At 34.2% G+C, this 140,423-nt stretch overlaps 17 protein-coding genes, 2 long non-coding RNA genes and 1 pseudogene across 31 annotated transcripts; 5 read left to right on the forward strand and 15 right to left on the reverse strand.

Moving 5' to 3' along the window:
• Positions 1-2,709: 2,709 nt before the first annotated feature.
• Positions 2,710-10,992, reverse strand: NRPB2 (DNA-directed RNA polymerase family protein). The gene is made up of 25 exons (XM_022286675.2): positions 10,653-10,992; positions 9,163-9,384; positions 8,794-9,084; positions 8,491-8,688; positions 8,286-8,350; positions 8,105-8,191; positions 7,842-7,962; positions 7,686-7,730; positions 7,457-7,594; positions 7,222-7,294; positions 6,992-7,068; positions 6,796-6,903; positions 6,579-6,695; positions 6,210-6,365; positions 6,035-6,139; positions 5,834-5,959; positions 5,679-5,756; positions 5,484-5,579; positions 5,278-5,393; positions 5,108-5,177; positions 4,970-5,023; positions 4,688-4,831; positions 4,246-4,545; positions 3,502-3,924; positions 2,710-3,404 (listed from the first exon to the last, which is right to left on the reverse strand). Exons 1-25 carry the CDS (start codon positions 10,920-10,922, stop codon positions 3,285-3,287), a joined length of 3,600 nt encoding a protein of 1,199 aa, XP_022142367.1. The 5' UTR covers positions 10,923-10,992; the 3' UTR covers positions 2,710-3,284.
• Positions 10,993-11,905: 913 nt separating this feature from the next.
• On the reverse strand, positions 11,906-18,514 carry PHO2 (phosphate 2). 3 transcript variants are annotated; one of them, XM_022286316.2, is made up of 11 exons: positions 18,237-18,514; positions 16,962-17,600; positions 16,751-16,889; positions 16,425-16,531; positions 14,887-16,307; positions 14,345-14,479; positions 13,723-14,142; positions 13,566-13,629; positions 13,327-13,466; positions 12,735-13,046; positions 11,906-12,366 (listed from the first exon to the last, which is right to left on the reverse strand). In XM_022286316.2, the coding sequence occupies exons 5-11, from the start codon at positions 16,294-16,296 to the stop codon at positions 12,109-12,111; spliced, it is 2,739 nt and encodes a 912-aa protein (XP_022142008.1). In that variant the 5' UTR covers positions 16,297-16,307; positions 16,425-16,531; positions 16,751-16,889; positions 16,962-17,600; positions 18,237-18,514; the 3' UTR covers positions 11,906-12,108. The 3 variants fall into 3 exon arrangements, with proteins under 3 accessions (XP_022142008.1, XP_022142009.1, XP_022142010.1); XM_022286317.2 differs by having other exon boundaries at positions 16,394-16,531; XM_022286318.2 differs by lacking the exon at positions 18,237-18,514 and adding an exon at positions 17,804-18,074.
• A 2,683-nt stretch (positions 18,515-21,197) lies between these two features.
• On the reverse strand, positions 21,198-31,782 carry LOC111012351 (Pentatricopeptide repeat (PPR) superfamily protein). 2 transcript variants are annotated; one of them, XM_022286473.2, is made up of 6 exons: positions 31,080-31,782; positions 27,016-30,992; positions 26,811-26,916; positions 21,842-22,352; positions 21,650-21,769; positions 21,198-21,510 (listed from the first exon to the last, which is right to left on the reverse strand). In XM_022286473.2, the coding sequence occupies exon 2, from the start codon at positions 30,951-30,953 to the stop codon at positions 29,139-29,141; it is 1,815 nt and encodes a 604-aa protein (XP_022142165.1). In that variant the 5' UTR covers positions 30,954-30,992; positions 31,080-31,782; the 3' UTR covers positions 21,198-21,510; positions 21,650-21,769; positions 21,842-22,352; positions 26,811-26,916; positions 27,016-29,138. The 2 variants fall into 2 exon arrangements, with proteins under 2 accessions (XP_022142165.1, XP_022142163.1); XM_022286471.2 differs by lacking the exon at positions 21,842-22,352.
• Positions 31,783-32,811: 1,029 nt separating this feature from the next.
• Positions 32,812-33,720, reverse strand: LOC111012289 (uncharacterized). Its single transcript, XM_022286378.2, has one exon. It carries the CDS (start codon positions 33,543-33,545, stop codon positions 33,102-33,104), a length of 444 nt encoding a protein of 147 aa, XP_022142070.1. The 5' UTR covers positions 33,546-33,720; the 3' UTR covers positions 32,812-33,101.
• Positions 33,721-37,921: 4,201 nt separating this feature from the next.
• LOC111012386 (Protein kinase superfamily protein) lies at positions 37,922-41,303 on the reverse strand. Of its 2 annotated transcripts, XM_022286526.2 has the most exons (4): positions 41,079-41,303; positions 39,593-40,763; positions 39,049-39,504; positions 37,922-38,341 (listed from the first exon to the last, which is right to left on the reverse strand). In XM_022286526.2, the coding sequence occupies exons 2-4, from the start codon at positions 40,349-40,351 to the stop codon at positions 38,063-38,065; spliced, it is 1,494 nt and encodes a 497-aa protein (XP_022142218.1). In that variant the 5' UTR covers positions 40,352-40,763; positions 41,079-41,303; the 3' UTR covers positions 37,922-38,062. The 2 variants fall into 2 exon arrangements, with proteins under 2 accessions (XP_022142218.1, XP_087977807.1); XM_088121681.1 differs by having other exon boundaries at positions 39,593-41,303.
• A 1,826-nt stretch (positions 41,304-43,129) lies between these two features.
• On the forward strand, positions 43,130-44,764 carry LOC148213451 (uncharacterized). Its single transcript, XM_088121689.1, has 2 exons — positions 43,130-43,690; positions 44,258-44,764. The coding sequence occupies exons 1-2, from the start codon at positions 43,177-43,179 to the stop codon at positions 44,557-44,559; spliced, it is 816 nt and encodes a 271-aa protein (XP_087977815.1). The 5' UTR covers positions 43,130-43,176; the 3' UTR covers positions 44,560-44,764.
• Positions 44,765-47,622: 2,858 nt separating this feature from the next.
• LOC148213452 (VQ motif-containing protein 4 pseudogene) lies at positions 47,623-48,489 on the forward strand (annotated as a pseudogene).
• Positions 48,490-52,215: 3,726 nt separating this feature from the next.
• On the reverse strand, positions 52,216-54,068 carry EMB3113 (Ribosomal protein S5 family protein). Its single transcript, XM_022286682.2, has 2 exons — positions 53,335-54,068; positions 52,216-52,641 (listed from the first exon to the last, which is right to left on the reverse strand). The coding sequence occupies exons 1-2, from the start codon at positions 53,997-53,999 to the stop codon at positions 52,392-52,394; spliced, it is 915 nt and encodes a 304-aa protein (XP_022142374.1). The 5' UTR covers positions 54,000-54,068; the 3' UTR covers positions 52,216-52,391.
• Positions 54,069-55,920: 1,852 nt separating this feature from the next.
• LEC2 (AP2/B3-like transcriptional factor family protein) lies at positions 55,921-59,399 on the reverse strand. The gene is made up of 6 exons (XM_088124825.1): positions 58,784-59,399; positions 58,574-58,654; positions 58,076-58,176; positions 57,944-57,990; positions 57,773-57,846; positions 55,921-56,526 (listed from the first exon to the last, which is right to left on the reverse strand). The coding sequence occupies exons 1-6, from the start codon at positions 59,321-59,323 to the stop codon at positions 56,101-56,103; spliced, it is 1,269 nt and encodes a 422-aa protein (XP_087980951.1). The 5' UTR covers positions 59,324-59,399; the 3' UTR covers positions 55,921-56,100.
• Positions 59,400-64,613: 5,214 nt separating this feature from the next.
• Positions 64,614-67,095, forward strand: LOC111012319 (uncharacterized). Of its 3 annotated transcripts, XM_022286422.2 has the most exons (4): positions 64,617-64,941; positions 65,081-65,254; positions 65,344-65,783; positions 66,064-67,095. In XM_022286422.2, exons 3-4 carry the CDS (start codon positions 65,357-65,359, stop codon positions 66,384-66,386), a joined length of 750 nt encoding a protein of 249 aa, XP_022142114.1. In that variant the 5' UTR covers positions 64,617-64,941; positions 65,081-65,254; positions 65,344-65,356; the 3' UTR covers positions 66,387-67,095. The 3 variants fall into 3 exon arrangements, with proteins under 3 accessions (XP_087975031.1, XP_087975027.1, XP_022142114.1); XM_088118905.1 differs by having other exon boundaries at positions 64,614-64,945; positions 65,081-65,783; XM_088118901.1 differs by having other exon boundaries at positions 64,614-64,941; positions 65,081-65,783.
• Positions 67,096-72,905: 5,810 nt separating this feature from the next.
• Positions 72,906-74,646, reverse strand: LOC111012367 (dof zinc finger protein DOF1.4). 2 transcript variants are annotated; one of them, XM_022286502.2, is made up of 3 exons: positions 74,021-74,646; positions 73,746-73,936; positions 72,906-73,656 (listed from the first exon to the last, which is right to left on the reverse strand). In XM_022286502.2, the coding sequence occupies exons 1-3, from the start codon at positions 74,387-74,389 to the stop codon at positions 73,518-73,520; spliced, it is 699 nt and encodes a 232-aa protein (XP_022142194.1). In that variant the 5' UTR covers positions 74,390-74,646; the 3' UTR covers positions 72,906-73,517. The 2 variants fall into 2 exon arrangements, with proteins under 2 accessions (XP_022142194.1, XP_022142193.1); XM_022286501.2 differs by having other exon boundaries at positions 73,746-74,638.
• An 8,454-nt stretch (positions 74,647-83,100) lies between these two features.
• LOC111012368 (squamosa promoter-binding protein 1) lies at positions 83,101-85,087 on the forward strand. The gene is made up of 2 exons (XM_022286503.2): positions 83,101-83,434; positions 84,495-85,087. Exons 1-2 carry the CDS (start codon positions 83,136-83,138, stop codon positions 84,616-84,618), a joined length of 423 nt encoding a protein of 140 aa, XP_022142195.1. The 5' UTR covers positions 83,101-83,135; the 3' UTR covers positions 84,619-85,087.
• A 2,656-nt stretch (positions 85,088-87,743) lies between these two features.
• On the reverse strand, positions 87,744-98,184 carry DEG15 (protease-like protein). Of its 2 annotated transcripts, XM_022286498.2 has the most exons (15): positions 98,061-98,184; positions 95,284-95,363; positions 95,143-95,189; positions 94,872-95,046; positions 94,680-94,727; positions 94,500-94,580; positions 93,971-94,114; positions 92,561-92,680; positions 92,313-92,416; positions 91,286-91,371; positions 91,107-91,201; positions 90,282-91,017; positions 89,521-89,710; positions 88,612-88,703; positions 87,744-88,218 (listed from the first exon to the last, which is right to left on the reverse strand). In XM_022286498.2, exons 2-15 carry the CDS (start codon positions 95,347-95,349, stop codon positions 87,968-87,970), a joined length of 2,235 nt encoding a protein of 744 aa, XP_022142190.1. In that variant the 5' UTR covers positions 95,350-95,363; positions 98,061-98,184; the 3' UTR covers positions 87,744-87,967. The 2 variants fall into 2 exon arrangements, with proteins under 2 accessions (XP_022142190.1, XP_022142191.1); XM_022286499.2 differs by lacking the exons at positions 95,143-95,189; positions 95,284-95,363; positions 98,061-98,184 and having other exon boundaries at positions 94,666-94,727; positions 94,872-94,950.
• Positions 98,185-99,916: 1,732 nt separating this feature from the next.
• Positions 99,917-101,619, reverse strand: LOC111012365 (fe(2+) transport protein 1-like). The gene has a single exon (XM_022286500.2). The coding sequence runs from the start codon at positions 101,310-101,312 to the stop codon at positions 100,260-100,262; it is 1,053 nt and encodes a 350-aa protein (XP_022142192.1). The 5' UTR covers positions 101,313-101,619; the 3' UTR covers positions 99,917-100,259.
• A 3,158-nt stretch (positions 101,620-104,777) lies between these two features.
• LOC111012366 (putative E3 ubiquitin-protein ligase RING1a) lies at positions 104,778-109,816 on the forward strand. Its single transcript, XM_088124646.1, is given in 11 exon segments — positions 104,778-105,102; positions 105,246-105,288; positions 106,156-106,214; positions 107,641-107,699; positions 107,702-107,730; positions 107,844-107,964; positions 108,053-108,094; positions 108,277-108,771; positions 108,961-109,068; positions 109,159-109,353; positions 109,476-109,816. Coding segments are annotated over 11 exon segments (1,278 nt in total). The 5' UTR covers positions 104,778-105,002; the 3' UTR covers positions 109,503-109,816.
• A 620-nt stretch (positions 109,817-110,436) lies between these two features.
• Positions 110,437-111,634, reverse strand: LOC111012325 (dormancy-associated protein 1). The gene is made up of 3 exons (XM_088124717.1): positions 111,474-111,634; positions 111,163-111,385; positions 110,437-110,781 (listed from the first exon to the last, which is right to left on the reverse strand). Exons 1-3 carry the CDS (start codon positions 111,607-111,609, stop codon positions 110,745-110,747), a joined length of 396 nt encoding a protein of 131 aa, XP_087980843.1. The 5' UTR covers positions 111,610-111,634; the 3' UTR covers positions 110,437-110,744.
• Positions 111,635-117,278: 5,644 nt separating this feature from the next.
• FES1 (Zinc finger C-x8-C-x5-C-x3-H type family protein) lies at positions 117,279-123,384 on the reverse strand. 5 transcript variants are annotated; one of them, XR_015791025.1, is made up of 7 exons: positions 123,157-123,384; positions 120,433-120,951; positions 119,995-120,224; positions 118,440-119,911; positions 118,281-118,338; positions 117,476-117,564; positions 117,279-117,375 (listed from the first exon to the last, which is right to left on the reverse strand). XR_015791025.1 is itself a non-coding variant. In XM_022286430.2 (6 exons), exons 2-5 carry the CDS (start codon positions 120,921-120,923, stop codon positions 118,309-118,311), a joined length of 2,223 nt encoding a protein of 740 aa, XP_022142122.1. In that variant the 5' UTR covers positions 120,924-120,951; positions 123,157-123,384; the 3' UTR covers positions 117,279-117,564; positions 118,281-118,308. The 5 variants fall into 5 exon arrangements, 3 of the variants coding, with proteins under 3 accessions (XP_022142122.1, XP_022142120.1, XP_022142123.1); XR_015791004.1 differs by having other exon boundaries at positions 117,476-118,338; XM_022286430.2 differs by having other exon boundaries at positions 117,279-117,564.
• Positions 123,385-124,460: 1,076 nt separating this feature from the next.
• Positions 124,461-126,531, reverse strand: LOC148213453 (uncharacterized). The gene is made up of 2 exons (XR_015791804.1): positions 126,011-126,531; positions 124,461-125,105 (listed from the first exon to the last, which is right to left on the reverse strand). It is a non-coding gene; the product is annotated as an uncharacterized LOC148213453 (long non-coding RNA).
• Positions 126,532-129,363: 2,832 nt separating this feature from the next.
• On the reverse strand, positions 129,364-130,603 carry LOC111012250 (ethylene-responsive transcription factor 11). Its single transcript, XM_022286327.2, has one exon. It carries the CDS (start codon positions 130,412-130,414, stop codon positions 129,701-129,703), a length of 714 nt encoding a protein of 237 aa, XP_022142019.1. The 5' UTR covers positions 130,415-130,603; the 3' UTR covers positions 129,364-129,700.
• A 7,169-nt stretch (positions 130,604-137,772) lies between these two features.
• LOC111012421 (uncharacterized) lies at positions 137,773-138,610 on the reverse strand. Its single transcript, XR_002601570.2, has 2 exons — positions 138,217-138,610; positions 137,773-137,969 (listed from the first exon to the last, which is right to left on the reverse strand). It is a non-coding gene; the product is annotated as an uncharacterized LOC111012421 (long non-coding RNA).
• Between the last annotated feature and the right edge of the window lie 1,813 nt (positions 138,611-140,423).

A 140,423-nucleotide genomic window follows, 5' to 3' on the forward strand; every position in this document is an offset into this window, starting at 1 on the left:
AAAAAGTAATTATATTTCTATGAATATATATTTATTTTATGTCATTTAGTCTAATTTCTCTAGAGGTATATAACATCTAGTAAATTTGTATTTTTTTCACATGTTAGATATTAAAATAATAATTTAGCTACATTAATTTATTATTATAAAGTTATGATTTAGCCTTATTTAAATATAATTTCGAAGGAAACAACAAGGAGGATGGTTCATATAGTGTTATACCATGCGAGACAAAATTTGTTGATCTATTTTATTAAAATTACGTAATTCTGCCTACCCTAAAAAAGTTACGTAATTTTATAATAAAGTTTGTGTTTGATTAAAAAATAATTGTAATACTTTATGTGCCGTCGTGGAATGGAACCGATCTGTTGCAGTTCTTCTAGAAGCAAGATTTTATATTACCTCCAAATCAACTAATGAAAGAAAAATATATATTTAAAATTTAATAAAAAAAACAACAACCCATTGACAGCACAAAATACAAAGTAAAAAATAATAACCTAAATAAAATTTCACGATATGATAGGGAATTGAGTATTGGTGGAGACGTCGAAGTTCTTTTTAGTACAAGTGGGGATCATCGAGAATTGAAACTTGTGATGTATCGATCAAAGACAGTTGACAATTATCTTTGAGCTAAACTTACATTGTGATTTGATTTTAATAATTTTTTTAATTATAATAAATAATTATTTATTAGTGGACTCTACATTATTTTTTAATAAAATATTGTGAAATATTCATATTTAAAAAATCTCTAAAAGAATAATTGAAGAGTTAAGTCTCATAATTTATCCTTATTTCACCCACTAAAAAAAAAGGTCGTTGCCTACCAAATCATTGCATATTGAATATGGTAAAGAAAAAGACAATTTGTGACGTTGGACATAAGGGTTCAAATTTCCAAATCGTAGAGACCAAATTATAACTTTTATAACTAGTAAAACCAAATTAAAACTATGATGAAACCATCCGGATTAAATTTTTAAATAAACCAAAATATAATTAAAAATGCAAATTAATTTTTTTTGTTTGAGAAAAATAAAAAATAAATAGACTGTCTACATTAAATTTTTAATCTTAATCATGAATTATTGAAGAAAAATATTTCAATGCTGCTTTCAAAGGTAAATTAACTATTTGCTTCTGTCAAAAGAAAAATGATCAAACTCATTTAATAATTGATCTTTTGAAAATAATCGAGATGGCCACCACCTATGGCCTAACTTCTATAAATTCTTTAATAGAAAGGAAGAAAAAGTTAACAATCTTTTTAATATTAATATTGTAATTAATATTTTCTCCCCCCTTATTGGACCAAAATGTTATAATTCTTTTAAAATTTGAAACTAACTTGACTTTAGGTCAAAAGGGCAATACGAACTTTGATATATAAAAGATTCAATCAATCAATCTTACCAGATTCTAGATCCAAATTATTGGATTTGAAATTATGAATGGAAATATAATTATTAAATAAAAATACATTTGGCTTGAAATGGTTGATTCTACCGTATCATTTAGACATATTAAACTTGAATATAGCTCATTTGATTAAGATATTTATATCCGATTAAGTCGTGAGTTCGAATATTCTACCTTCACATGTTGACTAAAAAAATAATACAATTTCTACGTATTTATGTATTTTTTTTCCTTTGTGATGCAAATTCATATAAGTTGCATGCAATTGGAAAATTTGAGATAGAATTAAAGTAAAATTTCAATATTATGAGAACTTAAATGGTTAAGAAATATGAATATTGTGAAAAAAAGATTGTGTTTTGTTTTGTTATTAATTTTTTTTTACTAGTGTTTTATTTTTTACTGTTAAGAAATATGAATATAATTCACATGACCATGATTGTACAAGTACAAATATTTTCCAATGGCTATTTGACTTTATTAAGGTATCAAATTCAAAATTGGTGACTATTATGATTTTGAACCCATTTTCAGGATTTTAGTATTATTATTGGCCAATGATGCGGGGTGGGACGTATTCCCTCTCCGTTCCCATTTAGGTGGCGCAGAAAAATTATCCCCATTCTTACTTTGCGTCGAGTCTAAATAGAGATTCAAACTCACAACCTTCGAACATAAATATTTTAACTTATTGAACTAGATTCAAGTTTGCGATTTCTTTAAATGTTCAATTTTATGGAAATAAAATATTAAAAAAATGTCAATGTCAATGAATAATTTTTTAAATATTATAAAAAAATCGGTAACTTATTTAGATAGCAATTATGTTAAATGTCTGACAAAAATATTTTTTAAACTAATAAATAAGCATTTCAACCTAAAGTAATTAATATTATAATATTAGGTCTATATTAAGAAATTAATATTATAATATTAGGTCTATATTAAGAATGTTTTGTTGATACTTTCCATATTTTTTATTCTTTTTACAACTGCAGCGATAGTTTTCATATTTTTTAATTTTTTGAATTTTTTTTTTACAATACTATACAACTGCCAAAATAGTTGAACAATTATTTTTTGCTTGTTTGTACGTACGAAATATTATTCACTTCACAGTACTAATTAAGAAATTGCTAACGGTTCTACCAAAAATCGATTAATATTTATGGAAAAAGTCGATGAAACTTGAAGTTGCAAGTTCCCTTTTTCAGTATATATTAAATTCAACTCAAAATTAAAGGCCTTCATATCATATACTATAATTTTGTTGCAGGAAAATAGAAAATGAGGGCCAAATCCCATCTACTAACATATAACATGAAGATATTCAGTGCCTGTTGCACAAATTCACAATAGATTTCATCTACATTAGGGAAAAAAAAAACTCGTTAGACTCATCATCGTATATCGGTAATCCATAATCTGGAGATACTGAAACAAATATAAAAGTAAAGTTTTTTTTGTAAGAAAAGTGTTCTATGGACAAAAGGGTTAAAACACCTACACACGACCTAACAAATCAATTTTTCCAGACGTGAAAGCAAAAGCACAGGGAAAAGTAGCTGGTCGCACTAACCCTTTTGTTCTTCTGGATGATAACACAGCTCCATCAATAGGCTCCTCCAAGGGTGGTTGGCTGCTCCCATTTCCACCAACCAATTCCAATGCTGAGATCTCGAGGCAGTGGCTTTCGTTGATAAACTTAAGGTTCAATTTCCCAGGGGCATGCCCTCATTGCCTCCTTGCTCCAACAGCAGCTACCTTTCCAGTATTCACAGCATACTAATATATATGATAGCAGCAGCTCAGAAAATCATCCAATCCGTGAAAGCTCGTAAACTGTAGAAGGGAAATCAGGATCCTTTCTTCTTTTGGTCTTTTAATGGTTTAATCTCCTTTGTGAACATCCTTGGTGCTATTGCCATAGCCATGAGCTCTTGGAAGAGAAGCTTACAGGCGTAAGGGATGTACACCTGTGCCCACCAAAACAAAGTAAGTAAAACTGTATGGAAGTTGTGTTGTATTTACATGTATGTATATAAAGAAGCTGGTCTAGAATTAGATATTCACCTGAACGATGTCTGTTTTGTTTTTGCAACCCCTACATTCAAAAGAACTCTTCTTGAGATTTGCGATGGCTATTAATCCACAGCACTCGCAGACGTGGATCCGATACGCATCACTTTGATCAAACAACCTCTCCTTAAGGAAATGAGCAGCACCATGGGCAATCATGCAGTCGCGCTCCATTTCTCCAAATCGGAGACCCCCATCTCGAGACCGACCTTCAGCAGGCTGCCTTGTAAGGATCTGCACAGGACCTCTTCCACGTGAATGGATTTTGTCATCAACCATATGCTTCAGCCTTTGGTAATAGGTTGGGCCGAGGAATATCATGGCTGAGAGCCGCCGGCCTGTATGGCCATTATACATGGTCTCGAATCCACGCATCTGATAACCACACTTATGCAGAGCCTTACTGATATTGTCCACCTGACACATCAAACAAACGACATTGACAAAATTGCTCTTCCAAAGCAAAACTCGTATGGTCAACATTGCTCTTATCTAGAAAAAAATAATTAAAAATTACTGAAAGTGTCAAAATTGTATTTCCTAAAACCCGCTTGGAGAAGATGTGGTGGTAATAGCTTTCTGGAATAATTTAGAAAGAGATATAGATAAACAAAATAGACATATAACAATCTCCAACTCCCAAAGTGCGAACAAAAAAGAAGAGGGAACAAATCAGTCAGTTTACGAACCAAAATCGTCATAAATATTGCAACTCTTCAAGACTGAAACACAACTTACAGTGACATCAGTGAATGGGGTAGCATCTCCTTCTTTTCCCATGTGGGCTGCCACCTTTCCCATGATACACTCAATAAGCTGACCAATAGTCATTCGAGAGGGAATAGCATGTGGATTCACAATAATATCAGGGGTGATTCCTTCCACAGTCCAAGGCATGTCTTCTTGTGTATAAGTCATCCCCACTGTTCCTTTTTGACCATGCCGACTACTGAACTTATCCCCAATCTGAGGTATTCGGACAGATCTCACCCTCACTTTAACAAATCTCAACCCATCAGCATTTGTAGTCAGTAGAACCTGCAAAAAAGACAGGTAAATGATTATACAAGACAGGTAAATAATTATACATGGTAAATTATAAGTTGCACAATTTGTTACGGAAAAGCATTGCGAAAACATTTTAAAAATGAACAATGTATTCCTTTTAAACAGAACTTACTTGATCCACAATCCCATTTTCACTGTGACGTAAACTAATGCTATGGTCACGTCTTGAGTAACGTGCAGCTTGTCCCTGAGCTTCTTCCTGAGAAAGAGGAGTCGTCTTTCCAATAATAACATCCTCACCTGATACTCTAGTACCCTGAATCACAACAAAATGTCCTACAATCAAATTCAATTGAGTAAGAGCACAAATGCAGTACAACCAAATTCAATAAAGTGAAAGCTCTGTTTTGAGCACTAAGACCAAAGAAAATGCAAGAGAGTTTTATAAGCATACAGGGGGTGCAAGACCATCATCGTCCAATTTATCATAAGAGCCATGCCTCATACCCTGCAAAAAGAAAATACTCGTGTTGCAGATCAAATGTTTAATAAAAAAAAGAGAGCAAGAAAATTAGTCAAAATAAGTTCTCACCATAGTATTACTTCTGTCTGGCCGTCCAAAATCTTCTTTTACTAGAGTTCCCATTTTTTTTTCCTCATCCCTGAAAATGGACAGTGTAAGAGCATAATAGTCATAATGGATGAAAATCCCGGAGAACATGCATGCATAAGAAGTTAGGAAACTGGGAGGGATAATCGTACCTGTATGACCGGAAGAAAAGTGACCTAAAAAATCCACGGTCAATAGAGGATTGATTCATGATAACCGAGTCTTCCTGGTTATAACCGGAGTAGCAAGCAATGGCAACAATGGCGTTCTAAGACAAAAGAAACAAAACAGAATGTGAAAAGTACTATCAAAACCAAGAGTACCTCCGGAAAATAAATAAATTATATTGCAAACATACAATGCCAGCTGGAAGCTGCCTGAAATGGAGGTGTTCCATAGCTCGTGTAGTCACAAGAGGCTTTTGTGGATAATACAGAACATAGGCCAAAGTATCCTAAATCCAAGGGAAATAATCCAGTATATTATTTAGGTAAATTGACAATGGGAAAACATCTTCAATGATGAATCTACATTAATAGGAAATAGAGCATACCATTCGAAATTGGTAGTTGGTGACATAGATTCCCATAGCTTGTTTACCCATAGCAGATTGGTAAGTGTTACGTGGGGACTATATGAGCAACAAATGGATAAGTGAGAGAGAAAGATCAATATAAAAACTATTCTTCAGTGGCAAAACTGACAAACCTGGTTATGGTCAGGAAATGGAATAATTGAAGCACAAACGCCCAAAATCAATGATGGATGAATTTCACAATGAGTGTAGGTGTCAGAATAAGCCTCAACTGGGTTTATCCTTGCTTGTATAAGATCCTGGTTCATTTTTAAAAGGTCTTAAGTTTTTGTATATTTCCATCAGCCTATCAAGTAGATTTACTGTTCACTCACACTAATTGTCATGGAAATCATAGTAGTTTCCTCTTCTTCAGTATCTATGTATTCTATGAATCCCTTTGCCACAAGATCATGCCAGCCACCATCTTCCGGGGATTCCTGTTACAAGAAATCATACAGATATCAGCATAATGAGGATAAAGAAAGACAACAAGATTTTATTGCTCACCCTCTGCTGAAGAGCATGGATATCCTTCTTCTTTATGAGGAGTCTTTGTTTCTCAACAATGAATAATGGACGACTGCATCGACCATAATCAGTATATATCCGTAATTCTTTCAGACGGATATCTCTAACCACTCCTACTTCAGTATTTACATCAACCTAGGCACAAAAATTAACTGTAATTAAAATCCAGTATATGGTATAAAACAGAACACAATAATTATAATTAAAATCCAGCATAAGATATGAAATAGAACACCCCGTGTGTTTGTCAACAATCCATACAAACTAAAATGTTAAAACATCTTTAATTTCAAAGAAACGTTTTATGATACAATATCTGCACAAGCAAAAAAAACTATAACTACTTACCCGTCGCCTCAGCCGTCTCAAAGTCTTCACCAACATTTCAGGATCCCGGTGGATACCAACCCAACAACCATTGACAAAAATTTTTGTTGCTTGAGGAATGACAGCAGGAGAAATTTCCTGCAACCAATAGAATTTGTTAAATGATGCTAATAAAGGAGAGAGAAAAAGGACATGAGCAAGAGCATCACAAATTGGTAGAGAACTTGAAATTGTGCACCTCAAAATTTTCTGTGCCCCATTCTTCCAAAAATTCCAAAATAGGATATGCCGCAGATCCGACTGTTATATAGACCATCAATGCCAGATTTTTTACCAGTCCACATGCCTGATGAAAATTTCAGATTGCACCCCTAAGTAACCAAGTGATTCACAAAATAGCACACACAGAGAAATTTGTTAGCATTTATACTCACTTGTCCTTCGGGTGTTTCAGCAGGACACATCATTCCCCATTGTGAATTATGCAACTGCCGAGGCTTGGCCAATTTACCTGGTTTATGAATTAAATTAAATGACGAAAAAACAACAACAATTTGCAAACTACTAGAAGAAAAAAGTACATAGGAGAAAAGGACACCCGGTCATCATTATTCCATTCACCATAATCAATAAAATATTTATAAGTAACAACAAATGTTTTCACCTTCTCGACCAATTGGTGAATTCAGTCTTCGTAAATGCGACAAGGTAGAAGCATATGTCAAACGATTTAACACCTGCAATAATATGCAAAACAATTACCTCCAAATGAAGAAAACAAAAAAACTTCACATTTGAGACAACATGAAATACAATTTGTAGGGGTTTAACATAGACGAAAGATTCAATAATCAGATTTGCATAATAACTGGATTCTGTGGTGAAATTTTAGTCCCCACCTGTGACACTCCAGCTCTTGTACCAGCTGCATTTGCCTGCCCCCAGTTTCCAGTTGCAAGTGAATACTTCAGGCCACTCGTAATAGTTTTTGCTTTGATGGCAAATTGCAAATTAACATCCTTTCCATTATCAACACACTGTACCATGTTCAAAACACATGAGCAATGCATAAGCTTGTAAAGAAAGCAATAGTTGCATGGAACAAAATCAAAATTCCTATAGTGCAACCTTTTGTACATAACCTCTCACATCTCTTGTTAACTTTCTAAATAGCTGCATTCAAACCAAAAAAATATATATATATGAGAAAATCTCTAAAAAGATAAACATATATATATATAACATTTGCAACCAAAAAAAGAACTTCTCAAATAAAAAAAAGACCATTCTAAACAAGCCTCCGAGTAAAGGACCAGCAAGGTCCAGCCTTTTGTTTCCGTAGTGGTCCCTATCATCTTCAGCTCTCCGGCCAAGGGCACATAAGAGTAGCCGGTGAATTATATAACTGGCACATGTAATGTCATTGAGTAACGCAATTTAAGAAGTCACAGCAAAAATAGCCCAGCCAGTAATGATTATATCTTGTATAATGATAATAATAAACAATCATAATAATATAGAACAAAATCAATAGATATATGCCATACCCAAAATAGTATGCCTTCTTAGTCTCACAAAATTCACCAACGCCAACATGGGGAAGCATTTCCTTTTGAAGGATCTCTTTGGCATACCTGAGACATCAACATAACAAACATATTGACAAATGCTAAAAAAGTTGTGTACAATATAATGGGGCAAGCCTAAATTTATTGAGATAATGCATACTTAATCCTCTTTTCCTTGGTCACACCAACTGTTGATCCTCTCTTCCCGATATAGTCTAATGCAACCTACAGTTAAAGAAAAGCATAACACAACAATCATATCAGTTACAGGTCACCGGACAAATGAAAGTCACAAAACATATAATTCATGAAAGAAAGCGAGAGGCTGGGATGATAGACTTATTAGCAACAGAGAAACAGGAGACCTGTTGATTTTGGATAACGAAGGCCTCTTCAAGGGAAGGTCTAAGCAACTCCATCATTTGAGTATCAGAGAAGTCATAACATATATGCTCTAGAATATCCTTGTCAGCAACAAATCCTAAAGCACGAAACACAATAATAATTGGAATCTCGGTTCGAATATAAGGTAGAGTGGCACGTATGTATTGTCCTGAAGAGCCCTGAAATAACATTGATAAATTGCAAAAGAATAGATTAGAACATATTGACTTCAACAAGGAGGAAGAAGTTCTAAATCATCAGAAATATGAAGAGAAGTACATTACCCCCTTGGCACTAGTTCGAGAAAGCATCCGTACAAACATGGTACTAGGAGGTCTATTTTGCGACTCAGCCATAGACCGGACTTCTGCCACAAAGGCGTACTTATTTGGCTGTCTTTTCTTGAAAACATATACGTGATTTGTGCTCATCTTCTCTTGTGCAATAAGAACCTTTTCACTCCCATTGATGATAAAATATCCTCCTTGGTCATATGGACATTCCCCAAGCTCAGTCAGATCCTTCTCAGAATTCTGATACAGCGTGCAATAACTCGATCGGAGCATGATGGGTACCTAAAGACAATACAAGTCATTACTTGCATAAAAATTAATGTTGCTACATCTGTTTTCTATAAAGTGTTAGAAGCAAACCTTCCCAATAAAAACTTTTGTAAAATCTTGTGTTTCAGTAACTTCTTCACCATCATGGCCTTTCTTTATAACTCTTTTTGAAACATCCACATACAAAGGCGCTGAGTATGTTAGATTCCTCAGTCGTGCAGCCTTGGGAAATAATGTTGCAGTCTCTCCATCAGATTCAGTCATCATTGGCTTACTCAAGTATATCTGGCCAAAGCTGATCTTGTATATTGTCTGTACATAACACGACCATATTAGAGCCACTGAATATGGTGCCTAGAAGTGTATGTTTTCTAAATACAGGGAGAATAATAATGGATATGGTGCATTCAATCAGTATCGAAATGATTGAGGGGGAAAGACATGGATCTTATGACTCCATTATTGGATGTAGAGCAATAGAACAAAAGTGCATCAGCCAACAAAAGTGAACTTGATTACGTTCTTGAATTGTGGTAAAACGGTGAGAAAATCATTCTTCAATTTGGGTCTTTTCTATCAATTAAAACCTTATCATACATAAATCACACAGCAAAGAAAATTTAAGTGACTTGGGGGCAGCTCAAATACCAGGTTCAAAAACATTTTATGTTTATAAAAAAAATTAAAAAGTTTTTCTTTATGTAAAAACTTATTTGGCAGAATAATTTTTTTAAATCAGTTTACATAACAAAAAATAGCAGAAAACAGAAACAATATATATTTTGCTTTCATATAAATTCTATTTATGCTTTCTCAATTAATTGTTCGTTTATAATTATAATTTTTTTTATGTATAGCTTGATTTCAATGTTTTGTATGTTTAGATTAGTACTTAGAAGAAATAAACGAAAATACAATGATAAATAAATTCCATTTTTTTTCCAAACCTTTTAAAAAAAATTAGAAACGACATAAAAAGGTTTTTAGTCCCTCTATTTTATCTTTGATTTCAATATGAATAACAAAAACCCAACATGAAAATCTATTTGTAAGTGTGGCAAATGAACTCCATGAAGTGATGTTTTTGTTGATATTATGTTTTAATAATGACGTGGGGTTTAAAAAATAATATTGGGTGGAAATCATTATTCAGAAAAGCTTTAAAGCATTATTTCAACAAAAATAGAATGAATGTTAGGGCTAATTCAATTGAGAAGTGTCACCGAGAATGATATTTTTTGTTAATTTGAAATGCTAGAAAGCGTCCATTAAATTTCAATCAAAGAACAAAAGTGATGATTAAACCCAAAAGCGGACTAAATTGCATGGACTGAAAATGTAATTTGACCCACCACCCAACCCCCCGAACACAAAGAAATACGATAGCAGTAGAAGAAACATAGAGCAATATTTCCTTTCCCATCACTAACAAATTCCGAGAGTATGACAAGCCATTCGTCGCCATTTCCAAGTGAAGTTCATCCAGGGAGTAGACAAAACATCATAACTCATAAAAGGATAGAGTGCCAAGTAACCCCTTATCCTGATGAAAAACTCTAAAGATTCCCAAGAAGTCGTACCTCAGCAACATCCGACTGGTGCCCGGGATTGTGCTGCGACTCGGGACGAATCTCAATATCGGCAGATTCGTCCACAATTTCCTGCATAGTATTCTGAATAAACTCATCGAAGGAATCGAGCTGCTGCCGGACTAACCCCTTCTCTTCAAAATAGGCTGAAATCACTGCCCAAGCGTCTTCCTGAGTGATCTCTTCTTCGTCATCTTGCATAGACTGATCAATATCGTCGTCCTCGTTCATATTCCGATCATACTCCTCGTATTCGTCCATTTCTTTAAGGTACCCAAGGGAGTGCTGTTTTTCGGGAGAGAGCCTTGCGCGAGCTCGAATGACCTTCCCGTTCCGAAACGACCGACTCTGCTATTTATACCTAAACCGACTGCTGAACTAAATGGCCAGTTTGTTAAGCCCATGTCTTTTACGGCCCATGTCTTCCTTCAACTAAATTGATTAAAACGTTTTTTAAAAAAGATAAATTATTATTAATTAATAAAATAAATAACAAAAAACGTGTTTTTTTAACACAACATACAGGGGAGATTCGAAACTCACAACTATTTCTGGAGATAAATAGATAATATATATATATCCTTATTAATTAACCATTTTTTTTTCTAATCTACTTCTATATTATAACCAAAATAGTTTTTTAAAACCTGCTTTTTTTTTATTTGAGATTTTGAAAGTAACAAAAAAGAAAACTAGATACTTCTAAAAGTAAAAAGTGAAACAAATAATTTTCATAAATGGTAATTAAGTAGGCGATAACTCAATTCTGTGAAATTTTGGTCCAAATCATAATATCATAATCAGCTTAGATTATGTTGAATTATTAAGAATTTTTAATTTATTGTCAATGGGAGCATATTAAATAATTGACCCATCATCTAGTTGTTGTAAAAGAAAAAGTGTTTTTAATTTACTAAGTAGTTAGATTAAATTGATATTTCTACCCAAATTAAATTAAATTTCTCTAAGCCCAAACAGTAGCCACGTGAGTTTACCAAAAATCTCTCTAAAAAGTTATAAATTTTGAAATTTTTGTCCTTTTTATACATCCTCTCAAGTTTCAACATCCTCAAAGATTTGTATACCACATTTGATCCCGCAATATTAAAAAATTTTAAAACTAAAACAGTAGTTGATCGGAATTTTCATGTATTGAAAGAGCTACAAATCTTTTTTTAGTATCCATAACAAGGCGATTTTATCGGGCACAAAAACTAATAGTGCCTGTAAAATAATCAGTTGAATTATCACACCAATCAAAGTACTATTTCTTATTTCATAGACTGTCTGCAAGCTATAAATTATCTACATAGAGCACCACAAGCTTCACCAATGGTGCAAGTTTGCAACAAATAGAAGACAGACCAATATTTCACATGGCACACAGTGGTTTTATTTAGATTCATTCACTGGGTAGGATGGTTTTAGATACTTATATGCGTGAAAACTACACAATCAGAACATTTTCAGCCCTGATAAATTGGCTGCAGTCGATTCCCTTACTCGAAAATGTCTCGACAAGCTTCGGGAAGATCTTAGCAAGCATGATTTTGAACCCAGTAGAACTTTGGTTTGGATATTCGAGCTTTGTTGCTCCACAGTGATAATCACTACCTACCGGAGTTCCTTCCATGTATGCTATACAAGCTGCTAGAATGTGTTGATAACGTCTCCTGAAGTGTTCCTCCACAAGTGCTTCAAAATGCTGCACCAGAGGAAATGGTATTTTTTTAATGAAGTCACAATTACAAGAGTTTTAGCAATATTACTTATGCTTTGTTCAAATGATGGTATATATTATTTAGAAAAAGAATTAGAATTCAGCATATGGAATACGCTTATGCAATGCAGACAATGTAATATCGGTGAACTTTCAACCAAGATATTTCATAATTCTGACTCATTCATCTGCTACCATATGGCATAAGTTGTTTATATACAAGTATGATTATTTGACCCAATTTCATTACCAAACATAGTCAAATTCCTTCTGATTTGTTTCATAAATGGAGGCCAAATTTTATTGACTGATTCAATTGCCAGAACAATAGAAAGCAGAGTCAGTAATTATACCTTAGGCGGCTTGCTTAGCAAGTACATCATAGATTTGCAGGTGACAAGAAATGCATTTTCATTGTAGCTGTCGGAGTTTTTTTCTCCCTCAGCTCTTCCTAATTGTGCATCATATCCTGCCTCGTTATAATACGGCTTCTCGTTAAGCACGAGAGCCTGAAGGGAAAGAAGAACTTGAAGTATAGTAGAGCTCACGGGATTCCACACTTCAGAACCGCTGCCAGTCCAAGTGTTTAGCAGACTCAAACATACCTTGCCAGATTCGTACAAGTTAGGGTTGACACGGAGCCCACCAGAAATGTAGTGCACTAGCTGCAAAAGATATGAAGGAACTTAGTAAGAGCCTAAGATCTTCAAGAGAGATGAATTTTCTAGCTAAAAAATTCATAAGCAGACTGAAAGCTTGGAACAATCTTTCCCTATTTGTATGATAAAGAGAGAGAATGTCCAACAAAAGGACAACAGAAACGTGGTGTGGAGGGCACCTAACATTTCAAAGAAATATTATATTGGCAGTAGAAAGTCGGTTTCTCACAGTCACCATTTGAAACATGAAGACGTACAAAATGCAGAACTTTATGATAAAACTTACAGGTGGTATTTGAGGGTACTCTGGAGGAAGATAAATGTCAAAAAAGAAAAGTCCATCGTGATATGGTGTTCCAGGTGCACCAATAATGACGGCTCGAATAAGATCCATCCTCTCCTCAAAGACACGAACATAGATAGTTTCTACAAAGATTTCTCTCATTCAGTTGGACAGGCATATACCATCTTCATAAGAATCAACGATAGAGAGTAAACTAAAGACTTCGACAATAAAATGCTAACCAGGGAGATTATTTTTAAGAATGCTCCATTCTTGTTGCACCTTCTTTAGCCAACCTCTTCTTGCCTATGAGAAACCAAAAGCACTATGAAAGATTATCTTGATTGTTGAAATCAAATGACACACCTAAGGAACTAACTTCTAAGGTATGTTTCTGACCTGAGAGAGCAGGGATCCGTTTCCTGATGAAAGAAAATGATGATCTGGGCAGTCACTGGCCATATCAAATTGTGTAAATAGATCGTAGTTCTCACTTGAGGTTGAAAGCGTAAAATCTTCATTCTTATGATTTTCTTCTATTTTGAAACTTGTCTCACCAAAATCTTGTAATTTAGCTATTTGCGACAGCTCAGTGGACTGGCAGCAAGTTTGCAGCTCTTCTTTCTCATTGAGTAAACCAATCTCATCTCCACCTTCAAACGATTGTAGGGCTGTAAAAGTGCCTGACAGGATTGTTGATCGAACTGATCCAAACAAGGTTGTAAAAATGCTTGAGAAAAATTCAATGGCAGCTCGAGAAAAGAAGCAAGTAGTATCCCTTTTGAAGTTTTTACCAGCACCATCACAATTTGGCATATCCTAAGCACAAAGTTGGTACGACCATTTAGTTTTAAATGAACTAAAAATAGATTCAACTTTAGAACACTTAAATTTAAAAGAGAGATTTTTTTTTAAATCAGAAGTTAACTAAATTAGTTCCGGAGTTCTAAAATGAATGGTACAAATATGCTGTTCACGGTTCACCAGATTTCGGAAGTGTTGGAATTGGCATTGCCATTACCTTTCCTTTTTGAATATTATATGGTTTCAAATGCTCAATCTGGTCTTGTCTCAACTCCTCAACATTTTCACCATTAGGTACAGCAAGTGTAGAAACTTCATACTTATCAATGGGGAAAATCTCTTGAGGCAAAACCTACAATGAAGTGGAAAGGAAATAATATGACCATAGAAGGAGTCTTTATAGATGCAAACCAAAAACTAATGTAAATTGTAAGGGGCTAACTTCAAATCCTATTAGTTAGTTTTCATGGATAATTAAAAGTGCTAAATGATGGTGCAATTGCCTTAAACCAGGAGCTCTTGAACCTAGAAAATAATTTATCTAGATAAGGCTATCAACTGGAGAAGGGATCGGAACTGAGCATTCACGAAGCAATAAAGATAGAGTATTACAGCTAGATATATTAACGCTACAAATGAATTTCTGTGGGGTCTCTGTTACATGCATGATGTATGTAATAGTGCTTGTAGCAGAGAAACAAAATGAGGTTACAAATAAAAAGTAAACGCACATGCAGATACATTAACTAAAATGAATACCTTGCTTGTAGAACAATTAGCCCATCTGACCTCCATGACGCCATCTTTAAAGCCTATAACATTACCAATAAAAGATAGGAAATTGTCCATATTCATGGTATTATCGATGACGCGATTCTCCCCATTCTGAGCGGACTCCTCACTCATGGAAATTTCATAATTTGTATTATGTTCATCAGATTGACCACCAAACTTATCCAATGCCAACCTAAACACAATATCTCCAAGAGAGAAGGAATAATCTGGGTGCTCAACCAATTCATAAGCACTCATTGTTTCCTCCACCAACAGTATATCCAGATCATTACCTTCAGTCAAATCACTGGTTCTCCATTGAACCTTCACAGTTCGTTCCTTTGCATCAACCGCCCGCACGACACCCCATCTCTCAGCTATAGATATGCTTGGATCATTACAAGTGCCCTTCTCCATAACTAACTGTTGAGGCCAAAATTCGTGAGCATTCATAGCATTTGCTGGAGCTAAACAATGGGAATCTAATTCTGAGGAGCGGCTACCATCCTGCCATAGCACATCAACTTTAGTTTTCTTCTTCACGATAATAGATATTTCCTGAAAGCCTGTACCACAATATCCACCATTCATGAGGTCATGTGTGGTAGTGAACTTTTCTCCAAGATAATCGCCTTTTTCATCCACTGGAAAAATACACCAGTCACCAAGATGCCAATTTGCATGTGGAAAGCATGACAACAAGGTCAATTTTTTTGCATGCTGCATCCGTTGCGGAGCAGGTAAACTTGAACTACAACCCATCAGAACCGAGGCAAGCCAATCAACATACACTAGTCCTGCTTCCACAGAACAGACTGTTCCTTCACATCGGTCATCCTTCCAACCAGATAACCATCTTGGTGATTTGGAAACATTCGAGAGCCTTACCCTTTGTCCAGGGTAATAAGGGTACTGTGGATCATCAAGTGCATCAACAGATATGGACAAGAGCTTCTCTTGGTCCACAGCAATGATTTCACACTTTGTCCCATCATCAAAAAGAACACTGACAGAATCAATAACCTTATCAACTCTTCCAATCCATGACCCGTGAACAACAACATCTCCAACAGAAATGGAACGAATTTTTAAAAGATCTTTAGAATTTACATCTTTGATGAAGGGTCCATGATTTTTCTCCAAATCAACAAGCATGTCAATTCCAACCACCTTTCCCATCTGTCCAAATGGGTCATTCACAGAACAGACTACATCTCCAAGCATGAATTCCCTCTCAAAGGAAAGGAACTCATCAATTTTCCCAATTGTCTCCTCTAAGCTTGATAAAATGCAACTAGTCTGGCCGTGATAAAAATATTCAGCTTCCTCTGGGTCATCACTGCTATCACACTCACTGGAATTCTCCCAATCCGAGTCACTAAGGAACAGGTCCATCAATAGGATTTCTATACAAGACAAAATCATATAATGCTACGTTATTAACATAACTACAAACCAAAATAAAGATGAAAATAATTTATAAGAAAAAGACCTCAAAGTATCCTCCAAGTAAAAATTCAAACCTCAGTTGCTAAAAACAGAATTTGAATTTTTTCTTGTATTTTTGCTTAAGCTTGTTAGCAACAGTACTTCTTTGAGTAATTCATAACTTCAAGGAGAGCACCCATTCCTGAAAATAAAATAAAATAAAGATGATATATCACCCAGAGTATGTTATTGGATTGAGAAATATCACACAAGAAGAAAATCATCTTCCATGTATTGCTTCATTACAGTAATTTTGACAGCTTTGAATCATAATTTTTTAAACAGAAATTTTGAATTATTCTTAAAGAACATCAACAAAAATGTGTCGAAGGAACAATAGCAAGTAGGATATGGAGGGTACCATTCACTTTGCATTTCTTTTAGTAGTTCTTCCAACTCCTGGGCACGATATAAAAGTAAACTGATTTGTGTTGCACAACTAACCGAAGTTTGAAGTCGAAGCAAAAAAGATAGATGATTGTGACAATTGTCTATACTATCTGCCAAATAAGAAATTTCAAGTTAATATATAAATGTTATACGTAACTGAATCAAAATCCACTGTAGCATACCTTGACTGACAGAACTAGAGATTCAAATTGCAAATAATATTTGCAAAGGGATAATAGGAGTCGACGAGGACCCAAATGCCAAAGGAGATTTGCCCAATAATGGACTGAAGTTTCAGCCAAAGGAAACTTCTGAGAAATATTTTCCAGGACTGTTGAAGAATCAAGAAGCAGTGAAACTGCCAAATAAAGACTTCTTTGTATCGTTCTGGAACAAAGACAGATGATGACAAAGCAGATTTGTCTCAATTTTCAGGTCGACTGCATCAACCATAAGAATCTATTTGCCAAAGGAGATTTGCCCAAGCAGGAAAAATCTTCAGAATAATTATAAATGCAGAAATATTAACATAAATATTCAACTACTTGCGAAGCCCAATTTCTAATGCCAAAGGAAATTTGCCCAAACATGAAGCTTTTATAGCCAAGTTTATCAGCTCTCAAACAGAAATTTTCCACATAAGGACGTTAATTAATGTTAGTCAATGGCACCAAAAGAAATAACCAATCCACTACATATATCCAGCCGCTTGATCTAGAATGGAGAAGCCGCATGTTCCTTGATTACATCAAGAGAGCTATGTCAGCAATTATTATTCATGGAATCAACAGCCCGGAAAATCCGTTACATTCCCTTTTCACCTGCAACAATGATTATTATTAAAACCTTGAAAAAATGATGAATAGAAAATAGAATATTGATTAGAAGCCGCAGTTATTGGTCGTTCAAGCAGCAGCACTTAAAATTATTCCTCAAACAGACATTGAAAAGAATATATATATATAGCTATATACACCGAAATAAGTGCATGTATTCACTTTTAGCATTTATTAACCACTACTACCTTCAATGCCACTTGACATAGACCAAGCGCAAGGATTGGAAGTAATACTTTCTATAGAAGAACAGCAGAATTCATCGTTCACTTGTGAAAGGCGAAAAGTTCAAAAGATTGGCTGAATAAAACTATCATCATACTAATGATTTCAATGCGCTTCCAAGACAGTTTGATCTTTCGCTACGGAGACACTTCTGGAAACAAACGAATCTTGAATACCATTCGAAAGAGGAAACAGCCACGTCGAGAGAAGGGCTTAACCTTGTGACTGCACAGTCTATGAACAAAATTCCAAACGAAAAGCCAAAAAATCCGCAGATGAACAAGTTCAAAAACGACGAAACTAAATCCTTCGACTCCAAAAGACAGATAGATAGCATGCAAAAACAGAGAAGAACTGAAACCATAAGCAAGGCGAGATGCGTATACAATTTTTCACCTCTGAAATTTTCATGTATGGCCAAACCAAACGAAGTCCCAGAATACGGCACGAGGAGGACTCCGGCGAACCGAAGCAACTCAATCCAGAACATAATTCAAAATCTCGCCGTTCGCACCATTTCCGAAACTCTAAGCCATTGCAGAGTTAGCAGGCGGCGCGTGGAGGATCCACTTCCAAGTAGTTCATAATTCATATTGAGAATTTGAGAGCCTTGAAGAGAGATACCCAACAGAATATGCCAAAAGGATTTCTGGAATAAAGTAGGATCGTCTCTCACAAGTTTCTTAATTAATTCTGATTCTTCCAAATTGAGTGATTATGTCAAATTAATCCATTAACACTTTTTCTTTTATTTGCCTTTTTCTTTATAAGTGGAAAATCCAACCTTCAAAATATGTATCGAATAATCTGAGGATCGAATTCCACAAATTGTTGAACACAAAAAATAAAATATACATGTATGTTAGTTTTTGAAACATACTTTTGGCATTAAAAAATTAATTAATTAATTAAATATCATTTACTAAGTGTCTTTTCATAACTGTTTTATTTTTGTGGTGTGTTTTTGAAAATTAAATTTATAAACATGAAGTATGTGTTTGTTTAGTTTGTTATTTATCTTTTAAAATATTTTCAAAATAATTTTTAAAAACTAAAAAATGTTATTTTTCTTGTTTTTAAAATTAGGTTAAAAGTCCAATGAGATTTTAAGAAATGTGATAAAAATACTAAATAAATTTTAAGAAACGATCATACTTATTAAAAATATAAAATTAAAAACGAAATAATTATCCACACGTCTAAACAATTAATTTTCTTTGTAATATTTATTTTCAAACCTATTTTTTTCCCTCAATACAATAAATGCACGTATGGGATCTTCAAATAAAAAGAGGAAGGGGAGAGGGAAATAAGAAAAAAAAAAGGGGTAAGTTGTACTATTCCCCAACTTTCCCATATGCATTTATTTACTTTTATTCTCCCCACTCACCTCTCTATCTTTCCAATCAAAGTGCTTTTTGACGTGTCCAAAGAATCTTATTTCATATTCTAAATTAAAGGTGAGGGTCAACCTTTTTTTATCTGTGAGTGTTCGGACCAGCTTATTGTCTGATTCTACGAAACATATAAAAATTAATCTCTAAGTAGGTGATTATCATGGAATTTGAACTCATTCTCTCTAAATCATTTCGATTTACCTTACATATTTGGACCAGTGAACAACCTATAAAATTATTCTTCCATTTTAAATGGAGTTATTTGTGGATTCCAATACTTAGAATCTATTTTTATAGTTGTATAAAATATTTCCATTGTTTCGTGTTACTGTTACCAAATGTTCGACCGTTTTTTAAAATGACAGTTTTCTTTAAATGCATGAAATGTTTTTGCTTTAACATGAGATGATGAATTGGTATTCAAAGAGAAGATGTTGTGAGAAAACTATCAAATATATAGTAATGATAGAAATATATAAGTCAAAGTGAACATAGTTCAACGGTAATTGATACATATTTCCATCCAAGAGATTGTAAGTTCGAATCCCTACCTTCACATGTACTCAAAATTATGGTAGAAATATAGAGGAAGATTTAACCAAATTATGGAACGATATAGAAACGTTTGAAATAAAACATAATAATCTAACCTAAAATTTATTTGGTAATTAAGGAAAGAATTGTTATAATTCCTTCATCAAACTAGGAGAAGAAGAAAATGAAGGATAGAAGAGGAGAAAATGAAGGATAGAAGAGAATAATGTAATGCCAAAAAAAAAAATGGCGCAGTAATGCCTAAAGCCTACTAATTTTGATTGTTCCACTGCCCTCATTAATTTCATTCCTTGCCCATACCAATTATTGGTGAGTTGTTTTGGTTCATTTTAGTTACTTTGTTTTTCCATGAAATATAGTTATAAATTTGTATTGATTTCTATTGAGTATAAAATTTGTGTTAAAATTTTACAAAGAAAACCAAAATGATCACTTTATAAAAGTACGGTGATAAAAACGAACGTTTTGAAAGTATAAAAACTAAAATGAACAAAAGTTAAAAATACGGAAACTAAAATTATTTAAAAATATAAAACTAAAATAAATCAAAGTCAAAAGTACATCGATCAAAACTAGTATTTAAATAAAAAATGATTTTGTAGATCAATCTGAAAATTTTTATCAAACATGTATAAAATGTAACTCCAAACGTTGGGTATACTGAATTGATATATATATATATATATATATATATATATATTTTTTTTTGCTATCAATCCCTTAAAATTAAATTTTTTCACTTGTAATCCTCCTTTTTTTAATCATGATATCAATGAAACAAATCAATTGCTTTTTTACACACGCAAAACAATAACAATAAATAATAATAAACAAACAAACAAACAGTTTAGTAGTTAATCTTATCATCTTTTCAAATGATATGATTGTTCAAGAATATGAATCATGGTTTCTTTTTAAGACGTCACATGCATGTTAATCTCTTCAACAATAAATCATCTTTATCTATTTTTTGAAATGACATTTTTTTTTTATATGATTGGGAGTCGGAACTTTGCTCCCTTATATATAGGGATACCCCTACCCTCCCTAAGGCCCGAACTCAGGAGACATCATCTTATCATATGAACCTAAAATCAAATAATTCTCATTTGCGTCAATTTCTTTTAAATTTACTCAAAAAATGCTTCATTCCAATAAATGTATAGTCTTTACTTAGAAACCTACAAGCTACCACATTTCAGCATGCTTATCAATTTAAACTTCAAACTTCAATGGCTAAAAAGGATAAGAAAGCTTCAGGACATTATTAATCAAAGAACAGAAGTGAGGCCCTTTCCAAAGCAAGCAACAGTTTTGAAGTGCATATTTGATCTTGCTATCAAAGATATGGCCAAATCATTCTCCAAATACAAAAAAGAAAAGAAAGGAAAGAATCTGGATAAGCTCAGAAGCAAACTCAACAAGCACATGTTGGTGAGAAACAGAGGACAAAGCAACACAATACAACTTTTTATTTAGTGTTTGTTTAGGCATAATTTGAATTTGGTGGTGGGTTCAATTGTAACAGCGCATTGGCATTTGTTCCCACTTGCATTATTATTATTATAATATAAACTTCACCATTACCTTTACACTTTTTGGGTGGATTTCAATGTGATTTTGTTTCTACCTTTTTCAATGTTGTGGCTCTGAATCCATCTGCTCCCAGATTCTAGTGATCCTCTGGAAAAAGAAAGCCACAACTCTGCCACGTTTATCTGTAACAAGAGAGGTAATTTTTCTTCAAGTTTAATATGTTAATGGAAAAAGTACAGAGAATCCATTAAAACAAAATATATATTGAAGTAACGTAATTTAGCCTTGTATTCAAGAAAGAAATTGATCAAGACCACCAACCTGTATGAAAGTGGGGATGTTAAGAAAAGTTCACTTTTCCCACTGCTATAATTCGTAATCTCCACAACTTTGATTGTCAAAAGTTCAAAAATTCTCCCTTCCCCTCCCCTTCGATGGTTCCTGAAAAGTTGTTCTACAGAATAAGTCATCAAACAATCTTTCGGGTTTAATCTATGAGACAATTGTCGTTACCTAAAAGAGGAGTTGTCATAGTAAATTGTACTTTGAATAGGACTTGTTAAAATTATTGAATCTACATCGCTTGGTACTTCGGTAGTAAAAGTGTCTAGTTTCTGGCTTTCTTTTTGTCTGCCGAATTTGTTGTCATAGTTATGGTTGGTTATTTCCTGTCTTCCTAACCTCTAAAATCTGATCTTGCTGCTAACATGGCTTGTACTTTCTCTCTCTTTTAAAAGCTGCAACAAAGCTGCTGTATCTAACAAAGTTTGTGGAGGATATTGGGTTGTTGGCATATATGGGACAGCACCAAGTGCACGACATAGACCAATTGTCAAGTTACAGATCACTCATCTCTCTCATTCTCATAAAGTTTCCCATCCCCATTTTGATTTTTTCCATGTGTTGGTTGGACCACTAAACTGCAATTTGCAATCCATTTTCATGCATCTCTCGAAGGGAAGAAATGGTTGCTTGCATTGGACAACAAAGCATAGACCAGTCCTCTTAGACTTGATCAGCTCATCTATGATTTATAAGATAAACAAGTATTAAATAATAAATCTAAAAACTCAAGTTGATAAGTTATGTTATATTTAACATATATATATATGTATATTTTAATATGAAACAAATATATATTTAACAAATATAACTTTTATGAATACATGAACTCAAGTTGATAAGTCATGATATATTTAACACATACATATATATACATTTTTTAACATGAAACCAATATATATTTAACATCTTATGTAGATTATTAATATATCTCCTCATAAGTGAGGGAAGGTATTAATTTGATCCACAAAATCTAACACGTGAACTATTTAATATCAAGTAGGGAGGAAATGACACGGAAAGGTTCGAACTCAAAACCTTCGATTGACTCGGTCATCCTAATAAATTGTGGTTAAAATCATAAACCCATCAACTATAATATAACTTTCATGTATATTCTTAACAAGGATACAGGAAATCTAATGGCAAGCATTTAACGAACAATTTTTTTTTTAAATAATAATAAGAGGTGAAGAAATTGCTGTTGTGGTGCTGACCAGTTTGGCGTAATTAATAAAGAAACAAGTGGAAGGACTGTTGGGAGGAACAACTGTGTTTGAGGCATAATCCTATTTTAAATCAAAGTGGAAAGCATGCAAAGCAGTGAGGTTTGATATTAAGTATAAAGAAGAAAAAAGAATTCTTTAAGTGGCAAAGAAAGTGACTCCATTTAAACCCACTTTCTTTGTGAAAGTGGATCTATATCTTTCAAATAATTAAAAACTCCATTGGCCTTAAAACACTCCCAAGGAATAATTTAACAGCAATTCTAGTCTTGGTACAGAACATGAACAATCAAATTTTATGCTTTTTGGTCACAAATTTATCCTATAGGCAAGCTCCAACTGCCCTTTGAATAGAGATTCCGTTTAATTTAATTAAATTTTAGTACTTTAGTTCGGGATGACTATAGTGGCCAGATCACCATAATTAATTTTTATTCTCTGGTTGTAAATTATTCAACTTGACACCAATAGAGTGCCTTAACAAGATAGTCAACTCAACGACTAATGGCAACAAATCTGGATTTGGAATTTTACATTGAAGAAATGAACTCAAATAGCATATTTCTAAACTACTCTCATATTTTCTATTGTCATAAACTTAATTGTTACGACTGAAAGTAGGACAAAGTTACAAACCCCTAGGATAAGGGAAGACATTAATAATTCTTCCGATGGTTAATATCTAAATAATATTCTCAATTAATTTTTAAATATACAATCCAACTTATTTTTGGTAAATTGAATGTATCAATCCAAATAATAGATTCTTATATCATTTTCTCCCCTCTAATGGCATGAACTTAATCATTGCATGACTAACAATACATGGATTAAATCATCCATACAAAATAAAATTTAAAAAGCTGACACAACCAGAATTGAAGTGCTTTAGAGATTAAAAAATGTATTTTAACCTAATAAATATAATAAACCATATAAAGCTTTTAGAGAGAAACCTCTAAACATTGTGGAATTGGTGGCATCTTAACAAATAAAGTGAGGGTGAGAAACAAAAAGGGCGGTTGTGGAAAGTGGAAAATTCCATAGATATATATATAAAAAAATGAAGGCTGGAGCCATTAGTCAACTGAAGAGGCAAACAACTGTGTGGTTTGCTTGGTCCATTAAGTTGATATTAAAGTAAGAACTTTTAATGAATTGCCTCTCCCTGTTGGTAGTTGAAGATAGTGGGGATTTATTGCTCTTTCCATTATCTTTAACCCGACCTTCCAATTTCAAAACCATGTCTTCTCCATTTACTAAAAGTTCAGAATTTTTCCTTTTCAACCCAACCAGTTTCATTGCTTCCAATTACCCAATCAACAATTATTCCTATATTTAAAGAAACAATAGGTAGTAGAAATCTGATACAACAATAGGGCTACATATATTTCCTTGTGTTTGGAAGGATTTCAAAAATTCATGACATGGGACTATGAGATTTGCATGGTTTCATCAGATGATATTTCCTTAGAAAATATCTTGGCAAGATAAAAGTGATGTTGGCAGACTCCATTTGAAATCTTTTAATTAAACGCAACTTAGGTTTATGTATGAGGGTGTTTGGTTGAAGAGTTTTGAGATGTTTGGATTAATGTGGCATGAGATTGTAAAGCCTAATTTGTACAACATATGTTCCATTGTGCAAAGGGAAGTGGATGTGCAGTACATCTAATTCGTAGGTTGTAGTTAGTAAAAGTTAGTATAACCTAAAAGGTAAATTGCAAAAAAGTGTCTACGAGATTAGCAAACTCACGATTTAAAAATATATACAACCTACCTACTAAACCTAACTTCAACTTTCAAATTATATGTTACACAAATTTAGAATTCAAAGACACCGTTGTACAACCTTAGAACAGATCCGGTTAAAGTAAGGTCATTACATGCTATACAAACTTAATTCATGAGCCTAAAAACTCCAAATTCTAGCTAAGAGTCTAAGACTATCAATGCTGCTAACGGATTAACTGAACGTCGCAGTCCATTTGAATCGAATGTCAAGAGTTTAGGCTAAAGAGGGAACCAAGTGGCAAAAAAGATAAATCTTGAAAAGAAGCTACCAGGAACTTGTCTAACAAACCCAAAAGTACTTTTCCCTTTTCCATGTGCCTCACGTTCCAAAGCATCCGTCCGCCCAAGTGCAAGTGGACTCTCGTTTTAAAGCTTGCCACTTTCTAGACGGGATTCTCTCCAAAGTTCACATTGCCCTCTAAAATCTCCCAAAACACAGTTTTCTCACTTTTATAATGTTGTCTTATTCGTTGTAACAGAATCATTTTCATTCACTCAAATCAATTTAAACAACATCGATGGGCCTACCTTCACTCAGCTTACACTTTACGGAAATGATAACTTTTTTTTCATCCGTGGCATCAGGGCCCACCCCGCTACTCCACGGAGATATTCATACGTTCGGTTACGAGATACATCTCATTTATTGAACTTTCCAACTAGAGGATTTGAACCTAGGTCCGAATTTCTTACCAAATATCCTAAACCCTTACCCCAAGGGCCGCCCAATGCGGCTTTCTAGAAATGGCACATTCTTGATAATAGTTTATCGAAGCCTTCAATGACAGATTCGTAAAGCCTGATTCATTTTAAAATAATGTATCCCTGTTCTAGTTAAATACTAATTCATTTTTTATGGAATTAAATGGCCTTGAGTGGTTCACTAATACCTTCAGTATGCGCTATCATTCATCACTATCAGCTTTGTTAATTCCCACGATCATACAACATACTACCACGAAAGGTCGTCACATAATTTGTAAAAGACAATCACTCAGGTGCTAAAAATTGTGGAGAAGAATTTAAAGGATGTGTGTGTCGAGCAAGCAAAATTTTGAAACAAGAAAAATGGTGAAGGCATAAAGGTGCTTACACTAAAAAACAAATCAGTCTTAAAAGTTTACAGTTCATATAAGATGAGAGCAGAACAGTTACTACATAAACAGAACATTATTTAAATATTAACGAGAACTAAAATAAAGTTGTCATGAGGAAGGGATGTAGATTTATCTTTTGTACCGAGGCATCACGTCTCTCTTGTTCGATTCAATTTGGAAAGACCATTACCTAAAGAAGGTGAAATTTTTTCGATGGAGAGTCAGCCATAAAGCTATCAATACCGATGACAAACTACAAAGAAAAATGCCTTATATGAATTTATCTCCTCACCAATGCACCATTTGCAAGCATAATTCCAAATCTTAAGGTTACATTTTTCTAACTTGTGATTTTGCAGCAGCTTTTTGGGAGGCGATATTATTAGCTTTTGGGAGCTTTTTTTTAGTATTTGGAAGGAAGAAAATCACAAAATCTTTCTTCAAGAGAAGGTCCCTTTTGTTAGGTTCTTTTTATGCTATAGTTGTTTGGCTATTACTTGACGTAAAAACTCTCCACTTCTCCATCACTATAGCTTTTCTTCACTTACATCCAATTGGAGAAGTCTTTTTAACTCCCTTGGATTTGGGGTTTACTGAGTTTTCTAATTTCATACCATCAATAAAATTGTTTTTCATTAAAAAAGAGGACGGGATGCAGATTAACTTATTCTATTACCAAATCCTATTGTCATTCCACAATCCCTTTAAGCGTCAAATGCTACTAGAAAATGCTTACTACCCATCTTCCAAACATGTAATAAAATCTCCAGACTCTAAAACTTCCTTCTATATCTTTTGATATCATACTATTGAGGGTGTTTCTTTTAATATCTTTTAATACACTCGACAAACAAAATGGATATTTCTTTGTCAGTAACCATGTTGTCTTAAGACTCTTAACCAATCTTAACAAGAGAAGGCATGCTAAGGCTAACAGGTTTGTAGTTGTGCAAGCATAAAAAACCATGTTAGGAAAAATCTTTTAAATGTACATTGCAATAGACAACGTGTTACTATTCTTACATGTTCCTCAACAACGGCTTAAACAGCTTCTGCATCAGCAGTGTTGGCCAGTCTACCAATTGTTGGTTAGGTTGAGCCTAAGCAAGAGAACCTTCTTCAACATCAACTACAACGGACATAGAAAAGAAGACAAAAATTAAAAGCATATTCCAAATGAATATAAAGGACAATATCAGTTTACGATTGGAAGCAGAGTAAATAAAACCTCATATTAACGATGTCCAAGCCCCTACAAAGAGCTTCTTAAAAGTTGAATCCCCGAGTGGGCAGCGAATAACCATAAACATAGAAACATCAACAGAACAGCATCCAAGTCAACCGCGATGCAAAATATCCCCTAACTTTATACATCTGACACTTGAGCAATTAGCGATAAGAACATAGATAGAAGCACAATTGTACGAGGAATTAGCATCAAAGAAAATTTAGGTGAAGCTACAACTTCCCATAAATGTAAGAACAATCATTATATTAGGTGCATTTTGGACTTAAACATCGATAACCTTTTTTATGATCCCGCAAATTATTGAGATATTAACATTTTAGAGCTTCAGTAACTGAACAAAAAAGGTATAGACATGTGGAATATTTGTGCCAATTAAGACAACGTAAAAACACAGCAGACAGCAGACCGTTTTATGATCCCTCAATTTATTGAGAAGTTAACGTTATAAAGCTTCAGTAACTTGATGGAAAAGTAAAAGCCGTGTGGAATAAGCTCATTAAGACAACATAAAACCACAGCAGACTTGTAATTTATGACATGTAAATAATGGAAGAGCAGAAGGAATACAAAACAATATTTGATTATGTATTATGATATGTAGTTTAAATTCCAATGTTTGCTTCTTGAAGCTCCATCTGCGCCAAAAGCAGTAAATACAAAATCAACATCACTAAAAGATGTTCAAACCACACCAGCACGTCACCAAAGCTTTTACTCAGTGGGAAAATGAACGAAAAGTTATTTGTTTGGTTGAAAAGCTCATTTCAAAGTATTAGGTATCTAATGAATTTGAAAAGCTTGAGAACAAGAAGTCTATATGGAGCAGAGCCAGGATGCAAATTGTAAATTATGAATAGCTAAAAGAACCAATCGCAGGAGGAACATATAAGAGCTAATCACTTCATCGTTCACTTTGAAGGATTTCAGTCTATCAGAATAAATGAAATTTCCATCGCCAAACTTGAAACCGGCAAGAACTGAGTTGCAAGAACAACCAAAAGAAAGCGTGCATAGATGATAAATGATATCCACTTTCACCGATTCAAGAATCTAATTATGAAATGGCACAATTTTAAACCTGACAACAGCCAAACAAAGCCCTGTAAGGCTTAAGAACCCAGTCGCTCATGATGCTGCCTTATCAGTTTGTACCCAGTAAAGTCAAACCGAGTATAGCTCAAGTAGTTAAGACACCTATCTCGGACCAAAACGTCATGAGTTCGAATCTTCACCCCCCACATGTTGTACTTAAAAAAAAAAAGTTTGTACCCAGTAGTAGTTGCTTCCACCTCTCTCCCAAAACCCCGCACCAATGCAAGAAGCTGGATCTCGTAAATACATGTTCACTTGGGAGGGATCAATGTCAACGTTATTTGAGATCATGTTGATGCAAGGAACAAAAACATTCGTTGGTCCTAGACCCATATTATCTAAAGTTACTAAAGAATGAATAATTTCGTAGAGCAATAAACATCTTTCCCTCAAATTTTCATTTATTCTACATTTCTCAGAAGTATGTTAACAAAAAAAAAATAAATAAATAAATACAAAAAATTCTCCCTTATAACTTCACAAAATATAGGAAGTTCCATTGTAATCTTGCAATGTTGCAGAAAACATTAGAAGCTACCTGCTTCTCCTCCTTAGAAAATCCAGTTTGTAGTCAATCATATGTTAACTAATCAAATGAATAGAGTTGAACCGTTACTGATTATTTTTCTGTAATGTTCCTTTAAATGATTAAATTCTTGTACAAAACTTCTCAGGCCTGGTGCTGAAGCTTGAATCAAAGAGGATAACTGCATAAGCAGCTTCAAGCCTGCCGGTTACCCAGTACATTCCAGTTTTTAATAGCAAATTAGAACACAATTAGCATTGCACTCGCCCAAAGAGCCAAAGAGATTTTATCTGGTGCTACTTCAAATTTTCAACCGGATAACCCACCTATTTAAAAACACCAACTGAAGACCTTGTGATAGAATTTTATCATCAATTCTAAAACTCAGCAACCTTTCCATGATTGGTGGAGGATTAGCTCAAAAACTCAATGGGCTCTCTGTAACAGATAGAATACTCGAGCTGAAGGTAATGAATGGAAATTATCACCAATAATCAAAACAAGAACATGTACCATCTTTGAAGTGGTGAAAACGAAATTTATCCCTAACAATTATTTCTCGATCAGCAATGATAGAGATGTGTTTAATTGCTGAATGACAGTCCTCACATATCCGAAGGTTCTTCACAATCCTAATAGTCTCTCCTTGATTGGTTTTAAGTAACCCAAATGCTAGTGCCAGCTTCTCACTATGATATCTAAGGGCATGATCCCTCTCCTCTTCTTCCAAATCGTGCATCAAGGATTCAGGTGCCGGCACATAGCCCAATTCACTACAGCGAGACAATAATTCATCTAAATACCTATAGATTGCATTTGTCTCAGGATGGGACTTGTCACCCATGCTAAACAAATATGTTCTTCGATTGATCTCTATTGTGCTATAGCCTACTTGCTTCTTTAGGCGTTGTCTAATCATCATGTTTCGTACCATCTCCACTCGGTCCATCCTACCAGCCAACGCATATATGTTAGAAAGCATTACATAATGACCAGGGTTTTCCGGATCAACTGCTAAAAGATGTTCAGCAACCTCAACTCCAAGGTCAAAATTTTTATACATCCTACAAGCCCCAAGCATTGAGGTCCAAACTGCTGGACCTGGCTCTTCAGGAAGACATTTTTTTATAAATTGATAAGCCTCATTAAGCAGTCCAGCACGCCCAAACATATCTACCATACAAACATGATGTTCTACTCCTGGAACTAACCCATATACTTCCTTCATGCTGGCAAATGCCAGGCGACCATCATCAATCAACCCAGAATGAGCGCATGCAGACAAGATTGCAACAAACGTAATATTGTTAGGAGGAGGACCATAAGCTCTCATTTCACCAAAAAGCTTCATTGCTTGCTCGCCATAACCATGCATCCCGTACCCTGAAATCATAGCTGTCCAGGAAACAACATTCCTTTTGTTCATGGAGTCAAAAACTTCACGCGCTTTGCTCACATTCCCACATCTAGTGTACATGTTAATCAAAGAAGTACCAAGAACCACGCTGAGATCAAAACCATTACTATTAGCATAATCATGCAACCAGCAACCTAAACCAAGAGCCCCCAGCTGAGAACAGGAAGACAATAAGCTCACTGTTGTTGCTGAATCAGGTTGAAAGCCGGACTCCAGCATCTGATGAAATAAACCAATTGATTCTGCCGGGAATCCATTTTGCTCGTACCCTGATATAAGTGAGTTCCAAGCCACAATTGTTCTTTGTGGCATTTCATCAAACACCTTCTTGGCCACTTTCATATCACCAGCTTTGGCATAGAGAGCAATTAGTGCAGCCTGAACATACATGTCTGAACCATAACCACAAACCATAACGTGAGAATGAATACCTCTACCCAACCTCAGAGCGGAAAGATCTGCGCAGGCTTTGATCACGGACGTAAAGGTGTAATTCGAATGGGGAGCATCGGAAATAAGCATATGACGGTAAAGCAAGACGGTATCAACAGAGTAACCGAACTTTGAAGTCGCTTTGAGGAGGGAATTAAAGAGGAAAGAGTCAGGATTTGGGACAGTGAGGAACAACCGACGAGCATAGGCGATTGAGCCAGCAGAACAAACCAGTGAAATAAGCTTGGTGAGGAGGGATCGACTTCTGTGGGATCCGGAAACGATAATACGGGCATGAACTTGTTGGAGGTGTCTCAAACGGGGACCTGCTTGAAGAAGCGATTCGTAGACTGGAGAGTGGGGTCGCGAATCAGGAATGCTAGTAAGATGATGATGATGATATGCAAGTGTTTCGACTTCCACTGTAATTGGAGACTTGATTTCGTTCATAGTCGGATTGATTTTACTTCTACATCTAATGCATTTGATCTAAGAGGGAAAACCATTCAAAGAATCAAATAATGGAACCAAAATGTAAGTTTACGCCCAAAACAAGAAGCAATCAAGTAATCTTACAGTTGCAGTTCCTTCCAACGCCTCCAAAGACTCCCTCAGGGGCCCTCGCCAAAAGCCGAAATTTCGCCATTCTGGCTTCTAGTGTATGCTTTTTTTACTTCTCAGCATTGTCAATTGTCATCTTGTTGCCGCAGATGCTACGACTCCTCAACAAGAACATGAAAATTCCGTTCAGTTCGCGGGTTCCAAAATATAGGGTCCGTTCCACCCGTACAAAATAAATATAAAATAATTTAAAATGAAGAGAAATATGATTAATGACCATTATCTATATGACCCCTTCTTTTGTTTTCTTTTCCGTTTTTCTTATTTTTCTTTATGAGTACACGTAATTAAATATTACCTCTTCTACTGCACGTGTCATTCCCTTATTTTTGTTGCAGTCGTTTTTATGCCGCTCCAAAAATGGACATGTATCTTCTCTTAATAGTTGACAATCATTTAATATAATTTAAAAAATATAGTGCTTTAATTCTGATTTAAAATAGTTTTTAAATCCACCTGTACTTTTTATTTCTATTTAATTTAATTTTAAGTCCCTTTTAGTTAATTTTATACAGAGTCAAGAGTGTGTACCCTGCTATTATGGAAACAATTGATATAGCAATGAAAATGAATAGACCAAAATTACCACCTTTTAAATAAGGATTGGATTTCCACCAAAAAAAAATCTGTCTATTCTTTTATTTTTAAAATTATTTTTCAATTAAATAATTTTTTCTAAGAAAATTGTAATTAATTGTTTAATTTTCAACAATAAAATTCTATTTACATGATCCAATCTTCCATATATTGAATGGATAGAGAAGAATATGATTTTATTGGTACTTTTATATATATTATATATAATAATAATAATAATAAGATTTTGTTAATATATAAATAAAAAGTGAAAATGGGAAAGGTTAAATGACGGGAAAAAACTTTCCTCATCCCGTTTTGGCAGGTCCCCACGGAGCCTCCCATGGAAAACTGAACATCCTAGTTACTGATATTGATGGGTTGGGCAACAGTACTTCACTTTCACATGCTAATTTCATTTTCCTCTCTTTCGTACTTGGAACTTTGAAAATAAATTTCATGGCTACGTCCAGGAATGTGTATGGATTCTTCTGTGCTCTCTCTGTTACTGTTATATCATTTCCAGTGTACTTAACATTCTAGTAATTTACTATTTATGTAACTATTTCAAAAATTAAACCAAAATTCTCCAAGGGCTAAAAATCCAGAACTAAGTGACACGAATGTGAACTTTTAAAAATTTAGACCAAAATTCTCACAAGTTCAAATCATCTGCCCCTCCCCAACCCTCCTCCTTCAGAACGATCAGATGGATTAGGGAGCTCAAAATATGAACTTTGTCAGGTGGGTTCAAAAAGTGATGAAAAAACTTATCCCCATTTACTAAAATAAAGCTCTGGTTTTTGAAAACAACTTGTTTAAATAGATTTTTTTTCCCCAAGTGATGAATCCAAAACTGTAGCAAGAAGAGAAGAAGACTTTAAATATTCATAATCCTCTTCGAAACACAACTTCATTTGTAGCTAAGTGATATTGGCTTCTAAGACTCAACTTCAAGGAATTCATCCATTAAACTTGAACACCAAATTTATACAGAACATCAGCACTATAGAAAGTATAAAAAGTTTCAGTGGGCAGCTCTAATAATGCTCTCTTCACAAGATTTCCCGTGAAACACAGTTGTTCTATTTCACTAAACTGAAGAACTCAGTAACAAAGCATCAAATATGATATATATTTAATTTTGCTCAATAAGCACAAAACATTTACAAGAGGACTGTGGTTTTCAAAGCTGAGAGAAATATTCAACAATCAACAAGGGAAGAAAAAAACACACAAAGGAAAGTGGGGATGGATTGTTCCCTTTCTGCCATATTCACCTGAACGTTTGAATCGCCTTCTTTCCCGAATTTTGAACAGGTATCCGTATCCAGATTCAGAAATCTTAATGCAATTTGCAACTTGGAAGCAAAAGAAAAGACTCGATAATTACTCAGAAAACTAATCATACTTTTCTCTCCAGGAATAAAAAAGAAAGAAGACCCAAGAGAGGGCGAGAAGAATGTCACCAACAATCTGCCTCAGCCAATCCCAGGCCATGTCCTCCACTCGTCGCTCGAAGTAGAATCTCCACATCGCCATTGAGACGTGAAGCACTGTACATCCCTTGGCGAAGAACCCTTGAAATTCCTTGTCCTTCACGAACGAAACCATGAACAGGAGAAACCCGATTGCGAATAGGAGCAACCCGGAGAACGAATCGGAGGTCCGAATCAGGAGCTGATCGTGCGGCGTAGACCCCATTAACTTAGTGGCGGTGTCGATCCCATGGCCAATCGTGTAAATCTCCTTCATATAGAACATCATGAGGGTCCCGCTCGTGATGGCAACCACAGAGTGAAGAAGGCAGATGACAGGGAAAGTCGACGACGACGACGATCCCATTATAATCGGACGGTGGAGAAAGCGTCGCACCTACGGATTTGGCACCGCGACCATGGCTGCTCTGTAATAGAAGAACCCTAACGCGGCAGCTGAAATCTGAATTTTGGAGGAAGACGACGAGCCGAACGAAACCGTGAATCGCGATCGGGCTTTTTTATTTTTTATTTTTATTTTTATTATGCGTGTCCCTTATATAAATTTTTTTTATATTTTATTTCTCTTTTTTCTTGGAAGAATCTGAAGAGAGAGAGTGTACACTCTGGATAAGTATCTCATTCGGGACCCAGCTGGGCGAAATTTTGCTTATTCGACACTGTTTTCTGATTAATACGTGGCAGCGGATGACAGTGCCGACAGATTCTTAAGGGGTCCACTTGTAATTATGTAAATATTTTAAGTCAAGATTTATATCCACTGGGCTCTAATGGGCCCTCTCAAGAGGAAATCGATCCCCGGTAGATGGGCTTAGCCCAATCTTGTGCCCACCTTTTTTTCTTAATAAAATAATATTTGACAATAAATAAAATAAAAATGTTGTTGTTATGTTATGCGGACTATTTCTTTTTTTCTTTAAAAAAAATTGCGGACTATTTTTTTTTAAACTCTAATACATTTTCCTTTTTCAAACCTATCATCAAAAGTAGTATATATTGAGTATTTAAATGAATTATTATTTAAAATTTTAAAATTTTTACGATTTTTGGAGCTATTTATTTTGGGCAAAATAAATTTAATTGTTTTATAAAATGGTGATTCAAATAGTTTCGGGCATGTTGATGTATTTTATTGTCCACTTGTAATTATTCTGTTTTAAAATGATAATAGCTTGATAAACAATGTTTAGTTGACATTTATTTAAAAAGAAGTTGATTTGACATCATTGTTTAAGAGAAATTTAAATTTTGAAATTTAAAAATCAACCACTAGAAAAATATATAAGAAAGATCAAGAGTCTATGATAAAATATAATTTCTTTTCAAAGTTTTTTCACGATTTAGAAATAAGCAAAGTAATTGTTGCCTTTTGCTTGTTCCAAAAGGTGCTGCAATCACATGGACAAATATTTCCTGATAAGTAGTTCTGGAAAATTAAAATATTTCATCTTGATAATTTAACTCATTGTGGTAAATAAGTATAGTATAACAATCTTTGTTTATACAGTACAAACAGAAAAAACAGAGCAAAACAAATTAACAAAAAAAAAATCTCATCTTTGGTGACAGCATCAATAGCAGGGGTGGTCTTCTAACCAGATCTGTAAATTTTTATTTCTTCAAGCATGACACGCTAGTTCATGAGTAATAGAATTACAAGCACGTGGAGAGAAAAAAAAATCAACAATAAAACCTCGCCTCTTATGGTCTTTGCGCTCATTGATAAAAATTGAAGTTAATTTGCCACATGTTCATCACGAACGAGATGCTTTTAGAGGATCAAGGAATCGACCTCAACCCATAACGAATGTAGATCAACTTCATGCGCTCTCTAGACGCCTTCAATCAGAGTCATTAGTTTTGCGTACTTGTGATAGCCATAAAGGTTTTAGCCACTCGCATTGAATCTCCATGCGAGTATCTAACCGTTACTCCTAAATCCAGATTTTCAACACAGAAGCATCAGAGTTAGGTTAATGTGTGCCGTGAGGTTTATGAATGTTGAGTTGGAGAAGGATCTTCAAGATTTGATAAAATAATTCTTCAATTCGACCGTGAATAAACATATTTGAAAGTAAGGTTGCTATCAATCTTCTCAATTGTACCAATAGTCCAATTGATTAGGTCCATAAGCATTTCTTACCAGCAACTAAAAAAATGTGTATATTTCGACGCCTTCAGATAACCGATGCAATCAAACTATCCTGCACGACCCTATACAAAATAAAGATGAGATATTACTAAAAATCGGAAAGCATTGAAATTGTGTGCCAAAAAATTCAAAAAATTTACTTCCTTTGCACGCCCATAACACATGAATTTTGTCTTCAGTGCCACATTTACGCATTGGACAGGAATAATATCTTTATTTTTGTAGGAATGTTAATTAGACTCTAAAAATTCTTTCATATGTGTGAACTATGCTCGTTTTGGCCATGACAAGAAAATGTTGATACCACCACTTTATAATATTTTTTTATGGAATAGAAACCTCCGGTATAACAATTTTAATTCAAGACAATTATTGAAAATATAAAATAATACAAACGAATTGGTTTATGAGAAACATTACATTATTTGTTAAACAATTAAATGGCAAAACTGACACTAATTTCACCTAACTGCTAAGGCATTCGTTGATGAGCCAATCTAAACACAATTTATAGAATTACGGCTAAAAATAGATTGAAGGAAAAAATCTTATAGAATTTCAGTCAAAAAATATTTTATTCAAAATCAAAATTATTAAAAGTTTTATTTTTTATCACGGTTGAAGTGTCTTATAAGCTATATCATCTTAAATTTATAGTGAATACGCTTGGTTTGAGAGCAAACTATCCTTTGGCTATTCTTTTTATTTATTTATTCCTTTTTCTATTTTTAAAAAAAATAATTAAGAGTTCACAGGAGGAAGGGATAAGAATAAAAGCTAAAAGTAATAAATATTTCAATTGATATTGTACACCTCGAGTTCATACGTCAATCCAAATCCAAATATAAGTGTATCGATTATTATTATTATTAATTTTTTTGAGGTCAAAAGTTTAATCTTCTACTCCATATTTGTAGTACTATATATATATATATAAAATAAGTTTTGGCTTTGAATTTTTTTAACAGTGGTGTTCGTAGGATATGCTTGTTTTATAAAATGCATGAATTATTTATACGATTCAATTATTTTAAAATGAGGATTTGAATTCTAGAATTTGGTTTGTTAATTTTTTTTTTATTTTCATATAATTTATTTCATTTCAATCTCTCCCAATCTCTGGAATGACTTGAGCTCTCTCGAATTTTGGTTAAGGGGACATCGGGAATACCTTGATTATGTGTATTATTTATTCTACAACAATATTTACTCACCATTATTTTTTTCTTGAGCTCTCTCAAACTTTCATTTTTTTACTCACCACAATTATATATATAGTTATATTTATTTTATTTCAGGGGTATTGATTTGACCTTCATATTCAGTCGAACTCGCGGATCATCTCTACTTTTTTTAGTACAACGAAGTGGGGATAGTTGGAGGTATATGTTGAGCTATACTCATTTTGACGTGGATCATCTCTAGTTGCTAGCTAGTACTTAGATTTATAAAAGTATATAAATTTGAGTATACTTCCTTAAATATTTAGATATTATAGTATATTTAAGTAGCCTATTATTTTTTTTAATGCTAATTAAATTATTTATTTATTTGTATAAAACACTAAAAGAGTAAAGATAGAGTAGTTAGAGAGAAATGTAGATAGACTTTTATACAACGGAAGCTTTAAACAATTTCAATTCCACCATAGCTTGTTAGATAACACGTATTACAACTTCAAAGGTTACCAAAAAGTCTGTCTATTAACCATTCAATTATTAGTACAAGGTTTTCCTTAAAAAAAAAAAAGAAAGTCATACAAGATTTTCCCAACACAACATCTAAAACCAAACCCCCAAAATTTAAACTCAACCACACAGATCTATAAATTGAACCTAGCCATAAAAACTATTTAAAAAGAAAACACAAAGTCTGGTATGGTCCGCGTTCAAAGTTCAAAGTTCCGTCTTTGACAATTAGCTCTCGTGAGTGGTGACATTATTAGTATCCAAAGATATTTTTGCCTAATTTGTGGCATCAAAAATATCAATTCACTCACTTAATGCATAAAGCAACTTTTGTCTAGCTATAAAACCCCACGTATATTTGTGTTCGAGCCCTCCTGTATCCAGAAGTCAAGAAAGGCGAGAGCTATACTCTTTATTTGGAAAAAAAATATATATTTTTTTTAATATGCGAGTCAAATACATCCTTCACTGTTACCATTTTAAGACATTACATATTTGATAGAGAGCTGCTGTGGTTAGAAGAGAATCTTTTCCAAACAATAAAAAACATGAAATATCATATCAAACAGAAACAATGTTCCATTCCATAACAATGAATTGCAAGCTGAAACTATTTGGGGATTCCTAGCTGTGTTAGACAAGACAAAAAAGAGAGATTCAAATGTTTCTATCCAAATTCATCTTCCTAAACTAGCACCAAAAAACTTGCTCAAATTTGTCATACAATCTGGATAGAAGATATACAATTTTCACAGGAAAACGCCAGCTCTTTTTGCTTTAGCTTTTGCTTTATTCTTTTAAAGGCTTAAAAGCAATGTGATCTGATCCTATGAGATGCTGACCGGTTGGTTATATCTAGAGCCAAAAAAAAAATTTAGAATATTACGATAAATTCACAAATTTATCATAAAGAAGAGCCCAAAAAAATGGGAGTGAACAGCGTTGAAGTTTAATTACAAAAAACTTGGCCATGTATTATGAAAGATAAGTCATAACTCATAACATGGGGAACAAAGCGATGACTTATGTGAATTTTGGTTTGGGCACAGGCGAGGCTTCTGGGTGCAGAGGGCCAAGCTTTTGAATCCAATGGCGGAGCCCTTTCTTATGATCTTGGAAACTAGACAGAGGGTTCTCTACTAAATTCAGACTCCCGTCCAGGGCAAGCGAAGACTCGAATTGCTCCAATACCTTCACAACCTGCCAGAAATCGGGTCTCTTGTCTGGTTGTAGGGACCAACATTGCTCTATTAAAGCTCGCATCGCCAAGGGACAATCACTTGAGATAACAGGTCTAAGATTCTGAAAAAACACAGTTCTCTTAGTTTTGTTGAAAGAATAGAATATAGAAGTATCAACATCCATATCAATGTAACTGCCATGGACTATAAGTTAGAAATAACTCTGTGTGCCCACCTAACTAAGATTTTATAACAGAACCCAAAATAAATATAGGTCCAGGTTAATATAAAAATGATAGGATTAAGAGATATAAAATCATAGTAAATACATACTCATCCTCCAAGCATATGCAACAATATAATGATACGAAATCTCAAATGAAACTTCATCCCCACCTATGAAGAGGGGTTGGCTTAGGAAATTAGGTCAGGACCTGTCTTGCCCGGTAAATGGAAAAACAGATACTTTTATAAAAAAATAATGAGTTGAATGATGGTCAAAGTTAGAAGTTAAAGTATTTTTGAATAGATCAATAATTGAGGTGTATGAACCAAGTTTTCTACTAACTGTGATGAGATACTTCTATATCCAACTAATTACTATTTAAATTTCACTTTAAACTTTATGATAATAGTAGATTCAATGCATAAGAGCAACTTTCATTCGGTCACATGTACGATGATATATTATGACACTCACTACATAAACATGGAACATGTGAACTTCCCAAAGCAAACATGGAATAGGTATCAAATAAAACACCATGACTCACAAGATAAATTTAAAGAAGACGATAACCAAGAAACATGTGATTCAATAAAAATGACCTTATTGACAACAGCAAATGCTGCTTGAATGGGAGTCATATCCTCGTAAGGAATTGCGCCGGCCACCATTTCCCACAACATAAGTCCAAAGCTGTACACATCGACTTTTCGCCCATATGGTTTGTGTTTGATCATCTCTGGTGCCATCCATCGATAAGTTCCGGGATCATCAGCTAACGGGTCAAAATACGCCTCGGGACAAGCTATGCCAAAATCTGCAACTTTCAGGTGGAAGTCCTCGTCGATAAGAACATTCTCAGGCTTAAGGTCCCGGTGAATTATGCCCTGTGCGTGAATGTATTCCATTCCACGAGCAACATCTAAAGCAATTGCTATCAGTTTTTGCAAAGGAAGGGATTGGTGCTCGAGTTTATGTAAGTATGCCCTTAATGAACCTTGAGACAAATATTCAGTAATGACACAAAAAACTGGTGGCTTCCTACAGGCAGCTACAAACTGCAAGAGAAAACAAATTGACATCAAGAAAACTAAAAACATTACTCTGAAGTTCAAAATATCCTTTACAATCTAACAGTTCAGTTACCTTTATTACATTCGGATGATCAAGACGAGATAAAAGGGTAACTTCTCTGGCGAATTGCTTCTCTAATCGAGCAGCAAGCGCTCCATTTTCGTCGTCCTCGGGCACTCTGATAATCTTAACAGCAACAGGTTCATCGTTGTATTTTCCATGATAGAGACGACTGTGAGCTCCATGAGCAAACCTCAAGCCAAGAAACAACTTAGAGAGATCGACACTCGAATCGTCTTCAGTTTCAACTTCTGTTTCTACTGCGGTGACTCTTCCACCACTGGACTCGAAATATTTGGTCCAGGATGAGTCCTTCCGGAACTTTGACTTGTCGCTGCCACCTTTTCCCGAAGCCAAGTGCTTCAGGGGACTGGTATTCAACGATGGCTTGAAATTTGGCGGTTTTGAATCTTGAGGATCCCTGTGGAATAGCTTGTTCTTGAATTCCCTAGTCCGTTCTCTAAGCCGAGGAGTTGGAGTAGCGAATCGCTTACTGGCGGATTTCGCTTCCTTGAAAACCTCGGAGAGGTTGGACTGGAGGAGGGGAGACAGAGACCTCTGCTTATGCGCCGTGAAATTTCTCTGTATCTTCGAAATATCAGAATCCGGTTTCTGAGCAGACGAAGCTGATTGAGGCCTCGATTTCAAGCCAGAATTGCGAGGTGGCTCGACGATGAAAGGAACAGGATTCAATCTTAAGGAATCCCATCGATGGTAAACAGTGTGAGAAAATTTTGTTCTCCTCAGCCAAGAATTAGCCTCTTCGTCCATTTGTTTCGGTTTCTTCTTCTCCTGCAATTACTTGATGGAAACCCTAAAAGATCTTGAAACCACAGAGGTCCTTGATTTCCTCCCCCTCCTGCTCGGGAGGAGGACTAAAATCAAGTCGGATTCTCGGGAGCAAATGGGTGTGAATTCGCTGGCCCCAAAAGCTCGATTTCTTCAAACCCATCAAAGAAGACTAACGTAGAAACATTCTTTGTTTCACCAAATTAAAGAATCAATGAGACCCACAAAGACCCACAAATAATTAAGAGAGTTTTTCTGGATCGCTAAATCCAATTTTCTCCCACCAGGAAAACAATCGCCTTAAGCCACAAAGCAAACTTCCTTCTTCTGTTCTGTTTGTCCATCTTTCTTTTTTTATTTGGTTTCAAAGTCAAACTCCACCTTGAGTAAAAGCCTGGAAAATCCCACCCAGAGATCCCCAATTAATAAATCTCCCAAAAGAAGAAAAAACAAAATCAAATGCTACAGAGAAGAGAAAATCCCTAAAAAACCCCGAAACCACGAGAAAAATTCCAACCCGAATTAATTTATAGCCAAGAAACCCCAATCAATAGCCATCGCCCCCTCTTACTATTCAAACAATTCAATTAATTAACTTTAACCAGAGAGAAAAATAGTAATCGGGCAGATCCAAAAACCGGCCATTATCTCCTCTCCCCTAAAACAAGCAGTAAAAGGAAAATCCAGCAAAAATGGAGCGCTCGCTCACCTCATTGTCGGCCTGGCAACAAAACCCATCATCGGGTAATTCAATTTACTCAAAATTTCCGGCAGAAATTCGTAGGATCCATGTGGAGACAAACAAAAACATGGAAACAAATGTGTCTGGCGAAATGGGGTTGCAAATTACAAATGGAAGATCGAATTCGGAATTTGGGTGGGGAATTATTTCCTTTTTAATTTCTAATTTCTCTGGCTGTACAATAATAACTTACGTATACGTATGGAATAGGGGGGGGCCGTAGGGCGTAGAAGATTGAGATTCCATGGAATTGGAAGGGATATTTTTGGGGAGGTGCTGTTCTGTGTACAGTGGGGGAGATGTGACGGTGACTGCTCATGGTGATGCTGGCTGGTGGGAACCACATAACCAAAGTCGTAAAACACGGAACAGGAGAGAGAAAGGTGGGAATTTAACAAAGAATTTATGGTAATGCTGAGGTCATTATCGGAAACAACTGAGGGTACGGATGTAACTTTACCCTCGCCTTAACCAAGCCCAGCCCATGTTTTGGTTTTGGTACGGTTCGCACGGATACTGTGTACTCTTTCTTTTATCTCCATTCTCCACCGCTTGTTCTTTTTTTTTTTTAACCAAATTTTTTCTTCTTTTTTACGATTTATAATTTGTGGAGAGTGGGGTGTTGGCCTTACGTGTCGGGGCCTGATTGGGCCTGGGTTTTCATTTTTGGTGATATTGGGATGAGGAAAAACAGATCGAATCTTCTCTTTAAAAGAAAAAAAAATCAGTTTTTGTTGGTTTTGAAGTTTTAATTTGATTCTGATGCCCAATAAAATATCGTAATCCGCGGAATCAAGATTTTGTACAATTTTAATCTTTTTTTTTTTTTGGAGCGAATAAAAACCCTAGTTTTGGATTTAATCCGGCCGTCCTTTCAGATTTGTGATGGTTCGTTGGGAGTGGGTGGCCGTGGCCCAATAAGGGCCCATGGTAATGAATGGGGCGGGCCACTGGGTAATTGAGAGACCATGATTGTTGGGCCTAGAGGAAATTCAACTGGAAGGCCCAATTGGAGGGAGGAGGGCAAAAAGGGAAGGACGGTGGAGACAACTGTGGCAATTGTGCCGTTGAAGAGGACATAATTCGGGAGGTTGTTCTTTTTCAAAATGGCATCCCGCCTTTTTGTTGTCTGTCTTTTTGCTCGTTTTTGGTGGATTGTGATTCCATTGCAATGCTCGAAAAAAAAAATTGAAAAGAAAAAAGAAAAAGTTTTTCTTTTTTTTGCCTATTTTTAGTGTAGGGTCATTTCACAACGATGCTAGCACATGATCCCACGATCAATTTTTGGTAAGTTTTCACTTTTTAACTATATATGTATTGCAGTCAATTAATTTTAACTTTAAAGATGTTATATTTTTTTAAAAAGATCTGTAGTTAATTACGAGAACTACTGTGGCACTGGCAGGAAGAAGCTTTGAGATATAATTTTAATTTTAGTTTGGGCATTTTACTGTTGAATTTGTGTGGATATTTTTGCGGCTTGATTTTGAATTCTTTTTGGGATTCGTTACTCAGATTTAAGAAAAGTTTAAATAATTTTTTTTCCAAAAAAGTTTAAAGATTACAAAAAATATTTTAGACATTATAAATTTAATATAAAAGCTGATTTGCTAAGATCAACACTGTGCCAAAAAAAACAACTCCTATTGTACTCAATTTTAATGATTTATTGATATTGTATGTGATAAATAATGACATATCTCAATTCCAATAAGAAAAGTTGCAAATTTGAATTCCAACCTCTAAATATTTTAAAAAACAAATACATTTTTAGTTTATTGTTTTACATCATAAGCATTAAGTTTTTTATCTAACATTTAAATAAAAAGAAAGCAACCGAAAAGAATAAGCTGGATAATGGAGACAGAAAAGGGAAAAAAAGACACAATGATAATTTTGTCATTATATAAGAAAAATGATATTGTGAAAATTACAAATAAACTAATTTTTTTTAAAATATAATTGTAGAAAAAGAGCTACAGTACATTATGCAGAAGCTGCTATATATTTTTGCCCTAAACTCTGTAAATGTCGTCCTCTACCTTCTAATTTTCACAGCTCAGTTATGGATTCCGCTGTCTCCAAATTTCTCCTCCTCCTCCTCTTCTCCGCCATTTTCACCGTCTCCGCCGCCGACGATTTCACGGCGGCGGAAACACTCGCCGTTTCCCCCCACCATTCCGCCGCCGTGCCGTCGTCATTACCTCCTGCCCACCATCACCACCACCACCACCACCACCCTCCGGTTCATGCTCCGAAGCCGGCACCCGTGGCTCCACCGACCCACTCGCCGGTTCACCATCCGGCTCAACCGCCGGTTCACCACCACCACCACCATGTCCACGGCCAGCCTCCAGTTCACCCACCTGTAAATGCAGCCCCTCCGACTCACGCGCCGGCGCCCGGCCACCACCACCGCGACGTCCACCCATTGCCGCCCCCGACTCACTCGGCGGCTCCGATCTACCCTCCGAAGCCTCGGATGCCGAGGAGCTTCATCTCCGTTCAAGGCGTTGTTTATTGTAAGTCCTGCAAGTACGCCGGAGTCGACACCCTCCTCGGAGCCACCCCAGTCGCCGGTAATTAATTCTAAACTCAGAAATCCTAAACGTGTCTTTTTCTTGTTTTATTGTGGGTTAAAAAACACACTTCTGTCTACAACATTAAATCAACGATTTATTAGTATATAATCATTTGTACTCGTTAAAAATCTGTAGTTATACGTAATAAATTAATAAAATCTTACATAGTTTGAATTAAATAAACAATAGGTGTGCAACACCACCTTAGTTAACCGATATCTCTAATTACAAGACAGTGAGTTTGAATAATTCTCCTTTTATTATATTAAAAATAAATAAATAAACAAACCTTAGTAGATGGACTGATTTATTTTAACATGAAGTCTTAAAATTGGAATTAATTCATATATGTCAGAACGAGGTGATTTTAACCGTAGCAGCTATTTTAAACGTTAGTGGGGTTAATTTTTGCGATCAGAAGACGACAAAAACGAAGCTGAATTAGTGAAAACACAAAATTAAGAATTTGGAAAGTTATGACACGAGAAATTGGAGAAAAAGGGTGCAAATTTGCAGGAGAAGAGAGTGGTGTAAGTGTAACATTCCCGTTAATTGGCATTGCAGGTGCGAGCGTGAAGCTAATTTGCCAGAACACGAAATACCCACTTGTCCAGAGCGGGACGACGGACAAGAACGGCTACTTCTTCATCACAGCGCCCAAGGCCATAACCAGCTACGCCTTCCACAAGTGCAAGGTCCTGCTCTCGGCCTCCCCCTCCGCCGCCTGCAGCAAACCCTCCGCCCTCCACGGCGGCCTCTCCGGCGCCCCCCTCAGGCCTCACAAGTCTTACATCGATGCCAACAAACTCCCCTTCGTCCTCTACTCCGTCGGCCCTTTTGCCTTCGAACCCACTTGCCCTCGCTAGAAACACTTTCTCTCTATCCAAACGCTGTCGTCTCGTTTCGGCCTTCTCTCTGTGGCTTGCCTTGTTCTCACTTGTTTAAATAAGTTACATTTTAGGTTTTTCTTATTTCAAATCACTTCTTATGAACTTATTGTCTTCTGATTTCGGTTTTTTTCGCTGCACTGCATTTATATTTTACTCTTTTAATTTGGAGCATGTTTCTCAATCCTGGTGTGAAAATCAAATTAGAGTTTTAAATATTTAAAGAATTAAGTACAATTTGTAAGATAGTTGTATTTTGTCTCTTTATCATTAGCTTTTCAAAAAATAAAAACATTATCAGATTTAATGACTTACAGATAAATTTAAAACGTCATTTGCTAACATTTTCATCATTATCTTTTTCTTTACTTCTCTATTCTCGTTTGAGCCACCTTCGACATTCTTGATTTAAAAATTGAGCAAAAAAACAAAGAGATAAATGTGTATGACAATAAAATAAAATACAAATAATTAACAAAAATCCATCTTCAAAAACGGATCGCGGCTATATAAGAAATAAGAACCAATCAACGTAAAGTGGCGGAGTTGATTTACGAAAGGGTAAAAAGGGAAAAGTGGACTCTGCGTAACAGTTGTGGGCCAACCAATCAATAAAAAAGGTGCTTCCATGCAAAAAAAGATAAATTATATTTTATTTCTTTAATAATTGGGTCTCTGCTTTCTCAGACCTCCAATAATGTTGCTGACCACTACCACTCAACTTTGCTTTCTGTTTCTCTCACGCGCCTCTCCCTCATCTGCTATCACGCCCCTAAATCTTCATCGTTATTTTTTATTTATAAATTAATCTTAAATCTCAATTTTCATCATGGTGTGGGCCGCTCTACATGGCCCATTTAACCAACCCTCCCACCACCCATATAGTACATTTTAGTCTATATGCATTTAAAAGGTGAAATGTTGAATATTTGTTTTGCAAAATATAATTAACACAAATTTTATACGCAACGAAACCTCTTATAAATGCAAAATTATGAAATTTGTTGAGTATAATGTTGAGCTGGAATTATAATTGAAAAAAATGAGATAGAAAAAAAAATTGAAATAACCAAAATACTCATATTTTTAAAGTACAAAATCTAAAAGGTACAAAAAGGTAAAACTACATGGACAATAATGAATTTAAACTGAAAATACATTGGCCAAAATATTATTTAAACTTAAAATAAATGTGTTTATTTCGAATATATAAAGTAACAATATGGTTTTTCTAGCCAAGTTTAGATGAATAGACTATATATCTAGGAACATTTTCAGAGTAAAAAGTTCAAATCTACCCCTGTTAAATTAAAAAAAAGTCAAGTTATATCATGAATTAAAAATTTGAATTATAAGTAATAAGATAAGATTCAAATCTAAATTAACCAATTTAATTATGTTCTAACACTATTGAATTTTTCTTCTTAACTATATTTATACAAGTCACAGTCATAAATTTCCTGGCAAAAAAAGAAGACGACATTTCCATTAAAACGCAGCTTAAAAAACCTTCCCGTTAAAAATTGTTGACCTCATTTATTTAGAGATGACAGTGACATTATAAATTAAATATTCATCGAGACATTCCAACTTCGTGCAATAACTATTTTTCCATCTTCTAAAAAATAATAGTATTAAAAATAAATATAAAATAAATAATTATCCAAAGAAACCCAAGTATCTAAGTTTGATAATCCGAAGGCTTCAACAAATGAATTTGAAAAATATTCAACCAATAAATTTCTTTTTTTTTTTTTTACATATTCAACCAATAATTTAAATCTTGGCTATTGATGTATTTTAAAATGAAAATTATATGCGTAAATAACTGTAAATCCATAACTGTCCCCTACTTAAATTAATTGTGAGTAACGTTAGAAATATAATAATTGTTGTTTTCATTTCTTAATAATGGAGGGGAGACAAAAATTTGGAACCTTAAATTCTCGAAATAATTAGAGGGTAAAAGAGGGACACTTCGGTAACTTCCAGATTTTGAATTATTTGAACAAAATAATTGAGATAAATTTGTTTTTTTTTCCCCTCTCCTTCAAGATAAATTCAGTATATTTCGTGTGATCTTATAGTTTTTTTGGTGAGTACAATATTGTAAGGATTGGGGTTCGAACTCATAATCTTTTAGTTAAAGATAGATGTCTTAACCACTTCAGTTTGACATATAATCTTACAGTTAATTTACATAAAGGAGAAAGTAATATAAGATTGTAATTAAAATACTTTCAAAAGTATGATATTTTCAAGATGATTTTTTTTACAGAAATTTTCTTGATTATTTACTCTCTAATGAATGATATACCTAATAAATCTAGTTTAAAAAAAACAAAAAAAATATGCTTAACAAATAATTGTTGCTCCTATTCTTTTGTTATTTTTTATATATCCCTCATCAATCAATAAACCTCTAGAACAAAATGAAAACGAAAAAAAAAAAAAGAAAACTCATTTGTGTTGTTTTAAAAAATCCTATACAATTTGAAGAATGTTAATAAAAATAAGAAACAAAAAATATAAATAATTATTAAACATTAGAAAAAAACTTCACTAAATAAGCCATAATATATTTTAACATTGTTTTATAGGTATATATCAATTATCAGTTCGACTTATTTATTATTATTTTTATTAGCACTAATATTTGAAATGTGATATAGAGGCGAGACGGAGACGGTGACGTGTTGTTTAAAAAGTCAATGGAAGAAATTGAATTTTGGTTTGACGATTTCTTCGTTCAGTCTCCCCCAGCTGTGTGTGGACCCCACACCCACACCCACAGCCATCTCTTTCTCTTTCGTTATCTAAAATTCCAAAGACCACATCTTGCGTTTGCGTCATACCCAATATGGGCCCTACCTCTCCGCATAATCCCACCACCACTCTAAGCGCGTGCCTTCCCAACTCCTCTTTTTCCAAAGCCATAGGGCAAGTGAGCCCAATTCCTCTCCCCGCAAGAAAGTGCTGAGTAAACGCGAGTGTGCAATGTTGTATTTGTAGCCCCCACTCAAAACCTCTCTAACAAATTCCCATTCCCTTTCCCTTTTCCTTTCCCTTTCCCTTTCCCTTTCCCTTTCCCCGCTGAAATCTCTTCGTAACCTCTTTCTTCTTCTTCATCCTCCTCCTCCACATTTTGATTTTCTTCTCCGAATAGTGAATTCCATCCATGAAAATCTCTCCTCGGCCCAATATCACGACCAGGTCCGAACCCACTAACCCGTACCCGACAACCTTCGTCCAGGCCGACGCCTCCTCCTTCAAGCAAGTAGTTCAAATGCTCACCGGGTCGCCGGAGACCGCCCACCAGCTCTCCGGACCCGACCCGCATTACGCCCACAACATTCCTCCCATCAAATCCCTTCCCAAACGCCACCACTCCAATTTCAAGCTCTACGAGCGCAGGAACGCGCTTCACCACCATAACCTCCGCATAAATCCCGCCGCCGGATTCTCGCCCACAAATTGCCCCGAGATTCTCTCCCCCAGTATGCTCGATTTCCCCTCGCTCCTCCTCAGCCCCGTCACGCCGTTGATTCCCGACCCCTTCGCCCCATCGCAGCCGTCCAATCCAGATGACGAAGCCGAGGCCAAGGCCATTAGAGAGAAGGGGTTTTATTTCCACCCCTCGCCGGCCACCACTCCCAGGGAATCGGAGCCGGAGCTCTTGCCGCTGTTTCCGGTCACTTCCCCTGGACAACCAGGTCCTTCTTCTTCACACTTCAATTCAATAGCAATTTAGATATTAGTTTTCCTTTTTCTTTTTATTTTTGGTGTGTAATGTAATGTGTATGATTTTTATTTAATCTACGTCTTGGGAGTTCGACTCGGAATCTGTACTTTGAAATGGGGTTTATTTGCAGAGAATTCAATGGAAAATCCCTTCCTCCAATTGTAAAATTCGACCTTCTTTTCCTTCTTTTTTTTACAAATTAATAATCCAAATGAAACCCAGAAAAAAAAACCATATTTAATGCTCTATGAAAACGAAGAAAAAGAGACACCTTTGGGGTAGTCGTCAAAGAAGAATGGGTAAGCAATTGCAACATTGACACATTTTGGTTGTACTCCAATTTTTTATTCTTTTTTATTATTTTTTTAAAAAATATAATGAATATAGGCCAATTGACTATTTAGGGAAAGATAATAAGCATTGAATTTAAAACGGGTCCATCCATAATTGGTCAATAATGTATATTAATAAGACTAAACAATAAAATGCCAGCTGACGTAACTCGATGTGAAAAGAAAACTGACTTGACAGAACGAAAATGAATAGTAGAAATTTTGAGAAATGGAAAAGAGGTAAAAATATAGAAATAGTAAAAAAAAAAAAAAAGAAAAAGAAAAAGGACATGGCATCCTAATTTGTTTTTTTTTTTTTTTATAATTTTCCTATGTTGTTGGTCAAAACGAGGTGGTTGGATCTGTGATAGAGAATAATAAATTTAGTCTGCTCAAGTACAGAACTCAGCTACAATAAGGGCGTTGTCCCATTATTTTTATTTATTTGTTTATTTGTTTTAAAATTGGAAAGTGACAGTACAAAAAAAATAAATAAAAATAGTTGAGTTTCCTATAAGGAAAGTCAAGCTTCGAGTTGCTCTTCTTCTCTGGGCAATTTGTAGCTGTACATGTACAAAGGCGGCTCCCTTTTTCTTTCAACTTTCAACATCTTTGATTTTAAAAAAGCAAAAATTAAAAAATTAAAGAAAAAAAAAATATATATTTATTTCACTTTCATCTTTAATGCCTTGTTACCGAAGAAAAAATCAAATGTTTTAAATTTTGATTTAGATTTTTAAAAATATTTCTAAAAGATAATAACAAATAATTAGCTAGATCGTTAGGGAGGCTAGAGAACTTTTAAAAATTTTGTTTCTAGATTATGTTTATTTTTAATTGACTATTCACCAACATCTACCCCCATTTGGAAACACATTTAAACTGCTTCGATAAGTATTTTGTATTTTTAAAAATTAGATTTGTTTTGTCATAAATCATTTTTGTTTGTTTTTCACATTTTTTGAAAAAAAAAATAAATTTTACCGTTTAACCATAAAATATTAAAAACAAAGAGAAGGTAAAAGAATTTTAAAAAAAAATTATTAAATAAATGAAAGAACAAAATAGTTGCCAAACAAGTCATTATTTTTTCAAAAGACTTTAAATTTATGTAGACATCTTTATATCATAGCGCTTAGAAAGTGAGCCATAAGACTTTTAAGTTCAAAGTTTATAATATTAATAGAGTCGTATTATCTTTAAGGTGATTTATGTGAATAGTTCTGCAGTGGATGAATTTTTCGGAGCATAAAAGGTAGGGCCTTTTAGGCATTCAACTTGTTTGGAGTAGGCATAGCAAGTGGGTGGACTTATTAATGAGAAAATTTGAAACTTTTTCATGTGCACTGTCTACAATGTTTTTCTTGGACTTTTATCTGTCAGTCAACTGTTACGGGACCACTCGAACATTTACTGACTTTCAACTAACTTTATCGAATAATACCTTTTTCATTTTTTAAATATTTAGAAAAAATAGTTAATAAAAGTACTTTATAAAGTAGGGGTGTATATGGATCGATTTTTTTTGATAAAATCGATAGCGACCCATATACAGTTGGTTTTCGAAAATAGAAATTGCTTAACCGTGTATTTGATCTAAAATTGACCGATTAAACGGTCAGATAAGTTTTTTGATCGGTCAGATCGGTAAGATTGATTATAGCTTGAAGTACCTAGATAAATATAACATCTCAAAAGATTAAAAGGAAAAAACAATAATACAAATCTAACTTTCACAAATCAAGAAGTAGGATCTTATTTATTTGGTTGTGAATGGCTATACAGTTTGTTTAACTAATTAATACATGTATTGAATCTTGGCTAACAAGCTCTACCCAGGATTGTTTTTAATTTAAAAGTCTGACTCATGAAATGATTAAAAAGAATTTTTTTTTTTTTAAATTGAGATCTTGGGAAACATAAATGAAGATATTGCATCATGATTTAATAGGCATATTGGGAGCATAGATTTGTCTATCTTCCCATATTTTTTGGATCAAATTTGAACTTCAAGGCTGGAGGATAAGAATTAGAAACATGTGAATGTGATGATGAAAGCTAATTTGAAAAATCGAAAATGTCTAAGTGGGGGCTCCAAAATGTCCGGAGAGTGACATGATTTTCAAAAACGTTGCGTCAAATCAATATTGATTTATTTTTGTCTATGTAAATTGAACAGTGTCATTGCTCATTCTTCCACACTAGCTGAAGTTGATAAATTCAAGTCCGTAGATAGAAGGTTGGCTCCAAATCCAATGGTGTAGAGACAGATTTGTGAAATGTGAGTTCCTTTTATTAATATTAATGAAGCTTAGACTCGGGCTATAAACGGGTTGGGTTGGTTCGAGTATGAACTGAGAGTGTATTTTAGACCAACTTGAAAAATAAAGAAATTAAGAGACGAATTTTTTAATCGTGAGTCTTAAAAAGTTTATTGTTTAATTTGTCTTTGGAGTCCTTAGAAAATTTATCAAATCTTAATAAAAATTTTCACAAACAATGTTCCTCCATGTTGAGAGCATCTCCGAAAAGCGGATGATTTTAATAGTTGATGTGTAAATAATTAAAATACTAATAGAATAAATAATAATAAATAAAACAAGTGGTAAACAAGTAATATGTGATAGGCTAACCCGAGGTACTAATTATGAGGCAATATATTATTATGGTAGTATCTCATTGGACAATCACTATGCAAAATTATGAAATGAATCAATAGAAAAACTGGTTAAGGAGTCATTGTCACTCTAATTTATATTTGATTAGATGGTCCAAATTACTACCACACAAATGGCAAAATAGAGTCAATCAAAATCGGATGGCCAAAAATAAAATTTTTAAGCAAATGGCCTATTAGGAGTAGAAGGCGCTTTGCCGGGATCCTCACGAACATAGAAAGATTGCAGTCGATTTGATAATGATCGAGTGACATTGCTACCAAACTGTATCATAATGTTCTAAATCCAACTCACATACCACTTTAATCGGCGAACAATCCAATCCTACATCGAAATGCAAAGCCTTCTTGTCGATGTGAGCTCTTAGAGAAGATCAGCTTGTTATCCCGACCAAATTTTAAGAAACTTAACTATATAAGTTATATATAAGTTAAATTATTATATGCTAAAGATCAATAACTACATTGTTACAAATTTAAAAGTTCTGGCTGCAACTTTTACTGCTAAAAAACAAACGAAAAAGAAACTACAAACTTAAAAGTACGAAGAACTAAACCATTAGTTCGTAGGACCAAAAGTTAAATTGATTTTCATATGTGCATTTCAGTGTTGACATGAGCATCTATTGAAGACAACATCGATTGAGATAAGTATTAAGTGGTGCAAAAATTAAAACAGACCAGAAAATGAAACAAATTTTAACATTCAGAACTGAAAAACCCAAAGGTAAAATTTCTTAAATTACAATACTAAAAATGCCCAAAATTTTAACCAACCTAGTTTCAGTTGGGTTTTGTTAGAGTACTGTTCTTCAACATCCTAAATCATTTTTTTTTTCATTTTGACAACCATCCGAAAATTGTTATAAAAGCCTTCTTCAGGGTGAAGCATCAAACAAATATACTTACTTTTCAAGGCTATGTCCACTTCTGTTGTAACTTAGGAATGAATCCTGACTGCCGTTTTTACAACATTGAGTTACAAGAATGGATGCACTAATATACGTCAAAAGGAAAAAATGAGAGGAAAGAAAATTACTCTCACCCTTTCTTTCCCTCTTCACTTCCACAGCTCTTCCATGGGGATACCTCGCTCCTGCGCAACTTCCCGGAACTGTTTCATCTTCTGCACGGCAGCCACCGTTGCTCTGGCATTGTTGAGGGCATTGTTACTTCCGAGTTGCTTCCCTAAAGCGTTCTCAACCCCAGCCATTTCGAGCACGATTCTCACTGCTCCACCAGCAATCACACCAGTACCGGGAGAGGCAGGTCTCAGCATTACTTTTGCTGCTCCATAGTCTCCATCCGACCTACAATTTTCCCCCTCCTCCTTAGCCATTGTTTCACAGTCACACACGACAGAACGACCCGACACGCAAATACGAGTCTATGACTATATATTACTTTACTAGCATTCATGATTTGGAGGTTCCTTGTGGAAAAAATGAGTTTTCAAACTATAATTTCCTTAGCGACCATTAGCCAAAGCTTTGGCTTTTCAAGGAAAGCTTTCAATGCATCTCACATTATCAAGGTACTTTTTATGTACCAATCTTTCCTTTCAGCCATATAAAGAACACTGGAAATATTGGTAGGGACAACAAGTTCTCCATAATCTAATCTAGTAAACTCCAGACTAAAATGGGAAATACACCAAAAGAAACTATTCAGTATCAACAAAATGCAGCTACAGAAGTAACAAATAACTCAAATAACCAACTCCCAATGATGGTTAGGTTCAAACTGCCTATAGACTTCAGAGCTCATATTAACTATCCCAAAATCCATTGAACAGTTAAACCATGGATTGGACCATCAGAATATCCAAATAGACCTCTAAACATACAGGACTAGAGCAATCAAATGATCCAATTCTCCTCTTTCTTAATTCTCTTGTTCCTAACTTTAATTGAACGCATTCGCATTATCAGCAAACCAATTGAAAAGCCGTGCCTAAAAATTGGTATAGAAGTTTCAAAATTGAAGAAAATGAACTCACGAACCTGTGAGGAAAGGTCAGGTACTTGGTCATGGGGACGGTGACGATATTCCGGCGAGCATTGACAGCTGATTTCTGGACAGCGGAAATGACCTCCTTAGCCTTACCAACACCAACGCCGACTTGGCCCTGTTTGTCTCCAACAACAACAATTGCTCTAAAATGCAACTGTTTCCCACCTTTAACCACTTTCGTAACCCTCCGAACTTGCACGACCCGCTCTTCGAATCCATCCCGCAGCTTGTCCTTCTTGGCCTTGGAGCCGAATCCGCCCACTTTCTTCACCTTAGAATCCATCACGTGAATGTCATTTCCCAGAACAGAGACTCCGCTGTAAGCGGGGCCGTAGATCTCCTCGTAAGCGGCGGCGATTTCTTCCTCGGTCTCCAGCGGACCCTCGTCGAAGGATGGAGGGGCGACGAAGCCTTCGGGGACTTCCGGGGGGTCGTAAACGACGTCGTCTTCGGGAGTGACGTTGTCGAAGAAGGTGGTGTCAATGTCAGAGGATTTGGCTCGAATTGGAGCGAGAATTGAGGAGGAGGAAATTGGGGCTAGGGATAGGGCGGAGTGGAGGACGGTGAAAGGCTTTAATGGCAGAATTGGGAGGCGGTGGGAGGGAGAAGAGCGTAATGAAAGAGAGGAAATCGGAACGAGAGTTGAAGAAGCCATTGAAGGAATGAAGGATTGAGAGGTTTTGTGGGTTCAGAGATGGAGGAAGAGGCTTATCCCCAATGACCTCTATACGGGTATGGCGAAGACGGGGTCTAACGACGTCGTTTGGTATGATGAATTGGACAAATGGATAATTCCTTCTTTTTTTTTTTTGCCCTTCAATGAACAACTCTGACAAAATTTAGTTCTAGTCTCTGGATCATACATAATTATTAAATGGTAAATACTATTTTCATCATTGTAATTTCAATTTTCATTCAATTTATTCCTATTTTTAAAATGTCAATTTTAGTCTTCAAAAACTATATTTTAGTGTCTATAATTAAAAAAAAAATTGACTCTTTTGTTCTCTATTTGCAAAATTCTGACGTAAATTTAGAACCAAAATGATCCCTCTTTAAAAGCGTTCTATGTGATTTGAACTCAAAACCTCATATATATTTTTTGAAGTCCTAAGCCACCCAAACTATCCTTAGAGATCCTCAATTTTGTTGTACTAAAAACAATTCCTAATGATTTTACAAAAACTTCACTTTTATCCTCCAACTTTCAATGTTTTCTATTTAAATGTCTTTTTGATCTAATTTTGATTGATTGTATTTACATTTCATAGTGAGAGAAACTATATATCTTCCTTCCTAAAATAAAAAATAAAACTATTTTATTTTTTTGTCATAGAAAAAATTTAATCACATGTGCATTGTTATTTAATAACGTGTCGTTCATATATATATTTTACATTGTGTTTATATAATAAAAATGTGCTTCACACAATCTAAATAGAAATTAAATTATTGGGTCAGGGAGTAATATATATATTTTTTTAGAAAAAATGTACCATTTCATTAACGAGTATGTGAGAAACATACCGGACAAATAGGGGTTGATTAGATAAAGGCAACCAAATGAAGAGAAATGGTAAAAATATCATAATTACAAAAAAGATTGAATTTGGAAGATCATGACGAAACATCTATATGATAATGTCCTCTCAAAGCAGAAGCAACTGTCTTAAGATGTTTGAAAAAGTGCGGTTGTTTCGCTCCAATCAAATGTTTCAAACAATAGCTCCTATAACATTACATTTATAGGGAGGGATATTTATTACTCTCAGATGATTAAAAATTAAAGTCAAAAGAATTATAGTAACAAGCACGTGAAGAAAGATTAAGAATTTATAGTACAATAAATGTTAGGATGAGATATTAAACCTTTTAACTCCTACAAAAGGAGTATATGATGTCTTAATCACATAATAAACTATACTCATGTTGCTTGTTTTATATGAATTAGTGAGCAAAATGTGTAGTGATTGTTGAAATTAAATGTATCATTAAATATCGATTAATTCTAAATATTTTTAATAAATGAATTTGGCATAGTGAGAAAGTTTCGTCTATTAATAGATTTTATTACCACATCATTCTTGTTGTTTTTGAAAAAACAAAATGAAAAAAAAAATTTGTCTAGATGTGAGAATATATCATATTGTTGTCGGAGGACGTACAACGACATACTACGTGTTGAAATATGGACTAGCGGATAATTACCTCACAACCGTTTAACTCTACACTACTATGGCCGTTGAATTAATACCAATATTTCGGGATATGGAAAGTGGTCGAACAACAGTTCCCATCTTTAAAGGCCTATAAAACACGAGTAAACCTAACCTAATTATTAGGTCGGAGTATATATTGTGTCCATCACTTTCCTAATATCATCAATAATTGAAAGAATTTACAATTACACAGCTCGTAGTAGTACACTTTGCATTAGATTCAAAATCATTCTAATCCACCCCAATCCATGCATACTTATAGATATACATAAATATTTTTCTTTATTAATTATCTTTTTCTATTCATACTCAAATATAATTAACTTGAAGAAAAAGTATACATATATATTTGGCAATTCTCAATTAAGATCCAATTCCAAATCTCTATTGCAAAGTTCCAACATGAGTATATTAGTAACCTTTTTTATAAGTAAAAAAAAATATTCATAAAGCACTCCCGATCGAGTACACCATTCCAAATTTGTAATAAAATATCACATAAAATAAAATAAAAGTGACTGGTGGGGTTGTTGTTCGTTACGTTCTGTCGTTGCTTAAGTAGTCGAAAAGAGAGCAGTTGAATCGACCGACTTCCGGCAGCGGATCCAGCCCTCCAAAGCAATCCTCAAACCCATTACTATTATTATAATTATTATTTATACTTTGGTAGTGGTCTAAATCCTCCTCCTTCCCTTTCCCACGCGCCGCCGTGGACTGGCGGCGGGTGATGTAGCAGCCTCTTTCGAAGCTGGCTGTCGTGCAGCCGGAATCGGAGCTGTGTGAGAGTGTGAGATTGGGCGGCGGTTTGAGCTCTTCAATCAATAGAGCTAAAGATGCTTCCTCTTCTTCGTCTTTAATGGTAATGTTATTGTTTGTGTAAATTTTGGCTGACTCTTCTCCATGCACAATTCTCTGCTTCTCTTCCATGCTTGAATGCTTCTCACCTTTTTGTATTGTCACGTACTGTGTATTCATCATTTATATCATATCCAGTTGATCAACCACACAATAAGAAGAAATTTAATAACAAAATATGAATTATAACTTTTGAGATGTGCTATGATTCATGAAGAAGGCTAGTCAAAAAAATGTGGAAGAGAAAATACAACTTCATACAACTTTAATTTTATTCTTTAAAAGTGATTTTTTCGAGTACAATAAATGGGGTACGGGATTTGAATTCCTGATTTCTTCGTAAGAGATATATGTCAATTTCCAATGAATTACACCCATACTTTCAAAAGTAATCATATTGGTCCATATTTGTAAATTGTTAAACAAAATTTATCTATGAGAAAATCCTTTAATACAAGTTTATGACTACATTTCAAGGAATTTAGTGAGTAAAATGTCATATGTTAAAATTGTGATCGAAATAAATCAAATAAAAATGAACATTTTCAAAGCGTGTTAACTAAAATTAATGTTCTGAAAGTGTACGGATCGAAATGGACCAAAGTAAAAAAAAAATCAAAATAGTATTTAAACCAACTTTAATTAACCACGATTAGAAAACATATATCATTCTAGATCCTCTCAAAATTTCTCCAATACAAGAGTCTTCAAACAGTTGCTTGTCAGTCCTCCAAGAAAAATAATAATAGAAACAAAAAGAAAGAGACTGTCATCGACCAATAAATAAGACACTCACTTATTAATTATCTCTTAAAGTTAAAAATTTGACCTCCCACCTATATATTTAGAAAGAGTTAAAAATAAATATGTGTTTACAAATATAGTGCAAAATTTCAAAATTTTACGAAAGTAACATAATCGAAATTCAAATATAAAATAAAATGCATAAAAAAAGGTTAAATTTAAGCTATATTTAAAAGAAATCATGTCATTTGAATTATAGTGAAGAAAAGAAAGATGAACGGTGATTGGAGGGGAAGAAAATTGAAACGGACGGCTTGGATGGCCCCACATAATAGGAAATCCTATCTGTCAAAAAGAAAGTAATTATAGGAACAGAAGACAACACATCGTATTTTACGTGTCTAAAACCAGTGTTATTTTCGTCCATATTATTATTTTATTTTATTCTTCTGTCTTATCTCTCTCTACCCGTCTTTCCAAGCGTTACCATCACCACCATATTAGGAAAACTCACTCATCATTATTATCTTACTTATTTTCATTGCAAGTCTTAAAAAAAAAAAAAGAAAAAAAAAGTCAAATTTGAAAAATAAATTAAAAGGAAACTCACGAGGTTCTTGCATTCATCCTCGTAAAGGGTCATTGCATCTCCGATTACCAATCCATTTTGTCTAACGAAATCCCCTACATAAAAAAGAAAAAAAAATCTCTCAACATTGGAAAATTTAAGAATTTTGAAGCCATGATTTGGAGAATATTGTTAATTTGTGGGATTGGGAACCTGTGTTTTCCAGCACATACATTCTACTTCTGTTGTTTGCCCAGTACCTATAATTAAACTCGAGAGGAATTTGAAAGGGTTAATTAAGGAAAAGGATGCAGTAATTAAAAAGAGGAAGAGAAAATTAATTACTTGTATTTCATGGCCCATTTTCTGTGCGAGTTCACATCTCTTATCGTAACTTGGATCCCTTCCTTATCAGTTAGCAATGGAAGATTCTCTTCGGCCTCCCTCTGTAAAAACAAAATGCTCCCAAATGAAAGAGAGAGTGGTAATTGTCTCCTTAATTTTTCTTAGATTAAACAAAACTATATTTGAAAAATGAAAACTTTTAAAGATTTCTCAAGTTTTTTTTGTCTCCGTCCTAAACAAAAATAAAATGGTCGGATTGTTTTGTTTCTAATCTAAATTTCACCAACACAACAATAATTATTAGGGTTTTTTCCCCTTCTTTTAGCATCTTTGTTTTCTATTTTATTTGGGGGGTTGTTGTGGGGAAGTGGGATTTTTTTTTTCCATTTGCATGTTTTTCTTTTTCACTGTTCTATTGGAAGATCATAGTAAGTAAGAAGTGTGGATAGATCTAAGAGTCAACAACCAAAAAGGAAAAAAAAAAAAGATAAAGATTACCTTGGGGAGAACGATCCTGCCCAAAGACCCAACATCACTGTTCTTCAGCTCTTTCTTCAGCAGCATTCTCAACCTCAATATCTACCCCGACAAAACAAAAAAAGAAGACATTTTTAGCAAACAAACAAAATAAAAATCCAAACTTTAAATTAAGCAGTTGATAAAGAGAGAGAGAGAGAGAGAGAGGGGGGGAGAGTCCCATGAGAGCACCTTCTTATCTGGAGTGCAGAAGGTGAAGAGATTGTGGGTTCTATTGTTGGGAGAATCAGAGTTGGTGGATGAGAGGGTGTTGGTGGTTACGGTTACTCCCTTGGACGAAGAATATTCTTCAGTACCATAACCAAAACCAGAGAAAGAAGAAGAAGAAGAGGCTCTATTCAAAATAAGGGTTCTTTGGCGGGCGAGTCTTCTCTTACTTCTGGCGACCTTGGTGCTCCACGCATCCAGAACCCTTCTTCCAGCAGCCTCATTATCTTTGGAGAGCAACACAGAATTATTAGTGGGGTTGAAAGCGTAGGGTGGTGGAAACAGCTGGGAGCTGGCGGCGGTGGGCAGTTGTTGTTGTTCATGAGTACCCAAAAGGTACGACTGCGGGGTGGCTATGGAGGAGAATCCGAACAGTGGCTGGCAAATGGGGAGATGGGCGGAGGAGTTTTGAGGAGAGAGGAAAATGCCGCCGGTGGGAGCGGCGGCGGAGTAAAGATTGGGGAATGGGAATGGGGGGAGATCATATTCGTGGTTATTATCCATGGGAGAGAGAGAGGGAAATGGTTTGTGTTTGGGAATGGGAATTGGGGTTGGGTTAAAAAGGGAGGGAGAGAGAAGAGGGTGTGGGAAAAGAAAGAGAAACGCGTGGAGTGGGGTGCAGAGAGAAAGTGGTGGGAATGGGATGAGCGGTCCGATGCGGCGGAGAGAGTGACAAGTGGCCGGAGAGGGGTGGTTTTGGGATGCACATTAATCTGATCTCATCTTCACCAGCACCACAGTGTGAGTAAGTGAAGTCAAGACTCAAGAGCACAGAGAAAGTGAAAGTGGGTTCAAAGTTGGCGTTGGGGTTGGGGTTGGCGGGTCCTGTGGTTTAAATGTCGCCAACTTCGGCTATCCTTGCACGGAACACCATGCAGCCTGTGACAAGTCTTCACCCTCTTTGAAAATTTGATAATTCACTCATTTTATTAAGGACAAGTATTTCCCTCTGAATATTACAAAAAATAAAAAGAAAATCTCTCATCTATCTTACACACTTTCATCTTTATCTGAAAACAGCATGGGAAGATGATTCTTCATTTTTATTATTTATTTAATTTTAGGAATAAGGAATGGCTTCTCCATACTAGATCCTAGATTTAAAAATTGTTGTATTTCTTAATTAATAAAAGTGATTAAATATTTATATGAATTTGATACAACGAATTAATTATGTTAAGGATCCAACAAGGAAGAGAAAAGAGACTTTACATAGATTTATAATAGACATGCACTACTCCTCTCATTGTCAATTATTTTTTAGATGAAATTCCATGAGTATTAATAAATTAAGTATAAGGATAAAAATGATTGTTTTCTTCTTTCTAAAAAATAAGTTATTGAACAACCCTCCTTTCTTATTTAAAAGCTATTAAATACATAAAGTGAAATCATTTTAATTAGCATATAGTAGTGTTATAGTTTCGATGCATGATCGGAGAAAAACAAGAAATAAATAAATTCTCGTGTCGAGTTCATAATGTCGCACTATTATTGGCGAAGAAGTATTTTATTTTATGTCTCAGAATGGAAAACCTCATTGGTGCCGAGATTGTGGGATCGTTGAGTAGTTATTTATGATACTATGCAATTTGTATGATAAGGTTCCCAAACTATATTATGCACGAGATTAACCACTTTAATAGGTTTTTTTTTCCTTTTCTTTTTTTGGACAAAGGAATCTTTTATTTCAATGGATGGATAAACATAAATCAATAAACGTTTGGTATGCTTTAACTGAATTCCTTATTTTTGTCTTTTTCTAATGGAGTAGACTTTTTTTCTCAAACATTTATTAAAGTTTGTGTAAAGGAGATTTTATTTACATTTGAAAGCAACAATTAAAAAAAAATAATACAGTGAACTCAAATATAGTGGTAATTAGTTAAGATGTATATGATTGATTTTTAAATCCAACATTTTAATTGTAGATATATGTTTTAATCAGTCGGCCTAGGCCGACAGAAAAAAAAAAAATAAATATATATATATATATATATATATTACTAACTTTGAATATTAAATAATATACCATATTTATAGGGACTCAATAAAAAGAAACCACCAAAATATTTAATATGCTGGTTATGTGCAATGTACTTATTTAATAGGAAGTTACAAGTTTTATTCTATTTCTTTTTTAAAAAATGCAAAGTTTTATATTTTATAAGTAGATAAACTTTTGATATTGTGTTTAAGCTAAATAGTGAATCTAAATATAATTTAGAAGTGAAAAAATATATATATTTTTAATTTGAAAGAGTATATTTAATTTCTCATCTGGTTAATAACATTTTCTAAATGAAATACATTTTCAGAAAATTAATATTTTGATTTTAGTATATGAATTACAGAATCTAACAAATTTAATCGACTAACCCAGTCAGACAGGGAGGGATTTAATAGGGAATTTCAAAGTTAAGTTTGTTAAAACATCATTCTTATATAGATCAAAGATAAAAAAAGTTTACGGAAACAATAATTGTAAAAGGAAATTTTCATTGAGTAATCTCATTCTCTAAAATAATATTTTAAATTACGATTTAGATTTTAAAAAAATTAATTTCAAATGATCATGTAATTAATTAGTTCTTCTAACTTTTTCAAGTAATTTTTAATTTACATAATTGATGGTTAGCTTAAATGTTAATTTTGAAGTGAATCATAGTAGTTATAATCAATTGATGTAGGTTAATTGACGAAATTGAAGATTTATTTAATAGATTAATTAATATGCATTCAACTTTTTATTATTCTTTTAAATGTCGACTAATTTCGATATTATATTGACTAAATATATAATGTAGTCTTTTCTTTTTTTATTACTATATAACGTAGTATTTGCTTCTTACTTCATGATTTTTCTCAATTAAGCATTTACTATTACAAAATTTGAAATAAATTTGCCATCTAAAAGAAAATAGGCATAGACCCATAATTTTAAAAGTGAAATCTACCCATTTCTCATTACTTGAACTGTAATAATTTATCCAACCCAATTTGTGTTGGTGTGATAGAGAATCAGCGCATTAAAAATATTATTATATGACTATCTCATAAAAAAAAATTACGTAATTATGAAATTCACGTTACTAAATAAAAGATGTCATTGAAAATTTTATAAAATGGCACAGATATTAAATAATATATTAGGTACATTGTATTTATAGTTGCTGGAATATGAAGTGGAGTTTGCATTCGAGAGGCCATTGCCCTAACACGGAATAAAAAGCATGAATCTGTGAAAGGCCCGCTTACGGCCCATAATGACGTGGCAAACCGTATCCAAATGTTGCAAACGTGGCAACAAAAATATGCTTACGTGTCAGTATTGACAGCGCCACATCTCTTCACTTGCGCTTCCGGACGGACGATGCGGGAGATGGAGAAGTATTTTGGGCTGAAGTTTGGTTTTGGGTCAAAGAAAACGCCGTTAATGTTAGGGTTAATTAGTGACTCATGAACTCAACGGAAGCCAGTTTTTCCGGTAACTGCCCACCTCGACCGTTACTAATGAAAGCTACCATTAATGTATATTCTTGAAAATAAGCATTGCAATCGAAAAGATAGTGATTCAATCCTTAGAAAAAGAGGATCGTTCGTGACGAATTTCAATGAAAAAATTATTCGAATCGATAAATTTGCATTTGTATTTATGTATAAATGTTACCATTTATGATGAATAATTCTCTGATTAATTCTTTCGAGGGACTATAGGTTTGTTCTTGAATCAATAAGTTTGACATTTTGTTTGAAAATTTTATTTTATTTTTTTTCTTTCTGAATGTTCTAATAGCTCTAATCTCAAATTCTTCTAAAAATCTCTAAAATTCGTTAAATGAGAGGTGATCCTCTCTCTATAAAGTTTTGGTAGGTCTTATACGGGTCATGAACTTAGACCTAATCTCCTAATTATAGTTTGATTTAATTAACTGATGTTATCGGACAACCCATAGGGAGACACGTGACATAATTTAATTTACCAATTTCAAAATTAATTTAGGACATGTATAAATTTAGGATGGGTCGTGTATATAATTTTAAATTGTAACGTGACATTTATTAATGGTCCAGATTTTGTCATTCAACATCGATATTAGAGAATAAATTACGTACTTTAATCGATAAATTATGTTCAGGTGAGTTGTTAACTAAATTTGATAGTCTATTTAATTATACTTTTTAGTGATATATTTATAATAAATAAATAATCTTACTAAGCCAACATATTTACGATAAAAGATAAAAATAATAATAAATAGTCTTACTAAAAGTCCCATAGTGATTGATGGATCTAGCAAAGGCCCAAAGGACACACGTGCCCCTAAGTTATCAATTTCTTATTTTTTTTTGGAGTCAATTATTAGTTATTAATTATTATTTTTTACATTTTATTATGAAGTGTATCAATGCCCTGCCAAACCGAGCATAGCTCATGTGGTTAAAACACACTAAAAAGTTATGAGTTTGAACCTCCACCTCCACATGTTGTATAAAAAAAAAGTGTACCAATACCATGCTGGCTCGCCCGAACATATATCAAATTCATAAACCATATTTTTCACAAACATAAATAATTTTAGACGTTTATGTAAATTTACAATCTGCCAATTAAATATCTATGAATATGAAATAATAACAAATATAAATTTTTATCTCTCCCCTTGTGCTTCCTCCTTCCTTCCCCAGCCACTTGAACACTAGCCGTGGTGGCTGTGGATAGGAAGAATGGGCCACCTCTTAATCCTTAAGGTCGGCCCATTATTTGAGCAAAATGGGCCAATAAGGCCCATTAAATTCTATTTCATTTTTTTGAAAAAAGAGCTTAGGGGAATGTGAATGAATGGTTCGTTGAAGAGGGGGTCCCACAATGATGAGAAGGCGATGGACAGCGTGGGAAGAGAGGGCAATGTGGAGTTGTAGGAATGGAGCAGTTGAAACCGCTAACGGACACGCGCGTCATTCCACCCACTGTGACTGCCTGTCACCTTCCCCTCCGTCACCCCCTCACCTGGCTTCTGCCACGTGCCCCCCATCCTACTTCTCACAGTCACTAATTATAAATTTATAATTTGCCTTCATCTATTTTTCCAATTACGTCCAATATTAGTACTAAATTATTCTGGAATATTTCATTCGTATTTACGATACATCTAATATATTGCTTCATCTTATAATAAGATATTATATCTAAATGAGAGATCTTAAAATCATACCAACATGATTAAGAAAATAATATTAAAAGATTTTACATGGTTACTATTTTTTCATACCAACAAGATTGAGTATTTTTTTCTTTTGATGGCCTGAAAAATAGAATCTGTGTTATGTTGAAAAATTTTGACTCTACCTTCATGGGAGAGGGGATTTTTTTGTTTTATTGATCTTAGACATAAAAAATTCAGTAATCCATTAATTTCATTTCTTAACAAATGTGTGTATATACGGAGAAAGATAAAATTTTGTTTGGTCTACTTATAGATGTGATGAATAATTTTTTTAATCCTCAATAATGAAAATAATTATTAAGACTAATAAATTATAAATGAATTGAAAAATAATTAGAAGAAGTACCATAGGGATAAAAATTGAGACAAATGTTAAAAGTAGGGAAAGATATATATAAATACAATTTTTAAATTTGACTTTGGAGTTTATTGTGTTAACCAATTAATAGTGGGATTTCAAAAGTTATATGTGGGGATGAAATAAAAAAGTGGGATTAGAGATTGACTTGAAGTTGGGACAAAATGATTATGGAAGTGGAGACTTTGAGTTGGAAATTGGGTCCATTAAGATAATTAAAAATTGAATATATCCAATCCCTTACAAACAAGGGTCACCCCCTCCCACACTGTAGGTCCAACGACAACAGAATAAGTGTCCCAAATCCGCATTGCCCAAATGATGTCAGAACAAAAAATAAAAAATAAAAATAAAAAACAGAATGAATGAATGAAATTAAAATACTGAAAACAGAGAGAGAAGAATTAAGATTTATCAGAACTGATCAAAACAAAAGCTTTTGAGAAACACAAAAACATTTCTGAAAGAGAAAGAGAAAAAGATAATACAGGCAATCTACCATCTCCGTCCACCGCCGCCGATCGCCGACAGATATGGTTCGTACGTATTCCATCAAACTTACCAAAATAATCCCATACATACAATTATAATTATATCCTTTTTATTAGCAAAAAAAATTAAATCTTGTTATTGTTTTGAGTATCTGATGCCTGGTTTTTTGGCTGGATTTGGCAGGTTGAAACGTCTGTCTTATGAATTACTTGTTGGGTTTTTTTGAACTGGGTTTTCTCATACCATCATTTTTCTCCCCAATAATGGACGCCGTACTTCTGTCGCTCTGAAACTCAATATCATTTTCCCTCCTCAGAGATCAAAACCCATCCTTTTACTGGCTCATGCAGAGAAGTGGCAAGTTCAAAAAAACCCTTTTTTCCCCTCTTTTTTTAAATTGAAAATCCGATATTTATATGTGTGTGTGTGTGTGTGTGTATGTATAGGTTAAGAGAAGAGATGCAGCGGCGGGATCACGATGAAATAATGAAGGCGGTTCAGGAGAGGAGATTGAAGGGGAATTTGCAAGTGCAAAATCAGGTTCAAGCACAGCCTCAGCCTCAGAAATGCCCTCGCTGTGATTCTCTCAACACCAAGTTTTGTTATTACAACAACTATAGTTTGTCTCAGCCTCGTTATCTTTGCAAGACCTGTAGAAGGTATTGGACTCAAGGTGGTACTCTCCGGAACGTCCCCGTCGGTGGCGGTTGTCGGAAGGGTAAACGACCTAAACCCTCTTCCGACAACACAAGGTCGACACAACCGCTACTGCCACCGCCACCACGATCACCAGTAGTCCAACAAATTAGTTTATCGGCTACTCCACAACCCATAATCTTCTCCGGTACTCCCATCATGACCACATCGTCGTCCTACTTCAATCCTGGTGAGCATCAGGGACGGAGCTAGAAATTTTCATAGCATTTTACTCTTTTACATATAATCTTTCAAGGCAACGAGATAAATTAGAGAGAAACTTTTTAAGTTAAATTTTTTAGAAAAATCTAAGAGGAAGGTTTTTCTTTCCAAAAAATTGAAGAGAATTTGATTAAGGGGATGGATACCTTATTGAGCTATGTTTAAATTGAATTGACTTAAAAGAGAAGAAAGTTTCAATCTTTGAATGAAAAATGGAATTTTGCTGATGGGTCTTGAATTTGATGCAGGTGAGGAAGTGGGGTCATCTTCGAGGTGGGTAAATTCATTTGTATCATCGCAAATAGGGCAGTCTCAAATTCAAGCATCTGAAATAATCTATGAAATGATGGATCATCATCAGTCAGCTGGAAAGGCAGCCGTGAATAATTCATCTTCTCCGGCGGCAGCGTGGCCTGAAACCTACATCAATAACAATTCTAGCAACCCTTTGGCCGCCGTGGGTGACACCATTGTTTGGACCTCCGGCAACAGCACCACCGCAGTTGACCAATCTTCTTTGGATCCAAATCAGTGGCCCGATTATATGCGGGGATTTTGTCCGCCTCCATGACATGACACATTTCTAAAGCCGAAGATACCAAAGAGATCACAAATCTGTGGAATTCGATTCTTTATATTTAAAAAAAAATGCTGTGAAAAGACCATACCTTTGATTTTATATATATATATATATATATATATGCTTTGACTCATTGGATTGGTTTGAACTTTGAAATGACATAGTGTGTTGAAGAATCAGGCCAGGTGATGAATTTGTAAGAACAGAAGAGGGTAACTAGCTAGCTCTGGATTTTGTTGTAAAATTGTGTATTAATATAGGGGGAAACCAAGAATTCTTAGTTGGGTTAGGTTTGTTGTGTTCAACTTTTTTGGTTTTTGATTAAAGAGAGATCAGTAATTATGTATGCTTTTTGAACTTCTTTTTTATTGTTTTATTTTTTTTCTACTTTTTTAAGTTACTGCCAAAGCAGCTTTGAAACCCTTAAAAGAAGAGAAGTGAAGAATGCTTCTTCATCATGATAATGTGGCTCTCTCCGTGCAAAAGGTTGGCGGCCGGCGAGATGGAAATGAAATGGGCGGCGGCTGGAGTTTTCCGGCGGCGGTGGTTTTGGTTAAAAATGTGTAGTGTTTTTGGTTTGGTTAATTTGGTTTTGTATTATGTGGTTGGATTTTACTGAGCAGTGAGCTGTGATGAGCACCACTCTCACACGCTTTATAATTTTTTCTGCCACCAAAATGCAGCTTTTCAATTTATGGTATGTTATGTTGTCTTGTGGAATCATATCTTTTTGGAGTATTTTCTTTTGCTTGCGGAAAAAGAAAAATGAAATGGTAATATTTCATTTCGTTGGGATTATAATGGTAACGGTAATAAACTGGTCGGAGTTTTTGAATCTCCTACCCTCGTGTTGAAATTATATATATATAAAATGTTAAACTACATATTTTATATATTTATGTATAGTTTTTATCTAGTTTCAATATGATGTTGAATGAGAAATTTCGGCTAATTATTAAATGCCACAACATAAAATTAAAATTATATTTAGGACCAATGATAAAATTACACGTGTCCTAAATTAATTTTATAATCGACGAATCTAATTATGCCACGTGTCTCTCTTATGGTCGTCCGATGAAATCAACTAATTTAATCAAAACTCATGAGACTGGGCCGAAGCCCATGACTCATTAAACCCATGACCCATATAAGACCCACCAAAACTGAGGGGTCACCTCTCATTTGAAAAGGGGAAAAAGGATCAAAAGTAGATTTAGAGATTTATAGCACTTCAGAATTGTATACAATCATCCAGAGTCAAGCCAAACATCCAAAGTCAACAAGACTTGAAGAAACTTGAAGAGCATGAGACTTTAAGAACATTGGATTTTCTCCCCCCAAGCAACAATACTCAAAGCCTCCATCAAACTGCAAAGTCTTCATCAAATTGACTGAATAACTTCAACAAACTGCAAAGCCGAAGAACTTCAACAAGCTGCAAAACCGAATAACTTCAACAAGCTGCAAAGTCGAAACACTTCACAATCTGCAAAGCCGAAGCACTTCACAAACTGTCAACCATTGGTTCAAGAACAAGCTCACAAGCCCTTGAATTAAAGTTTATATTTGAGAGTATTAATTAGAGGATTATACATTAGAGATGGTAACACCCACGTACATAAATACAAACACAAGTTATAAATTCGAGTTATTTCTTATTTGAATTTCTCATCCAACATATGTTTAAACCTCACAAATTGTCTTTAAATATTGTTTTACCCACTTAAAAATTTCTTTTATTTTTTATTTTACTTAACTTTAAACTATATAACATATTCCAGTAACATGGTTTTCTAAACAAAATACATTGAAGGATCTAATTGCCTCTAATAAAAAAACGTGTCAATAATATTACGGAAAGGACAATTTATGACTTTCTTTCTTTCTTTCTTTTTTGAAAAAAAGTAAGGAAAATTTATGAAATTTGAATAAATAGACCAAATGAAAACTTTTAAAACCAGAAAGACCCAATCAAAACTCTAAACTAAAATAAGTTAAAACGTTGTTTTTAGTTTCACCTAAAAAACCTCGTATCAATAGAGATAATTGTCGTCATTTATATACTATGGATCACTTCCTTCCCTAGTCAAGGTGAGATTTTATTTTATTGCTTACTTTTTAAATTAAATACCCTCTTTATGTTTCTTGTGTAAACTACCTCGCTAAAATTTTGTAAGCTAGCAAAAAAATTTTAAACTAGATTCTCATATATTTTTTTAAATACAAACTTTTGAAGAAAGTTTTAAAACAAAATCATTGTGAAAAGGAAAGTAAAACATATTGACCTCAAATGGGAGTTAGAGAGAAGGAACACTATTCAATTCAATAAAGAAGCAAAAATTTGGAGAGTAGGATGGAAGGAATGAAGAATATAATTTGTATAATATGGGTTTTGTGGGTCAGAAAATTAGAATTTGTATGATGAAAAATTTGATGAAGATGGGACCCCATGCATTTGAAGTTGTTAAATCAAAGCATGCACGAGTGGAGTGGAGGACCCATATTTTTCCCATCAAACATATTTAAGCAGCACACATCGATCACATTGCCCTACGACTTTGGGGTACCCTACCCTGCCACCCATCATTTGGTCACCTGCCCTTTCAATTCTATATTGTTGACTCAACCAATTATTAAAAATATGTGCTATCATTGCATGGAATTGTTTATCGCCATGAATGCCCTTTTCCAAGCTTTTAAAACCATTGTTGGACTAAATGGCCACGTTCATCTTCTAGTGTGCTATCATCACCCACAATTCCTTTTTAAGTTTTGTTTTCAAAATGACCCTACAACTCAATTAGCTCCACAATGATTTGTCGGGTACTTATACGTATTCCGTTTATTATGTTACTATTAATTAGAGTAAAATTCATATATTCATAATAACATGATATTGTTAAATATATATCATAACGATGAAGATGTACTCTTCACTCATATGTTTTCATTCCCAATGAATAAAAAAATTACAGTTGAATTAGATTGGCTTATTCTAGTTTAATTTCCATAACATTGTTTGGAATTGACAATAATAGATTAAAATCTATATAGGATTTATTATTACATTCTGATTTCTGTTGTTTTTTTTTTTTTGGAAAATAACATGTGTTGAGTAGGTTTGAGAGGTTGCTTGGAAGGCAACCTAAGATAAATCGACCATTGCATTGCACATAATTAATTGTGTTGGTCCAAATCGAAAATAATATAAATGTATTGGAAGGACAACAAAAAAATAGTGTCGGTGAAGCATGAGTCAGCATAATAATTATTAAATTTAAAAGGAAAAAAAAAACCCAACAATACAACCACTGCTCGTATGTCTGGTCTTTCTCTCTCAGGAATGGACTAGTTGTCGTCTTGTGTTTCGAGTGTAAATATAATGTTTTTTTTTTCTTTTTTCATAATGTAATTGGTGACATTTATTGAACATTCCGACTAAGATTACATTAAACACATAATCTTCCTCATATGTACAGCTTTCATAGTAGCTAGCTCATATTTTAATACCCAACTAACTTTATTTTAATTCTACATTGGCATAACTGAATGGTCTTCCTTTTACTCTTATTTTATAATTGTCTTAGATATATTATATTATATTAAGATTTCTTTTAATTCATCTTTAAACAATTCCTAGTTTGAAATATGATAGGAAGAATTTAGAGATTCCTTTCTTTCTTTTCTCAATTTTATTTTGTTGTTATAATAACCACTTTGTTGATGAAAAGTATGCGATGACAATATGAAAAAAAGAAGCGGATTTTGAAGTCCAAGAAAAACTGAGACAACAATATCGTTTTGTGCGAGATGGTTGGTAGCTCAACATCTTGAAAGAAGATATATATAAGTTGCACTCATATCAAATATGTTAGGTTAAAGGAGACTTGCACACAATATAAGGTTGCTGCATTTGTTTCCTAGTGAATTATGAACCATTCATTTAGAAAGTTATCTATTATTTTTGGTAAAGTTATTTGCGGTGAAAAGGAATCTTTAAATTTCATCTAAAAGTATGTCGCAGAAAAGAACATATGAAAATATGATCTTGAAGAATAAAGAAGACATATTTAATGAGGATTTAATTAATGTAATTAAGTGAAGAATGAATTAGAGAGAGAAAGCTAGGAGGCCACACCTCCTTCCTCCTCTATTTCAAAATGAAATTAGGATTGATTGAAATTAAGTAAATCAATTGTTAAAGCGAACCTAGTTCAACAGTAATTGGTATATATTTCCAATCAAGATGTTGTGAGTTAGATCCCTCCATTTCATATTGTACTTAAAATGAAAAAAAAATTATTAGTAAATCGGGAGATTATTTAGAAATTCATCCGATGAATTACAAGTTTATCTAGTAATCAAGTAATTGTAACTTTTAATTCAAAATAATAATAATAAATTGTAACTTTTAAATTTATATGCACTTTTTTTAAGAGATAATATTTTGAGAGGTCTATTTTTAAATCTTAATTTCATAAATGTTTTTAGTTTTCAAAATTCACACTTTTAGATATTTTCATGTAGGATTTTATGTTAATACCGTTTCTGCCCTTATTTATTGCTTTTAATTTTATTATAATTTTAAAATTTAAAAGATTTTAATTCTTAATTTGTTATTATATTCATTTAGTTATTGTGGGCACTGTTAAATTTTTCAACCTAAATTCCTCAGATCTCTCCTCCAAAAAAGATTTTATCCTCTCACCAATTAATAACTTCCAAATTTGTGAAATCATCGTTTGAATTAATCAACGAGGACAGACCTTCATCAACGAGGACAGGAGACGTGCAGACTGTCTGTGTTCTTTTTCAGGGCTTCCATCAACAAGCGATTTTTTCCTTCTTTTCGTCGAGATCTACTTATTTCCGTCGCCGAATAGACTTTCCATCGACCTCGTTGCACGTTTCTGATGCCGTGCAGCATGCTTTCGTCAACAAAGTATTTATTCCTTCCATTTCCGTCGTCGAAAAAACTTTCCGTCGACCTCTTTGCATGTTTCCGACGTCGTTTAGCGCGTTCCTCATCTCCTATCCCCTTCTGTTTTTACCATTGGTAATTATTAGTCTTCCGTTAAGATTGGTATATATGGGGATATATTTTATGTATGTGTATAGAAAATTGAAATTCTAAACGTCTCATGGTCTTAGTAGATAAATGTTTCATTTTTCAAATCTTTAAAATGGATGTTTCATTTTTTTTTGTTTCTTTCTTTTGGGAGATTTTTAGAGGGGATTTGGGGATATTTTGGGACGTTTTCAAATTTGGGGAATTTAGGGTTTTCTTTTTAATGTTTTGGTGTTTTAATTTGTTTTGGAAAGTATCATTAACCTAAAATTATGGGATCCAAATTATAACCTTCAATTAATTTGTAGTTACAAGAGAGTATTTAAGTAATTTATGTGATGATACCCTCTTAAATAAGGTTGATATATGACAAATGCGTAAATTTTATACATTCTATCCTTAATTAGGATCTTTAAATAGCCCATCAATATAATAATTTTTTTTTTTTTTTTTACGATGGAAGTGATTGAAAGAAAACCAGACCCAACTACTTTGGACTGATTGGATTTAGTTGGGTGGTGTACTTCTGGGCCAACTAATAAAAGACAATATCCACATCGTGGCCCATTTGCATCAGTTTATAATTATGTTTTCTTTAGAAGACAAAAAAACATTTCTTACTCTTAACTTTTATTATTTCTTTCTAGAATATTATTGTTCACGTTCACGGTGGTATGATATGGTCCATTTTAAGCATAATAATATCTTAAAAATAATTATCCTTACTTATATATCATAGATCTCCTATTTTCGTGAATATGAGAGTTTATTTGTACTCTTAACCGTTTAAGACAACCTCATCATTAAGCAAAGGTTGGAAGTGAGCTGGTTGGGTATAATTTGAAACGATCCCACATTTCGAAAAGAACCAAAGAAGGGTAAATTTTGTGTATGCGTTTATGTTAGTCCTCCAGCAAAGTTTTGAACAAGGAGGGAAAGAATTTCAAAGATGATAGAAGACAACACATAGTTTTTATGGTATTATGGCAATTCCACTTCCCCTGCTCTTTTTCATCCGTCCAATAGATTTTGTGTATGATTTTGCTTTTGCAACCTTTACTGTGCCCAGAGGATCACACACGCAAAATCTGTATCTCACAAACATAAAATCTGTGTCTCACAAACATAAAATCTGTGTATTGATCACGAACTTAAAAAATTTGCATTTAAAAATCACATCAAAATCTGATCAGTCTCTCCCCCTCTTCTGAATCTCCTCTTTTTTCTAATTACAACATGTATTTTCTCTCATCTTTAGTGGTCATCTAACTTAGTATTACTCTTGTCCAAACATACTTAATGCGGAGTTATGATGGATCCGATATGCTTCTCACATCCCTTATTGAAAAAGAAAAAAAAAGGAAATATGCATTTTTAATGTATTGTAAGAAGAGATTATTGTCCAGACTAAAAACCAAAATTTCCCGCATCACACGAAATTGAAAATGAAGGTAAACAAACATAAACATTCCTCTTTTCCCAGACCAAATATCCTTGTTAATGACGTTACAAAACCAACAAAGAAAAAACATATAGAAAACCTTAAATTTAACGAGATCTATTTCTCATCACCATTGCGATAACAAATCTCCCTCTGATCTTCCTATACCCTTAACTATATACCTCAAAAAAAAAGAAAAAAAAAGGAAAATGAAGGAGAAAAACGTATCTGATCCTTTTAGATGCATGCATGAATTTACATGCGAAGCTAAAGACTTGTCTTTCTAGCTTGAAATCCGAATCCAAATCAAAGGATGTGAAAGTTGTGTTCAAAGTAAAAAACTTCAGCTTTAACTTCTTTTTACTGACGAAATGAAAGAGGATCCGAGGTTCCTCTCAGCGCAATTAACTATAAAAATTCTCAAACCCACATCGATAAAGTTTTCAGGGTTTTGAGCTTTTTTGCAGCTGACATGATCACTCCGATCCCACTTTCTTCTACTTTCTTCTACTTTCTTCTTTCTCTTTTCTTTCCCCTTTTCATCTGCTCTCTTAAAATCATAGAGGGAGATCGAAATACAGATAAATGGTTGAAATAATACCCCCATCTCCTAGAATAGAGAAGCAATTGAGGACCCATTACTCGTCGGATCGTGCCAATTCCCCGTCACTGTTGTCGGATTCCAATAATGAGACAAGGGGTCCGAGAAATTCCCCAGATCAATTTGCTCGGTCTGATTCGGGCGGAACCTGTTAAGAATATAAAGAAATGATTACTATATTACGTATACTAACCTATTGGCTTAAGCTTTTTAACACGACAATGATCTAAAAGATACCTGTTCAAGCCTTCTATTTTCACGTCCTTTGTCGGCATCATCAAACTAGCTTCAAAATTGCCCAAAAGCTGTGAATTTCGCTCAAATGAAATGGTGGGATGATGATGGAAGTGATTGGAAGCAGTAGCGGAATTATTAGTGAACCCAGAGAGAAGAGCAGATGAAAACCCTAATCCACCAATGGCATCAAACTGCGGCGGCGAAAGATTAAGTCCAGGAACAGATTCCACACTTGAAAACTGAAGATTTAGGCCAGATGGGTCAGTATTATTTACCCCATAGAACATTGGGTTGGTGCTATTTTGGGGATGAGGGTTTTGACTTGCAGTAGAATTAGCTGGAGTTGACTTAACGGCAGCAGCAGCGTTGACTGTAGAAGAGGAAGAAGAAGAGGTCTTGAGGCGCTTGTTGTTTCTCCGGCAGCCGCCGCCGACGGGGACATTTCTTAGGGTTCCGCCTCTGGTCCAGTAGCGTTTACATGCCTTGCAGAAGTGCCTGGGCTGGGAGAGGCTGTAATTATTGTAATAACAAAACTTTGTGTTGGAAGAATCACAGCGAGGGCACTTCAAGGGCGCAGCTGATGATGATTGAGGCTGCTGTTGAACAAGATTATTATTGTCCATAATTCTAGAAGCTGAAGCCATTATGCATCAACCCTTTTTATCATTTACCAGATTCTAAAGAGAAAGGGCATAAAAAAGGGGAGAGAAGAAGAAGAAGAAGAAGAAGAAGAAGAAGGAAGAAGAAGAGAAGTTGGTATTAGGGTAAAATAAGGGCACAGAAGCAGATATTCTATTCCAAAAGCTAAGCAACAAAAATTGGAGGGGTCATGTTGGAGTATAATAATTGGAGAGAGGGGAAAGAGAGAAACTTGTGGCCAATTTGTGTTAATACAGTTGAAGGAAAGAAATATTCTTGCAGTTGCTACACACTTTCTCCACTCAAACAAATCGTTGAAATTTCATTTAAAGGAACTCTAACATGTACAAAAAGAAGTCATCTCATCTCATATTCGGATTCAAATTTTCAAACAGACTAATGAATGTTCCTTCGACCTAAGTTTTAACTATTTTTTTTTTATTATTTAAGTATATATTTATTTAAAAAAAAATACGACACACCATTCATTCAAAAAAGTATGTGAGAAACATATAAGAGGGAGAGGCTAAATAAACGCACCCCAGTTCAAAGAGATGGTGAAAATATCGTAATTACAGAAGACATATGATTTTGTGGACCAAGAAGAGGCAGCCGTCTGTAAAGAGACGATTGTTTCAAGCCAGATAAATCAAATGATCAAGTAGAAGCCATTGCACCAAAGAACATATCTGTTGGTGGAAAGAAGAATCTTGTTATATTCCAAAATGAAAGCATCCACTGTGGTAGGAAGGACCGTAGAAATATGTAAATATTTCTTAATTTTGAGATGAATTACAAAGTTTAATTCGTAAACTTTTTGGAGATGTATGTCTATGTGAGGTATGCGCACTATCTCCATACCGAGTACGTAAGGGGTTATTGCTTGACGGAGTTGTGTTTCATGTGACTTGAACCCAAAACCTCAAGAATATCCCTCGAGATCCAAAGCTATCCCTTGGGGACAATATGACATATATTGTTAATTCATTAGTTCAATACTTGACATAGTGATGACAATATAATTTAAGAATTACGTGGTTGAGTTGATCATTTTATACAAATTTAGGTATTTAGTGCGGCAGCAAGTGTAAACAAACAAAGTTAACAACATAAATATTTAGATATAAAATTTTAAAGTGCACGGACTAAATCGAATACGAAACCCTTGGGAATTAACTTATAAAATGTTATTAGGGTTTGCTATTTATCTTGTGAAATTATATTTAAAAATAGAAATATTATAACATGATAGAAGAGATAATTAAGCTCTCTCATAAAGTTAAAATACTTGACAAAAGTGAAAGAGAGGGACCAAAAAGACTGTTACAAAGAACGAAAACTTATATTACACACTTGAAGTTACATTTTTGTAATGAAATTTCACGTGGTGGGTCTGAAAAAAAGAACCCCAAATTAAAATTCGAATACTTTTATGATTAAAAAAAAAAACCGAAAAGACAGATGGGAAATTCGCAAGGGAAGGAAAGGACAAGAAGATAAAAGTAGGAATATTAGTTATGAATCTGGGAAGGTTCAACGAAATTTAATTGGTAGAGGAAAAAAAAAACAGAACATTTCCACGAGACTAAACACTACCTCTCCGCAGCACATTTCTGTTCGGAAAACATTCCTTTTGTTATGTTGGAAATCAAAATTAAGACAGAGGGAATCCCTAAAATTAGCTCAATAGCCAATGCAAAGCAAATCCCACTTCCACTTTCCATTTTCTGTATTTTTTTTGTTTATATAATATATAATGGGTAACAGTTTCGTCTTTTGTGCAGATTGAGAGCAAAAACGAAGCCATTGGAGACTGAGTTTCTGTGTGGCTGTTTGGTTTCTTTCTCTTTCTCTTTCTCTTTCTTGGTGTTAATGGAAGAGAGAGAATTAAAGAGGAAGCAAAGAAAGTGCATGCAGAGCCATGTGGAGGGCAGCTCATTTATCTGTGAAAAGAACCAAAAAAAAAAAAAGTAGATCAGAGCTTGGGGAACAATTGGATTTTGTAGGGCTCCAAGGGATTTTCTTCCTTAAAATTCTGGCCCCCATCATTATTCTTCAGCAGCCCCAAATTGTTTCAAAAGAAAATTTTAAGCTTTATAATTTAATTAATAATCTTTGCCCTATCTATCTCTTGATTAACTAAACAGTTGTACTTCTCGTGGTTTAAGATTTCTCAAAACCTCCCTTTGAAAAGAATCTTTTTTCTTTGTTCTATAAAAGAACACCTGCAAAAGCTAATTTCCACTTTATTTTCCTACTCCTAGAGCAGCTGATCAGCCAGCCCACTGTCCAAAATAAAATGGGATGCCTGTTGGAGTTGCTTTAACGAGCTTGGGTTTTCAATATGTCCCCTTTTAATTTTATAATAACCAAAAAGCATCACTTGTGTCAATATTGGGTTTTTATAGGATTTGTTCGGCATGTTATTTCAAATTTTATTCCTTTCTTTTTAATTCATTAATTGAATCAAATGGATTCAGTTAATATGTTTGGCAGAATTATTTTTTAAAATTGTTCCCCGATTTTGTGATCTAAATGGTGAAAAATCTAAAACAACAATTTTATGTTTTCAATATTTTCAGATTTTAAATTTGAAACTTTAAAATACAAAATTACATCAAAAAAAGATAAAAACTTTGTTAAATATAATATTGCATGCTATAAACTCATTTCATTTATGTTAAAATTAAAGATATAAAATATAATGTTTTATAAATTATATAGTATTGTAAAATAATAATTCTACAAAATTTATAACAAAAATGTTAATACATTAATTAATATTATTTTAGATTGAACGACACTAGTTTACAGAGATATTATTCAACACACATTAAACAATTTTTTAAATTAAGATTTGTTGTTCATATCCATATATAAATTAAATTTACCCAACTGATCAGCTTAAACTTAAAATGTTGAGTGTGTTTATTTATCCCGGACAAAATTTTCACTTTTCAACTTTACTACTAAACACATTGAAAAATGTTGAAAACAAAAATATAACTCAATTTTTCATTAAATTCTCTATTTTCAGACTACGAACCAAATACACCCTTAATTATTAACGAGATCTTAAAAAACCAAAAAACAACAAATCTTTTCTTTATTTTTTGGACTTTACTTTCTATTTCACTCTATAAGTGATGCTACTCCTCATTTTACATACCTAAGATCATCTCATTATCTAATATTTGATGTGTGATTTCACACACTTGGAAAGTTTAGATTTAAAATAGGCAATATCGTAAAGTAAAGGAGAAGTACCTAAGATCATCTCATTATCTAATATTTGATGTGTGATTTCACACACTTGGAAAGTTTAGATTTAAAATAGGCAATATCGTAAAGTAAAGGAGAAGTTAATGGGAAAAGAAGAGAAGGGGGCAGTGTTTACTTGTTTGGTAAGGTGGGGAAGGTGGGAAAAGAAAGAGAAGGGGAAATTGGAAAATAATGGTTTGAACTTGGAATTTTGTGCAGCATGTTTTTCCTCAACTTTTCTGGACTTCCTCCGTTTTATTATTCCCTTTTGCTTCCATATATGTAAATAAGTTAATTAAATAGTGAGGAAGATAGAAGAATATTATCGTAAAAGAGAAGTAAGAATTGGAATTGGAAATGGAAATGGGTGGTCCAAACTCAAAGTAGAAGCCGACCCACACAGCCAGAATTCAATCAATTTGGCGCCACCGCCACAGCCACAGCCACTGCCACTGCCACGCCACCGCCGTCCCCATCAATCAAGAGATTCCAAATATAAGTGAGAGACATCAAAAACTGAGGTACCTGTACCTGTACCCATCAATGGCTCACCACATTTTTGCACCTCAAACATCTCTCTCCCTTTTGATTCATATCACAACCCACCCATCTTCCCCACATCTTCATTTACCAACAACATAAAAAGAAAAACGAAACTAGATAATTGCTTTCGTTATTCGTATTCTCTCGAGTTAAACAACGGTTAGAAATGAGGGAAGAGCATCATCCATAGTATATAGATAAGCTCTATTAATATGAAATTTTTTTTGGGTGAAACATGCAAAGTCGTGAAGGCTATACTCAATGCAGACAATATCATGATAATTCTGTGTACTTTGTTCGAGAGGAGGATAGTAATTGACATTTATCACTGACCAAAGTTTGAATCATCCCACCCACTCATTAGCATTATATACACACTAAATTTAGTTTTTTTATATATTCTTAGCATTATATACAAGATAAGCACGATAACTTGACGGCCAACACTATGACTTTGTGCTGGTTGGGGAATGTGAGACCTAAGGGTAGAAAAAAGATAATAATAAATTTGTGAGTATGAACTATTGTTTTGTAGGTGGAATAATTCAAAAGTAAATTTATATTATATTTAAGCCCATAGTGGATAAACATCGTCATGTATTGATGGAGTTGGGGAGGATCAAATAAGTTCAGTGAAGATTCAAGAAAATAAAATCTAGGAAGATTTCATGGTGGAGGTAATTGTGCATTACAACTAAATCCCACAAAATGACAAAAACTAAAAGTCAATAATAGAGAAAAATATTAAAATAGAGAGTGGTAGAGACATTTATACATATGAATTTGGAGTATGTGATTGATTTGTATGGCAAGTTCCCATATACCATGCCTCGCACTTTGGCTTTTTCCAACCTTCTTTCTTCCTTTTTACATTTGTGAGTTGATCAAAGAGATATCGTTATCTCCATCTTTCAATTTCGTGTACTTTTTCAATTTACAGAGGAAAAAATTTCCTGAGATAAGAAATCGAACTAATAGACTTTTAATATGATAATAGATATAGATTCTTTTACTGAGTTATGTTAGAATTGTAAAAGATTAAAGATTTGATGTGTGATGTGGATGGGGAGGGGCATGGCTGTGAGATTAGGTAAATATGGAAGTTTGGGTAATTATAATTAGGGGTTAAAGGTGTTTTGGACTGTTCCTCTCGGCACATTCAACCTTCAAAGACCCACTTCTTCCACACTCACCTTCGCAGTTCTCTCTGCCATTTCCATACATTCTTTTATTTGTTTTCAGAATATTATTTTGGTACATGTCTCGTTATAAGTTTATTTTAGTTTCTACACTTTTGTCCATTTGAATTCCGGTATTTTGAAAATTGAAACTATTTGATCCACGTATTTCATTTTTAGCTCATTTCTTCTTAATAATTTGTATGGAAAGGTTTCCATTTTATATAAAAATTGTGTTAAAATTATTAAATAGGAATTGGTCACTGTTTTAAAGTATAAAGATCAACATTGATATTTAAAAAGTAGTCTAACAAAAGTTGAAAGTACCGTAACTAAAATTATCCAAAATCGAAAAGTATAGGAACTAAAATAGTATTTCAATCTCTCTCTTTTCCTTTTCCCTTGGACTGTATTTTCTAAATTTTGTTTGAACTTGAAGTTTACCATTGTCAGTTGAGATGATAGAGTAGAATTAATTTATAGTTTAAGATCAGTTTAGGAGTTGAACATAATACAACTCTCTTAAATTAGTATTCAATAGACTTCGCAATCTTTTATTTTCAGACTTCACAAAAGATATATGTATATTTATGATAAATTTTAAGAACAAATATTATGTTCATTAGCTAATTTGGCATAGCTCAACCTATTAGTCGAAAGTTCGAATGTTGAATTAAAGAAAATCAGTTTCGTCATGTTTCCCAATTATCAAAATAATAAATCAAAGTACATCAGTTGAAGATTAAATTAAATAAATAATTGAAAATAAATCAGACCTGAACAAAAGTTCCGTTCCGGCATCTGAAATTAAACTCCAGGCCCATTTTCTCCAGGTAAAAAGGCCATAACGAAGATGCAAAACTTGGGCCTCTGGGCTTATTTCAATAGTAGACTTCTTATTGGGCTTTTCTTCCCAACAACAGACCCACAAAGGTTCGCAATCATGGAGGACAATACAAACCAGCCCCTTGGAATGTGGATAATCAACAAATCTCTCATTAATTATTTTAAAATATTTGTTAATAAATAAACACTTTAAATAAAATATGAAAAATCCATTGTACCTGAAATAATGTGATAATTTAAAGTTTTTATGGATCAGTGGGTAGAAGTTTGAAATTTTCCTAAGACAAAATTTTACCTTCGAAACTTTTACACATAATCTTTTTTATTATTGAAATGTAGGACAAATTAGATACGATTAAATATAAATATACAGGGGGAGCACATCCCAAAATTTGAGTTGTTATGCCTTGTTTCTTTATTATTATTTTTATAATATATAGATATTCATTTATAAATTTGATCTATCCTTAAATTTTGATGGTTATGCAACTTTAAATAATTCTAATAACGTCTCTAAATTTCTTATAACAATCTTTAAGTCGATGTCACTAACATTGCTACTTAATGTTAATGTGGTGTGATGATTGCAATAATAGTTTAAAGTAATACGATACGAAGAAGAAGAAGTATGTTAGTTGGATAAAATATTTTTTTGTCCCTTATGTCATACCAAATAAAATTATTTGTTAATTGTTAGTACGATAACAACGACTCAAACTTATTAAAATCAAAATCAAAAGTCTAAATACATAACCATCTTTTTATATATTTATATAATTTAGAAATTAAATAGATAATAAATTTTAAAAAATTTTTAGTTTTAACCTATAATATGTTACTTTTATTAAGTTATATTCGTACTTCTTTTCAGAAATCTATAACGGGATACACATGAATCAAACTTAATTTTCAAGAATCCTACTTTATTTGGCTTGTTTGAGAATAGAGATGATAAGAATGCTGACGTATTTAAACATTATGTCATATACTCGATTTTGCATTAAAGTAAAATTAGAAAAAAAAAGAAGGGAAATTTGAATGGTCAAAGTGGGTACAGTTGGCAAAGGTTCTGATGCTGTGCTGCTATCTTCTCGTACAGATTGGTGGACCAAGACGCATGGTACAGCTGCATTATTGTGGTCCTTGATGTACCCGATAATTGCCCCCAAAAATTAAAAAATAATAATAAAAAAAGGCATAAAAGAATAAATGACAGTTGCCCACTTTGCTCCAAACCAATTGGCGCTCACAAAACAAAAATCGCCTCAACTCTTGCAAAATAGAAAGGAGGAAAAGAGAAAAGGGGGATAGACTAGGGTGCCCAAGGCGGTCACCGTACGGAGTTCACGTGGCGGAGATCCATAGGTGGAGAGTGTCCAAATCATTGGTTGATACATGGCTGTCACGTGCCACCTATGGGCCGAGTTTTGTCAAGGAATCGTCCCGTCCCCCACCCCCCCCCCCCCAATGGAAAACGACCGACAGCGACCCTTGCAATACGCTCTTTACCACCAAAAAATACTATATATTTCCACCACGTGACCTATAATTCCTACCCGAAGTTATTTTTATTTTTACCATAAAAGACATAGAACATATAATAATTTCAATTATGTGCCGACTACGTCGTCAAAAAGTCAAACGTTCAAATTTTCATGATTGTACTCGAAAAAAAATATAATAATTTCAAACAATAAATGATTATATTATTAATCAACCGTAATCATATATCCAATTAAACCATCATAGATTAACTTAGTCAAAGTAAATTCTAATAAATTTAAAGAGATTGAGTTCAAAACCATGATCATCAACTATCTAGAATTTTATGTGTTGTTTTTTTTCTCTAAGATTGTGAATTTAAAAAGTTAAATTTTAGATTAAAATTAATTCTTTTATTATATTAAATATTGTCAACATTCTTATATTATATTTTGTTTTTTAATATTTTTGATGTATTTTATAATTCAAGAGTGGTAAAACAATACGTTTATTAAAGTTTTGAAAAAAACTGGAAATGAAAATAAGAACATTATATATTTCTAAAATATCTATACCATTTTGGAAACGTCTTTTTAATGAAAAACGAGAAATAAGAATAATTTGTTTTGTTTCTAAAAAACGAGAAACAAGATACACTAAATGTATATATTACCAAACCGATTCTCAAGTTTTCGCTCCGTTATATTAAAAAAGAATCCATACTTATGATTTTTTCGAAAAGATCAAAATTAATTATAGGTAAACCTACTCTTCCCCTTCTTTTCATTGCTGGGTCTTACTTCCTTCGGTTTAAGTTGGGTTCTAATTTTTACTTTCCATTCATCCGTCAAAAACCAAAAAGTCATCTACTCCAAATTAAAATAATAAATTTTACTTGGATGACAATGATTCGAGAAGGTTAAAGTTGATTAGAAATAATTATAAAAATCGTGAATTTATATATAGATAACAACACAACACGTAGGATACCAAAGTATTATTAATTTTAAAATGAACAATATCATAAGAATATCTATAACATTAAAGTGCAACACAAGCTACAAATATGTCAGCGTCCTAGATGATAATTTTATGTTATATAAATTTAGAGATGATTATAATTATGATTATCCCACACATAGCAGAGACTACAAGTTTTTATTCATTCATATATGTTTTTAACAGTTCAGCGAAAGATGTCTATGATTGGATAAGAGAGAATCCTCCAAAACTAAAAGCAAAAATCTTTGGAAATTTCTAGACCAAAATTGTAATTTTAACTATTTTTTGCTAATGGAAAGTAAAAAAAGAAAACCAAAGAAAAAGGAAAAAAAGGGAAGGTGTGGTCCTTCACTTCTCTTGTCGCTTCCATTTTAGTTTATGTATATATATAGTGATATGGTTTTGCTGAGTTGCTCCAAATTGGTTAATTGTCTGAAAAATGGCATCTTGGGGGGGCACGCCTGAAGAGGATGAGGAGGAGGAGGAAGAAGACGGCGGCGGCGGCGGAGAAGTAGGGTTTGGGGAAGAGGAGAGAAAGATCAGGAGAGCTTTAAGCGGCGGTCGGTGTGGCGGAGCAGGGAGGTCAACGGTGGCGCGTTGCCAAGCCGACGGCTGTAATGCCGATCTGAGCGGCGCCCGGCCGTACCACCGCCGCCACAAGGTCTGTGAGTTCCATGCCAAGGCGGCGGTCGTCATTTTGGCCGGATTGGAGCAGCGCTTTTGCCAGCAGTGTAGCAGGTACAAATTTTAAAAATTAAAATTAAAACAAAACCCTAATCTGTATCATCTGTTTTAAAATATAATTTAGTACTTGTAGCTTCTAAGGCCTAAAACCTAAATTTGAATTTGATCCTTTTTTTCTTCTCCCGTTTCAAAGCAGTGAGGAATGTGGCGAAATTGAAAACTTAAAACAAGTACTGTTTTTGAGTTTTGGAAATTAATAATTAACTTTTTAAGTTAGCTCAAATAATCAAATTCATTCTACATTACATTATGTACAGTGTGTTTGGAGATCTATTATTCCATATTTTATAAATATTTTTCCACTAGTTTGAAGTACTTGTGAAGTGAACACAGTATATATATTTTTCACTACTTAATTAAGAATAATACTTTTTTCTTTGTTTCACTACATATGGAATGAAGTGTTAGGTGAGTTAATTTCAATTTTAAACTTTCCTTAAACTTGTGTATATAGTTAAATTAATACTCTTAATTAATTCTTTTTTATTTATTTATTTATAAACACTTGTGGCGTGTTTTTGTTAAGTGATTTACTATATTAATTGTCATTTTAGAATATATAGCATTTTGAAAGAAGAAAAATTATACATTTTGAGGGGAATTCAAGATATCTTGTTTTAGTACCGTATTAAACCATCAATAAATTCAAAAGCTTAAATTGATGTCTACTTAATATTTTATATATGGAAATTTTCTTATAAAACAAAATAAGTGTGTTTTGTTGAGGTAGGAGAGGTTACATTATTATTATTTAAGGGGAGTATACTTGAATTAGATAATCAATTTTAACTTTGAAACTTTTAATTTTTTTTTTCAATTTAAACTTATTATACTTGAACAAAAGTGTTCAATTAGTTAAATTTCTATTTTTCTTTGAAGATTATAATTAGTTTGATTTGGGCACTTTCTTTCCTTGTTAAGTGTATTTTGGGCGTTTCATTATAGTCGAAATTTGTTTGGTTTATGAACAAATTTTCTAATTTAATTTTTGAAAAAAAGGTTGAAATTGGTTGATAATGTGTTTGACCATATTAGCTAAACTATTAAATTTCAGGTTTCATGCGGTTTCAGAGTTCGATGAGACCAAGAGAAGCTGCCGGAGGCGTTTGGCCGGACACAACGAACGCCGGCGAAAAAGCTTATCCTCGGAGTTCCATGGCGGACAATCCTCCACCTGATCCACAAAAGACAACCGCCGCCTCCGCCGCCGCCTCGCCGGTTGGTTGGTTTCTGAAGAAGAAGAAGAAGAAGAAAAAATATATTATAATTTTCATAAGAGATGAAGGAATCGGATGAGCTTTAATTTGAGAAATTGATGAAAATTAAAATGAATTAGATGCTCTCTCTCTCCTGTCAATTCCTATGGCTGTCTGCAAACTTTTTTTTTTTTTTTCTCTCTTTTTTTGTAGTGACTATTAACTTGTGTGTAGGGCAAAGTTTCCAGATGCTGCTTTCTGCGTAGGTCACATCAGTTAAATCTGGGTTTAAATAGATTGTCTTTTTGTGGAAGTCGGCTGTGCTTTAATTTTAGGCTAAATACATGTTTTATTTTTGGATGTTTTTTATGTTGTTTCAACTTAGTCACTTTCTAAGTGGAACATTTGGATTTAGTTTTTATATTTTTAATAGTTTTTAATTATATATTCATTCTGCCGTTTGAAGGTTAAAAAGTTGGATGTGATCATGAAACGGGAGAGATGTTGAATGTTTCTAATAGACGATACCATATATTAGAAGAGATGTAGGAGACTGTCATGTGTTATATTTGATTGGGAAGAAATAATAGATTGTTCTCAAATGTTTTTAGATCAGTAGATCAACTTTAATTAAGACGACATAAGAGTGGCTAGTTCTTCCTAGTCATTTAAATCGATCTTTTTATAATTATGAAGATAATAGAGACTAAACGGAAGAGACATCAGGACTAAACCCTTATATCTTCAGTCTATATGGTATATTTTACTTAATTAACCTCTTTACTCCACCATCTCTAAACTCTAGCGTTTTTACTTAAATCCTCCGATACATTTCATACATATTTTTTCAATAGATGATGTCTCTCTATCCCGAAAAAAAAAAGTGTGGAGATTTAATTAGTTATATTGGCTGAAAATATAGTTTTGATAATAGAATTGAAAATTATTTTAGGGTTTATGTTGTTTTGGAGTTGCAATAAATGTCCATTGATTTTTCATGGCTTCGTTTTGAGCAATCTACATTAGAGTGTTATTAATAACTGCGACGTTTTTTTTTCCTTTTTTGTACAACAATAAACGTCCATTGATTTTTCATCGCTTTATGAATAATAGAAAGCGAATAATAGAGATAATAATTAAAAGGAAAAGCATGCATATAAATTAAATTGAAGCGAGGTGCTCCGTTCGAAATGTCGATGTCGACGGATATCTCGAGAAAAACTCATGCAAATTGTGAAAATTGATGGAAATTTTTTGAATTAGTTAATAAAACTTGAATTGCGGCTTAATTAGTCTATAATTGATCACCTTTAACTATTAAATGTAAGAATATGATCATTATTTTGAAAATGTCGACGTTCATGAAAATATCCAAAAAAGATTTTTTTTCTTTAATAAAATTGGATCGAAATTATTTGAATAAGTAAAGTAAATTTTAATTGTAGCTTAATTTGCCTATTATTGTATTATTTGAATTATTAAATTAAAGTTCATTGTTACTTGATTATACTTTATTGATAATTTATAATCCAATTTAGTCTTTAGTTATACGATTGCAATGTATGTGAAATATTGACATATATATAGGTTTAGTAATAAGTATAACTTATACTTGCTACTAAATCTTTATATAGATTGTAGCAAGAAGATGAAAACAAAATAACCTAAATTAAAAAAAAAAAAAAAGACATTTGAGTCGACATGTGGATGTGTCGACAACATGGAGAAAAAACGACTTTTCCTCATCTTGATGTCGAACACCTCGACACATCGAGTAATATGTCGACGAAACCGGCCTGTCTAAGACATATATATACCTCGACAGCTTAAAACATATGTATTGGTGGATTGAATCTCCACAAGTAATATTTTTAGGATTTTGATCCATTTTTTGTTTTTAATTAAAAAAAAAACATTTGATAGCATAATCTACTTTTCATTTTTTTTGTTTTAAAATTTTCATTTCTAAAATTGTATACCTGTGTTGGAAACAATAGATTTCATGGTTTGTTACGAAATTTTCATACAATTTTAAGAACATTTTTAAAAAATGAAAAATGAAAAACCAACCATTATCGAACGACACAATAATTTCAAACAAACTGTTATCAAATGATATTTAGTAACTCGCCCTTAGTTTCTTTTCTTCTTTTTTTTTTTCCAAAATTTCAAATTCACCAAACAAAAAAAAAGGTGCTACTCAATCAAGTTTTACTCGTATAAAAATACATGAAAAATATTTTTAAAACTAAATTGACATAATAGTTTTGAATATGTTGGTTTTTTAAAATTATACATTGACTCATTGGTACAGAAGGACTTGGGTTAATTAGGAAGGAATGAGTTCAAATCTCATGGCCATCTATCTTAGGAATTACTGGTGAGATTAGTCGAGGTGCGCGTAAGCATGTTTATAATAATAACGTCAAATTATTAAGTATTATAATAGTTCATAAATTTGATGTGTGTGTCTATATATAATTTATTATTGACCCCTTAAAAATTATTTAATATTTATTTAATTCATGTTGAATAATTACCTACACTTACTAAACCTAACTCAACGGCTTAAAATATCAATAATATTTTCTTAAAGTTTTATAGGTTAGAGCCCCCCTTCATTTGCCGTATAATGTTTTATTAAGAATGTGCCAATAAAACAAAACTACTTGAAATGAGGAAAATAGTCATTGGAATAAATACAAATTATAGAAAATCAGTGGTTGGTTTTTCTGTTCTTTCCTTTTTTTCCCTAAGTTCAATAGCTGATTTCTATGTATAATTTGCACAATTTGTTGGATTGAGTTCAATAGTTTGATTTGCAAAATCTGTTTAATACTGCTCTTAAAAAAAACTACGAACTTTGTTGGAGAAACCATATATAATAAACAAAATGGTAAAAAAAATTATTAATACTTTTTTTAATCATGTCAAATAGTAACCATTTGCTAGAGAATATTAATACTTTTTTTAATCATGTCAAATAGCTTCAATATATTTACATTATGCATATCTTTTTTATAGAGAATATTTTTATTCTGGTAACCCTCAAGACTTTGTTCCAAAAGAAATTGAGTTGTGCCTAAAAAGTTCACAAGAAGTTCCTGTTGTGAAAAAAGAAATCATTTTGCACATTTGGTAAAGTATACCTATTGTCTATTTGTAAAAAAATCAAAGACCAGATATCTTCCTCTCTAGACTTCATGGGACCAATAAATATCCACATAAAAAACAAAAAGTACACTATAACACTCACCCAAAACAAAAGCAACGCTGTTTCTGATCATGGTGATGCAGTCCCCATGAGTGTTCTTTTTCACCAGATAACTGGTCATAACTTGCTACGGAGTGTCTTAGATGGAAGGCCCTCCCCCTTGTTATGAACAGTTGGCTTTTGGAACACTTCTCGCCTTTCGGCGATGAACTTTGCAAATCGAGAACCTTTCCCCTTTGTTTCATGGTCTTCACCGAACAGTTGTGGCAGATCGGGCTTGGGAGATCGTTGTGGCATCAGTGCCCATAGAGAAGAAAGCTGCTCATCTGGTTCATCAAGAACTTTTAAGACTGAGAGGTCCTCCATGTCTGCAGGTGGAAAAAATACAAAGGAATTACATCTAGCACAGATACTGTGGTAAAGACATTGCATTGAATGTACTGATTTAAGAAACTAGAAAACTAGAGGGATCTATAAACAGCCATGATTTGATGTTATTATACTTTATTGCTTCTAGGAGCCGATATGGTTCCTTCAAATGATTGAATTTCTTTAAGCTCAATGCCACTTCTAGATATTCCACAATAATTTAGAGGTCTAAACCCGAATGCTGCTGCTGCCTTGTTTTTATTAAGGGTTGATGCCTTATCTAACTTAAAAGAATTGAAATATTTTCCCATCATGATATCTGAAGAAACTTTATACATGGATCGCGATTGCTAAATTGAACAGTAACAGCACGATTAGTTCCGGTGGCCCACCTTTGGAGAACCTATAAATGGGCTCCAAGGCTGCACATGGTATGCTGAAATTCAAGTGTGGAATAATAGATCCTCGCCCATGCCTCGCATTGCTGAATCAACATTTCACAGAAATTATTAATTTCCAGAGGAAATCCACCATAATAATGAATACTGATGGTGGCTTGGTAAAAAATCATCGACTTAAAATCACTAGAAAAAACAGGCACATCATCAAACTTGACTCGAACTGATCTAATAGACAACGGGATACCTATTAATGAACTATTTTTCATGAACTAGCAAACAATCCAGGAAAACCAAATGCGTCTGCAAAATACAACACAACAATCTTTGCAAGCATTGCTGTCCACGGACAAAACTGAATTAATCCTGTGATCCTTCACTAATGATGATGGCACAGGTAATTATGTAGGAACAATAATCAGGAGAATCATTTAAAAGATTTTCTAGGTTTTATGCCAGCTAAAATTTAAAGGTTAATATGTCTTTAAGAACACGTGCTCCCAAGGAGATATTATCTGACATTGTAAGACGTGTTTAGCTGAATCCATCAATCATATTATATTCGAACCATGATGCAAGGCAAAATTCACAAATAGATGGACTAGATGAAAGTAAGCAGATGGAAAAAAGATTATGCACTATCTCTTAAGAGTATGTTTGGCAGCTTTTCAACCACACGCAGGGAAATTGAAACATGAAAAGCTGTAGTGGAAACAGAGCAAGCTTCCAACTGGTCTTAATCCACTTTTAACAAATAGATTTACGTATACTGAACCCTTCGCCTTGTCTAGAAAATGTTATTAACCCATAGGTTTACCAGTTCCCTTTAAAATAGTCAGAAGCAATATATATTCCAAGCATAACCTAATATGGATAAATTGATATTTATTTGTTGTACTGTACCTTGTAACAAGTCCAACCATATGGCCTTCTGAATTGACAACAGCACCCCCACTACCACCAGGATGGACTGCAGCTGTTGTTTCAAGAATTGCAGGAAAATATTCTAGTGAATCTCCTTGATGATGAGATGAGGGAATCTTTGCTTTCACCACATTCGCCACCACACCAGAGCAAACAGATGGAGAGAAGCCTAACAAAATTCAAACTAGACTAAGATAATCTAAATATATACATATTTATGTGTGCGTGGAAGGAATTGCCACAGTTGCACCGATTTGAGAATTAATTTATATGTAAAACAAAAATATGGCAACACTGTAAAGTTAGTCATCCTCTCCTTCAAGTAAAAGGGTCATCAACCATTTTTCCAAAAAAGAACAAAAAACAATCTATATAATGCGAATAACAAATCCTTTCCCTTTAAGGGATCCTTTTTGGTTGTCAAGTAACACATTCAAAAACAATAAAGATAACTGCTGAAATTCTAAATGTGATCAACATCTATGACATCCATTAGGTGTTATTTAAACTCCCTTGTGCCAGGAGTAATTTCTTATCGATTAAAAATCACGATCATTGTAGAAGAAGCTAGGACCCACTGACTATGGTAAATGCTGGATAAGAAAGAAAAGTTCCTTCGTCTGGTTCATCCCTATCCCTACTCCCAAAACAAAACTTTTTCTAACACCAACGTGGAATGGCATACTAAAAGAAAAAATCACATGACAATAATAATAGACCAAGTTATTTGACGAAAGTACCAGATTTTGGTCCCAATAGTCCATGTCCAATAACATATATCTTTGACCCTGAGGATGGACACGAACAATCCATTTTAATAGGTGAGAGCTGCTCTGGAATTTGCTCAAGCTGTAACAGGGCAACATCCCAAGGTCCCTGACAGATATATATCACTTTAGCATCGCACCAGATCCACTGATCTGCATGGTTCAAGCGAACACGCAAGTTTCTACGGCCATAGTTAGCAAAACTCTTATTATCCTGAAGTTGGTCCTGAATCAGAATATTTGCATTCTCAGAGGCATTTTGTTTCAAACTTCCACTATTTTTCCCGCCAAAAACACCATTATGCATTGAACATGGAGAATCCTCAGTATGGGTCTGCAGCAGCTGGGCATTTTCAATTGATCTTTCTGCACTTGAGTTTGTTTTCCCAAATCTCCACGGCTCTATCAAGTGAGCATTTGTGAGTATTAGGCCTTGGCTATTGAGCAGAACACCAGAGGCCCATATTCCTTCACCAATTGTAACAAGACAAACAGAAGCCATTGCCTTCTCAACTTTATTTGGGAAAGGACAACAATAAGAATTTTCATGAATACTACTGAAGGTTCCCTCAAATTTTTGTTCCTTAGTCATTGCCTCATTCCCCACGTTAGTACACCCATTGTCATTTCCAATCCCTTCTCCAGCATAATAAGCCCCAAACAGCAAATCACTGCAAGCAGTTGCGATGGCTCCCCATGGAACTAACAACTGTTACCCAAGGCTAGAGTCTCACACAACGCAATAACTACAAGAGAACTTAAATAGCATGTAATGAGAAGCAAACAGACTCATTATACCTGAATCTCAGCACCAGTCATATAATGCATAAGTGGCCTAATCAGAACACCGATGATACGTGCATGTTCATCAAAAACAGGACAGCCTTCCATTCCTAACATATTAAGTATCGTAATGGTGGTAAGAAAGAAGCCACCAGAATAAAACAGAATATAATAAAATATATAGATGTACATACCAGGAAGACACCGCATGTCAGCCATCAGCAATGACTTGTTCCATGAGCGAGGAGGGTAGGAATTGGCAATTGACCCGACTGATATGCTAATTTGGGCAAACAATCAAATACTACAAGTCACAAAAACAATAGCAGCTAACCGTTGAAGTTCGCAAATGCAATGGAATATTATCTTGTCTTCAGGTGTATGTTACACAAAATGACAAGAAACATTCTTCCAAACCAACTTTTGCAAAAATTAATCGACTCAAATTTCAAAATCCAAGAATTAAATCAAACAACTTGTTGGCATGTTACACCTGAAGACAAGATAATATTCTTCCAAACCAACTTTTGCAAAAATAAATCGGCTTAAATTTCAAAATCCAAGAATTAAATCGAACAACTTGTTGGCATGATAACCATATATATCGCTGTCAAATTATTGATCCAAATAAAGTCTAAGATATTAATGCTAGAAGGTTCTACTGTATCTTTTGCTTTACAAGCTTTGAATTATCTCCATCATTGTATGTGGTAAACTCAATTTGGTCCATATTTTTAAAACTAAATAAATACAAATTTCAACATCGAGGAACTGTCCTTCAAGGATGCCTATAATAACTCGTCATCTTTAATTTTCAGCATGATGCAAGAACAGACTCAACCACAGAAGCCACAGACCATAAATTATTTCGTGACATTATCCCTTTGATAGCAATTTGGCTTGAAGAAAGACAGCCCGAAAAGAGAGGGTAGTAAACTCAAAAACATACTGCGGTCAATAAAATGAAAGAAGAAAGTCATTTGTACCATCTACAAAAATAATTTATCAACTACTAAGGTCATCGTGAGATTCCAATATGCCATTCAGTCATGCTGGAAACCAACACTAAGTACTGGACATGAAAAAACAAGAGAGAAACAGCCACCAGCATCTAGGATTATACAAATCTCAATGTAAATAAAGACCTAATAACTTGCAAGTCCGGTACAGTTTGGAAAACAATAGACTGTATTAACCGGATGTTAGAGAAGATAGACCTACCTGTTAAAGAAATGCACCGGTGATAGAACACCAAAAGGAGAACCAACCGCAAGAAGAAAGGATCCTCTCTGCCTTGAGGGAGATATACTGATGTTTGGCACATCCTAGAAACAAAAATATAATTACTAGCACTAGACGTCTCCAGGTCAAGGAGAAAAGGCTATGGATATTCGAGAAAGACCCATCCTTCAATTTATTCAAAGTGAAAATTTCTAATGAATGACAGGTACAAACAGGTAGAAATTCACCTTTGATAATGACGGAACACCAAGAATGGCAATTCTTACTCTTAAGTCATCAGTCTTGTTGGATCCTTCCATATCCAAATGCTTCTGGCTACCAACAAAAGTTCTCTTGTCATTTTCAATCTGAAGATGAACCCGAAACTACACTCAGGAGACTAAAAATGAAAATAAAGACATAAATACGGGAACAAAACAGAATATGTACAATTATATGACACCGATACAACTAATCCCAGGTCTTGGATCTTTGCCTTTTCAGCATGCTTTCCGTGGAAATCATGATAATAGTCATAGGGCATCAAATTACCCCTTCTATCACAACAGCCCCAATTAGCAAAAGACTAGATATGGTGTAAGAACTCACTCATTTGAGGTTCAAATTTCCCCATCCTATATTACCCCAATTACCATTGTTAAAGAATTGATAGCAATTATAACATTTATCACTTCAATCTATGATCAACAGGACAAGATTAGATGAGAGCCTTAATGGTCACTGCCAACCACGGGGGCAGGTGGTTTGTTGAGGATTCTCCGCTGTGTTATCTTTTTGTATTTAATTAAACATTAAATTAAAAAAACGCACATTTTCAAGTTAAAATTTTGAGAAATTAGTTTATTAGATATTTACTATTTTTAATAATTAATTATATACAAAAATTTAATAAATATTATTAATTTATGAACATAAAAGTTAATAAATCTAATAAAAAAATATTTAAATTTTCAAGGACGAGGGTAGAAGCGGGGTAGGAGGTGAGGCAAGGAATACATTCTCCATCCTCAGCTCCAAAATTAAATCAGGAAAGAAAAAATCTCCGTCCCAACTTGAATTTGGATTTCCCCGTCTGGTAAGGAGCAGGTCCCTGGGGGGAAAATAACATACCTAGGAAACTAAACAATGAATTCTTAACTAGATATTACCAGGCTCTCTTCTTGCAATTGTTACAAATTGAGGAAACTTGGTAAAGCATAATGGACAAGTTAGTTTTGATCTAGCTAGGTGTCTCTTTAGATCATTAAAATGTGGTTCATGTTAATTAGAAAGAAAAAATGGATATCGAGTCGGTTAGTTGTCACAAGCTAATTCAATCTGATAATGGCCGTATGATCTGAGATGTCTCAAGTTATATAGATTAAAAGGAGGAATGTGCCAATGCTGATTGAAGTTCTACCCGTACCTTCCAAATGTGAATCTTCGAATGATTATTTATGCTAATTCAATCTTTTTATCAAACCAAAAATCACTCAACTTGCTAAAGTTTTACACATTAGCTCCCCCTAGAGAAATTTTGTTTTATAGAACCTTAATTAGAATAACCTCAGAATTTCATTCATCAATAGTTAGAGTTCAGTTCTTTCTTCAAGCGTGGTTTGCTGAAGTTCATAAATATAAGACAACAGATACATAACCTGTCTCTGAAGAGCATCCCTGAAGGATGGAGGACCATTTGTATATGAGGCCAACGACCAGCCGACCTCCCATCTTTGATGTATTGAATCTAAAGATGCATCCATGACTGACTGAAGAGCAGTGGCAGATGTAGGTATATCATACTGCAAACCACAGTATCTAAATTGACATCAAAAGATTGCATGGCAGTTAAACGAGTTAAATCCATGATATAAGATAAGAAACGGTCACATGCTTATTATCAGATGCAGAGTAATGAGTAAACATGACATTATTGGAGAGGAATCATAAGCTTGAACTTATGTAACATTGGTTTATACAGGCTATAGGATCAGCAAAAAACTATAGCTCAAAATAAAACTCACATAAAACATTAATAGGCTCAAATTCTTAACCTAGATTACATAAATTTACCCCGTGAGTTAAACATCTCCATGGAGAAAAAAACAAACCTCAAAGAGAAGTCTAATTAATATTTCACGATACTGTTATAATCCCAACTAAATAGTGAGCAAATGAGATTCCTACCAAAGCCAACAAGTGCGCAGCATGCCAATGAGGAGTTCCTCCATTGCGTACTTCAAAATCTCTCTCCATCAATGAGTTATCCTGTGCCACAAGGGATTATTAATATGTGATTTTATGGCCCAAATAAGCCATTCAAGAAAAACTGTGTATTTATCAAATATACAACCTTCTATGTTATACCTCAACCATAATGTCAATCTGAACACCAGGAATTAACTCAGGCTTTCCCTGCAGCTCGTAAATAGGTTTATCAAATATATTAACATGGTTAATCAAATGTATAATGCGGGGGAAAATAATTTATGACAACAACAAAACCCATAACAATCAAATGCAATTTCCCCCTTCTACAGCATATTAAGTGAAGTTAACCTGACGAATGATATCTCTGTGTTGCTGTGGCATAAAAGGCTCAAAAATTGAGGAATTAGTCAGAACCAACGATGCAAATTGATCCTTATGATTACCAAGATGCTTAGCGACCTCAGTGTCATAAAGGATTTCAGGTAATATCATTCCAGATGCTGAAAGAGTTGTCCTCCCAGAGCTTCACATGCAAAGCAATAGAGGGAATCAATAAAAAATTTTCCAAGTTAGAAACATACAAACCCCAAATAAACCTATCAGATAGGAAGGTTCTCACTGATACTGATGGAATGCATGCTTGTGCATCTTCAGGCCCTTCGGGTCCTAAATCATAAGGCTTGCACCGATTTTTCACCATCTCAACGGAAATTACAAGCATGGGGAGCATGGAAAAAGGGCAAGAAAGATAGTGACTCACAGGGCCTTGGACTCTGACCATGATGGCAAAATTTCTGGCATAATCCACGATTTCCCGCGTAGCCATGACAGGAAGATAGGCTGGTTTGGAGGAAACAACAAGTAATAAGTTCAATTGCAGTACCCTTATGCACAGTTTCCACCCTTTCCAAGAAATATGCTCAAAATTCAAGGGGGGGCTAGTGAAATGATTATGCTACTCGCTCCTGAGTAGAAGTTTGCAAATTTATGAAGCCATATAAGCCCATTCAGGCGTCCCCATTCTAACACTTATTCCAACTGTAAAAAAGACCAAAGAAATATATCTAAACATTCCTTGATGAATTCACTGGTCGGAATTTTCTGGTCTTAATTTGCATCAAGAAAGGATACTGATTTTTACATCTGGTAAAGAAATACGCTTTTTCTTCCTTCACGCTAACCAAACGTCTCAGGCCACTTGCATATCAGCAGAGGCTTTCCCATCCATAACACATAGGATGGAACAAGTTAAAAAAAGAGCAAAAATGCATGAATTTATGCACAATCCCCAAACCAAAGTAAACCCCTCTGCCCTCTCTATCCTGTCACCATTTCATATATGATGAGCGTCTTACCATCCATAACAACCTTTCCCAAAAGAAAATTCTTCACATTGTGAGCATGGATCTTACAGAAATACCCAACTTTAACTAAATGTCAAAGTTGGAACTATAATTATGTTTAGAAGAATTCTCTGCATCCTGCTGCCCACCCTAAGTTTTCTAATATTTTGACAGGTAGGAGAGACGAAGTACATGAGGAGAGAGAAGAGAGACTTTCCTTTTCTCAAAAAAATAAATATCTATAAAAAATGTAAATACATGTGATTGAAAAATTATTAAATGAACTTGTTTTTATAATATATTTGATGAACTAATACTGTTATACATTTGAATAATTATTTATAATTTTACTTAAAAATAAATAATTTAATAGATATATAGGATACAAATATATCAAATTGGAAAAATGCATCATATGTAGCATAATAATACTTTTTAAAAAATTGAGTAATTGAAACAAACTAAGTCATACATTCCTGTCAAAAAAAAAAAAAAACTAAGTCATACATTGCATATTTAATTCACCATTTGTTAAAATGGTTTGATGCATGCTGTAATTTTAATAATTAATAAATAATGAATTAGCAATATTTTAAATGTATAACATTAGAAGTTAAGATTAAAAACAATCATATTTAAAACATATACCCTTTTCTGGAATTGTTATCAAGTTACACAAAAGAATCTTTAAATAAATTAATTATGTTAGCTTTTTACTCCATTAAATTTGGAACATATCTACTATACTTAAAAGATTTTGAAATTTGAAAGTAAAATATTAAATACTATTGAGTTTGTTATACGATCAAATAAGTAAACTAAAGCTTAAATATATAAATTTTTAAATAAAAATAAGTGATATCATTCATAAGATACTAAAAATTCATGAAATATTTTGTACTTCAAGTGGTACTTTTTTTATATGTATAATTATCTGTGTAAACATATGTTTTTAAATTGAAAGCAATTATCATGGTATTTTACTGTCAGATACTAGAAATTTAATCAATTCAAATAATTTAATCCATTATCTCAAAAAAAAATTATAATAATAATAATAATTTAATCCATCGTTAGATATTGTCTTTAAATTTTCCGTTTCATCTTTTCAGAATTTATAATCTTTATTTTTTATTCATAAGAATCAATATTCACTACTAGAAACTAAATTATAATTACCAAGATACTAAAAAAAATAAAAGAAGAAGAAGAAGAAGCTAAATTATATTTCCTGGTTGTTTAAATCCTAATAAAATTATTGTCTCTTTATTTTTATATAGTCAATGTCTTTTTAAATCTCAATAAAATTGTTGTTATTTTTTTTTAAGACATCGACTTCTGTATAAATATCAATGAAATTATTAGTCTTTAAAGTTCTTGTAAATAAAAATTAATTTTTAAAAATTAAATTAAATTATAATGAGTACAAAAATATGAAATCATATTATTTATTATACAAAATGAGTAGGGGGTAAATTGAAAAATCAACAAGTTTTCTTCCACCAAGCAAGCAAAAAATTTTGTGCACCGTACTTATCCTCATTAGAGTTACATTCTGTGCATTATCCACAAAAGCCAAAGATATCAAAGCACTTGCCTCACTAAAATTTTCTAGTTTGAAATTGTGCAAGAGATCTATATTTCTTAAACAAAATATTCGTTTATAAATTTGATAATTGATCGAAATGTGAAGATAATGAAGTTAATTACGTTGATTGTATATCGAAATATAATTTACAATCAAATTACTTCTTCAGAAGGAACCCAAAGTGGGAAAAGTCGAAAATTCATAATCACTCAAAAGAATTTCTGGACATTTCTACGACTTATCTTGATTGTATGATAAGATGGGAAAGAAATTGGGGATATCAGAGGTACAACATGAACTTCTGGATGATTACTTCATATATTCATCTGGAAAATAATAGATACTAGCAGTTTTAATATTATCCGCAAAACGCCCTTATCTACTATAATCGGATACAATTGACCGATTTCAATGCTAATTTCCAAGAAAATCAAATCAGTTTCACATGCGGTGCTGTGCACGGAAAGAGATAATGAAAAAGAAGAAGAAGAAGAAGAAGAAGAAGAAGAAAGAAATAAAGAAAATGGGAAACGAACTTCATTGCTCATATCTAAATTCCAAACATAATCACTAATAGATTAAGGATAATTATGCTGAATGTGTTACCTTTGAGGCTCTGTGAGGAAGCAAGATGAAGACGACGGGATCGAGTTCGTTGAGGATAGGAGCTTTCGATAGAAGCAATCGGCAGTGGACTTTCTTCGGAGCGGAGGGGCACGCGAAAATAGGACAGCGGACGGGGAAATGGTATTTTACGCCTATTTGAAACTGGGCCCGTGGTGTGGGGTAAATAATAGGTTAAGGAATTACTTCCTCCTTGATAAATATTTTGCCCGCTGTTCGGAATAAAAAAAATTCAACAAATTATTTTAAATATTTGTGTTGGAAATCCTAAATGCTTTGACATTGGAAAGATTTGAAAGGGATGTAATTAAATTTCTTTATTTTGATAGGTGCTGAAATATTAATTTATTAATTATAATATAAAACTATAATCAGGTTAAATACTGAAAAATAAAATATAAATATAATTTTTTAGTTTAATTCATTAATTATCATTAGAAAAAAATTGATTTATTAATTAAAAATAAAAATATGATCTAAGTAATTTAACTCAAAATTCAAAATGAAATCCTACAAAAAATTTTGTAAGTATGATTTGCATTCAAATTCTTAGGATAACAAATTACTAAGAAATGACTCCTTCCAAGCAAAATGAAAAGACCATTTAGTAAAATATCAATTTTTATTCTAAACTTTTAATTTCATCACACTTCTATATTCAACTTGAACAAATGTTACAATCTCTACTTTAAACTTAGAAAAAAAATGTTTGTAATTTTTACTTCTAATAAATGTTCATTTAAAAAGCCGTTGAAAATATTGTACTAATTGATAGGAACCAATAAGTTATGAAATATATATTTAGTTGAAATTGATAGGAACCAAACAAAAACGATAATATAGTTTCTTTTTTTTTTTAAGAAATTTTGTAAGTTCTTGAAATATTATTAATATTAAATTTTGTGTTTTAAAAAATTTTAGTTTTGTGAAAATTTGGATCTTTGTTAGATTTGTTAGTTTCTTTTATATATATATATATATATAGTTTTTTTACACTTTTTTTATTAAAATTAGTGGGTACAATTAGGGGTACAAATTTCATACTTATTATATAAGTTCAAAAAAATGGATAATTTATCTAAAATAATTGTGGATATTTTTTTTAAGAATAAATATCACTATTCACTCATGACGGCCTTATCAATAGTTGAAACCCAATTAAAGGATGTTTCAATTTATATTCCTACTAATGTAATTTCCATTATCAATGGACAAATATTTTTATCCGCCGATCTATTCAATGCTGGAATCAGACTTGCTATTATTGTGGATATTTACGTCTCCCACCGCTCAAATTAAATACTGAACCATATCTTAATTGGTTAATGCATTAATAAATTTTAAATTAAAGGTTGAATTTCACCCCACATGGGTAAGTATATCCTTTAAAAATTAATATAAAATCTATGCCAAAAAAGAGAATAACATAAAATCATCAAACATAATGCTAGCTTTGTATTCCTACCATTCATTATTTTACGTTCTGAATTCTTCAATATTTTAACAGAAACGCAGCTAAAATATTGAAGAAAAAATATCATAAAAAATTTCTCAATCAACCATTACCATACAAATACATATCCACTGATATTTTTAGGACAACTGCGGAAACAAATTTCTCTAATATACTATATTTGAGGTTGCTTTTAATTTTACATAATTAAAAACACATTTGTCATAATCATAAATAATTTCCATTTAAAATCATCAAGTCTGATAATAGCATAAAATTATAAATAGAAAAAGTGAGCATCTCAAAGTATATTGTGAAACATAAGTGCTTAGTCAAAAAGTAATTTCAAAATACTTCAAAAAATGTGAAACTAAACATATCAAATTGACTCATTTTTGCTATTTTCTCACCGAATGAAAAGCCAGACCCACCAAAACAGCTATCATATGCGTTTTCCTCACGAGCCAAGAACTACATTTTGTCAAAAGCACTTGTACTAGCTCTATCAAACACCATAGCTTTTTGCTTTTCCATTGTTAACTCCTAATCATGTCTTACAAACTGACAATTGAATTTGTATTTCTCTCCTTATAATTTGATATGTGTCGATCATTATTTTCAAACTAACTTCTCTGAAAAAAAAAAACAATATATAACAAAAACAAAAGGCCAAAGAAAAAGGAAAAAAAAAAAAAAGAATAATGATTCTAACTTCTCCTCTCTCAAAACTAGGCCCATTTTGCCATCAAAGACATGCCTCCAACGCCCAACAGAACCGCTGCATAAGCCGATATGTGAAGTTTGAGATTGATTTGCAACTTAGGCCCCATAAAATCATACGCCAATAATTCAACCAACGCCATATAATTCAGCAACCCAGCAGATACAGCATTCAAAATTCCCACAACTATCAGAGCCGTGGGACTATTCTCGCTGTACACATTCGACAAACCAATTCCCAACGCTATTCCAAACGGCGTCGTAATTGAGAAGAACAGCACCATCGTCCCCTTCATCTTCGCTCCGTATTCCGCCTGCAAAATGCATCCCCCAAGCCCCATCCCTTCGAACAGCTGATGGAAGCAGAGCGCGGCGATGAGCGGCCGTATGGTGCACGGATTCTCCGACGCTCCCATCGATAGCCCTATCACCACCGAGTGAACCACGATCCCTGCTTCTAATATCTGCGCAATAACACGGTATCGTAGCAGTTTTGAACCAATTCTCTTACCGCTTCCTTCTTCTCTCCCCAAATTGCCACCCATTTCCTTGCCCTCGTAATTTCCTTCTTCCGCATCTCGATCCTCCACCATCAAGTGCTTTTTGTAGCGACTCATTGAAAACGAATCCAACATTAAAGTCATTAAAGCAGAAAGCATTGCTATGAATGTGGTGAAAGGGAATTTCCGCCATGGATTCTCCGGCAAACAGGGGGATGTCAAGCAATCGAAGGAATCGGGTAGAACGTGCATATAACCAGTGGCCAGAATCACGCCGGAGGCGAATGCCTTAACAATTGCGAACGCATTTCCGTCTGGTTGAAGCATCGGCACCGAGCGGGAGAGAAGGGGAAGACAGACGCCGATCATGCTGGAGACTAATATGGTAGCGATGGCGATGAGCTTGAGTTTTAAGGATCTCGCTCTGTCATGGCAACCTTGCCGGAGCTGAGATTCGCACTGTGGATTGGAAATTGGGGCCGAATCTGAAAAGGATAGGGTGAAGAAGGAGAAGAGTAGAAGAAGGAAAATGAGTGCATGGAGTTTGAGACTACGAGCCATGATCAATAACTAATCGACGAATGAGAGAGGGATTGCTCTGGTCATTTCTGTGGAAGATTTAAAGGGATCAAATTGCTATGCGAAATGGCAAGAATAGCCTCGCTGGGAGGATGGAAAAGAATGGAGAAAGATTGTAAATACACGGTGAAATGGAGGGTATTTTGTTAAAGTTGACATGGAACAGTAAAACTTGTGGTGGGCATGTGCAAGCTGTGAACTACACACAATATGACTGGACTTTCGTCGAGGAGATTTACTCTCAAGAGCTGACGTGGCACCAGTAATTAACTTTTACCATGTGTTATAATGCCACATAGATTATTGATCTTTTTTTTTTTTTAAGTTCAACGTTAAAATATAATTGATATAGTTAAACTGGCCAAAACCAAATTGATATGTTAAATCAATTTTATATACCGATATTTTATCTCACTTTTCAAAGCTTTCTGGAGGATAATTGTGAATAGAAATTCTGTGGCGTTAACTGCAAGTTTCTCTGGTCCGTAGACCATTTCAAACCCCAACGTATGAGATATTATTCAGTTCAGTTCTAATCACAATTTACGAATAAAATATGATATCTAATTGCATATTTTCTAAACAAACCATATACATAAAGTTTTTTTTTATCTACATACCAGGTTTACTTTTATAAATTATAGAAATAGACGAATCGCGTAAACGCAAATTTATAACCTATTGTTATATATATAATAATTAATCACAAGTTTCATAAACTACGTTTAGTAAAATCATGAGTTCAAATATTTATGAGTTAATCGCTTTTAAAATCAGTGGACAATAAAAATTAAAGTCCATGCTCTTTCTAGTACAACAATTTGACAATATGGAGATAGAACCTCCAATCTCAAGAAAATGAATACATGTCAATTACAGTATGCTCATATTATCAAGTTCATACTTTTAGAATTTGCTTTTTCTAGTGAATATTGTAATGAGAATTTTGTGTTTTTAAAAGTTGAGTCAAAGATTCCAAAAACTTTTGGAATATAAGGTAAAAGTGAGCTAGGAATTATTCTATATAGCCAAAGTGACAATGTCATGAAGTCGAGAAAAACTCGTCACAAGGTAATGAGTTGAGTGCTGTAATTAAAATCCAACATCAAACTTCTACACTCGGATTGTTAAACTTCTACACTCAGATTGTTATTCACACTCATTAAAAAATAAAAAATTAAAAGATTGTTAGGCACTAATCGATTAACTACAGATTAGACCAATTAGTAGCTAATTGCAAAATGTACAAACAAACAATAACATTGATGAAACAAAGGAAGGAAGCTCTGTTGTTAATGAGGACCTGATCACCATTTAAGAAGTAACCGTGACATAGAAAAAAATGAACCTACTGTTTCTTCATCCATTGCGTAATTTTTTTATTTACTATATATTTAATTTTTTGGTATACAATATGATCGTATATTAAGGTGATTGGAACAAAATAGCATCACTATTTCTACTTACCACTACTAAAAATTAGATAGTTCTTTATTATCTGAAAAAAAAAATTCTCCAATTTTTTGTATTTTTTTTTACGACATGTGAATGTAGAGAATCGAGCTCACAACCTCAATTTTTTCTGTGTTCATCTCTAGTAATCAGCTGTTAATAATTACTAAGGGATCGTTTGTTTCGTGGGAATCCCATGAGATGAACATTTGGATTTATACGTGTTTGGTGGTAATATAAGATATCTGGGTATTCTAGGATGCCGATTTAGAAGGCATCTGAGTAGATTTAGATGCTTTTTGAGATATGGGTTTCCATGATTCCCTTGTTGAAGGCATCGTTGGCATTTTTACCCCTTTGTTATTTTTTCATATATTTTCTTTTATCAAATTTTTTTGATTTTATTTATAATTTTATAGTTTAAATAAATTAATATACTCATTGACTTAATAAGCAATTAAGTATATTTATATATTACATGTACATATAAAATAAATTTCAATTAAATTATATAATATCTTCATTTACTTTTAATATTTGAAATGATTTATTATGAATAATATATATTATCTTAAATACATCATTTTAAAGCAACATTTTTTTTAACGATTAGTTTACCTTTGATATTTTTCTTCTTAAAAGAACATAATTTGATAATATAATAAATGAATTTTACCCCATATAACGTTAATTATATAATTATATTTTTTAAAAAAATATTAAAGTTGAAAATGAAATTTATATTCAATATTAATTACTTTTTAAAAAGTCTTATATTAATATGAATTTTACCTCAATAACATATAAAAATTAATACATATACGTAATTAATATAAAAAAACCTAAAATATTAAATTAATTTTATGAAAATCTATTATATAAATATAAATTATATTAGATTAATGTATAAATTATATGAATATTTGTAAGAGCGTTTTTTAACTTTATATAAATTTAAAACATTCGTATGAATAAATCTTGCAAAACAAACGTGGCTATCGAGATATTTTCGGACGTATTTATATATTTTCCTACGAAATAAACATGACCATTTGGAGACGTCAGACATCTAAAATTTCAGACATATGAAGATGTCGGATATCTGCATTCTCAACAAACAAATAGCTCCTGGATGTTATAAATCATTAAACTTGTACATACAATGGTCATCTCTCTACATGAAGGGTCTAAATTTTACGCATTGCTAGAGCTAGATTTGAAGATCACTAACCCATTAGCCACTGACTTTTCTACTACGTGTCTTCTTCATTATATCGTCCAGAGTCTAAAAATAATAATTTTTAAGCATTGACCTTCAAGCTTTTTGAAGTTTAATATCGTAAGATGAGTACCTTCTCATTTAATAATCTTTACAAATATATATTTTTTTTTTACTTAGTGCACTTAGTTATATTTTCTTAAAAATAATTTTAAGGTAAATTTGTTTCGGTTGCACTATATAAACAAAGTAATTTTACAAACTTTTTTAATATAATATGGAGAAGTGAGAATTCGAACTCACAATCAGAAATAAATATCTTCTTATAAATTCGGTAATACCTATTCCTTATCATCACATTTTGACATATAAGTAATAGGTTATGTTCTTTTATAGGAACCACACTATTTTTAATGATCGACAATGAATAGAAGTAGTATAGAAAATCGGAGTACCATAAGTTTTTCCATCAATCAATCACTCTTACAAGAATCGCTTCAAAGTATTATTTTAAAATGATTCTAAACTAATTTAATTATTGTAAAAAATAATTTTTATATGTTATCAAACATTTAGATTTAAAAAAAAAAAAAAGAAATTGACCCAAGTTATGAAGTTAGTTTACAAAACACGCTCCAAGTTACAAGCCTACGATTCGGTAAAAAGGATCAAGAAAAGAAACAGAGAATAAAAAGGTAGCAACTTATGGGTGTATAGGAATTTACGAGAATACCCTATATGGTTTGTATACAAATTCGTATAAATGTAATGTTAATCATGTATATGAAAGACCGTTCTAAAATTCTGTGGTGTGCTTGTCAATGTGATGCCGTGGAAAATTCGTAGTTGAAAGAAGGCAGGAGCACGAGTCTCGTTCCCCGTCCCTCAGCCTCTGCCATTCTGCTCCACCGCTCCTTTCGCCACCTCCACGAACCTCAATTTGGTGAGCGTACAACTTGTTTTCGTTGTTGCTTCAACTTATTTTGCTTCAAACCGAAGCAATGCCGGCTCAGAAGCGCGCTTACGAGACTGCCGATGTTGATCTTCTGCCGCGACTCCATCATAGCTTCAACCAACGCTCTGAAGATGGAGAATCAGAAGGTACGTTCCCTCTTCTGCCTCACCACCCTGAATTTCCACCGCGCAACCGACTGCTTGATGTTCCTGCATTTCATATGTGTTTTTACCTGTTTCCTCTTTTTTCTGCTCGTGTGCTGAGTCTGTGTTGCTTCTTGTTCCATCAGAATCCGATCGAAGCCCTTCGTCCAGTCAAGGAGATAAGGATGAGTATGTTTCGTTTTGGAGCTCTGTTTTTGGCTTTTTTTTTTTCCTTCGTCGTCTTCGTGCTGTTCCTTTCTTACTCTATTTTCTCGTTGATTTATTTCGTCTGGTTGTTTATTGAATTATTGGGTTCTTGACTGATCGGGATTGATTTGGGATCTGCATGGTCTGCTTCGTACTGTATTGTTCATTTAGTGATTGCCTTACCGCGACTATATTCGGGGACGAGTTGCGTAGGCTTCATGTGCTGAGGCTTTCGTCGATTTTTCTTCCTGCACCGAAGTTTTCTCTGCTTTTAGTTCTGAGTTTCTTTTCCGATTAAGGTTAGTGGAATTGGGCGTTGGATCTTGTGGGCGAAGTCTGTTATTGAGGTCGCCTAACGATCAATCGGTTCGCATATGCTACAAGCTAGTGCTGGTGGATGTGCAATGACGTTGGAGCTCACATGGTTTTAGCTTCTCTATGATGTTAGTGCTCACATGATCCCAGATCGAGTATTCACACAACGTGGAATCGAGCTTACTATAACTGAAGTGCTCACGGAAAACTCTTGCGAGTTCCCGCCATTCCTTTTGTTGATTGTTGGATCCAATTTGACGAAAATTCCTAGAAGAAGTTGACAGCTGGAAACCCGACGTCTCATTATGAACCGAAATACCCAAATTTTGGGCAACTTGAGCAATACTCTTTCGCTAGCGCGATGAACGAACCATTTTGGGTTGCGTTATATGATATATCTGTCTGAACATAAAGTTGTTCAGCGGTTCTTTAGCTGCATGGTGAACAGTAGAATTCCCCAAGCAATTTACACGATCCTAGGTGTCTTGCGATTATTCCGACATCCTAACTCTTCTGTTTGGTTTTCTTTTCCAGATTTGTCGCCATAAAATTGTCAGACATACGGAGAGAAGTGCAATGTCCTATCTGCTTAGGTATGTTTTAGTAATCCCTTCTTGTTGAGCGTGTTGCTCTCAAATAAGACAAGATTCTTTTTTATTTGAACATTGCTCTCTTTTCTTATACGACTCATTTGCTGGAAGTACATGCTTTTACTACTTGAAACAATCTTGCTGTTTAATATCAATATCAATGTGTCATTCCGTCTTTACTGATCTTAACCAGTAAAATAATTGTCATATCCGGAATATCAATTATGCATTCATCATATATAATTAATTTGTATTTGTTGGTAACTTGGTATATGTACCTATGCACTTCAGGATGGCCGATTGATAAGGTTTTTTTAATTAAATGATCTATTTGTCCAGGATGATATATGAGGATTAATTTTAAATGAATTATTTAATCAGAGTGTCACTGGACCCATCCGATCCAAGAATGTATCTGTATCTGATGTAACAAAATCAGTATATTGTATATAAGTTGTGTCAGAGAACATTAAGACCGTTTATGTAAACATATGAGTCTCTGGATCTGGGAGCAACGGAAAGAGATTAAGTTTTCAGATTGTGTTTGTATTTGAACTATTGATTCGAAAATGGTTTTTGATCCAACTTATTCCTCACCCCCTCACAAGGCCTTACATGTAATTCAACTCTAAAATAATTTCAGGGCTCTATGGACCGGCTCTGAATGTGCTTGTATTTCAAGCAACATATATGATCCTTCTGCCTTTTCCCCCAAGTAAATTAGATATGGAACAACTTTTGAAGATAAGATGACAAATTTTTTCACCTTCACTAATTTGTCCAAACATCAACTTTGTTATGGTCTTCTGCATTTTGTGATTAGGCAGTTTCGTCAAAGATAAACTAATTGACTGTGGATTGAGTAAATTCTTGACTGTACAAGGTTATGGAATTTGATTTTCGTTTCTTTTGGTGTTCTGAATTTCTCATTGAACATTACCCTTCTAGGTCACTGTATAAGATTATTTGGAGCCAGTGATTTATGATGGTGTTTTATATATATCATAGCAATTAATAATATATATGCACGACTTTCAAACTCAAACTCATATTGTCAATATTCTCACTCCTTACTTCCAGTCCCTGCACGTACTGCTATATGGTAAAGACAACCCTAAAGAATGTTTTCATCCTTTTTTCTTCTCTCTCTCTCTCTTTTTAAATAAAAAAATAACTGAAATCAAATTTCAATTCTGAATCAAAATACATCTGAAATGTGACATAAAGTTGCTGTATCCAAATTCTTTGAGCCATGAAATTTTTAGTCTGTGAAAGCAACTTGCATGTTTAGGAAATATATTTGGGTGAACTTGGTCAGTGACAGTGAGGCAACCTCAGAACTCAGGTTGAAAGGTCATCTGCATTTCCATGTTCATGTATTTTTAATATCTTTTATAGGAGAATAAGTTCTTCAATTTTTAATGTGCAGGAATCATTAGAAAAACTAGAACTGTGATGGAATGTCTGCACCGCTTCTGCAGGGAATGCATTGAGTCATTGACAAATCAATGCGTCTAGGGTATGCTCTTATGTAGCTTTTATTTGAGATGATTTTTGCTTATTGCTATACAGCTCAAGAAATTAAATATTGTTGAACAATTTCTCTCACCTTGTTACTGTAATTTGCTGCAGCAACAATGAATGTCCTGCTTGCCGCACGCATTGTGCCAGTCGACGCTCTTTGAGAGATGACCCAAATTATGATACCTTGATTGCTGTGTTATATCCAGATATTGACAAATATGAGGAAGAGGTTGGATTATTATTGATCATGCAAGCTTGGTGTTTGATAGTTGATATTGTAATTTCTGCATACTCTAAAATTGGTTAAACTCTTGTAGGAAATGGCTTTCCAAGAAGAAGAAAAAGCTCGTAATAAGCAGGTGAGGAGGCTAAGTTCTGTAGATTATTTTATTCGTTTGTTTTCCAGAGTTGATAAGCTCACTTGACCCTTGATCCTGATAATGTGTTTAGCTATTATAGATTGTACTGGGTATAGATGATTTTACTTGATCCTTTATCTTCACATTTGGTATAAATGTAATAATTTTTGGTTATTTGGCAGATTCAATCTTCCATTGCTCAGACACTTAAATGGCAAACCGAAGCATTGGGTAGGAAACGTCCTAAATCTTCAAGGGGATTAAGTTCTAGAGAACGAAAAAACATCCGAAATAATAGTGAGAATCCAGGGTATGATGATAATGAGGACGAAAATGATAATGATGAAAGTAAAAATTCATCTTCCACTGATGAGCGCATAGACAGAAAGCCTAAAAGACCCAGGATAGGTGGTCCAGTTAGATTTTCCCAGTCTTCATCGGCTACTTGGGCAGATGGTGGCAGTAACGAAAATGATTATGAAGTGAACAAAGAATCAGTTGGTACATCTATAGGGATTGTAGGTAGCTCAGAAAGACTTGCTTGGGGCAAGGGTGGAATGAGAAGTCACACAAGATATGGGGGTATTAATGGTGGGAATGGTAAAATTTCCAGGATTAACCGCCCTACAAAGCTGTTGGATTATGTTCAAAACTCGGAAAATATCAGTGAGGAGGAGGTAAAAACAACAATTTGAGGTGTTACTGAACTTGCTTATGAATGAACTTTGGACATGTTTGCTTATAGTAGATGACCTGACTATTGTTACATGCATGCTGCTATGCCTCTTTGTGGCTGCTGAAAAGTTCAACAAGCCTATATTGTTTCTCCCCATCAATGACTTTTGCCTTTTCTTCCCGAATTCTAGTTGAACATCCACCTTATGCTCGTTTCCCTGGATGAGAATAGAATTCCCGCATTGCAAAGACCATATATTTGCTGCAGATCTTCAGTGACGATTGGACACCTATGTCAAGTAATCTTCCATTAAACAGAGCTACCCTTCATCTGTTTAAAATTTTAATTCATTTATTCAGTTGATTCTTGAGATTCCTTTCTTCTGCAGTACGTTGCTCTCAGAACTGCGCTGCCAGTCGATCTTGTCGAAATGTACATGGTGAAGGAATTGCAGATGAAAGTCAATCCTTCAACCTCAGCAACTCTCATGGACCCAAGTAAAGATAGCATGCAGATATTGAACGAGCAAGAAACGCTATCAATAGCCAAACTGAAAACACAGAGTCTATCTTGTGGCTATCTGGTATGCTTCCTTGAACTTACAGTACACAGACGCTTGGAAACAATGCATCCACCAATATAAATAAGCACTTGTTTAAACTTGACTTGCAACATTATAAACTTGTTTCTTTCATCGGATTCCAGCTTTTGGCATATCAGAAAAGGGGCTAGAATTCTGCTGAAGACAAATTTGTTTGGCTAAGAAGAAAAAGGCCATTAAAGGTCTCTACGTGCAGCCATACCAGCAATCCATACTTGAAATGAAAATGCAGATAAGTTTCCATACAATATCGATTCATCATATCGAAGGTTTTCAGAAGTTCCAACTAATGTGTTGTTATCTAACGAGCTCCCTTGCTATCTTGCTATTAGGGTCCCTCCTTTCACCTCTAATATATGCTGTTTCCAAAGTTATAGTCTATTCCATATTTAATAGAGGTTGACTGATAAATCTGTGATGAATGAATATGAAGAGATTTTCATAACATAGCGTCCATGATTGTGATAGTTTAGTATAGAATCAATTGAGTTTTTTTTTTGCCAAAACGAACATAACTCAACAGTAATTGACATATATGTTGTGAGTTCGAATTCCTCTCCGACAAGTTGTACTAAAAAAAAAAATCGAGTTTTCTCTGATTTCATTTTGGTAATTTTTTTGGATAAATGCTCTAGCTTCTCTGAGCGTATCAACTGGAAACTTAAACAGATTCCAAATTTTCCATCAATTTGGTCGATTATTTTTTTGAAAACCATTTGAAAACTGATCTTACAATTTACACTCCTCAAGGTCGGAAGTTATACAATAAAGCTACCATTCAATTATATATCACATCAAACAGGGAAAATCATATCGCAATAAATAATTACAAGCTGTTACTGATTCAGACGCTCTTCTTATCCAAAAAACCATTTGTTTTTTCTTTTCTTTTGGATTTGCCCTCAACTTTCTACTTATCAAATCCATCTGTGGGCCCAATTTTGAAACTGGGCCAACTCTTAGATCTTTTTCGGGGTGGTAGGCCCACTCCATTACCAACTTTCCAATACACAACATTATAAAGGGTTAATCACAATTTAATGGATATCGACATCATACATCGTCTACTGATTAATTACCTTTTTTTTTTTTTTGAAAAAAAGACCACATTTATTTAAACAACAATCACAAGTCTCTCATCACCGCCGCCCACGGCGGACCCTATGTAGAAGAAGTCCGATCATGTCAGCAGACTTAAACCTAATTAACACACACTCACACACACTCCTTGAAACTTGCTCGGCCAGCTAAGATGCCAAAACCTAGTTAGGACACGTAATCACATAAGGATCCAAAAACCACCGTTCCACGTCACAAACATGACCCTTTTAGGACACTATTTACATGCAACCGCCGGTAGCCGCCGCCGCCGCCTAACGGTGCTGGCTCCTGGTCTCACCGCTGTAGAGCCTGTAATCACATAAAAACAGTTCCACGTCAGTTCGATCGAGGACAAAATATAGAGAGCCCATCCAAGCCGTCAGATGTCAGGAACAAGATGAAGTCAACAGATCCGACGGTTTAGATCGCCTCAAAGCAGGAAGTTCGCTCAGAAAATTAAGAATCAAAATTTCGGATCTTTAATCTTTCCACTGACGCGACGGTTGGGAATATGGAGGACAAGATGCTCCAGAATCCAATTTCATTTCACTATTGCTATATATTCTCTCTCTCTCTCTCTCTCTCTCTCTCTCTCTCTCTTATTTTATTTTATTTTGATGTTAGTTGCGGCGGCGCGTGGGTTATACTCGCTCGAATAAAAAGGGATGGAAAGTGGCATACGGTAATTACCAATCGTAAACAGTTGGAGAGTTGGGGTGAGGTTTGTCGAAGACTTCGGCACCAATACTCTTGGTTGCAAAGTTTCTACCAGGGTTGAACACGCTCCTCCAAACGTTGTCCTTACGCGCCGCCGCTAACGGCGTCGTAGGTGTCACCGGCGTAGTGGGTGTCGCCGGACTAGCCGGCATGGACATCGATCTCTGGTACTTGCTTCCCTCTCCTCCATCCAAATCTAAACCAAAACCAAAACCATCACAGTACGTAACACAATAATCAGCCAGAATTTAATTTGTAGTAAAAGAAAAGAATCAAGGATTTACCTTTAACGATCAAGGGCTTTGTGGTGATCTTCCTGAGTTTGCCCAGGCCACGGTCAGGCTGAGGCCCAGCCACAACATCATCCCAAAGCTTCTCAAGCAGAACCATTTTTCTCACTTTACACAACTGCCCCTCCATATATGGTTCTATAAATAGAACTCAGACTCATGTCTACTCTGTAGGGTCATTTTTATTTTACTTTTTCTCTCTCTGGAAAATAAAAATGACTTTTTTACCTTCATTTTTAAATTTACCATTGACCTTTTGCAATGTTTTATTTACAGACGTAGGAATTGAATTCGAACTCATGATTCTTAACTCGAACTCATAATTCTTAACTAGAGATAGATAGAGCTTATTACTATTAAGCTAAATTTAGGTGGAATATATATATATTTTCTAATGAGCAAATATAAATTGGCGAAATAAACCTCTAGGCCTTTGGTCCAAACTTTCACGCCCATGAAATAGGATAAGATATAGCTTGATGATGAGTCAAGTGACTCAAATAGGTAATTAAATGCAATAACGTGAACTCCAAATCTGGCTGGCAATATAAAAACAATCGGGTGGAATCAAAAAAAAAAAGAAAAAAATTAGACCAAATGGATAAGGATGAAGAGTGAGTATGATTAAACGTGGTGGCAGAAGGGAAAATATCTGGTCGAGATACAGAGCAGGTTATGGGTTACTTTCCTTTCTATATAAAAAAATAAAATGTTTTTGTCGGATTCCTCGAACTCAGACTCCTGGGTCGGAGTCCAGTGCTGGAGGACACATGATAATACAAATTCAGAGGCTACACGTGGATATATCTTGACTTTCTTCTTCAACTATAAACGGCCCAGATTTCGTTTTCACTTCTCCACACCATTCAGATCAGATTGGAGTAAAGAATTGACATAATTTTACCTCCACTGGAAGAATCTAGACCATTTTTCTTTTCCGAAGATTAGAAGAATCTGGACTTGCTTTGGTGTGGGAGTTGGATGATTTAATGTTACGTAGAAATTCCAAATTTTACATTAACAGAATCACACCATGTAACTGGGGATCAACGAAGCATAACTCGTCAATAATTGGCATGTACTCCTTCCTTCAAAGTTAAGAATTAGATCAATCATATTTGTAAATTATTGTACTAAAGAAAAAGATGCAAAGGGGGTATTTATTTGATATTTAACTGTGTTTATTAGCAAGGGAAGAAAATGTTGGATATGACAATAACATCAAGTCCCATGCCACTTTTTTATGATACATGAACCATGGCATTTAGTTAGTAAGCTTTTGTCTGGTGCAGTTAGTTTTTTTATTTTTTTTCCCCCTTGAAGTACATGTGACAATGGAGATTTGAACCCATGATCCGACCAATGTCTTAACCAATTGAACTATATTCAAGTTGACTAATAAATGTAAATAATAATAATAATGAGGTGATAATAAGAAAAATACTTAGCTGCTAATCGATGAATATATATCTCTATACTCACCACTATTGAAAATTTTGACAGCTCATTGTTTAAGAAAGGAAAAATTTTCTCTACTATTGCATCTCTCTTTTTGTCAAAAGTTTAATAGTAATGAGTATAAAATAGGTGCTCATCGATCAGCCCAAGGTATTTTCCTTTGTCAAAAGGTTGGTGGTGGGCTCGTATCTCAAAACCATATTGCTGTTGATGATCAATAGACAAGTAAAATTGGGAATTACAATCACTTGCGGATTAACTACTAGCAAACAAGAACCCACATGTCGTATCTTTGATCCAAGTGTATATCCTACCCGAAGCTTTTGTATTTTTTTTAGAATACAATAAAATGTGGAGGTGGAGATTCGAACCCACAATCTTTTGATTCGATATAAGTGTCTTAACCAATTGAATTAAACTCAGGTCGGCAAGTTTTTGTATCCACGAACCCGATCCACGATTCATTTAGAAACTTGCTGCAGCAACAACATATAAGAAACTGAATGATAAAGTTTAGGGATCTTCATGGTTTGGTTCAACTCGATTTAAGAGCGGAACCGAAACCGAAACCAAACCAAAATTTTTTGTCCAAGAAAATTGAAAACCTCGTTTCAATTTGGCAATTTGCCGTCGTAGGTAGGTTCAAGGTTAGGGAAGGGAGAAAGGGAGATGAATGAAGGGGAGAGATGTAAAAGTATAATGATCTAGCTCACGGTTGAACATAATGCTTTACGCTGGCTTAAATTGCAAAGGTTATAATAATCGTCTGAGAAAATTTTGTTTTCAAGTTCGTCTAATAATCCAAGAGGTAACTCTTGTTTGCATCTTCTTTCAAATCCCCCTCATTTTTGGCTCGCAAACTGCACTATTTCCAACCTTTTTCTCCTCTACAGGAAAGATTCCATGCGAAGGGAACAGTACAGATAGGATCTCCGCAGGACCCTTCATGATTTCTGAGGAATGTAATACATTTTTAAAGATATTCGGAGGTTAGGACATTAAATACTGAAGGAAGAAATGTTTAGTCAAGACATCCCCCTCCGAAAGCTAATGAACGATAATAAAAGATATTGTCCCTTAAATAAAAGCCACTAGTCTGGTCTATCTACATATGGATCATTTCACAAGCTTAGGTTGGGAACCATGATAAGAACCCATCTTCAGCTTCAGAAAAAGAAAATAGTGGCAACACATACGAGGGAACAAACCTAAAAGACATTAATGGCTTGTAGAAGATTGAGGCTAAGGTTCTAAGTAAAATGCTGAAGCCTTGTTTGTCTGATACAATCTCTCCTTACTAAGCTGCCTTTGTTGGTCAGAGACAAATAATTGATTCTATGTTTGTGGGTAATGAGATTCTTCAAGGTTGGAGGACAAGAAAATTGAAAGGGCTGATTTAGATCTTAAGAAAGCAATGAGAGGGTTGATTGGAATTTTCTTATAGCAGGTTCTATAGGTTAAGAGCTTCCGCTCTAGATAGAAATCATGGATCAGGGCTGCGTCGACTAATTTCTCTTTCTTACTCAATCGTAGGCCAGGGGAAAAATATGGCTTCTAGGGTTATTCATCAAGGTGATCCTCTCTCCTTATTTGTGCTTGTGGCAAACTGCTTTAGTTGACGCACAATCAAGCTTCTCGATCTGATTTTGTAGAAGGTTTTGAGGTTGATAGGAATAGGAATGGATTTCATGCTAATCATCTACAACTCGCCAATGAACTCCTCTATCCCTATGTTTAACACCTCTTTGATCTCTAACCCGTTCAAGATCATATTTGTATTTTAAAAAAGCTTCAGGCATCAACTAAGTCTACTGCAGCTAATATTAGTTTTTTTTTTTTTTTTTCATAAGAAACAAGGGAGACTTTCATTAAAAGGGCCCAAAAAAAGGCAAAATACAGCCTAGCGGACCTCGGGACAAGCAGTCCCTGCTCTGAAGAAGGATTACATAAAAGTTATCCAATCTAATCCAATAGTATAGGTCAAGTAATCACAAAAAATATTGTGTTGAGCACTCCAATTTGAGGTTGTAAACTGTACAAGATCACAAAAGTATTCAATAGAGTTGAACTTATCTAAAAAGAATCTAGCGTTCCTTTCTTTCCAAGTACCACAAAATCCCTTTTACCACATTTGACCACAACTTTAGCTTCATCCTTTAACCACCAACCGGAGAGTATTTCCACCGGACCATCCTCAAAATTGCTAATATTAGTTGCTTCAAAGAAGAGACTGGAGTGGGTTGAGGATCTCAGGTGCATAGCAAGGGATTCGCCTCTTCCATACTTAGGTTTCTCCCAGTTGGAAAGCCAGGGTATAAGTTGTATCTGAATCTGGACTTGAAAAGAATCTCTTGTAACTTGTAAGCTAGATAACTGGAAGTATGCCTTACTACCTACCGGAGGTAGGATTACGTTGATCGGGTTGGATATCTCAAATATTCCAAGCGCCTTGTAGTGTGAACTTAGGAGATCTAGAAGACAGTAAAGGAATTCCAATGTGAAGGATCAAGTTTGGTTGGTGAGCCTCATATAATGAAATGGAAATTTGTGTCTTTCTTGGTAGAAAATGTTGGTCTAAGTTTTTATTTTATTTATTTATTTATTTATTTAACTGGGAGTCGGACCCGGGAGACATCAAGGGTTTTTTGTATTAAACTCACTACAAGGTTCAAAATTAAGCCAGTATGGCCAAGAGACCCCAAGCTCTTGCCAACAAGGCTACCCCAGGTTGGTCTAAGTATTTGAAAACCTTAAATGCAAAAACATGCCGCTCCTTACTAAATCGTTGTGGAGATTCCCCTTGGAAGAGAGCCTTACAACATAAAAATTATTGATAGTGTAAGTTCAGTACTGATTCTGGTAGATGGCTCCCAGAATGTTAGTTACCTCGAAGAGCTCTTGGAAGACCATCATCAACCAAGAATTATCTTTAGGAATAGGATCTCTGTCATGCTAATAAAATAACGAGTAGATGCAGATTTTTGGGATTATAGGTGGACTAGGTTGGAACCTCAGAGTGCTGCTTCCTTATTCTTTATGCTTTCTGGTAGTAAAAGTCTCTGTGTCACAATGTTGGTTCACTGATGAAGAAAACATTGGGGATCCTTAAATTTAGAGTGAACCTAAAAAGGATGAATTAGTGGGAGAATGAATTTCTTTCATGAATATTTCACACTTGTTCCCCCTTTCTGCTGAGAGAGATAGTAGGGTGTGGAAGAAGCTGGATAGGGCTCCTTTTCCCCAGATCCCTCAATCAAGATATTTCTGAAGCTATCAAGAACATCAAAGCTACACTCTTCTCCTTGGAAGGTTGAATACCCAGGATAGAAAAGGATAGAAACATTCGGAGTCTGGTGCAAAATAGATCTTTAAACAGTAGATTTGTTTCTTCTTCCTAAGATGCCCATCCATTGGAGAAATTTGGAGACCTTTTCTCATCTTCAATTGGATGGTGCCTTGCCAAGGGCAACAAATTTATTAATTTTGTTTGGTTCCGTTTATTGTAGGAAGAAAGAGAAGACTTTATCACTTAACTATACTGATAAGAAGTTTGACTTGAGAGGAACAGAAGAGTTCTCTTAGGAGAAAAAGAAAAAGGTGGAAATTTTTGGAAAATTTGTGATTTAGTGGCGCTTCCTTTTGTAATTATGCTCTTCCATTGATTTCAGCCGATCACATAGAGTTTTTGCAACTGCTTCCTGCCTTCAAATGTCATCTAATCAATAAGATTTGTTTTCTATCGAGGAACAAAAATACTAAAGAAAAGGGTCAATTACTCGCATATTGCCATGATTTCTATAATGTCAGAGACTCAGAATAATTAATTAGTCCATGGAACACTGAAAGCTAGCTAAAACGAATATAATTTAAATCTCAATTTAGTGCATGTACTTTCATGCTTTTTTTTTTACCACTAAACTTTCCAACATTCCATTTTAGTCTAAAAAATTTAAATAAAAACCTATTTCAATCGTTGCCATAAATTTCCTCAAATAATTTAACACAAACCTAACACTCCCATGCGTCTGAGGCCTAAGTTTCAAAACAAATCAAGATTTTATGACATTATCAATAATTAATGATAAGACAAATGTAGTTTTTATATAAAGTTTGGGGGAAAATAATAACGGAGAACCTTTGAAATTTTTGGGACAAAAGCAAAATAAGTTTTTTTTTTTTATTAGAAATAAAGAGATTGTATTCAAAATCAACGAGAGCCTAAAACAAAGGCAAAAAACAGCCTAGAGGCAGAGAGTTGAGGGAACCCTCCCCAAAGGGACTATACAATCACGGAATTCAATTATGTAGAAAAAAGCAAAATAAGTATGAAAGGAGCAAAAATAAGATTTAAACAAAATAATAATAATAATAATAAATTATATATATATATACATACATATACATATAAATACATGATGTTTAACTTCTCTGGGATCGACTGTACTTCAACATCCAGAAAGTTCATACATGAGTTAGAAAAACATAGCTGAAACTAGATATGCCAAATAATAATAACAATAACGAGAGACTTTGCTAACCTTCAGCTAAAAACTGTCTCAGAAGCACTGCAGCTCATATCCAATAGGCCATAATTTCAGAATCAGCTAATGACAAGATATTCATCTATCTTTATTTTTCAACAGAAAACAAGAGACTTCATTAACCCAAAAAACAGATACAAAAGAAGATGGGGAGATAAGGCATTAATTTACCAAATAACTACAACCAAAGCTTTTATGTTAAAAAAAAAGGTGAGAAAGAAACCAAAGCCAAAAGAGCTTACCAAAAAGTTGCACCAATTGGCTTAAATGGAAAAAAAAAAAGTTGAACAATTAAAAAATCAATTAGAATGAGAATACAAAGACGAGCCAGAAAAGGTAATTAGATCTATAAATGTTATTGGATTGACAAAATAAGTAAATGTAAACAAGTTTACACCATTCGCCACTGCTTACATGAAAATAATATAGAATAATTAGTGAAAGCTAGAGCCGATCACGTTGGAAGTTATTAAGCTAGAAATTTAGTCGTCCTTTTTAAAGTATATACGTATTATTATTATTATTCTGTTTAATTGGGGGAAGGATTTCACCGGGTATAAGTGAACAAAACCATATTTAGGGTAGTTATAATGATAGGGTTATTTTAATAGAACTAGCAATAAGAATCAAACACAACTAGATGAGGCATGAGGGGAGAACAGATGCTTATGATAAGAAAATATCACAATGCATTAAATAATAATCATCACAACTAGCTTCAAGTTTCCAAGAACCAAGATTGTAAAACAACCTTCGACATACTCTTAAAGGCTTCTAAATTGTAGAATCCTTAGAAACTTACCAAAGAAAAAATGCATTAGCCTGCCATCTCAAGATTTTCCATATTTACTAACATAGCCCTGCAGATAAATGTCAATAATTGTCAGTACCACAAAGATTCTATCCAGATCCCATGATTTACATCATTCATAGTATTCATCTTTCTAATAAAGAAACCTACCTCAACAAGCTTCTCAATCTTTGGACGAGACGAAGAAAGATACAGCTTAACTGATTCTACGGTAGTCGGAACTTGATGAGATTGTAGTGTACCTAAAACCTTATGAAGTGTTTTCTTGACAACTGTGTTATGCACATCCTTTTTGAGATGACCCTCACGCCACTTTGGTTTCAATATTTCTTTCACCAATTCTATTAGAGCAGATCGGAAGTGCCTAGTTGCTTTTGATTCTTTGTGCACATTTCCATCCATGAGATGCTTACCATCCATATCACCAAGTTGTCGATCACTATCTGCTTCAGAATCCTTTTCATGCAATAAAATATTAGGAAGCCTAAGTTCACTGTCAGTATCCTTTTTTTTTGTTTTTGTAACATATTTTTCCCGGGTGAGACCCACGTGACCAGCCTCACTAATCCTAGAACCATTACAACCATCAACACCAGAAGATCCTTGCATTTCTGCTTCTAACAAAAGAGAATCCTTGCCATGTACATAGCAGTTTTTGTCATTCTTATCCTCCGCTTTATTACGAGAGGATAAAGAACTTGCATCATCATTAAATTCTGGCTTTGAGCTCCCAGGAACCATAAAATTACCTGATGCCTTACGTAAGGTACAAAGAGTCAATACTTCTTCATGTCCTTGACGATTGAGAGGAACACTATAAGAACCACCCACTATCCTTGGTACCTCAATGCTGTCCAGGAAAGGATCATACTGGCTTGCTGTATTTATTGAAGGAATAAAAAAGGATGGTCGAAAAGGTATAGATGGCTCCCAGTCATTAGAAGAATATTTCCCTTTGTACTCCGAAGAATTCATTGGTGCATTGGTTAATGAATTATCTGATTCAGAGGGAGAAAAGGAGGAAGAGCTTCTCATCAAGGAGGAAGCAGTCGTAAAAACACGAGGTTCTCTGTCAATAATAGACATCTTTTGAGCACCAAGGAGACTTGCACTTGTGGAAGATGTAAAAGAAAAAGAAGAGGTATTAGAGGTAGTAGAACGAGATGACAAACTACCAATTGTTGGAAGAGTAGTATTTAAATTCAAAGTTCTCGAAACTGGAGAAAGGTGATCGTTCTGCAAACGTGGGCATGCAACATTAGCAGGTTCCTCCATGACACCCAATTTCATGAAGCTGCCTGAAGAGAGACCAAACGTAGGAGGCAATCCATTCCTTGATGTAGAGACCCCTCTACTAAGGGGATAGGAGGGACCAAAACTAGTAGAAGGCAATTTATGGCAGTCAGGAAGTGTGCTCAGAAGTGAATCCTCTCTCTGATTCAATAAAAACTTGTTTGTCTCATGCAACCCATCCCATCCTTGCCTTTCAGTGAAGTCGCTCTGCAAAGTTCTTTCTGAAGAAAGGCCAAATTTCAGAGAAAATGAAGATTGTTTTAGAAAAGAAGAATCTGGTGGATGATGAAAAACTGGCGATTTCAACATGTCTGTACTGCATTGCAAACCTGTGCCATTCGAAAGTACTATTAGAATTTGATGCTAGAGAAGGTATTTCTGCCATGCATCTACATAAGTTACATTATCTCACCTTCATTGAGCTGAGCTTGTTTTTTCAAATATTCACCGCCTGTGTGTTCCTCTGAGTGCTCGTCACTACCATCGAATTTATCTTTTAAATGCAGGAAGCCACATGAACTACCTTTTATGCACCAGCCTTTAGCATAGAAGTCACAGATAGCTACAGCAGGGTGTTTGTCTTCAATATTAACACCAGCACTTGGGGACAAACTTCTTGTCCTCTTCTTTGAAGCAGCTGATCTGGAAATTCTAATTGTTAGGAATGGTTCAAGAACAATCCTTGACATCTGACAAGGAAATAAAATAACCACTCCGTATGAGAAATTTTTAGATGCGAAAGATGCTTGTATGGTACTTTCTTTTTCATTTTTTTTAATTTAACACAATTGTTAATATGGTACTTTGATGAGTAATAAAAAGGAAGTCGTTGAACCACCATAGTCAGTACCTTGATGCCATTTGGTTTTCTCCATTCTCTAGTTGCATGTCCGTTTGCTTACTTTCTCTCTCAGGATTCATAGTACTAATACTCCCTCCAATCGAGTGATTTTTTAGTCCAATATCACATTCCTTTACAGTGACACTTGATCCATTGGTGGCTTTGGCATCCATAATCTCACTATTGTAAAATGGAACCTTGTTGTCATAATTAGAGCCACCAAAATCGTTAGGTAAATTATTTCTCAGAGCCTCTACATCTTTATCATCAACTGTATATTTTTTATCTTCTGTCTCCTTGTCCTTCAGACACTTCCTTGATTCAACTTTCGTGCACTCTCCAAGTGATTGCTCCTCCAGTTTTGCCAATGGCTTACCAGACAGACTAAAAAGTTCAAGATTGCCACTACTTTCACCTACGGTGGACAGTTTATTGACTTCAGACTTTTCAGGGACTACGGTATCTGATCTCAAGTGCTTGTCATGGCTCTTGGTATCCATATCATTACAAACATCTACAAGGTACACACTGAGACAAAGAAAAGAAGTCATTCGTGTGAGAAAAGAAAAGACTTTTGTATATAGTATCCACAGGACAACAGATCGGTCATGTGGTAGGAGGAAGACCAAGAGACTACTGACTCTGAGAAAACTAACCAAAACAGAATCCAAAACTAGCTATTTGGAAATGGAGTTAAAAGATTCTGTTTAACACTTGATCTTTTAAATCAAAATTGTGTTTTTAGTACAGATCTAGCGAATTTTTAAAAGGCTGTTTAAAAAAACTCAATTTACTTTTAAGAAGCACCAAAACCACAGCCATTAAACAACAATAATTGGTGCATAGTAGCTGGGATACGGCATAGAGATTTCTTTCTACACAGTTGTACTAAGCGTTTCCACAAAAAAAACTCAGGCAGACAACTTGATAGACAAACTAGGAAGAACTCTTCTTCTCACAAAGTCTTCTCAGCCAAAATTAACAAAAAAGAGTGGGAGAGAGAATCTTGGTTCCATGAATGCCTCAACCTCAAGGCTCTTTAATAAGAACCAAGATGTTCTAGCATGCCCCTGGACCAATCACTCGTTTAAGGGCCAAACAGCTACAACTAGTCCTCGACTCTCCCATCCAAGTAGTAGTGAGCTTAACTAATGAGGCTCAAAAGAGTACAGATGGAAAGAAACTCTACACATAGCGCCAAATGAAGATATAAGGAGATAACGTAGCTTTGTGTTAGGGAATTCTACTATTTAAATTTTGTTATTTTTCGTGTTTAAGTCCTAATAGTTTGGCCAATAATGTGGCCTTAATAAGAATTCTTATTTTTAGATATTTATTTTAAATTACTTATGCCACCCTATTTAGAGGTCGTATAGTCTTTAGAGTTCATCACTTCTTTGCGATTCTCGACCTAGGATTGCATGCTTGAACACTCAAAGTAGTTTGATCAACCTTCTAATGGAGTGTTCAACTTTGAGTATGGAATTAGTTATCCTTACCCATAGTCTTTGACCATCAAAGTTTTTTTTTTTTTAAATATCCGTGAGTGTCCAAGCCAGCTTGCGCGCACCTTGACCAATCTCACGGGGCAGCTGCCTGACCCCACAATATTAGGTGCCAAAAAACACATAGGATTTAATTCCTAAGGTAGGTAGCTATAGTGGATCATCAAAGTAATCTATCATCGAATTGATTTGGGATTTTAGGTGTTGACAGTTAGAGGTTCTCCTTTGGTAGAAGGGTTCTCACCTACAACTCCCTACGATTGCATATCACTCTTCGTCAAAGTGATCCTCCCTTGCCGTTTTTAGTCTATTGGTGATGGATTATTTTATTCACCTCCTGCATGAAGTTACGAAAGGGAGATTGATAGAAGGTTTTACTATGACTATAAATAAATACATGTTACCCACCTTAAGACATGCTCCTTTTCTCCACCTTTATTGGAAAGATGATCTCTAACTGCTTTAACTTAATTGAAGCATTCAAATCCACCTCAAATCTCAAAATAAACCTAGAGAAATTCATAGTGGCTGGGATCAATTGGAGAGAGGGCTTTAGGGAGGATTCAGGTGCTTAGCTTTGGGATGTTCGGCAAGTCTGCTCCCTCTTAATTACTTGGGTCACTAAGATGAAAGCTTTTGTCTACCTTTGTAGGGTAGGGTGGCAATTTTACACAACGATTTGGAAGAAAACATTGTCAAGGAAGTAATATTATTCGTTTCCAATCATACAGTCCGAAAAAAGATGTAATGAGTTGTAACCATAAGGTTTACTTTTCCTTCTTGAATGAGTGACCGAGCAGGACAACCTCCATAAAGCCTTTAACATTCCCAGGAGGAACCATATGCTAGTTGTAAACATTTTGTTGGGAGACAGATAGCTAAGCAGCTCATCGAAGGAGCATAGAATTCCACGTCTTTCGAGGAACCGGACACGTTCCCTTGTGTCAAGCTCGTTAAAAGTTTCCACGCATAACTCCCTCCCCACCGCGCCTCCTACCTTCTTTCTGACTGCTAGACCCATAAACATTTATATTGTCCACTGTCTTGGAATTGCAGAATACTCAAAGAATAAAAGATTGATTGGGCAGCCAAAAACTAAACCCTAAAAATAAAATTGGCAGCTAAAGATCAAAAATTTTGAACTGATTGTGTCTTGAACTTAAAAGATTCAGAAACCATGTTCCAGATACACCATATACAAACAGTGCAGAGAGAGAGAGCATCATACATATTCGAGATTGAAGCTGCTGGACAATCGGGAATGCTAAAACCAAGAATTAGGGCATCCGGCTTCCGGCTTCCGGCTCCGGCTTCTGGATTTTGGCCTTTGGGTTCGTAAACGAAAGCTTCTTCCCAAGACTTAACAATACTTGAAATCGAGTGAAAAAGGTAAATGAACACAGCCTACCGTGGTTGAGAACCGGGCTCTGGTACTTCGTTTCTTTTTCTTTTTTTTTTTGGACAGATAAGTTTTTTTTTTTCCTTCTTTCTTTTTTTTTAGTACAAGCCGAAAACAGAACCAAATTAATTAAAACGTTAAACGGTTTGGTAATTAATTAACGTTAATTTGATAAAGAAAAAAAAAGTTGATTAACATTAATAATAAATAAAAAAGGCATTTCTTATTTTTCGCCCTGACTAATCCAGAGTTGACCGTTCAAATGAAAGCCAACATATTTAATTAAAGTTAGAGTTATATATCAATTACGATTGACTATGCTTGCTTTGACAATTATATATATACAAACTTTAAACTTTAAATAGTAAAATGGTTTTTATTTACCTTCGGATGTTGTGTAGTGACAGGAGGTTTGAACACCCGAGATCTAGGTTCGAATCTGTGTAAAAAAATGGTTTTTATATTGATAAGAGAAACAGTATCTTACTATTTTTCGAATGTCGTGTAAATTAATTAATTATTTAGATGGGCCCTCAATTTGTGCCAACAATCCAAACCACACGCTAAGCCCAAGTATCATATGGTCCAAATATTTATCTGGAGTAACAGTCCATTTAAGATAGGTAATTTTAAAAAAATGCAAGAATAATTTTTTAGTTTTAAAATAATAGCCAGTTTATAAATAGAAGAATCCCTACTAATTTTATCGGTACGAAATTACGCTTTTGCTAAAATCTGTTAGAATATAGAATAATTAATGGATAAAAAGTTATTTTCATTTTAAAAGATATAACCGAATAAAACATGTAAAATAATCAAACGATTGGAAAAAACAAAATGGACATTTATTCTTGATAAATATCAGTTAGACCATTTTTTTTTAATGGAAAGGTAAATAAATAAACCTACTCCAATTTTCTATTTGTTTTTAGTCCTTTTTCAAGATTCATGTAAAAGCCAAATGACCCATAACTTTACTGGGCTCGGCCCAACATCAGGACAAATCGTCCTATTGATTTTTTATTGGCTCCATCTTTTTTATTAACAGAACTTATCCACTAAATGTGGAATTAATTGATTTGATCCATTGGTTCCAACTATTTAAATTAGATTTATTCTGATAACAAGATCAATGATGTATAATATATATATATATAGGAAAATACTAGGTTGGGACTATTAACAAGAAAGTAGGAGGAGAACGATAGTTGTTCTCGTTAATGCGTAGATTTGGTTGGGTGAATTGACCAAATATCACATTAAAGAGGCTCGACATTGACTTGCAAAACATAAAATAACTTAACACTAGTGTGGTACTAACCGCACACACCCCAATACTTAAAATTACAACAGAGAAATTTAATAATGTGTAGCCTTAGAGTATGATTTTTTTTTTTTGGTACCTTTAAGGTTTAGTTTTCCATTATATTTATAGGAATCAAATCCTATTCTCTTTAAGATATCTAATTATTTTTTAATATTCTTGGGTTTTAGAGATAACATCACTGTGGGTTGGACGAGACAAGAGAAAGGCAGTTGGCTCGTCATTGGACTTATAGAGAAAAAGGCCAACTGTTGAGACCAAGTTAGTCGTGTGTCGAGCCTTGGCTAGTCGCATCCTGTGAATCGTTTGTTCGCCAAGCCTTTGAGTTCGGGTCTTTGCTCTTCTTTCCTCTAATTTGGGCCATCTCGAATTTATTTGTTGCTTGTGGACTTCATTTGGGCTTCATTTCCCTCTAACTTGTCCGTCGGGTTCAACTTTATTTTTCCGGCAACATCTATAATGAACAATTATATCTAATCTAATTATGAATACAACTCTTAACTTATTAAAAAGTAGAAATGACAAAAATTAGAGATGACAAAAATTATCGATGACTAAGATGCCTGCCCAAAACATGCCATGAGTCTTTGATTTAATTATGGTTGAGATCTTGAGAGAAAAACATATTATATATCTCACGTTGACTTTCCAGTCAAGAGAATTAACCAACATAAACATAACTAAATGGTAAAGACACTTGGTCGTTATTTTAATTTCTTACCTCATATTTATTGTACAAAGAAAACAATGAATATAATAATAATTTTTTATTCTACGCAACCCACTATATTGAACTATCCATACTCCTCAAATTCCTCTTTTTCTTACTTCAATGTCATTAAGCCAACTCTTAAAATTTTAATCGGTCAGTCATTCATCTTTTTTGGTATTAAATTACTAATAAATCTATTAAATAATTCAACAATCACGATGTAAAACTAATAAACAACCACCTTAATCATTATAATCGACTCTTAAACCGGCATTTAATTGAAATCAACAACAAACGTATCTACGAAAGTATTATGTTTCAATTGTAGCTACTAGTACCGTATTTGTCCTCCTGATTTCAAAACAAGAAAAAAAAATATATCTTATCAACAAATTATATTTAAGTAATCTATCATCATCCCATAAAAAGGTGAGGGTGAATGGTTGTATTTCAAAATCAAAACTCTTAACTTTAGGAATCCTCAATTTTCACTGTGCCACAAAAATTTAGAAAATGGACTGGTTAGATAAAAGATATCATTAATCTTGGAGGCAATTATATAAATATGGTGACATAAATAAATATTTTAAATATGAAAATAGAAAACGGGAATTTATTATTTTCTGTTATCATAATGATTAACAAACCTTATACTTTCAAAGAAAAGGGCTCCCCCGTCCGCCCCATCCCGGCGTTTGCAATCGCATATTATATTATATTATATTCGACGTACCATCTCATCATTAAAGATAACGGGTAGAGCGCGTCGGTACACGTGGCGAGAATCCGGGAAGCTCGGTGAAACGTGTTGGAATCAGGCCCTGGAATGGGCCGTACACGTGGGGCCCAATTCGACTTGAACGCCACGTTCTCGCTCTCGAAACTTTCGTCTAAGGCAAGGCTCTCACACTTTCTCATGTCCATCATATTCTCCCGTTATGGGATACAAAATCCCACCCCCAAATATTTCTGCACGCCCACCACACGTACACCCACGCGCTCAATCGCGTGTCGGCCAAGCTCCGCTTTCGCCATCCGCCCATGGGCTCAGGCCCATATACTTAGGCCCACCCCATCCCCCGTTAGCTGTATTCACTGGGCGTGTCGCCTCAAAATGCAGCAACCTCCACGTCGGAAGCAGCCGCCGCCACCCACTAATAATTCATTATTATTATACCCCACCCCCAGTTGGTTAACATTATATTTTATTTAATTTTTTTTTTATTTTTTATTATAAGGTTCTTTTTGAGGTGCCCTGCCAAACGTGGCACATCACTCATCGCAGGGCATCTCTCGCATTTCCCAGTTCGGCCGCTTTTTTCTTTTAATTAAAATTAAAATTCAAAGTTGGTGGGCCCCACTCCCAAACAACAGGCTTCTCTGAAACACGCCAACTTGCCGGTGTGACCATCTGTCTGTCTCTGTCCAACACGTCAACACGTTCTCACCCCCGCGCCGTACGTTGCCCTGCCCTTCCCCCCTGCCCGCCTGCCCCTACTATTTTTTTTTTTCTAATTAAAAAAATCTACTTTTGCATTTGCCTAAAGATTTGATTTCCCAGGATTCTGCCGATCGGTTCAAAACGCAGACAAAAGTTACGCGGACTTTAGAAATTTACTGAATTTAAATATTCATCTAGATGGGCGTTCTGTTTTGAGTGCGGCGGACCTAATCTCCATAAACAAAATTTTTAATTTCTATTTTACAATTTAATAAATCTTCTGCTGGAAGCTCTCAGTTTCGTGCCCATAATTATATTGACTCCATTTTCTCTTTCTACGTTTTATTATTTTTATATCCAAATAATTAATTAAGTTTTAAAGCCGTTTGGTTTGCCATGGTAAATGAATCTTCCATTCCATTCAATGCATATCACATATACGAATTCAGGGTTTTTTTTTCTTTTTTTTTTTTTAAACAAATGTTGAATTAAAGTGAAAGGGAATATTTTGAGAAGAGAGAGGTGATATATTTTATCAAAGGGCTTTGTCGGATTGAATGTGAATAGAACACGTCTTTTCAAACACAGAGCAGAAGATTTGCAAAAACATTGACATTTTTCATGTCGGATAGGTGGGGTAATTAATTTAGGTCCATGTTCATTATAAATCATAATGCTTTCAGTAGAAACGGCTCGATTTTCTACATTTCTGGTCCATGGGCTATATAGGTTGAAACTCTTTACTGCTTTTTTAAAAATATAATTAATTATTGTTTTCAACTGTTGTAGATTTTAATTCTCCTGTTATAAATTTGCATGGGATTATTTGGCTTGATAACTAAGTTATGAAAGGTTGAAAATAAATGAAAATATTTCGTTGAAACAATAATGCCACGTCGTCCATGATAGTCTTGCCGTGGAAATAAGCATCTCCTTATACTTAAAGAGCTAAAAAATATTTTAATAAAGTCTTCCTTGATAACAAATTTTGCTTTTTTATTTGATGCAGCTTTGTTAAGAAATCAACTCGTTTGATATTAGTTTTTATACCATAGTTACTGTATATACACACAATCCATCATATACCTTTTTTTTTGTTCTTTTCCTTAAAAACAAAGATAAAAAGAAAAAATATACTTAAATTATACTTTAATTTATATACTATCAATTTTTGTTTACTGTCAATTTTTGTCTACTTTGATTTGTGCTTCAATTTCCATTTTGTATACTAATTATACATGCAATGAATAAAAAATAAGAAAATATAACTTTTTTTTGATATTCCTAAAAAACTAAAAAAAACAAAAAACAAAAAACAAAGAGATTTGTTTTTAGAATTTGCATACAGCTTCAAAAGTGGTTCTTAAAAACAAAAATAAGAAAATATAACTTTATTATTTCTCTTGGTTTTGTTTACCGTTTTTGAAAAAACATAGACAACATAATTATTTTATCATTTTTACATAATATAACACAAACATCTTCAACATTCAATTCGAAAAAAAAAAAAAAAACTTTCATTAGAAATTTTTTGGTTTAGTTTAAAATTTTAGAGAAACAATGATCAAACATGTTTATAATTTTTTTTTCAAACATTATGATATATTTTTTGTCCAAAAACAAAAAGTAATAACATTATCAAAATTGGTCCAACATAATCTAAAGTGTACGTGACCCTTAAAACTAAAAATAGGGTATATGGTAGAGATTTTAACATAAATTTTGATTCACGAGGGTCTTTGTAAGATGCAACATCCAGGGATATTTTAGGTTTGAGCACAAAATTAGTAGGCCTTGGTAAATTTAATTAAGAGCAATAAAAAAGAAAATGAAGCTAAAGGTAAGAGGAGGAGAGGACAGGAGGGGATTGGAGAGTGCAGAGCCACATCCGTTTGGCAGTCGCCAGTTACCACTTTACCCTCCCACTCCCAACTCTCAACTCTCAACTCTCAATTATATTTTAAAACCTATAAATGGGAAAAGCGAAATCTTCCTCATTAGATATCCATCCCAGACTGGGCCCCACCCCTACGCCCTAACAAATAAATAAAGAAATAAAATCGGCAGCCGCGCAGCGCATCCCCACTTCCCCTTTCGGTTCCGTTGTGGTCCCGCCATTTCGGGTTATTGTACATTGGACGGCCGCCACGCACGTGCCCCACCTCACCCTCACGCACTTCGACGTTAATTTCAAGGATTACCAAAACAAATCCCCTGCCGACCTCACCACAACCGTGTGGGGGACGCCACACCAAATTAAAAACTCTCTCACTCGTGCAGTGTGTGAAACGCAAAGCAAAGCCGCCGGCGGATTTCAATACACGTGTCCTTTGTGTTTTCTCCAGCTCAAACAACTAATCCATCAGTCTTCGGATTTAAGGACACGATTCCACGTGTCACCACTGCCCCTTCCCCAAAAAAATAAAAAGAAGCCCCTCCTTCAATCTTATCCTACAGCGACCTTCAGCTCCTGCCATTCTTCGCCACCGCCCCCCAATCATTCAATTTCTTTAATTAATAATTCAGCCAGATTGAGAAAGAAAGAAAGAAACGGAGATATTGTTTGTAAGAATTACGAGCGTTAATTCATTCCTTGTAAAAATATTTTTCTCAGAGATTACAACTTCCAACTACAGAAATTAAATCAAGGGAAACAAAAAAAATATTGCAAAATGATCCCTCGTCGATGAGAACAGCAGGGAGAACCCTGTGTGTACGGGTTTTGTCTGCTGCAAAAAATGAGGAGATCGGATTCGTATTCACAATCGTATCATCTTCTTCTCCGTCATAATCCTTTCGTATTTAAGGCTGTTATTAAACAAAAACCGAAAAAAAGGGAAGACCTAATTTATGATAATCCCCAACCGATGGTGCGAGATATGTAGGGTAAAAAAATTCAGGCGGTTTCTGGTGGGGGAAAGTTCAGATCGAAATCGAGGCCGCTTCCTCTTGGCTTGAGGTCCTGGCCGTTCATGTCGACGACGGAGGAGGAATCGGAGTCACTCTGTACGCCGCCGCTTGCGAAATCGCGCCGGAAATCACTCACCGCTTCGTGATGGTGATCGAAGGGTAGCCGTTGGTTCTGATGATGACTCTTGATCATTCCGGAACGAAAAGCGGCATCGAAATACAGAAGGTGATTCGATGCCGGTATGCCGCGGGCGAAAACGTTTCCGATCATGGGAATTTGGTAGCGCTGGAACGGAATACTGATGGCTCCGGCGATTCCGTGGCCGAGATTGAGATTCAAAGGGGAGGAATCAACCATCAGAGCTTGCTCCCGGCTGGAGGACTCAACCGTGCTACTCTGACTGGGGCTCTGATTGTTGATGTTGTTAATCTTATTGTTAAGGTTAAGAAGATCTTGGGAGGGCAAGGGGAAATTGGTCTTGGCCTTGGCGCCGCGGAACTCTCTAGCGGCAGTATCGTAGGCACGGGCGGCCTCTTCCGCCGTGTCGAAGGTTCCGAGCCAGACGCGGCTCTTCTTGCACGGATCTCTGATCTCAGCGGCGTATCTTCCCCAAGGCCTCTTCCTCACTCCTCTGAAATGCACTTCCTTAACGCTCCCGCCGTTACCCTTGACGGCCACCGCCTTCTCCCTCGGCGCCATTTATCCGAAAATCCAGATCAGATCAGATCAGATCAGATCAAAAATCAAATCGAACAAACGAAAAGGGATTTCTCGCGTTTGATCCTCGAGAAAGTAATTTCTTCTTCTTCTTCTTCGTAATTGGGTGAGAGAGAGAGAGAGAGAGAGAGAGAGAGAGAGAGAGAGAGAGAGAGAGAGAGAGAGAGAGAGGGCAATGGGTTGAGATGCCGAGGAGTGGAGAAACGATGGTCGCTTTTTATAGAAGGGGTTGGGAAATCGGGGGATGAATCGGCGAGGAATTGATGAAATTGGGCGAACGGCGTGGATAGAGAGAGGGGGGCACAGTCAACAAGAGCTTTGACTGAGAAAGGGGCGGCTACTCCGGAGGGCGTGGTGGTAATTTCGCAATCCAGTCCCCGAATTATGTGTCATGTGGGGTTGTCAATACAGCAGATCCACAGGGAAGGGCGCGTTTTGCATTACTGTTGATTACGTTTGCTTTTACCCTCTAACCACGCTCTCTCTCAATCTTCCACCGCGCGTACCCACCACTTTCTTTCAGGTTAAATTCTCATATTCATCTCAAACATTTAAATAAACTTTTAAAACTTAGTGAATAAATTTGTAAATTGACTTCTCCACCAAACTAATCTCCAATCAATTAATGTGGAATTGAAAATGGAACGGAGATAAAACGCAAGCGTTTTACATTAAAATGCCTTAATTATGAAAAGATTTACCCGGACGGCGATTCATAAATAGATTAAATATTAATTAAAATCAAATCAAATAGTTGATGAAAGGAACAAGAGCGCGTGTAGCGTAGGAGAGGCCTCGGAAGTTGTCGGCATATTCTGCCATTTCGCCTCGTGACTAGAATTTTATTAATTTTAAAATGGAGCAATTACGTGTTTTTTTGTTGCTGTTGTTGTGATGATTAAAATAAATAAATAAATAAAAAGACGTGATTAGAGAGAGAGAGGGGATAAGAAAGGAGGCTGCTAGAGAGAGAGAGAGGGAGAGGTGTTAATTTTCTACCTTTTGAACCGGTCCATTGACCATGTGGTGCAATCCCCCAGGGTGTGACCAGTGAAGTGACGACGCGTGTCCTCTGCATTCGCAGAAAACTCAGGCTTCCGCAGCCACGAACGATGGGCTGCTACAGACACATGGCCCGCGCTTTCTGACGGCACTTTCCCTCTCTTTTCCACTCTCTCGAACGCCACGCGCCTCGCCATCGCCTTTAACTCACGCTCTCCAATTTTAATTGGTTAAGGTTGTAAATATTGCGACAATTATGGTTATATAATACTTGATTTGATATGTCCCCTCAATTAAAAAAAAAAAAAAAAACACATACGAGAACGAGATTAGCGTGTAAGATTGCTACTCCGCAACTTGCTCGCCCAGGATTATAAAGCAAATGCATTTTAGGTTAATTTTAATAAATTTAGTTTTTAACCTAATTTAATAATCAATAATTATTGTTGTATCAAAAAAAAAATCAATAATTATTTTTCTGTTTTATTTTTTGCTTTTTTATTCCTAATTTATTTGGTATACTATTTTTTCTAGTTTTCTTTTTTATAAATGTATTTTGAATTGTTAAAACAAAAATAAAATTTTTAAATGATTTGGTTGAATTTTATCGGTAGTAGGATCTAGTTGTTAGTTTATTTTTTCTTCAAATAATTAACTTCATTGATTTAATGCAAACATGACATGCTAATTGTATTAATGATCTATTATACAACGCGACATGGTAAATTGGAGCATTCAAATGAATTAAATATGGTTGCCATGTCGCATTCAAATGAACTAAATACGGTTTGGAAATTTTCTAATACCAAAAGTACGGAAATTGTTTTCTATATCATTCTCATTATTTTCTAAATCAATAGCATCTAAGAATGATGTCAGGTCCATACAAAAAGAAATAATATACTAAATATTTTAAATGTAAATTGAGAGGAATATGTACTCCAGTGATGTTATAAATTTTCCCATGAAAAAATAATTGTCATGTGTTTAGTAATATGAAATACGTCTAACTTTTGGTTAGATTCTAACTTTAAAAAATTAACTCTACCATAATGTATGCGGTGCTTTATTATGATTTTTTTTAGTACCATCCAAATTTGGAATGGCATTAAGGTGCCTTATTCATTTAAGCTCTATTTAAATTTGTGACTCTTTGATATGATTAGTCATATAGAAACGTCGTCGAGAGGGTCACTTTTGGAAACATTTACCAATAACCAAAACGTCACAAATGTTGGGAACTCGAGAGAGTCGTCCTTGGAAGCGTTTATTGATAACCAAGCATCACGAAATAATAAAAAGGAATATATCAATATTCATAGAGGAGTTCATCTCAAAATCAATCCACAATAAGATAAGTATTCCTCGTAGATTTTAAACCTTCGTTAGGTTCTATTATCTTTTCAATATGGGATCATTAACAAAATGAGTTTAGTTAATCTCCGCTCATTCCACCAAAAAAATATATCTATTGCGCGGCTCACAGCCTCTGACTCATGACCAGAATCTTTCTAATCCACACTTGTTAGTCTCTCTTCTCTCATTTTGACCTAGTTAATTAATTGTTATAAGTAACAGCTCCACCTAGTTAATTGGATAAACATTAAAGTCACGTATATAAATTGCATGTCCTACGATTCAAGCATAATACTACTTCAAACATATATTCTAGATCAAAATACGTTAGAAGTTCGAATTCAAACTAAAAAAATAAAATAAATAAAATAAAACATTTAAATTGCGTACCCATCTTGTAATCTCGGTGGCTGCTTAAAGTCTGCGAATGAAATTCTAAATTTGAATTGAAAAGGAGTTCTGAATTCAGCCGTGGAAGGAAGAATTAGCGTTTGGAGTCAATATGTTTCTTTCTATTTTAGTTAATTACACACGTCTTTATAACTATCTTTACACTTAGAATATTGTTCTACTCCAATTTGATTTTCTGGTCTGTATTCGATCAATTTGTGCTCCTACAAAATTATTCGTTTGTGATTTTTTATTATAAAATTCTCAAAAACTAATTTGTTGCTAAACCAATCGTTAAGGTATTCTGAAAAACAATTAATTGAAGTTAGTGTTGGATTTTTTAGTCCAGAAGGTGGAGGATTGAACATTCATTTTCAAATAAACTAATCGATGTATGAACTAATATATTCGGATAGGCATAACGTTGAAAGTAAAATATTTGTTACTAATAATTCATATATCAATTTTTGTCTCTTTAATTTTGAGTATGAGAATTAAAAATGCGTAGTATGACCTTAATTTATCTTCGATTCTTACCTATGTAAAAGGTTAATTATAACTAGTTGTGTGACAATTTAAAACGTTGCATGAAATGTTTTAACTAACATTGATGTGATATTTATCAAGCAACTACGTCGGTACGCCAAGTGACATGGTAAGTGTGAAAGAGAACAAAAGAAAAGTGGCATGGTAAGTGTGAAAGAGAATAACAAAAAGAAATCTACTTGAAAAAGAATTTATACCTTATTTCTTTTTTTTTTTTTATTAGTTCAATAGGTAGGGGTGAGGGACTCGAACTCATGACTTTTTATCAGAGATAGGTGTCAATTACCGCTAAGTTAAGCTAATGTTGGTGAATTTATACCTCAATTAACACTAATGTTAGTGGATATTCGTCTCATGCCCAAATATTAATCGCATATAGAATATATACCTTGATTAAAATGGGTGTGAGTGATGCTCAACTAATTAATGTCATATATCTCTATTAAATTGTGGATTCGAGTCTCCACCACATATGACATTGTACTAAAAGAAATAACGGTAAATCTAGAGAGAATAAGTAGTAAGTCTAATTTTTCTTTATAAGATTTTGGTTTATAAAATATAAGAAATTGCGATGAGTGCCAACCTAAGCATAGGTCAATCGGTTGAGACACTTATTTCTAATCAAAAGATTATTGACCAATGTCAAGGTCGGAATTACCACATCAAAAAATTAATCTTCCTATTTTACTCTAAATACCACCATCGATCTTGTTTTTAGGTTATTTAAATTAGTTGCTCTATTTTTAATAAATTCTAAAATTTCAAATTAAAAATTTTGGTAAAACTTTAGAGATAAAAAATATAACTTAATCTTTATTAGTCATAAAGTTCCAACATATTTCAATTAGGTAAAAATATAAGTAACACTTTGAAGAGACGGTATTCAAATCCCACGTTGAATTAAAAAAAGAATACCATTACTTTAAATTGAATTCTTTTATCACCATTATTCGGTTACACTTTAAAAAAGTGAATCATACTAACGTCATAATTTTATCCATGTTGGAAGAATATTTACTCAATAATAAGCATCACAAAGAAGGAAAAAAAAAAAAAGAAGAAGAAAAACGTTTATTTTGAGAAAGTAAACTGAAAAAAGAAAAAGGACCAAAGAGTGTGAATCTCAAAAACTGTTGCTTCCTTGCATCAGTCTCCACTCCACACCTTCAAATTTGATTTTAAAAAAAAAAAATAAAATCAAAATTCATAAAACTCAAATTGTTATTGAGAATTGAAATGGCAGGCCACTAATTGTTGCCGGAAAAAAGACAAGAGAAAAAAATAATTAAAAAAGAAAGGGTAAAAAAGTCCACATTTGAGGCGGAAAAGCCGGCGGATTATTGTCGGGCGGGGGAGGTGCCGGAGAATGGACGCCACCAAATGCAAATGCAAACACTGACTTGGATTGACTTGTAATTACAAGTCAGATTCATTCATCCATTTTTACCCCGAATGGTAAAAAAACCCCCCCAAATGGTAAAAAGTAGAGAACTAATTGAAATAATAATAAAAGAAAAGAAAAGGGAAAGAGAGTTGAGAGTTAGTTTTAACGGAAAGAGCTGAAGCTGAAAACGTTGACAAATGGAGGCTTAAAAAACGTAAACGTAGCGTGTTTGATGTCGTTTGACTCGTGACGAAGCGTGCCCGTTTCTTTTTTACTTTTCAACCATCCTAAATAAATGCTCCCATCTTAAATATTTACCATAAAAATATATTTTATGTTACCAAAAATTGTTGTTTTTGTTTTTAGTTAAATTATCCAATGGGTTCCTATCGTTTTAAAATAATTTGGTTAAATTTTATTAATCATCCTTAAACTATTTTAGATTCAAACATGTCATATATTTAGTATGATAGACGTTCATAATGACATAAAAGGTTTGTGAGATTTGACCAAAATATAGGGATCAAGTTAAACATTTTTAAATACGAAGAACAATATTGAAATTAACCTGAAATTAGTAATTTAACCAATCTTAATTTCTCTTATGAGCCATAATCCTTTTGATTTGAATATATCTTCGTAATTTATAATTTTTGGGAAAATTATTCATTTTTTCTCCTAAATTTGATAGATTATATAAATTTTTACCATAAACTTTTAGTTTCGTTGAATTATACTATGTACTATGTACTTGGATAAGTGTTACAGTTATTACTCTATTCTAATTTTGCTAATTTACCCAATATTTTTAACAATAAGCAATATAACAATTTCCAAAAGTGACTGGTATTAATGAAATTATGTTTAGGTCAAACAATAAAACAAAAGCATTAACAACAACGAGCTTATTGAATGGAATCCCTGATATCTTCGCGCATAACTCTCTTCGAACTTGCTGGCACTACCTCCAGCCAAACGCCCTCAACTCTCTCCTCCACTGTAAGCTTCACTATTGCATGCACTACCTGATTGCAACTTCTACGGCAATAGGTAAAACTTCTCCCCCTTAATTTATGCACTAGGATTTTAATTTCTTTAACAATCTTTTCAACACTTTTTCTAGTTAAAGGTGAAGGTTAAAAATTGCCACACTTACTTATATAAATTTAAGATGTAATATGATGAAATTGATATGAAAAAATTTTATGGTAAAATTTTATTAGTTTTCCATAATTTTAAAGAATATATTTGCAGTGTTCACATTAAAATTTCAAAATGGTTTGAATAGTACAAAAAAAACCAAAGCCACAATCTCTCTAGTTCAAAACAAATAAAAAACAGTCCATACAACTATGTTTCAACCAAAGAGAATTGTTTTAACTCAAATATAACTCAATTAATCTCTCTAACTTTTGAGTCTCTTAATTTTTATTTTTTTTTAGAAAGATCATTGGTTTAGATTCTAATAATTTTTTTTTCCATTTTAAAAGCTTTGGTAGGTGTTCCATTTGTTTGAAGAAATCAAAGGCTGAAAGTGGAAGAGGGAAAATCAAATGATTAAAAAGATTTGGACTTTGAAAAAAAATTCAACCGAGAGAAGAGAGGAGTGGAGTTGTGTGCTGACTGCTGAGTGGGTGGAAATGCCCTGCCCCAAAATGAAGGTCTAATTTTGTGGCCTACCTTTTAACAATTTCTGTAAATAATAATAATAATTATTACTGATTTATATTTTCATTTTATATATACTCTGTACCTAATCAATTCAGTGGCTTCTAGACTCTGCTGTTGTTGTCAAACATCTGTAGATACTTTATTCTTCTTATTTTTGAGTTTCATGTACTTAATTAAAACCTCATTTTACAATGTTTAGTTTTAGCTTTTTCTAGAAATGAAAGCCATCGGCCAGAAAGTGATATTTTCTATTGATTTTTTTACACCCTTTTAGCCTTTCCTCTTCTTCTATGGGAGAAAGCTCTTTTAAGATGGAGTAGTCCATATATATATATATCTTGAAAGTCCGTCCTACAGATTGGAGTTATTATCACGAGTACCTATCCAACCCGGATGCTCCAATTCATGGTGGAAAATTTTTGTCTACTCGTCAATTACACCCTGCCATTACACTTTGTGATGGATTGTGCTGATTTTGTGTTAAAAGTTTTAAGGGGATTCTCAACCATTCCTTCCGGTGCCCGTGACCGTGAGAGGGGATGTTCGAAATAACAACCTCATGGTTGGAGATATGTGCCAATTACCGCTGAACTATATTCATTTTGACAAATTAAGACTTATTAGTTTGATTTTTTAGCTTAATTTTGATGAGGAACTTTGTACTTATAATCTTGTCTAAAAAAAATCATAAATATCATTTCTCCAGCAAGTAGTATCAAGCCTAACAGGAAATTTTACCACACCACCATCAATACTTAAATATCCATCTAGTTCAGTTCATATGATCTTCTGGAAACATGGAAACAGATCCTCCAAGATTATTTCAAATCAAAATTGAATCTGAACCACCCGATACTTTTCTAACTCTTCTACCAGAAAATCGTAACAGACTCGATTCTTGCGATCTACTGTCATAAAAATGAGAAACGCAGTGCACAGAGAAGTAGAATTACAATCCACAAGAAATTAGATAATCAGCCAACCGACATTCAATGATAAACCATGCGTTGTGTAAATTTGATTATTACTTCATCATCGTTATCACAGTTAAAAATCGTAATCCTAGATTGTGAGTTCAAATCATAATTGCCCGATATATACAATCTCCAATCTCGTGTTCATCTTCGATTAAATGATCCACTACTCGGCTTCTCCAATTCCTACCATCCAATCGCACCCAAGAAGCTGAAATCACAACCAAATTTACGCATTAGACGCCGACTCACAGACGAAAATCCGGCGTTCGTAAAAGTTTCAGTAATTAGGTTTAGTGAATCGCAGATCCGGGAGAAAGGGGGGAAATGGAAGCAAGACAACCAAAACAGAAACAGAACGAAAAGCCCTAAGTTGTCGCAGAGAACACTCCCGACGAAAATGGAAATCGGAAATCGGAAGGGACAATCAGCGAGAAGAAAAGGGGGAAATCAGGTACCTGAGAGATCGGACGGTGAAGCGGTGCCAGAAAGCGTGGAAGAAGAAATTAGCGCCATGGAGGAAGACCACAACTCCGGTACAGCCCAAGACGAAAAGCTCCAACGCCATTAGAATTGTGAAAGCAACACAGAATCGCGAAGATCGAAGAAGGAATTGAAGTTGAAACCTAAAAGGTGTCAACTTTTAGATTTGTTAGATTAGATTTGTTCAGTGAAAGGGGCAATCGGGAGGGAGGTTTCAGACGTTCTTATCCATTCTCCTATTAAGCGATAGGTCCCATTACCGTTATGTGGGAATAAAACGCACTTTTTTTTGTGACAATTTACTTTACACCGTAAAAGGTGTCAATTTCTATTATATGCCGATTTAGTTTTATAATTTGTAAAAATATTTTTGTTCCTAATCAATTTATTGATCTAAATATATGAGAGAATTTATTAGATATTAATAAAAATTTTACGTGTACATAGATTAAATTGTTATTGTGACGTTAGAGCAGAGAGAAAGAGTACATGAATAAATCTGAGATTTTGGAAGAATAATAAAAAAATACTTATTGAATAACATTATGAGTTTCTTATTGATATATAAGTATATTAGTGATATATTTTATATTAGGTATATTATTAATAAGACTATAATTGAGTTGAAGATTTTGGTTTAACATTAGAGGTTTTTTGTTGATATATAAGCATATGATATATTTCATTTTAGATTGATATTATCTAACAGAAGCATATCACTTGTACACTTGGGCTCGATTTTTAATTTTTTTTTTCATTTGAATTGGACTTTTTTTATATACTTTTTAAATGAAAAGGCGTGGCTATATTGGAAATTAACTATTATTTTTCTCGTTGCTATATTTGCCGCAGGCATTTATTAATAATCGGATTTAAGTTTTATCAATTATAGAAGGCTATAAAAAGAAAACTAGAGAGATCTAAATTTCTAATCTAACAAATTTTGCTTTTGCTATTTTGGAAGGGGGGTCTGCAGCCGTGTGATGCGTTGTGAACCAGGGGATTTGTGGGAGAATTAACGGTGGAGATGGATGCGCACGGGAGTGGGTAATAAGTGGGGAATCTTTCAACTTTTCGAGTGGTCAATTTTATAGCACCGACCGCCGACCGACCGCCGCCCCCCTAATTATATAATTTCTCTTATGGGTTATGGTTATGGATCCATATACGTAGAAATATCAAGGACAAGTGGTGAAATTGTTTACAAAATTAAAATCATCAATATTAATATTCATAGTAAGAATTTATGGCCTACGGAGTTTTAATTTTATTGGTCTAGATACTTTAGTTAAATCACCCGTTTATGTTACAATAGGATTAACAAACTCAAACGAATATTTGGTATAAAAAAAAATACATAGATTATTGATCTCATTGTTGATTAGTTTTAAGATGAAACCCTATAAATTCTAACAAGTTTATCAACATTTAAGGCTGTGTTCATATAATTCTTGCACTTTCATTTTGTTCATTATACTTCCAACTTTTATTTATTTTAATCATTGTATTTTGAGAATGTCTATTTTGACCATTGTACTTAAAAAAAGTGATCAATTTGATTCCTATTTGTAAAATTTGACCATAAATTTTATATATATTGAAAACTCTTTAACACATATTTAATGCTAAATTTCAAAAAATCTAATGGGTGAAGAGTGATCCAACAGAAATGAGATAGAAATAAAAATGAAGGATAAAATAGTTACTTTTTAAAAGTCTAAAGACTCAGATGAATAAACCAAAGCTGAAAGTTGAGAAGCTAAAATAATATTTAAACCTTAATTATTCTGGCCTTTTGCTTGAAAGAATTGTGCACAATAACTAATTATTCCCTCTCACAATTTAAAGTAATTTTTGACCTAGCATTTATTTGCCGTCAAAATGTTTTTTAAATAGAAAAAGAAAAGAAAAAAGAAGCCGTCTCCTATCTTTCTAAATACACTTGATGAGTGTCTAAAAAAAAATAATAAATACTAAAAACTTGATGACGATACGCGTTTCCGGATGTTGACTCTTGGAGATGTTGGTTAATCAATCATGGTCATCTAAAACATTAGAAGCTAACAACAATGATTAAAATTTAAGTAAAAAAAAAAAAACATTGAAGTTTACGATCTGACATATAGAAAATACATCAAGGAATTAAATTTATTATAATATAACAACTTTGAATTTTCAAGCC

The sequence above is a fragment of the Momordica charantia genome (genome assembly GCF_013281855.1).
Source record: "Momordica charantia cultivar OHB3-1 chromosome 1 unlocalized genomic scaffold, Mcharantia_2.0 BLBB01000001.1, whole genome shotgun sequence".
Taxonomy (NCBI): domain Eukaryota; kingdom Viridiplantae; phylum Streptophyta; class Magnoliopsida; order Cucurbitales; family Cucurbitaceae; genus Momordica; species Momordica charantia.

Coding starts and splice junctions, on each gene's coding strand:
- NRPB2 (XM_022286675.2), bottom strand. CDS start 10,922: ATGGACGAATACGAGGAGTATGATCGGAATATGAACGAGGACGACGAT. Junction 7,595..7,685: donor TGAGAGGTTATGTACAAAAG/GTTGCACTATAG, acceptor AACATGGTACAG/TGTGTTGATAATGGAAAGGA. Junction 6,904..6,991: donor CTGAAACACCCGAAGGACAA/GTGAGTATAAAT, acceptor AATTTTCATCAG/GCATGTGGACTGGTAAAAAA.
- PHO2 (XM_022286316.2), bottom strand. CDS start 16,296: ATGGACCTGTTCCTTAGTGACTCGGATTGGGAGAATTCCAGTGAGTGT. Junction 14,480..14,886: donor CTAATTGTTCTACAAGCAAG/GTATTCATTTTA, acceptor ACTTCATTGTAG/GTTTTGCCTCAAGAGATTTT. Junction 12,367..12,734: donor TGCTAAGCAAGCCGCCTAAG/GTATAATTACTG, acceptor CCTCTGGTGCAG/CATTTTGAAGCACTTGTGGA.
- LOC111012351 (XM_022286471.2), bottom strand. CDS start 30,953: ATGAACGAAATCAAGTCTCCAATTACAGTGGAAGTCGAAACACTTGCA.
- LOC111012289 (XM_022286378.2), bottom strand. CDS start 33,545: ATGGGATCGTCGTCGTCGTCGACTTTCCCTGTCATCTGCCTTCTTCAC.
- LOC111012386 (XM_022286526.2), bottom strand. CDS start 40,351: ATGGACGAAGAGGCTAATTCTTGGCTGAGGAGAACAAAATTTTCTCAC. Junction 39,505..39,592: donor ATCATCCGAATGTAATAAAG/GTAACTGAACTG, acceptor TTTCTCTTGCAG/TTTGTAGCTGCCTGTAGGAA. Junction 38,342..39,048: donor CATTTGCTGTTGTCAATAAG/GTCATTTTTATT, acceptor GTGTTTTTTCAG/AATCTTAGACCTGTTATCTC.
- LOC148213451 (XM_088121689.1), top strand. CDS start 43,177: ATGGATTCCGCTGTCTCCAAATTTCTCCTCCTCCTCCTCTTCTCCGCC. Junction 43,691..44,257: donor CGGAGCCACCCCAGTCGCCG/GTAATTAATTCT, acceptor TTGGCATTGCAG/GTGCGAGCGTGAAGCTAATT.
- EMB3113 (XM_022286682.2), bottom strand. CDS start 53,999: ATGGCTTCTTCAACTCTCGTTCCGATTTCCTCTCTTTCATTACGCTCT. Junction 52,642..53,334: donor TACCTGACCTTTCCTCACAG/GTTCGTGAGTTC, acceptor GGAAAATTGTAG/GTCGGATGGAGACTATGGAG.
- LEC2 (XM_088124825.1), bottom strand. CDS start 59,323: ATGGATAATAACCACGAATATGATCTCCCCCCATTCCCATTCCCCAAT. Junction 58,177..58,573: donor GCAGGATCGTTCTCCCCAAG/GTAATCTTTATC, acceptor TTGTTTTTACAG/AGGGAGGCCGAAGAGAATCT. Junction 57,847..57,943: donor GTATGTGCTGGAAAACACAG/GTTCCCAATCCC, acceptor TTTTTTATGTAG/GGGATTTCGTTAGACAAAAT.
- LOC111012319 (XM_088118905.1), top strand. CDS start 65,336: ATGTATAGGTTAAGAGAAGAGATGCAGCGGCGGGATCACGATGAAATA. Junction 65,784..66,063: donor GTCGTCCTACTTCAATCCTG/GTGAGCATCAGG, acceptor AATTTGATGCAG/GTGAGGAAGTGGGGTCATCT.
- LOC111012367 (XM_022286501.2), bottom strand. CDS start 74,389: ATGGCTTCAGCTTCTAGAATTATGGACAATAATAATCTTGTTCAACAG. Junction 73,657..73,745: donor AAAATAGAAGGCTTGAACAG/GTATCTTTTAGA, acceptor TATTCTTAACAG/GTTCCGCCCGAATCAGACCG.
- LOC111012368 (XM_022286503.2), top strand. CDS start 83,136: ATGGCATCTTGGGGGGGCACGCCTGAAGAGGATGAGGAGGAGGAGGAA. Junction 83,435..84,494: donor TTTTGCCAGCAGTGTAGCAG/GTACAAATTTTA, acceptor ATTAAATTTCAG/GTTTCATGCGGTTTCAGAGT.
- DEG15 (XM_022286498.2), bottom strand. CDS start 95,349: ATGGCTACGCGGGAAATCGTGGATTATGCCAGAAATTTTGCCATCATG. Junction 95,190..95,283: donor TGGTCAGAGTCCAAGGCCCT/GTGAGTCACTAT, acceptor CTTATGATTTAG/GACCCGAAGGGCCTGAAGAT. Junction 94,728..94,871: donor ACAGAGATATCATTCGTCAG/GTTAACTTCACT, acceptor TACGAGCTGCAG/GGAAAGCCTGAGTTAATTCC.
- LOC111012365 (XM_022286500.2), bottom strand. CDS start 101,312: ATGGCTCGTAGTCTCAAACTCCATGCACTCATTTTCCTTCTTCTACTC.
- LOC111012325 (XM_088124717.1), bottom strand. CDS start 111,609: ATGGAGGGGCAGTTGTGTAAAGTGAGAAAAATGGTTCTGCTTGAGAAG. Junction 111,386..111,473: donor AAAGCCCTTGATCGTTAAAG/GTAAATCCTTGA, acceptor GTTTTGGTTTAG/ATTTGGATGGAGGAGAGGGA. Junction 110,782..111,162: donor TCTCCAACTGTTTACGATTG/GTAATTACCGTA, acceptor ATGTGATTACAG/GCTCTACAGCGGTGAGACCA.
- FES1 (XM_022286430.2), bottom strand. CDS start 120,923: ATGGATACCAAGAGCCATGACAAGCACTTGAGATCAGATACCGTAGTC. Junction 120,225..120,432: donor GAAAACCAAATGGCATCAAG/GTACTGACTATG, acceptor TAGAATTTCCAG/ATCAGCTGCTTCAAAGAAGA. Junction 119,912..119,994: donor ACAAGCTCAGCTCAATGAAG/GTGAGATAATGT, acceptor CGAATGGCACAG/GTTTGCAATGCAGTACAGAC.
- LOC111012250 (XM_022286327.2), bottom strand. CDS start 130,414: ATGGCGCCGAGGGAGAAGGCGGTGGCCGTCAAGGGTAACGGCGGGAGC.